A 144,179-nucleotide genomic window follows, 5' to 3' on the forward strand; every position below is an offset into this window, starting at 1 on the left:
TCCTCCCTAACGACCATGCTTGGAGGACAAACAAATCTTTCAATGGCAAGCATGAAAAAAGAGAGCAGCCAAGGAAATTTAATGCAGATGAGGTTATGGCAAGGTTGGACGAAGTTTACTATGTTCCAGGCAAGAATCCAGATAAGCCAAAACCAAGAAAACGATGCCGTAATGTAGATGAACCAGTATGGCATCTAAAGGTTAGCTTGTATGATTTACCATACTGGTCAAAATTGAAGCTACAACACAACCTTGATGTTATGCACATAGAGAAAAACATATGTGAAGCCATTTTGTCAACTCTGCTTAATATCCCAAATAAGACAAAGGACACCATCGCTGCTAGACTAGATTTGGAGGATAGAGGTATAAGAAAAGAGCTTCATTTGCTAGATGACAGTGGTAGTTCATCATCAAAGCCAAGAGTTTGTTACGTTCTAAAACCAGAAGACATGAAGAAGTTCTTGCAATTTGTGAGCAATGTTAAGTTTCCAGATGGCTATGCTTCCAATATATCAAGATGTGTCAATATGGAGGGAGGAGGATCAATCCATGGGCTGAAAACACATGACTGTCATATAATGCTGCAGCATATTTTACCAGCTGGCCTTCGTGGTTTGGTGCGCAAAGATGTATATGAAGTAATTGCTGAATTGGGTAGGTTTTTTAGACAACTTTGCTCCAAAACTATAAAGGTTGATGCACTACACCAGATGAAGGAAGATATTGTGCTTATCATTTGCAAGCTAGAGAAAATCTATCCTCCAGCATTCTTCGATGTTATGGTTCACCTAGCAGTACACTTACCTGATGAGGCACTCCTTAGGGGACCGGTGCAGTATGGATGGATGTATCCCATTGAGAGAAGGTTGGGCACCTTTAAGCGTTTCGTTCGCACTCAAGCAAGACCAGAAGGATCTATTGCAGAGGCATACACTGCTTATGAGTGTACGACCCAGTGCTCAACATATTTCAGTGACATCATTAGTAGGTTCACTAGGCCTGAAAGAAACTTAGATGGACAAGAGAACATCTCACCCAATGGTTACTCTATTTTTAGTCATGGTATTAACCTGTTGAGTGCTTCAAATCTTCATTACCAAGACAAAGACATAGACTCCATGGTTTGGTTTGTTCTAAATAACTGCGAAGAAGTTGACAAATACAAAGAGTGAGTAATTCCTGCTATTGCATCCATCTTTATTCAATACTAGTGTCACAAAATAACTAATTACCTTCTTCCTTTGCAGCATGTATAGGGCACAATTAGAACAAGAAGAGGTCAACAATGTTGAAAAAAAGATGTCAACACAATTCGCTGCATGGTTCGAGAATCAGGTGTGTTCTACTTTCTACAGCATGACTTCATCATTTATGATCCAATAGATTTTCAAATTCAATAATTCTGTATGTTTTTTACCGGCAGATTACCAAATTGAAATATGAAGGCACAACACTTGTTGACGAAGACTTGTACTCACTAGCATGTGGGCCGGATCCGCGAGTGCGTTCGTACACAGCCTATATAATCAATGGGGTACGGTACCACACTACGGCTCGTGATGAACATAGGAAGACACAGAACTCCACCATCAAGTGCCCAGGTACTCACGGTGATGACACAATGGACTTCTATGGGACAATCATAGACATTATTGAGTTGAGTTACAGTAAGAACAGCAAAGGGAGTAGAACCGTTATCTTATTACGATGTGAATGGTACCATCTTGGGGGAAGGACATACCACATGAAAGATGATGGTTACTTCAAGAGCATAAACATCACAGGCCGATGGTATAAGGATGATCCTTTCATTATGGCCACAGATGCTACACAAGTATTTTTCTTGGAAGATACAAAATTAGGGCCATGTTGGCGAGTGCTACAAGAATTTGGCCACCGACATATATTTGATGTCGAAGAGTCCGACACAAACCAACCAATCCATGAACAAGTACAAATGAGATCTCAAGAGGCATACCAAGAGGAGCAAATTTCATCTAGAGATGGTGCAGTGAGAGACATTCCTCCAGATATGGATTTGTTGCACATGGATAATGAACCAGGCAGCCCTATTAGTAGAGACCTCGTCGAGAGCATCCGTCGACAAAAACATATTGCTGAAGGTGATGAAGCAGACCGCGAAGATGAAGATGAAACCTACCTTGTCCAGAAGAAGGCAATACTTCAGGAGAAGACAGTGATGTTGATTGAACTTTGCATTTCTAGACATATGTGAACCATGCATGAACTTTTCTGTTATTGAATTTGTTGTATTTCAATTATGCTACTACATTTGTATCTGAATTAAGAGATTGTAACACCTTATATGCAATGTTTCTATTTTTAGTGTATACTTCATGTGTGATGCAAGTTACAGTACTGTCCAGATTTCATTCACATCTGGACATTTTTTGACAAATTATGTACATTCCATGACATGGCCTTGGGGTCATAAAAACCCAGTTTTCCATTTTAGGACAGATTCTGGGCATGACACATGAAGTCTCCATATAATTCCATATATATAATTTCCCTAAACCTTACATTCTGCAAATATTTCATCACGCACAAGTTCAACTTCTGTTCGGGAATCATGTTATAATTAACAAACAGTGACGTAGCAAAAAGGTCACAAAAAAACACTTCATGTCATCATTAAAACCATAACAGACGGTCGGCTACTCTGGTTGAAATTTTGTGACGACACTCGGCATCTTTATGTGACCAAAAGAAGAGAGTTGTCATAAATAGTTTAAGGGCTCATGAATTTATGACGACATAGATTTTGTCGTCATATAATGTTGCAATGTATGACGATATTTGTCCTCGTCATGAGGACTTTTGTCATAAAAAATCATAATTCTTGTAGTGGTACTCGAGTAGCTTCCTTCTATATCGGCTAGTTCGACTTCACATGGGAGTAGAGTACAATAAGGTATAGGATATATCCTATCCCCTATTCCTGTATGAACTACGTTATGTACACAGTCCTGTGGTCCTGGGTCTGACAAAGCAATTATGGGCAAATATGGGGGAGAAGTAGTGGTCAAGCAAGGTTTGGGGTACAAGAAATCCAACAAATAAAGTCAATACCAAATTCAAAAATTTGGGAGAAACCAAGGGGGGAAAGCATGGACTTAGGGGGAGGCCAAGTTCAAGATTGGATGGTGGTAAGCATCCAAGCAAGTGTAAGTGGTTCAATTTGTCAATTCTTGCAAATTTATGCTTTCTTTGATTGTGTTGTCATCAATCACCAAAAATGGGAGATTGTAAGAAACATGGCCCCATTAGGCCATAATTATGATTTTGGTGATTGTGTGACAACATAGTCAATGAGACTAATGATTTTGTGAGCTCAAGTTTGTAGGATTTCTAGGTCCCATGGATGGAGTCCAATCCATATACAAGACAGTCCAAATCACAGTTAAGATGCCCAAGTTGTAGTGAAAATGCAGAGTATATTTGAGGTGTCCAAATAACCGCAACGATGAATTGGACAAGGCCTCACCTCGGGTCATTTGAGGCTACTGGAGTTCGTGTGAAGCACCCATACTCTGAAGAAGTTCTCCAAGCCATCCAAAAGCTCATTGATCAAATCCTTAGGATTTAGCACATGCTTTGTGAGTGATAGTGCTAGGCTAGCTCTAATTAGACTGAGAGAGCAAGGTGTAGAAGCCTTGTGCTGGTTCTTGAGTGAACCTCAAGCTTGTACCTCAGTGTGCTGGCCCCTTGGAGTCTTTGTGACTCGTCAGCAAGTCTTCGACCCTCTGGCTTGGTATGGAGCGGCGATGACGGCTTTGTGCGGGGGACAAGGAGACCCCTCCTTTGTGGGATGCTCCGTAGTGAAGGCGGCATCAAGGTGACCGCGAGACTTGGCATGAGCTTTAGTAGCCAAGACTTTGTGGCAAGTCAAGAGGAGCCCTCGGAAAAGATTTGGTGACCGGAAGCAATACTCTTAGTGAGTGCTTCAACAACGTGGAATAGGGGTGACTTTGTGCCTACTGATACCACAGGATAAATCACTTTTGGTGACAATAGCAAGGGTGAAGTGAAAGGATTGGGTAAAATTGCTATCTCAAATGATCACTCACTCTCAAATGTTTTGCTAGTTGATTGTCTCAATTTCAATCTTTTATCGGTTGCTCAACTTTGTGATCATGGTTACAAGTGCACTTTTACTGGTGATGGTGTTGAAGTTAGTAGTTTGAATGGAAATGATTGCATATTCAAGGGTTTTAGACATGAGAGCCTATATCTTGTGGATTTCTCTTCTAGTAATGCCAACTTGACTATTTGCTTATTCTGAAAATCATCTATGGGTTGGTTATGGCATAGAAGACTTGCTCATGTTGGTACGAGACAACTCAATCGGCTCTTGAAACATAATTTAGTTGTTGGGTTGAAAGATGTGAAGTTTAAGAAAGATAAATTATGTAGTACTTGTCAAGACGAAAAATAAGTTGCTAGCTCACATCCCTCCAAAAGTGTTATGTCAACATCAAGACCATTGGAATTATTGCATATGGATTTATTTGGTCCAACTACATATAGAAGCATTGGAGGAAATTGTTATTGTCTTGTGATAGTGGATGACTACTCGAGATACACTTGGGTTTTTTTTCTTCATGATAAAGCCGACACATATGATATTTTCAAGAAATCCTTGACAAGGGCTGAAAATGAATTTGACCTCAAAGTGAAGAAAGTAAGAAGTGACAATGGAAGTGAGTTTAGAAACACAAGAGTTGAAGAATTGTGTGATGAAAACGGGATGAAGTATGAGTTTTCATCCAAGTATACACCGGAGCAAAATGGTCTTGTTGAAAAGAAGAATAGGACTTTGATTGATATGGCAAGATCAATGCTCTTGGAATATAATGTCTCGGATAGTTTTTGGGCTGAGACAATTAACACCGCTTGTCATGCTTCAAATAGGCTTTATTATCATAGATTCATCAACAAAACTCCATATGAGCTGCTAATTGGAAGAAAGCCAAATATCTCATATTTTCGAGCAGGCGGCTCTTGGAATATAATATCTCATTTATTTTAATTTAGAAAATTAATGTAAAAGATACAAAAGAGAAATATCCCTAATTATAATTAACTTATATTATATTTGCATTTATAAAGATGAGGTACAACTTAATCAAATTTTATATATAATTGTCTATGTACAAGTTATTCTAATTAAACAATTAATTATATAAAAGAAATTGGTGAGAGAATCTAAACGTCGAACTTTAGGATTCGAGTTAAACTAAACAAATTAAATTATAAACATATTTGAGTTGATATTAATCTAATTAACATTAATTTTTAAAATCGGAGTAAAGACTTAATTGGATTTTATTTCGGAAAACTAGATGAGAGGATATTATTCAAATTAAATTGATATCTAATTTTAGAAACAGGAATTATGGTACAAAAACACTATTAAACGATAGCTTAGGGTTTTAGAAGACTAACGCAAAAAGAACGGATCAAAACGGATCTAAAACGCGGAAACTACGCATGAAACAGGGTTGCAAGGGCCTATACGTAATTAACTATAGCTTTCAGGGGTTAGCAGGAAAGATCTGCGAGACACAGAAAATAGTGCTCGTAAAATAGGAAAAGTTCAGGGTTAGATTTGAAAAATTCTATGGTGGGCTGGATTGAGAAGATGTAATAGATCTAGGGGGTTTCTGCAAGACATAAGAAAGAATAGGAAAATTACATCTTTCTCCAGGGACTGGACTGCAAAATCTTGAGTTCCTCCATGGCTGCCGCACGCACGGGAGCTTGCTGCCGGCTGAAATTGCAGTAATTTAGACCATGGGAGAGCGCGGGAAGTGGGGGGAAAGAAAGAGGAGAGGGAGAGGGTTCGATTCCATGCCTTACCCGCAGCGGAGGAGCACCGAGGCGATCGAATTTCGCGAGAGAAAGCGGCGCCGGTGGTCTGTTCTGGCGGTGGCGGCGCCTGTGCAGGTTGCCTGTTTCTGGGCGGCGCAGGGGGGCATGCAGGGCTGGGCAGGGGCGTGCAGGAGAGGGCGGCACGGCGCTGGGCGTGGAGGAACGCGCACAGACAGGTCGGTGACATCCTGGTGGCCGGCGGCGGCTCTGGGAGGCGCACAGGGGCTTGGGCGCCTGGGGGCTGGACAGGGCTGGCGCACAGGGGGCATGGCGACGCTGATGGTGGCGCTCTGGCCAGGGGCGGCATAGGCACGGTAACAGGAGGAAGGCACGGCTACAGGACGCAGGGCATGGAGAAGTGCTGCAGAGGTGCGAGACGAGGCTCAGGGGCGACGACGCTCGGGAGAAGAGCACGCGCAGGGGAGCGGCAGGGCGCGTCGGGGGGGGGCGCGGGGCCGGCAGCAGCAGCAGGGGCAGCCAGGGGAGAGAGGCAACAGGGAAAAGAAAGGTCGCGGATTCATAGGAAGTGAAGACCTGAGATTTGGCAAGCAGGGTCGAGAAGGCGCAACAGGCTAGGATCGTCGAGATTGGATCGACGAGTCAGGATTGCCCACGGGAGACGAGATTGGATCGACCAGCGGGTCCCACAATTTAGCGAGCCGGGAAAAGCGATGCGAGGCTGAGGGTCTCGGTCGTGGGTCGACAGTTTCGGCCATGGGTCGAGAGTTGAACATAAAAACGTGCTGACAGAGCTGATGGAACGCGAACGGGCCATTCGAGAGCATGAAGCAAAAGATATGTAGAGGGAGTGGAGGATCAGGCTAGGTTGTTCGCGATCAGATTGGGTCTTGCAATGGCGATGCAGGTCACCAGAGTTGGCACTTACGAAACCAGAGATATCATATGAAAACACCGAAGTCGGCTATGGCTCCGTTTCGAGCAAGGTTTGATTGAGAAGGAAGATTAAAGAACCGGGAGCTCGATGGAGCTTATTAAGGATTCGGAGAAGACAAGATTTAAAAGGATGTACTACAAAGATTCGGCTCGATCCGACTTACGATGAAAATCAAAATAGAAATATTTTCCAGAACATATTTTTAAGCTTGAAATAAATATAGAAAAGTCCAGATAAATATTTTAACCCACGAAACTATATCCGGAAGAATACCAAAAATTTCCGAGGAAACTCGGGAGGTAAATTGGGGCACGAGGATTCCAAATAAAATATTTGGTACTCATGAAAAAAAATTTTAGAGCTTTCCAAGTAAAATAATGGATCTAGCCCTAGGATAAATAGAATAATTGCCAGAAATTTTTTTAAAATTCTCAGAAAATCCTATTGATAGGTGAACACTTTCCAGCGTTCACGCGCCGGTTTAGCCTGTACCAGTACCCAGAGGGCTTCATGTAACACCCTAAGGTAATTTCCTCAAATTTTAATTAATTTATTTGGGCTCGAATAAATTTTCCAGGGTTTTCTCTAATTTATCTCGTATTTAAAGTAATTTTATAACGCAAGAAAATAAAATTTACCATAGGGTTAAAGTGTTTGTGCATTCATGCTGCAGCATTATTTTCTTGTGTTGAGTTTATCGGATTTGAATTCAAATTTATTTGAATTCAAATGATGTTTGTTTGAATGAGTGGAGTGTAGAAAAAGAAAGGGAATAGAAAGGGGCCCAACCCAGCACACTCCCCTCCTGTCGCTTCCCGTGGGCCCTCTCTCCCCCTCTCTCTCTTCCCACGGCCCGGCAGCCGGCCCGTTTTCTTTCTTCAGCGCCAGCCCGAGCGAGCTCTTCCTCCCTTCCCTTCTCTAACCTGCCGGCCCCACGGGTCAGACTCCTCTCCTTCCCCGTGCTTCTCCTCTGTTTTTCCCCCTTCCCCGGTCCGATCGTTTGGCCGCTGGATGTGGCCCGCGCCACCGCATCCCGGGCCCTCCCCTCCTGCGCAGTGCTCAGCCAAGCTGCACGCGGGCCTAGCCCCCCTCGTCTGGATCCTTCTGGAAGCCGGCCGCGCTCGGATTGGATCGGGTCGCGGCAACCCCGTGAGGAGCGGAGTTTCCGTTGAACGAAGGACCGCACGCCGAGGACCGCCCCTTCTTAGCCGCGACCCCTTCCTCATGTTTTCCCCTCAGCCGTCGTTGCCTCTCCCCGTTTTCCCCGCTTGCCCTAGCGCCGCCGTGCCGCCGCTCGGATTTGCGCCGCCGCCAACCAAGCTCCTGCGCCACCGCGAGACGACGCCGGCGCCGCTAACCCTCGGCCATTACCACCGTCGCCGCACCCCGGTGGGGTAAGGATCCTTTCCAGCCTCTCTTTCCCCTCGGTTTCGTCTCTCCGCGACCGCGCACGCTCTCCGGCGCTTCCGAGTCACGGGCTGCCGCCGCCCCGCCGCTACGGCCACTTTGGCCCTCCCCGCACCCCCTGGATCTTTTCCTCGTGCCCCCCTCTCTCTCCCCGTGCTGGCCGTGCCCCGAACCAAGGCCGGAAACGCCCAGGCGCGCGTCCTCCGGCGAACCTCCGCCGCCTCCACCGCACCCAGCGCCTCCCCGCCGCCGGAGCTGGCCGGAGCCCCGATTAGCCGTCCGATCCAAACCAACGGTCTGGATTAGATCCAGACCGGTACGCGATCCCGGCCGCCCGATCTAGATCCTGTGGCCCGCGTGAATGCTAACCCTAGATCTTCCATCACCCTCCGATCGAGATCCAAGCGTCCAGATCCGCGCGTACCCCTTCGCGTCAGAGATCTAATCCGAGCCACCAGATCAGGATCCAACGCACCGGATTAAAACATACCGTTTCGGTTCTGTCTTTTTGCTAAAGAGCCCTCGCCTTTTTGGGGAATTAACCCGCGGTCCACCCGTAGCTCAAAAGAAATTACGGATAGGTCCTGTTTTATGCTTTTAGGCCCCTGGCTTCTCTGGAATTTGAACCCGCCGTCCAAGCCATGCCTTTTTCACGTGCTAGCCCCTGAGTCTAGGCTTTAATTACGTTTAAGTCCCCGGGTTTTGCCCAGAAGCCCCTGGTTTGCTCTGTTTTTCTTGCAATTAGGTCCCTGGATCCTGTTTTAAACGCAGTTTTCACGTTTTAGCTCCGTTTTAGGTGTTCTTTATATGCACGCGATCGTTGTAACGCGTAGATTAGTTCTAGGCTAGTTTCATGTGCTGTTCTATTGTATTGGTGTACTGTTTTCTTATAGTTTGTTCTTGCTATGCATGTGTGTATGTGTGGGCTATGTTTGACGATCGTGAGTAGACGCGGAGCCTTTGGAGCAGTACCAGGAGCAGCCGTCTTCCGAGCAGTTCGAGCAGCAGCCGGGAGAGTACGAGGAAGGCAAGTATAACATGAATCTCCTATCACTTTTAAATACAATTTCATACTGCATTTTAATACTGTATACCTATAAGGACTTTCCTAGCCACTTTATATCCTATATATATATCCTTTGGGTTGCATTTTGGTTAGTTGTGCTAGGTTGCTGCGCTATAACACACTTGGTCCTTTTTAATTAAATTTGAGTAATGGTTATATGCAACTTAACTCTGAGAGTGGCCCTCTGTGCTGTGTGCTTGAGTGGCTCACGTCTCCTTAAAAGATGTTTTGATAGAAACATGGTTTAGGGGGCCAGCACGGTGCTTAGTGCTTGGTTGGCCACTCTCCATAAGGACCGGTTCATAGAGCGACAACCTGGGACAACCGCGCAACCACAAGACTGGAATGGGACGGTCTTGACTTATTAATTAGGTCATTTTGGTTCGGGAGTAACTTACCTGCGTGGGCAAGAGGGGTGGTAAGCTTCAATGGTCCCTGCTCCTCCGGCTTGGTCTGTGCTGTGTGTCTTGTACCCCCGGAGGTGGGCCCCATCGTTGCTGATCCAGAATCCTTAGCGGTTACACCTTACCAACGTGATTCTTTGTAACGGTCTCGTAGTGTGCTTGCTAGCCATCTCACCTAAGGAAGTGTGATGAATAACTAGCGTAGCTCACGACTTGTGGGTAAAGTTGTGCAACCTCTCGAGAGTGTAAAACTGATATATCAGCTGTGCTCACAGTCATGAGCGGCCCAGATCCTCCGTCTGATTAGTGGGGTTATCAACCTTTGACGAGGGCGATCCCCCGGGTGGTTTTGGTTTGGATGGTTCCCAGTAGTTCTTAATTAATATTGGTTAATTCTTATGCAATTTGGGTTATGGTAATTCATCCACTTGTAGTAATTAGCTCTAATAAAATTTGCCAAGATTAAAAGCTAATGCAGTTGAGTCAGCTAACCTTAGAGCCTCATGCTCGTGTTATACTTGTTGAGTACGAGATTGTACTCACACTTGCCTCTCTACTCTTCTGTTCTATTTTCGGATATCTTCGACTGCTGCTCAGTGCCCGGCAACGTGGAGGATTACGTCAGCGGCTTCGACGACTTCTAGGCGTTTGTCTCCCAGTCGACGTCCCTGTGGCGCCCAGCTCTTCATGTATCTCTTTTACGCTTCCGCAACTCTTGAACCGATTCTTGATTCGGTTGTAATAAAAATAATTCATTGATTCATTTACGTTTTATATTAATGTTATTCGTGACATGTGTTGTGATATCTTGATGATCTGTTGTATATATGCGTGACTTGATCCTGGCGCATATATGATTGCTCGATTTATGTTCTTATAAATCGGGTGTGACAGATTGGTATCAGAGCCGTGTCGACTGTAGGACGAAGCCTAGGTAGAATTGGTCGAGTTTAGGACTTCTTTTCTCTTGCTCGCCTCCGCAAAACCTCAACCATCATGTTTCTGCTTCTATTCCTTGAGTCTTAAGCCCTCGATTTGCTGTTTTCCCCGCCTTTTCTGAGAAGTAGCTTGAGTTTTCCGTAGACGTGGGCCTGAGTCGCCTAATCTTATAAGTTATAGGTTTAGGTTGCCCCGATGAAAATACGCTAGAACGAGTGTGTTAGTCGAGTAGTGTGAAAAACTCGACTAAGTTGTGAACCTTGAATGTTTGTTATTGTGCAAATGTTTGATTTGGATTTTTGGTTGATTGCATAGGCTAGTAGTTAAACTTGTTCATACAAATCGACCTAACCCCACTTGAACTAAATAATAAAATTGAGTTAGAACGTTGGGGTAAAACCTATATTCCTTTCTTTCTGGCATATCCTTCCGAAGTTTCATATCCGCAGCTGCACGATATTCTTTTCTCATAAATTTCGTTTGTTGCAATCAGATGGTGAACACCAGGCGCACCGGTTCCGGTTCTGACCAGCAGGAGCAGAACAACCAGGGTACCGGTCAGCCGTTACCGATGCCTCCACCACTGACCCCGGAGCAGTTCTTCCAGCTCCAGATGCAGATGATGGCGACCCTGAACAACACCGTTCAGGCTCTGCAGCAGATCCATGCTCAGCCACCGCCTCCTCCGCCGCCTCAGCCCCGTGACAGGCGTGCGGATTTCCTGAGAGGTCACCCGCCGACCTTCTCTCACGCCACGGACCCACTCCAGGCGGACGACTGGCTTCGTTCGGTGGAGCGCCAGTTGGTTGTTGCGCAGTGCGACGACCGAGAGCGGGTTCTGTACGCAGCAGGGCAGCTGCGAGGTTCCACTCTTGACTGGTGGGAGTCCTACCCAGCTCGGGATCGTGACGCTCTCACATGGGACCAGTTCCGTGAGCGTTTCAGGAACCATCACATTCCTGAGGGCATCATGAAGATGAAGCAGAAGGAGTTCCGTGCCCTTAAGCAGGTAAAATTTAACGGAATCCCCTACCATTTCTTTTGAGCTTGATCTATCCTTGATTTCTTTCGTAAAACCTGACCAATTGAGCGATTTCCATCCTTGTTATCTGTGTTTGTCATTTCAGGGATCTATGACGGTGACGGAGTACCGTGACTGTTTCCTTCAGCTTGCCCGCTACGCCCCTGCTGACGTCGCTCGTGATAGCGACAAGCAGGAGTACTTCAAGGAGGGACTGGATGATCATATCCAGTATGCGCTGCTGAACCACCGCTTCGACAACTTCAACCAGCTGGTTGATGCGGCCCTCAACACCGAGCGCAAGCGCCGGGAGATTGAGGACAAGAAGAGGAAGATGGCTCCATCCTCTTCAGGCAGCAACACCCGTCCCCGCTACCAGTACCCTCCGCAGCAGCAGCAGCAGAGGCCGCCCCAGCAGTACCAGCAGCGGCAGCAGTTTCCGCCTCGTCCTCAGCAGCAGCAGCAGGCGGGACAGGGCCAGAGGCTTCCGGTGCCTCCGGCTCCACCAGCTCAGAGGCAGGGAGCGCCCACTCCTCCTCCTGGGCAGCAGGCTCCAGCATTTCCTCGAGTGTGCTTCCACTGCGGCGAGCCAGGGCACTACGCCAACGTCTGCCCTCGGAAGGCGCAGGCAGGGCAGCAGGGCCGTGCAGCACAGCCCAAGGCCCCAGCTCAGGGCAGGGTGAACCACGTGACGGCCGAGTCAGCGGCCGAGGCTCCCAACGTGGTTATTGGTACGTTCATGGTTAATGCCCATCCTGCTACAGTGCTTTTCGATACTGGTGCTACGCATTCTTTCATCACCCAGTCTTTTGCTGAGCATCATGGCATTCCTACTAGCACATTAAAGAGGTGCATGTTAGTATCTTCACCGGGAGGGCCGTTGAGGTCTCATGTCTTCTGTCCCAGAGTCAGTGTGGCCATAAGGGGGGTAGATTTCAGTGCGAATCTGATGGTGCTAGACACCAAGGGTATTGATGTGATCCTCGGGATGGAGACTCTTGCTAAGTGGGGAGTCCGGATAGATTGTGCTCAGAGGACGGTTCTTCTGTCAGCACCAGATGGTCAGGAGGTTACTGTTGGAGCTACGGAGCCTTCTGGATTTCTTCATCAGATGGAGGCTAGACCCACGGATGGTATTCGCGTGGTGTCGGAATTCCCGGATGTCTTTCCGGATGATCTACCAGGTATGCCGCCTGATCGCGACATCGAGTTTTCTATTGATCTCTTGCCTGGCACAGCTCCTATTGCTAAGAGGCCCTATCGTATGGCTCCTGTCGAGCATGAGGAGGTTAAGAAGACTGTCGACGAGTTGCTAGCTAAGGGTTATATCCGTCGCAGTTTCTCTCCTTGGGCTTTTCCGGTATTGCTTGTAGAGAAGAAGGATGGCGCGAAGAGAATGTGCGTGGATTATCGGGATCTGAATACAGTCACCATCAAGAACAAGCATCCATTGCCTCGTATTGAGGATCTCTTTGATCAGCTCCAGGGTGCTTGTGTATTCTTGAAGATTGATCTGCGTTCGGGTTATCATCAGCTGAAGATTCGTCCTGAGGATATTCAGAAGACGGCATTCACTTGCAAGTATGGGCTATACGAGTATACGGTCATGTCCTTTGGCTTGACTAATGCTCCGGCTTTCTTCATGCATCTGATGAACAAGGTTTTCATGGATTATCTGGACACCTTTGTGGTGATATTTATTGATGATATCCTGATATATTCCAAGTCAGAATCGGAGCATGAGAAGCATCTGAGGCTTGTGTTGCAGAGGCTCAGAGAGCACAAGCTGTATGCCAAGCTCAGCAAGTGCGAGTTCTGGATTGACGAGGTTCCGTTCCTCGGTCATGTTATCTCCAAGGGAGGTATTGCTGTGGACCCCGGAAAGGTGAAGGATGTGCTTGACTGGGTTGTACCGCAGACGGTGAAGGAAGTCCGCTCTTTTCTGGGCTTAGCAGGTTATTATCGGAGATTCATTGAGAATTTCTCCAAGATTGCGAAGCCTTTGACTTCCTTGCTAGAGAAGGATGTGGGTTTTTCTTGGACTGATGAGCGCCAGAGTGCCTTCAAGGAGCTGAAGAAGAGGTTGACTACGGCGCCAGTCCTTACCCTGCCAGACCAGAGCAAGAGGTTCACAGTGTATTGTGATGCTTCGAGGGATGGTCTTGGTTGCGTTCTGATGCAGGAAGGCAGAGTTATAGCTTATGCTTCGCGGCAGTTGCGCCGGCACGAGCTGAATTATCCCACTCATGATCTGGAGTTAGCCGCAGTTGTGCATGCTCTGAAGATATGGAGGCATTACTTGTTTGGGCAGAGGTGTGATATTTACACCGATCACAAGAGCCTCAAGTATATTTTCACCCAGAGTGAGCTGAACATGCGACAGAGAAGATGGCTAGAGTTGGTCAAGGATTATGACTTGGAGATTCATTATCATCCGGGTAAGGCCAATGTTGTAGCAGATGCTCTGAGCAGGAAGAGCTATGTTAACATGGCCGTGGCTTTTCAGATGCCTCAGGAGTTATGCGAGGAGTTTGAGTAGTTGAGCCTGGGTTTCTTGCATCATACCTCGGGTACATCGTTCGAGGCGGAACCCACTCTAGAGGCAGAGATCAGGCAGCATCAGAAGGAAGATCAGAAGCTGCAGGAGATTCGTGAGTTGCTCAAGATTGGCAAGGCTCCTCATTTCAGAGAGGATGATCAGGGTACCTTGTGGTACAAAGGTCGTATATGTGTGCCGGATGTAGCAGATCTCAGGAAGTTGATTCTGAGTGAGGCCCATGATACGGCATATTCTATCCATCCAGGCAGCACGAAGATGTATTACGACCTGAAGGAACGATTCTGGTGGTCTGGAATGAAGCGTTCCGTTGCGGAGTACGTGGCTATCTGCGACACTTGTCAGCGTGTCAAGGCAGAGCATCAGAGGCCAGCAGGGTTATTGCAGCCGTTGAAGATTCCAGAGTGGAAATGGGAGGAAATCACTATGGATTTCATTGTTGGCTTGCCTCGTACTCAGAAAGGGTACAACTCCATATGGGTAGTAGTGGATCGGTTGACGAAGGTTGCTCACTTCATCCCGGTGAACACTACTTACTCCGGTGCTAGACTCGCAGAGTTGTACATCTCCAGGATTGTCTGTCTGCATGGTGTTCCGAAGAAGATTATATCTGATCGAGGATCTCAGTTCACTTCACGGTTCTGGGAGCAGTTGCATGATTCGTTGGATACGAAGCTGCGCTTTAGTACTGCTTATCATCCTCAGACAGATGGGCAGACAGAAAGAACCAACCAGGTGTTGGAGGATATGCTTCGAGCCTGCGCTATTCAGTATGGTACCAGCTGGGATAAATGCCTGCCGTATGCAGAGTTTTCTTATAACAACAGTTATCAGGCCAGTCTGAAGAAGTCCCCGTTTGAGGCTCTGTATGGTCGAAAATGCAAGACTCCGTTGTATTGGGATCAGATTGGTGAGAGGCAGGTGTTTGGTCCGGATATTGTTGAGGAGGCCGAACAGCTGGTACAGCAGGTGCGAGAAAATCTGAGAGTCGCTCAGACTCGTCAGAAGAGTTATGCGGATGTTCGTCGTCGAGATTTGACCTTCGCGGTGGGTGATCATGTATATCTGAAGGTCTCGCCGATGAGAGGAATCCGCAGGTTTAATGTACGAGGGAAGCTAGCTCCTCGATACATTGGTCCGTTCAAGGTGTTGGAACGGAAAGGTGAGGTGGCATATCGTTTGGAGTTGCCACTCAATCTCTCAGGAGTGCACGATGTGTTTCACGTGTCTCAGCTGAAGAAGTCCTTGAGAGTGCCAGAAGAGCAAGCACCGATAGACGGGCTGGATGTGCAGGAGGATCTGACCTATATTGAGCATCCGGTGAAGATTCTGGAGACATCTGAGAGAGTCACCCGAAACAAGAAGATCAAGATGTGTCGTATTCAGTGGAGTCATCATACGGAGGATGAGGCTACTTGGGAGCGAGAAGACGAGCTGAGGAAGACATATCCCGATCTCTTTGCTAGCTAGCCTATCCGAATCTCGGGACGAGATTCCTGTAAGGGGGGTAGGTTTGTAACACCCTAAGGTAATTTCCTCAAATTTTAATTAATTTATTTGGGCTCGAATAATTTTTCCAGGGTTTTCTCTAATTTATCTCGTATTTAAAGTAATTTTATAACGCAAGAAAATAAAATTTACCATAGGGTTAAAGTGTTTGTGCATTCATGCTGCAGCATTATTTTCTTGTGTTGAGTTTATCGGATTTGAATTCAAATTTATTTGAATTCAAATGATGTTTGTTTGAATGAGTGGAGTGTAGAAAAAGAAAGGGAATAGAAAGGGGCCCAACCCAGCACACTCCCCTCCTGTCTCTTCCCGTGGGCCCTCTCTCCCCCTCTCTCTCTTCCCACGGCCCGGCAGCCGGCCCGTTTTCTTTCTTCAGCGCCAGCCCGAGCGAGCTCTTCCTCCCTTCCCTTCTCTAACCTGCCGGCCCCACGGGTCAGACTCCTCTCCTTCCCCGTGCTTCTCCTCTGTTTTTCCCCCTTCCCCGGTCCGATCGTTTGGCCGCTGGATATGGCCCGCGCCACCGCATCCCGGGCCCTCCCCTCCTGCGCAGTGCTCAGCCAAGCTGCACGCGAGCCTAGCCCCCCTCGTCTGGATCCTTCTGGAAGCCGGCCGCGCTCGGATTGGATCGGGTCGCGGCAACCCCGTGAGGAGCGGAGTTTCCGTTGAACGAAGGACCGCACGCCGAGGACCGCCCCTTCTTAGCCGCGACCCCTTCCTCACGTTTTCCCCTCAGCCGTCGTTGCCTCTCCCCGTTTTCCCCGCTTGCCCTAGCGCCGCCGTGCCGCCGCTCGGATTTGCGCCGCCGCCAACCAAGCTCCTGCGCCACCGCGAGACGACGCCGGCGCCGCTAACCCTCGGCCATTACCACCGTCGCCGCACCCCGGTGGGGTAAGGATCCTTTCCAGCCTCTCTTTCCCCTCGGTTTCGTCTCTCCGCGACCGCGCACGCTCTCCGGCGCTTCCGAGTCACGGGCTGCCGCCGCCCCGCCGCTACGGCCACTTTGGCCCTCCCCGCACCCCCTGGATCTTTTCCTCGTGCCCCCCTCTCTCTCCCCGTGCTGGCCGTGCCCCGAACCAAGGCCGGAAACGCCCAGGCGCGCGTCCTCCGGCGAACCTCCGCCGCCTCCACCGCACCCAGCGCCTCCCCGCCGCCGGAGCTGGCCGGAGCCCCGATTAGCCGTCCGATCCAAACCAACGGTCTGGATTAGATCCAGACCGGTACGCGATCCCGGCCGCCCGATCTAGATCCTGTGGCCCGCGTGAATGCTAACCCTAGATCTTCCATCACCCTCCGATCGAGATCCAAGCGTCCAGATCCGCGCGTACCCCTTCGCGTCAGAGATCTAATCCGAGCCACCAGATCAGGATCCAACGCACCGGATTAAAACATACCGTTTCGGTTCTGTCTTTTTGCTAAAGAGCCCTCGCCTTTTTGGGGAATTAACCCGCGGTCCACCCGTAGCTCAAAAGAAATTACGGATAGGTCCTGTTTTATGCTTTTAGGCCCCTGGCTTCTCTGGAATTTGAACCCGCCGTCCAAGCCATGCCTTTTTCACGTGCTAGCCCCTGAGTCTAGGCTTTAATTACGTTTAAGTCCCCGGGTTTTGCCCAGAAGCCCCTGGTTTGCTCTGTTTTTCTTGCAATTAGGTCCCTGGATCCTGTTTTAAACGCAGTTTTCACGTTTTAGCTCCGTTTTAGGTGTTCTTTATATGCACGCGATCGTTGTAACGCGTAGATTAGTTCTAGGCTAGTTTCATGTGCTGTTCTATTGTATTGGTGTACTGTTTTCTTATAGTTTGTTCTTGCTATGCATGTGTGTATGTGTGGGCTATGTTTGACGATCGTGAGTAGACGCGGAGCCTTTGGAGCAGTACCAGGAGCAGCCGTCTTCCGAGCAGTTCGAGCAGCAGCCGGGAGAGTACGAGGAAGGCAAGTATAACATGAATCTCCTATCACTTTTAAATACAATTTCATACTGCATTTTAATACTGTATACCTATAAGGACTTTCCTAGCCACTTTATATCCTATATATATATCCTTTGGGTTGCATTTTGGTTAGTTGTGCTAGGTTGCTGCGCTATAACACACTTGGTCCTTTTTAATTAAATTTGAGTAATGGTTATATGCAACTTAACTCTGAGAGTGGCCCTCTGTGCTGTGTGCTTGAGTGGCTCACGTCTCCTTAAAAGATATTTTGATAGAAACATGGTTTAGGGGGCCAGCACGGTGCTTAGTGCTTGGTTGGCCACTCTCCATAAGGACCGGTTCATAGAGCGACAACCTGGGACAACCGCGCAACCACAAGACTGGAATGGGACGGTCTTGACTTATTAATTAGGTCATTTTGGTTCGGGAGTAACTTACCTGCGTGGGCAAGAGGGGTGGTAAGCTTCAATGGTCCTTGCTCCTCCGGCTTGGTCTGTGCTGTGTGTCTTGTACCCCCGGAGGTGGGCCCCATCGTTGCTGATCCAGAATCCTTAGCGGTTACACCTTACCAACGTGATTCTTTGTAACGGTCTCGTAGTGTGCTTGCTAGCCATCTCACCTAAGGAAGTGTGATGAATAACTAGCGTAGCTCACGACTTGTGGGTAAAGTTGTGCAACCTCTCGAGAGTGTAAAACTGATATATCAGCTGTGCTCACAGTCATGAGCGGCCCAGATCCTCCGTCTGATTAGTGGGGTTATCAACCTTTGACGAGGGCGATCCCCCGGGTGGTTTTGGTTTGGATGGTTCCCAGTAGTTCTTAATTAATATTGGTTAATTCTTATGCAATTTGGGTTATGGTAATTCATCCACTTGTAGTAATTAGCTCTAATAAAATTTGCCAAGATTAAAACCTAATGCAGTTGAGTCAGCTAACCTTAGAGCCTCATGCTCGTGTTATACTTGTTGAGTACGAGATTGTACTCACACTTGCCTCTCTACTCTTCTGTTCTATTTTCGGATATCTTCGACTGCTGCTCAGTGCCCGGCAACATGGAGGATTACGTCAGCGGCTTCGACGACTTCTAGGCGTTTGTCTCCCAGTCGACGTCCCTGTGGCGCCCAGCTCTTCATGTATCTCTTTTACGCTTCCGCAACTCTTGAACCGATTCTTGATTCGGTTGTAATAAAAATAATTCATTGATTCATTTACGTTTTATATTAATGTTATTCGTGACATGTGTTGTGATATCTTGATGATCTGTTGTATATATGCGTGACTTGATCCTGGCGCATATATGATTGCTCGATTTATGTTCTTATAAATCGGGTGTGACACTTCAAACCAATTGGCATCACCAAGTACGACGGCAAGCAAGCTCCTCAACGGTGGCTTAGGTGCTACTCTATGACCATAGAAGTTACAGGCGGATCCAACACCACCAAGGTCGTCTAGATCCCGATGGCTCTAGAGACTGCCCCACTCACATGGCTGGAGAGCCTCAGGAAAGACTCCCTCGACTCTTGGGATGATCTGAAGGCTATCTTCACCGACAACTTTGAAGGGGCGATCACTTGAGCAGGTACTCATTATGGTTTGTCTTAATGCAAACAGGAACGTAACAAGCTCCTGCGATCCTACACCCGCCGCTTCTTCGACACATGCGCCACCATCACCAACATCTCTAAGTAGGATGTTATCGACTGCTTCCACAACGGCATCATCGACCAAACTCTCTTCAGAGACTTCTGCCACAATCGATTCAAGACCATCGCGGGGCTCCACGGCATGATGCAAGCTTGGGCAGTGTTGATGTTTTACCGCCACGCCCACTGAGGGATACCCCTGAGGTGGTGAGTTTGTAGGTAGGGTGTCGCCGAGATCATGAACTCGAAGGTGCAAAGAACATAAAGTTTAGAAAGGTTCGGATCGTCGAGAGCGTAATACCCTATGTCCTATGTGGTTTGTATAATCTTAGGTGGTGATCGGATGATCTCTTGTTTGGAGGGGGTCCCAGTCCGCCCTTATATAGTCTGGGGGGACAGAGTTACATGGAAGTCCTAGTCAGATACAAGCCTAGGAGTCCTACCCGAGTACTTTTTGGGTAGTTTCCTATTGTCTTCGACTAGTTTTACTACTGTATGAGTTGTCCTACTACGCTACGAGTAGTTACAACAAATGTAGGATGTGGGCCATGTCTCATCCCTTAACCTAGGAAATGTACGCTATGTGCGCAGTCCCGTGGGCCTGCGTGTGACAAGCCTGCGAGCTCTTCGTAGTCGAGTACTGCAGACGTCTAAGTACTTCTGAAGGTGTCTTCGAGTTCTCCCGAAATCCATCTTGAAGGTGTCTTCCGAGTACTTCCTTGGCTGCATTAAAGCTGTGAGGTGCTCATACCCCGAGTAGTTGTCAAGTCTTCTTTTATATGGGGTGCGATTAAACTCGCACTCCATATGGAGTAGCCCCCGACCCTTAGGTTGACTTGTAGAATCAGGCTGAGGGTCAATTTAGTCTTGAGTCTTCTATCCTTATTGTAGGATCACTGGACCAGTAAAGAGGCCTAGAGGGGGGGTGAATAGGCCTGTAAAAACTCAACTCCAAATTCTCGTCAGAGGAGAGTGCGGCACTGCCGCGCCTGAGTGCAGCACTGCCGCGCTCAACAGAACACAAATTACAGAATTCAAAATCTGATGAACCAAAGAGTAGATCGAGTTAATTTCTAGGTTTCCTGCAGGTGTCAGCAATACAGATATGGAACTAGAACAGAGGAAACCACAGTAGAGAAGTAGATCGGCCTCAAACCTAGAACGAGAAAGTAACTTAGCAATAATGTAAATCAGCACGCGAGACAAAGATTTATCCCGTGGTTCAGCGTCGCCACAAAGGCTGGCCTAAGTCCACGTTGTTGAGGCAGCCACAAAGGCTTGAGCCTCACCACAAAGGTTGGCTCTTCCTCATTCTCAAGTCAAGAGAGTGAACTCTTGAGATGAGGGGTGATATCACTAGCTGCAAGAGAAGGTTATAGACCTCTCAAGGCTGCCACACGAAGAGGCAAGCTCAAGGGCGACGCCTAGTCGGCTAGGAGCAAGCTCCAAGAGTAACAAACCCTAGAACTGCCGGCCAAACGTGAACCAAATGCTCTTTTGAGTGGGGGAATCAGTAGATCCACTTTCCAATCGAAGTTTGCTGCCTTTTCTCTCAAGATTTGGTGGTTAGATGTGAAGATCCACTTGAGAGATGAGTTGGGAGCAATGGAGGAGAGAAAGAAGAGCTCTGGTTCTTTCTTCTACGAATTTGAACTTTGGAGAGCAAGAGCGCGTGGTCTGTTACCGTTGGGGAATTTATACCCCTCTGGTCCCAACGGTACATTAAGTGCAGCACTGCCGCACTCAAGGTGCGGCACTGCCGCACCCACCAAAACAACTCTGCTGGATGTGAAATTTTGCTGGCTGTTTTGGTTGAGTATGAGGATGTGGTTTTCAGGATTTGAGCATTTGGTTCAATAGTTGGGCAGTTGTTCTTGGATCCCTCTTTATAGTACGGCTTTTCTTAAACTCAATATTCAAAATATAAAATAAATTAAGCCTTCATGAGTCAAGATAGCCATCATATCGATTTGGGGAATCCTCCAACCTATACATCATCCTCCTTTTTAAATTCCCTGCATGTCATCTCGATGAATCTCATTAGTTCCTTAATTAGGTGGTCATCAACGCTAAAACCCACAAAGAGCTTGATTGCACTTACAATCTCCCCCTTTTTGGTGATTGATGACAACCCAATTAGAGCTTACAAAAGGTATAAATTATAACTGAGAATTTTTCGAGAAATGGATGTAGGAGCCTCCCCCTAAATATACGAGTTGGATTTTAATTCCAATTTTGACACAAAAGTCAAAGTTCATATATTTAGATGTGATTTGGGGCCTCCCCCTACATCCATACCTGCTGTGGGGTGCTGAACACTGTGTCAAAATAATAATACATGATGCATGTGACAGTTCAGAGCATTACAGGATCTGGCTATTGCAATGGGGTGCGGCACTGCCACACAAAAGTGCACCACTGCCGCACTCATATGCATCAGTCAGATCAACAAGAAAATTTCACAGCAAGACATATATGAAAGATAATATCTCTAGCATAAATATGAAGTACGCTGCAGCACACAAACACATACATGTCCATATCCGATACAAATAGAGTTTTGATCGACTCTCAAACTCACAACCTAACATCTACTCTCATCGGATTTGACATGAAGCGCAGCCGCAGCAGGGACACATCATCAAAAAAGGTTTGACCCCTCTAATTTTCTCCCCCTTTGGCATCAAGTACCAAAAAGAGAAGAGAAAATAGAGGAATCACTCATCATCAGAAGAGACTACTGCACGTCCTCCATCCTGAGTGTCTCTGTGTCTTTGCTGATACTCAAACAAAGTGTCAGACCATCCGCTGGAATGCAATCCTGAATCACTACTCTGCTCTGTCCCAGAAAGGTCAGGCAACTCAAACTGAGGTGGGACAGGAGCAGGTGGAAATGGTGCAAGCCCTGCACGCTCTCTATCCTCCCTGACTGACTCTCTGAGCTCCATCCTGGTGTCATAGGCTGTCTGAGAAGCATAAGAGCAATGTCCAAAGATAGCTCTCAGCCAGGCCTTGACTGTGCTACTCAGTCCTCTGCCACCGCTCCTAGAGCGAGAACTCTCAGGAATGTCCTCACGACCTCTGGAGGTGCCACCAACTGTCTCTATGGCTGCTGCATAAGACTGGGCCTTCTCAATTTTATAGACGGTGTGGAAACCATCCTTAGGAAATATATAGCCAGAAACCCTCTCAATCATGAACATGAGGTAGGGAGCATAGGGCAGACTCCTCCTAGCATCATCCATAGCATAAGCCAGCTGCACCCAAATGAACCTACCAACATTGAATCTCTGACCATCAGGAAAACGAGCAAGCAAGTTCTTCACATAGCCATTAATATCTGAAGCTGCTCCATCCTTAGGATCAATGGTGTTCCTCAGAAGGTTGTTCATGACATAATAGAAGCTCTTCAGACCACTCCTCTTGCCATCTGCCTGGCTGGGGACTCTCCAACAGTGACTGATGTCACTGACCCTGAAAGAATCATCCTGGTGAATCCTGGAGTAAGTCCTGTGCTGCTCCCCAAAACCAAGAATCTGGCAGAAGGTGATAAAGCTAATGTGGTAGTGTCTGCCATCAGTCATCCAGTGCGTCTCATCTGAATCCCTGTTCCAAAAATATGTGGAATGAAACTGAGCAAGGATCTCCAAATTCCAATCATACCTGAAACCCATGATGTTAGTCAAGCATATCTCTCACAAGTGTCAATGGCAGCATTGAACTCAGGCTCATTTTTACCTCTCACAGCTTCCCAGTCAATATAGTGCATCTTGCAAATCTTTCCCTTCCTACTATCGAAGATGACAGAAGCATAGAAGTTGGAATGGAACCCATCCCAAAATCTATAGTCAATGGCTAGACTCTTTGGATTTGTATAAGTGTTGATCTCTCTAGCATCTGCCACTTCCTTGAATTTCCTGTAGTAGCTTTCATAACGGTGATTTGCTGCATTCTTTGGAGCTGTGAGGCTAAACTCCTCTGTCCTCAAGACCATATATCCCATGTTGGCTTCTGCAAGGTGAAAAGGGGTGCCTTGATCACCTTCAGGAGAGATGGTGTACCCAGTCTGTTGTTGCACATCCTCCTAGTGCATGTACTGCCTGTGAGTCTCCCTGTCAATTGACTCTCGAGGGGCTGCACTGCTGCCGGATCCCCTCCCCCTGCCTCTGGGAGTAAGCTGCTTCCGAATTGCCTTCCTCTTGCCTCTTTGGTCATCACATGCTCCATCTATGCAATTTGAATAAGACTTGAATAAGAAACTGCATTTAGTAAAGTTTTAGTTGCAATTTAAGGTGAGATTTAACCAGGGAAAGAACTTGAGGGCTGGCTGTCTGAAAGTGACATTTGCATGTCAGTGCGGCACTGCCGCACTCTGAGAGTGGCACTGCCGCGCTCAGTTCTTTCAGTCAGTCAGCAATCAGTTTCTTTCTCTGCCTAAATCTTACCCCTAATTGCATCTTTCCTTTACTACAATCTCTGAATCGAAGTCTAAAAATATTATGATATTTGCTCATGAATTTGAGAGAATAAACATGGGAAATTAAGAAATTTGACTTTGTAAAGAGTAAATCCAATCTACTTGGTTGTCAATGACATGGATGAATGAGGGGTTAAATGCTGTTTGAATCATCAAAGAACATTGATGTTCTATTTTGGGTAGCACTGCCACCCTCCCCCTCTTTCTTCCAAATCATGGAAAACCAAATTGATTCGATTTAAACCACCAAAATCAATTCTAAATGCCCCACATTACATCTAGAAACAGAAATCCAATAGCAAAAGTATCACATTGCATAGACTGGGCAAAAGAAAGTTTGGTTGGGGTTTCACCTTGACTGCCCACGTGGAATGGAGAGGGAAGGAGAGAAGGGGTCCGGCCAGGGACCCTAGCCCTTGGGCGCTGACGAGTAGGAGGACACCCAGGGATGGCGCGGCACTGCCGTGGCAGGGCTCGCGGCGGCCATCACTCCGTGCGCACGTGTGAGGAAGAGAGAGCGCACGGTCACGGGCGACGGGGAAAAGAGAGAGAGGAGAAGAGTTACCGCGGGGCCAGAGTAGATAGGGAAGAATAAAAACAGGCCCCACAAAGCAGACGAGTCACGGGCGAATTTTCATAGAAAACCGAAAGTGCGGCACTGCCGCACCCATGGGAGCAGCACTGCCGCACCTGCCCAGAGTGACCGGATTTAGCTACTATCTAGGTGACTCTTTTCAACTTAGATATGGACGTATATTCTCCAAATTTCATGGCCAGAAACAAATAATCAATACAGGCTATGGTTAGGATCTTTGGAGCTAGTTTTGCAATTGGTTTTGAAACACAATATTATTATTTTTTAAAATTCTTTTCCTACATATACTAGTTGATCAATCAGAAGGTGTGCAGGATTTCAAACCACGTTACGAGAATCAAGTATATTTAGCTCACAACGCAAAGCACAAAACCTTGACTCATTGAGAGGCTTAGTGAAAATATCGGCTAGTTGCTTTTCGGTGCTCACATGGTGAATTTCGATATCTCCTTTAAGTTCGTGGTCTCTCAAGAAGTGATGACGGATGTCAATGTGTTTGATGCGAGAGTGTGCTACAGGATTGTTTGCAAGTTTGATAGCACTTTCATTGTCACACAAGAGTGGGATTTTTGAGTATTGACATCCGAAATCCTTTAAGATTTGCCTCATCCAAAGTAGTTGAGCGCAGCATGCACCGGCTGCAACATACTCGGCCTCGGCTGTGGAAAGGGCTACATAATTTTGCTTCTTAGAGCTCCAAGACACTAGGGACCGTCCAAGGAATTGACAAGTCCCCGAAGTGCTTTTTCTATCTACTTTGCAACCGGCGTAATCAGAATCCGAATACCCAAGTAGATTGAACATGGAGCCCTTGGGATACCACAAGCCAAGGTTAGGAGTGTGCACTAAATATCTCAAGATTCTCTTAACAGCCGTTAAATGGCACTCTTTTGGGTTAGCTTGAAATCTAGCACACATGCACACACTAAGCATAATATCGGGCCTAGATGCTCAAAGATAAAGTAGAGAGCCTATCATGGAACGATATACCTTGGTCTCCACGGGTGCTCCTTCTTCATCAAGATCAAGATGTCCATTGCTTGGCATGGGAGTTTTGATTGGCTTTGCATTCACCATGTCAAACTTCTTTAACATATCTTGGGTGTACTTGGTTTGGCATATGAAGGTCCTTTCCTTCATTTGCTTAACTTGAAATCCAAGGAAGAACTTGAGTTCACCCATCATGGACATCTCAAATCTCTTTGTCATGGTCCTACTGAACTCTTCAACATACACATGATTAGTGCTACCAAATATTATGACATCGACATATATCTGGCACACAAATAAATCATTGCCAACTTTATGTATAAAGAGAGTAGGATCGGCTTTGCCTATTTCAAAGCCTTGTTTGAGTACGAAATCCTTAAGGCATTCATACCCTACTCTTGGTGCTTGCTTAAGCCCATAGAGCGCCTTATGGAGCTTGAAGACGTGGTCGGGGAACTTGGGATCTTCAAAACCCGGTGGCTGCCTCACATAGACCAATTCTTGAATTGGGCCGTTGAGAAATGCACTTTTGACATCCATTTGGTATAGCTTGAAGTCATGATGTGCAGCAAAGGCTAAAAGCATTCGGATTGCTTCAAGCCTTACCACCGGTGCATATGTCTCATCGAAGTCCAAGCCCTCAACTTGAGTGAAGCCTTGAGCCACCAATCTTGCCTTGTTCCTTGTCACCACGCCATTCTCATCTTGCTTGTTGCGGAAGACCCACTTGGTGCCGATGATGTTGGTCTTGGGTCTTTCCACCAAGCTCCATACTTGATTTCTCTCAAAGTTGTTGAGCTCTTCTTGCATTGCCAAGACCCAATCGGGATCCTTGAGAGCATTTTCAATCTTGGTTGGTTCCTTGGGTGACACAAAGGAGTAGTGTTGGCAGAAGCTTGCCAAATGTGATCTTGTTGTCACTCCCCTTCGGATGCTTCCAATGATGTTGTCAACGGGGTGATCCCATTGAATGGTTTGGTATAGTCTCGAATGCTCAACACCTTCTTCTTCTTCTTCACCTTCAGCTTCTTCTTCTTCAAATATGGGATCAAGATTGACCCCCTGAATTAGTGGTGTAGGAGTTGGTGAAGCTGTTGCTGAGGTAGAGGGAGCGGCACTGCCGCTCCTAAGTGCGGCACTGCCGCTCTGCTGATTTCCAGCAGGAGTGTGTTGCACTTGGTCATCGAGTACGTCAGCGGAATCTTGTGCAACAACAGCTTGTGTAATGGGGACGTGGGTTCCCGATCTTCTGTCAGGTTCTGGATAACTCTCGTTGTAGGTGGAGCGAGACACACCGTTCTGGCTTCAGATCCTAAGACCCGAATCCAGCAATCTTAGTACCACAACTCCTCTGGTTATCAACCGTCTCACAACCCGGTTGACCTCGCTAAGAAGGCTAATCCCTGCAAGCGCAATGAAGAACACAAGCAAGAACTCAAAAGAACGCAGCTCAATAGAAGTGACTCTGCAGATGAAAGATTAATCTCAAAGTTGGGGTCTCACAAACCGACACGGCGGCGAAACTGTTCTTGACAGAATAATCTAAGCAAAACCCCCGTAACTTAATGACGGCTGCTGTGTATATAGAAGAGAGAGGCTGGGGGGGGGGGGCGGCCAAGGGGGTGGCCGGGCAACCCTAGGGAGTACAAGGCCTTCGGGCCCAAAAACTGGCGTCACTGCATCCAGGCAGATTCTGATCGTCATATTGTTTCGACGATTCCCATCGACTTCGAGCATATTTTGATATGGGATCAGCTGGATTGGAAAGTTTATCTCCTTAGCTTTCCAACGATATATAGAACACCCAAAATGGAGCCCGTATGTGGCCTGGGCGTCCGTTTTTGTGAGGCCTGCTCCTGCAGTCCGAACCGGACTCGCGAATAAATCGGACTTCAATGTGGATTGGGCTTTGAACTCTATCTTCGCTTGGGCCTTGGTCATATGCGTATTAGTCATGTCCTCATCATTCTTCCCTTCTTGGTTTTGAGTCGTCCTCGACTCAAAGTCGCTGATGCTTGCGGAAGTAGTTGTTCCCATTCTTGTCATGATCCTGCGTTGCTCCCCTTCTTGAAATTGAACCTATTGTGACAAAACAAACAAAGAAGAACAAGAGGAACTCTGCATGATAGGATTAGTCTTAAAATAGCCCTCTTTTTCATCAAATTGTTGCACAACAAAAGAAGATTTCAGATTTGAACACATATAAACACGTTGCACCATATACTCTCCTTTACAATTATAATTGCCAATAAAGTGATATGTACATCGAGATAACCATGGCAATCCAACACATTTAAATTTCTCCTCCAAACTACTAAGTGCACACAAAGTATCAAACTCTATATAACCCAAAGTATTTAAAGAAGACAACAATTTCCTTTCATCCTTTTCTGTAGCAATTGGAATCAAATGTTTATTTTTAGCATAAGTCTTTGGTTCCAAAACAAAAGGATCAGTTTCCATCACAAGTTGTGGCACAGGGATAAACATAAAACTATCACACAACTCTTCTTTATCACAAAAATCAATAGAATATTTATCATGTGACAAAGTCAATTCAGATTTGGTGTCCACTAAAGTTGCTCTATTATAACATGAGTGGTGGACAATTTCAGCACATCAAGAGAGCTCTTACCTGAGACAGTTACCTGTTCATTCTCTATCACCTTGTCTTCTGTTTTAGATACATGCTGCAAAATATTAGGTCCAACAGAAGACAAAGCGATATCTTTAATTTGTACAAAATCGGATTTAGAGAAAGGCACTGTAACATCTGAAATAATCCATTCGTTTCTAAAAGGCTCATTCTTTCTTCTCTCTGCGCTTTCAAGATCGGCTTCTAAAATTTCAGTTGCGGTCATAGATTTAAGTGTAATTTTTCTACCATTGTAGTTGAAAGAATATCTATTTGCAACCTTTTTATGTACCACATTATTTATATTAAGCCATGGCGTTCCTAGCAATAAATGACATGCTTGCATGGGTACTATATCAAAATCAGCACTACTCTTGTAAAAACTAATGCTAAATTCAATATGTGCAAATTCAGTTACCTTAATCTTATCGTAAGAATTTACCCATTGCATGTAGTATGGATGTAGATGTGGCTTTGTAGTCAGACCAAGCTTCTCGACCAGCTCTAAACTTGCAAGGTTGTTGCAAGTCTCACCATCAATGATGACTCGGCAACGTCATTCCATCACGGCAAAGAAAGTCTAGAACAAATTGTTGAATTAATTTTGCTCCACTTTTTCCATTTGAGAACTCAGCACTCGTTGAGCAATCTCAGTGTTTCCTGACATTGTTAGTAAGTAGACAAGAGAAAATATAAAAGGTTATCCCTATCAACTACTATATGTGGATGTGGATGGTGGAAACACAATCTCGCACGTCTTACCAAGCTCTTACAAGTGTTCTTACCAATGCAAAGCAGAGGATGGTACAACCGGTGGCTGATTCGTGATACCTGTGAGGAAGTGGTACCAAGATTGCAAGATCCTCTGGGTGTAGTGATCTGAAGTAATATGTGGATCTTCAGGGGGCTTTATTTAGTAGCAAGGATTAGCACAATTGAAAATCAGATAGCAAAAATTGAATAAATATCCAAAGTACTTATCAATGTTGCTGGCCTAAACGTGTTCCTAGAACTAGTTCAAGCAAGCAAGTGATATATACCAAGCACAAAGGACACAAAAGGATGCAAGCACTTCTGATTTTTTTTCTTTTTCTTTGTGTGCGGCTCTTTTTTATGCACTTGCCTTTTTTTTTCTTTCTTTTTCTATTCAAAAGTGCCACAAGAGCGAGAGACAACTCCACACTATCACAAAATTGTTGTCTGGAAATTACAGATTTGCTACACAAACTTATATAGGCTGTTTGACAAATTTAGAGACCTCAAACACGAAAACTTACAACACGAAAGTTGTAGATCCTCCTTTTCTCTTTCTTTGCAATATATGGAAAGTCTCTTTTGGATAAAGGAAGTAGAAGATATTGACCCCGAAATACAAAACTACTCAGAAATTTCTGGGTCACCAACAGATTGACTTCCAATACAGATTATACGCAGATAACTACGTTTTCTGGAATTCTCACAATTGATAAAGTTGTAGATAATTTCACAAGCTTTCCAGAAAGTACTAGAACATAAAAATCCTAATTCGTATGCGAGAGATATCAACAAAATACCAAACTAGACAGAGACAAATCCGAACCGGACGTGATGACAGGCTGGAAAAGGATACGGTGACACGATGGAAAACTCAAACCAATCTAAGAACTCGATCTAAACCAGCAACAAGACCATGATTATGGACACAAACTCAATGATGCGGACTCCGATATCAAAATATGCAATGGCTTAAAAGGGCTAATGGGATGGGAAAACAGCACAAACACAAAATTTTCTAGGGCTTTTTGGTGGACTGTGGGACAATGGCGAAATTGATGAAACTAAAGATAGATGTGAAACCCGACAGTAAACCTGAGTCTCTGATACCAAATAATGGGGACATGGGTTCCCGATCTTCTGTCAGATTCTGGATAACTCTCGTTGTAGGCGGAGCGAGACACACTGTTCTGGCTTCGGATCCTAAGACCCGAATCCAGCTATCTTAGCACCACAACTCCTCCGGTTATCAACCGTCTCACAACCCGGTTGACCTCGCCAAGAAGGCTAATCCCTGCAAGCGCAATGAAGAACACAAGCAAGAACTCGAAAGAACACAGCTCAAAAGAAGTGACTCTGCAGATGAAAGATTAATCTCAAAGTTGGGTGTGACGCCCTGAAAATTTCAAATTTAAACTACGCGTTAAGGTGTCCTGACCGAAAATGTATTCGTCGTAAAACCCTGACTCTCTCCGTTTCACCGTCACACTGACGGCCGACGCGAGCCTGACCGCCGTTTCATCCCGCACCGCTCACACGCTAGAGTAATTCATAAAAACGGTTCAATTTCAAAACCCTAACCCTAACCGGATCGCTGTTCTGTTCCGCATCGCTCGATGGCTTGTCGCTCACGCGCGACCGCCCGCCGCGATTAGCGCCGGCGCTCCTCGTGCAGCGCGCGAATCCCGCGCGCGCGTGGCCGACCGGCCGCGGTCGCCGCCGCGACCGGCGCCGACGCGCCCCTCCCTCTCTCTCTCCTTCTCTCCTTTTTCTTTTCCCTCTTCCATTTCTTTTCTTTTCTCTCTTTTTTCTTTTCTCTTTCCCTTTCTTCCTTTTCCTTCCTTCTTTTCCCTCTCCTTCCCTCTCTCTTTCCTTTCCTGTTTCCCCTGCCGCATGCCCGAACGACGACCGGCCACGCGCCCGCGCTACCCCGGCCGTGCTGCGCACGCGCGCCCGCCCCGCGTGTCCCGCGTGCCCCGCACGCCGCGCCGTGCCACCTGCCGCTCGCGACCCGCCTCTGGCCCGCGCCTCCCTGTGCGTGGCCGCGCCGCTCGCCGCGCCACCCGTCGCCCCGCCGCGCGCGCCGTCGCCTCTCCGCCGCTGGCGCCCGGCCCGGCCACTGCTCCCACGTGCGCACCCTCGCCCCGGACCCGCGACACGCCGCGCCGCGCGCGCACGCGCGCGCCCTGTCCCCGCGCGTGCCGCGCCGCTCGCCGCTGCCGCGTCCCGCCTGCGCGCGCGCCGTCACTTCTCGCCCTGTGCCGCACAGCACCGCCCCACGTGCCCGCACCGTCGCGACGCCCCGGCCTCGCTGCCCGCGCCGCCGCTCGACGACACGGACGCCACGACGCGGCCGCCATTAAGGCGCCCCGCGCCGCTCGCCGGCCCCTCCACCGGCCTCTACCACCCGCCGCCTTTGGGCGCCTATAAATAGGCCCCCGGCACCCCCGGCACCCTCACAACCCACCACGCCGCCTAACCGCTTGCCTCCCCCACCTCCGGCGCCGCCCCGCCGTGCCCTGCGACCGCCGCCGCCCTCTTCCGTCGGCCGGCCTCCACGCTCCACCTCAGCCCGAGGTGAGGCCGGGGATGGGATCCCCACGCGCCCCTCTCCCTTTTCCCCCACCCCGGACCGCCGCCGTGCCCTGGCCTGTGATATCCAGGTAGTTAGATAACTAGATACTAAGATTGGGTATATTATATGTAAGTAGAATAATGTATACAAATTGTACAAAGCATAAGGGTATATTTGTAAATTATAAGTTTATAAATTCTCATGTGCAAATGTGTGAAAATGTTCTTAAATGTCAAATTTCAGAAGGTTATAGAAAAGAAAAGAGCAAAGGTTAAATAAACACAAAGGGAAATAGGCTTTATATGAAATTAAGGACCTTTATGTAATTAATACAAACATATAAGGACTTACATGTGAAATGGTAAAAAGATAAAAGTAAAACTTAGTTTTACCTAAGGACTAAAGTGTAAGAAGAGCTAGTAATGATGACTGCAGGAAAACTTGCAAAAAGACCCTAAGCATCAAAGCAAATTGTTTGAATTACAAGACAAAGTGTATAATTTGAATGGTGCTCTAAAGTTTAAAATAAAACTTTATTCTTTGAGATTTTGAACTTGAACCTTAAAGCAATCTTGTAGGATTTAAAATTCTCTACAACTTTCATGTTGAGCACTTTTCCATTTGACCTTTGTAGCAGTGGGAAAACTTTAGTTTACAGAGGGGTCCCTGAACTCTTTAGAAATTACGAACAGGTCCTCCTGACATCTCTCTGCTTCTTCCTCCTCTGGCCGCGCCGCTTCCCCCTTCTGCGCCGCTCCTGCCACCGCCGCTCGCCGCCGATATCGCGCCCCGAGCGCCACCTCCAGCTGCCACAACCTCCCACGCGTCATCCCCTCTCGGTCTCGACTTCTTTCCTCTCCCCTCCTGGCTTCATGCGCGCGCGCCACGGTAACCCGAGGCTGCCGCCGGCCGCCACCTCCTGGTCGCCGTGGGCAGGCCACCCCGGTGCCTTAATTCCCTCTCCCTCGCGCGCAGCAGCACCACACCCACATCCACCTGCTGTTTTGCTAACCCCAGCGTCCAATTTCCAGTACTCGAGCTGCACTCCGCCGCCGCCGTCCCCTTCCTCTCCGGCCGCGCACCACCCGCCCGTGGGCAGCCCACACCGGACCACCTCCGCCCAAGCCAACACTTGCACAAGCTCTTCCGTAGTCCACTGGTGCTCCTCGACCACTTGTGGCCCTCCCATTTCCATTGCAAACTCGTCGCCGACGAGCACCATCCGCCGCCGCCCTCGGCCTCACCGTGGGCAGCACCCCTCAAGCAATCCCGAGCCACCACGTCAACCTAGACAGCACCACATCATCGCCCTGAAGCTATAGGACCCATCCATTGATCCTCTGGTGCACCACAGAGCTTTCCCGACGCTCGCCGGCGATCTTCCTCGCCGCCGCCGCCTCGGTCTCCGTCGAACTCCCTCAATCTTGCATGAATTCATCCAATTGTTGACACGTGCACGTTCCTCACGACTCACTGGTTCTCGTGCGCAGGATCTTGGCCCACGTTCATCGCCGGAGCACCCTCGTCGCCGTCGACCCCTCCGCCGTCACCTCGGGTTCAAGTCGAATCCCACTGTTCCGGCCATCCCCGTCCACGACACGTAGCACAACAAGACCACAGTAAGCTCCTGACCCGATTCCTGCACTTGGACCTCGCCGCCGGTGACCGCCGTCACCGGAACACGGCCGTCCCGATCTCACTCTGTTCGGGTTCACGGCCAAGGACCTCGGGTCAGAAGGAAAGGAAAGCCAGGGGGTTAAGTGTAAAGCCATAGACTCAGAGGAATAGTGCCCAGGGACTTACTTATGTAATTTTGGCTGTCAACTTAGAAATACCATATCTCTTCAAGGAAAATTCATAAAATAGTAAACTAAATTTTGTTAGAAACTTTAGACAAGGATCTGTAACTTTGCTTTAAGAGTCAACTTCAGTTTTTGAATTTTTGATGACATAATTTAAATATCAAGGTTAATTGCTTGTAGGCTTAAGAATTACATAGTAATTCATAGAAAAATGATAAATTAGTAAAACCAGTGTCAATAATTTTCTTTTGACATGTAGAATTGAAGAAAAATAATTAATCTTGTACTCTAGTAATGTTTTCTTATTGTATAGATTTTGTTAGAAATAATGTGTAGTCTACATATTATAATATAGTTTTAAATGTTCTAAAATCATGAAAATAGATTAAGGTCCTGTTTTGTAATATTATAACATCTTATTATAATTTTCAACCAAGAGTTAGATGTTAATTAAATTAGGTATAATATATTTAATTTTGAAGGTAATGGTAACTTAAAAATCATATAACTTGAGAGGTTAATATGTAAAGCTGTTAATATAATTGTTAATGGAAACCACACCACCTGTTGCCCCATGCTACTAATTGAACACTTAACCTAGCTAAATTGTTGTTTAATAAATCTAAGTAAACTTATTAGTGCTCAATAAATGACTGCCCAGTACAGGGTAATTAGGGAATATATCAAAATAGAATGTTAGTTATATTGGATTGCAACTTTATCGGGAAGAAAAATAAAAGTAACAGCATTCCATAACTTGTAATTTGCATCTCATGTAGACTCGACCACTCTCGCTGACGGGGATTATCAGTTGATCCCGGAACAAGAAGAAGGTTATTCCGAAGACCCCGGGAATCTTGTCACGGATTTCTCTGAAGCCCCGAACCAAGGTTCGGAAGAAACTAGTTTGACTAACCCCAACACTGCTAGCGAAGGCAAGCCCCGGACATAACCCCTACTTTATTACACTGCAACCTATATTATTTATATATATATTTATGCATTAGGTTCTTAGGAGTTAATTGAAAACCTAGTTGCATTATCCAGAAACCAATGTATTGAACACTAGAACTTGAGTTCGACTAGTTGCTCTGCTTATAGGGCCGGTAGAAGTCGAGTGATTTCCTGTCACTCGCGCGATATAGGAGTCGTAATGTTTACATTCCTGTTATCACTATAAGGATACCGGACGGGAGTTTTATGAGGTATCATGGTCAAGATGATACCCCGTCTGTGTTGTGGAATTTGATAAGGTCGCAGTGTGTGGTAGCGGTGGTTAAGCGTTTGAAAGTACTAACCACATGCCGTGAAATATGGTAAGCGGTAAGCCTAGTAACCGATCGGCCCGAGGAGTGGACATACCCCCCACCATATGTATTTGCTTCTTTTGGTTACTTTGTTCGACGTGCAGGCATATGTGTTGCTGGGCAACCAGGAGTACGGGTTTTGTAGTCGCGCTACAGACGTACGTCCTGCACTTTTGTAGTGCATATGACCTGCAGTCGCTTGTGGTGGCGCTGATCCACGAGTCGGAATGAAAGGCAAACGGTTGCTTCGGAACGACCCTGTGGCGTTCCAAGCGTGTGTGTTAGGTTTACCTTGCAAGGGTTGAATCTCGATTCAGAATCGTCCGCCTCTCACGATGTATGAGACTGCTTATCCCCTTTATCACATAGAGTAACAAGAGCAATTATGTGATTATTAAAGATGATGTTTGAGTAAAGATTCTACCATGTTTGGATAGCTATAGGTGCTTACTTAGGATGGTTAAACAACTAGGACCTGAAAGCTAAAAATTGAAAATAAGGACCTACTCTTTGTTGCTTTCAGCTGAAAACCCTACCCAAAGCTAAAAGCCAGCATGAGTCTAGTTATGGGCTAAGATATACCCAATTCCGGGTAAGTCTTGCTGAGTATTAGTATACTCAGCCTTGCTTTGTTGATTTACTTCAGGTAACTCTTCCGATGAGCCAGCGTTCATTACACCGTGGCCTTACCCTTTGCCTGATGGTTGGTCCGTGGAATGGGATCCGTCCCCGGCCAACACAGACCCCGCCGAGTGATATTATGCCAGGGCTAGCATAATATCTGTAATGACGCCGTGTATATCGACTCCGTTTTTCAAATTCCGCTGCTTTAACTAGAAACTTGAACTTGTGTTGTAATAAACTCTCCTCAGTGAGGACAAATGTTATTTTGTACATTTTTGTAATATAACTACCTGTGGTGTAAATTATTTTGGCATTATATCTCTGGACTCACCTTCGTGTGAGGTACCTTGTTGGATCCTGCGTTCGGTGGTTCATCGGGACGTTACCCGACAGACCAATAGTTTTATACCGTTTGAAGTGCGAGGTAGCCCTCCATTGAGGACTCGCGTACTTGAGCCGGTATAATTAAGGTTGGTTCTGCCACAGCTGGTATCAGAGCTAACAAGTGTACCCCGGAGATATAATTAGCCTTAAAAAGTAATTTTTAGTATAAAATTTCATTAATTAAGTATTTGCGAACTACGTTGGTTCGTTAAGGATTATGTATAGTACGTAAGCCCTAGGGTAATACTATTATGGGAATTAAAGGTGGCTGTAATATAAATATATATATGGCTAACTTCCAGCATTACTTTCAGTTGAAATTTAATTTCATGTACAACCCAACTTTACAATTATGTAACGACATCTTCGATCGGAAGGTAAGAAGGTAAGAATCCTCAGCCAACTGAGGGAGCTTGGCCTTCCTGTCGGTGATGCGAACCGAACGCTGATTCTCAAGCAGTGGCCTATTTGAGATGCTGCCAATGTACCAACCTCGGTTGACTACATTGGGAGTATATGGTTCGGCGCAGGGTATGGCGATCGCTGTTCATACCCCCGCATTTTGCGGTACCCCCGTAAATACGTTATCCAATAACGTATGCTAACGTTGTCTGTACGGCGGTAATTGTACAGATGCTGTTTCTATAGTGAACAGTAATGATTGGGGACGCTTTCATGATATGCTGGCATGAAAGGTTCATTGGATATATATGCATTGTGGTTTTCTGCAGGTACACTAACCACGATTTCGAAACTAGGACGAACAGGGTTTATCGACTAGTTAATAGGGAGAGACGTATTTCTATTGTGCCACCGTAACTAACCACGTAAGACCAAGATTACTTGGCAGTTATTTTTAGTTGTGAGATCGCTTAGTACGAGCATACATAAGCCTTTAATCAACTAAATTAAATGTTTAAATTGATGCTTCCTAAGAAATAGGCAACATGTTGGTATTTCTTAATCTGGGTAAGTAAGAATCCTTAGTTAGGTATCTTAGGCATCCATCTGATTTCCAGCCTTTGCTGTTATCAGAATTAGCTATCTTAATCCATTTTACCTTGTAAACTTTCTCAACAGGGTAAAAATATCTTACCATTTGCATTATTGTCGCAGATGGCTGCTCCTACTAGTACCTTTTGGGATCAGGAGGGGCACTTTCACACCAATGGTTTACATTGGGAAGGGTTTCCTCGTCTTTTGTGGGAATCCTTGAGTATGTTCCATTATACAGAGCCTCCTATGTATGATGGGGTAGAGTATCTTGAAGAAGGAGTTTTCCGCTGCAGGGTTAAGATGATGATTCCTCAACACCCTTTCCGCTCCTTATGGCCTCCCATAGAAGTGGAAGTGGTTGGATATCGTCTAGTGGATACTCTTGAAACTGCTGCTTTAGAAGGAATCAAACTCTTCTGCAATCAACATCCGATTGAAGTTGCTGCATATCCTATTGGGTTATTTCCTACCATAGACCCGAGTAATTCGGACTGGGATGTTCGGACAGACCATTATGGTCATTTGCTAGGAGATGTAGCTGAAGAAACCGTCCGTATCATTACCAGGTTTATGGATGTGCAATACCGTTACCAAAAGCTACTGCGTCATGGGGTAAGTCAGATAACTGGTGTGGCTCAAGGCCACTATCGGAATGCTGATCACCGAGTGACCCAAATAGAAGAGTTACAAGCTTTGGTAACCCAAAAGGATGAAATCATTGCAGCTAGGGATGAAACAATTCTTCACCGCGAAGATCAGATCATGGAGAGTGATCATCTTATCACCCAACGTGATGCTGTTATAGAATTTCTACAAGAGCATATTCATGATCTGATGCTCGAAGCGGATGATGCCCAGGCTCATATTGAAGAATTGCAGCAGCAACCCATCCTTCCTGCTATACCCCTAGTACCTGAAGAGGAAGAAGAAGAAGACCCAGAGGAAATTGAGGGTATTTCAGAGATTGATTCTGAGCATGGGGACCCTGTTATTAGTCCCCATCACTCTCTTTCTGGCAGTCAGTCTTCTGTAGGAAATTTCGACGATTTTTAGTAAATCGTCAACTTTCGAGATGTAATCTAAGCGAATGTAATAGTTAAAGTAGTCAAACCTCGCGCCATTTGATGTAACATAGATGGCCTATGTAGTGAACTTTCGACATGCGATGTGAGAACTATTTGAGTTAGCAATGTAATATAATTTCCGGTTTCATCATCTTGTTCATTATCTTTAAATTTTGAGATGAGATGATTTGCGGAATATATGCATTGATTATGTCTTCTGAAATTGGGAGTAAGGATATATGGTTAATAATGGACATCTCCTTTATTTCAGATGGTTGGAGCTACACGAGGAACCCCGGAGGGTTTCAGGGCTGATCAAGCCAGTGGTTCTTAGCAACCACCACCACCTCCTCCCAACCTTGCCGAAGTCATGGCTCGGCAAACGGAATTACTTAATATGTTGGTTCAAGCCCAACTGAATCAGCAGCAACAATTCCGAGGAGGCCGGGATGATCGTAATCCTCCTGTGGCTAGCTACCAAGATTTCCTCAGTACCCAACCGCCTTTCTTCAGTAAGGCCGAGGAACCATTAGATGCTGATGCCTGGCTCCACATTATTGAGTCGAAGTTCGCTCTCCTGACCATACCATGTGCGGATTCTAGCAAGGCTTCCTTTGCTGCTCAACAACTTCGTGGTGCTGCTAGAATCTGGTGGGACAATTTTTATGCCATGCAACCTGCAGGGCATGTCATCACATGGGATGAATTCCGGGTTGCCTTCCGAGCGCATTACATACCCGCAGGGTTATTGGAGCGAAAACTTAACGAATTCCTGGCTCTTACACAAGGTGCCAACACAGTTTTGCAGTACGCACAAAATTTCAATCATCTGTGCCAGTACGCAGGGTATCATGCAGATAATGATACCAAGAAGCAAGACCGTTTTCGCCGAGGCCTGAATACCAAACTAAAAGAACGCCTGAACCTTGTGAAGGCAAATACTTTCAGTGAGTTAGTCAACATGGCCTTAACTCAAGAGGACTGCATTGTGGCGCATTCTGCCGAGAAGAAGCGGAAGAATCCTGCTGGGACCTCAAGTGCTCAACCACCGAGGTATCGGGTTGTTCCCAATACGCCGCCCAGGGCACCACAGCGCAATGCTCCTACGGGAAGATTGGTTTTTAAGCCGCCTCAGCAGCAAGGAAGGTTCAGACCTCCGGTGCCCCCGCAACAAGCACAACAATCTGGCCAACGGCCAAATGTTCCGCAAGTGCCACAGAAGGGCAACAATTATCGCTGCTACAATTGCGGAAGTGCGGATCATCTTATCCGAGATTGCCCGCGGCCTAAGAAATCCAATCAAGGGCAGAGCTCCACCCAGGGAAACCAGAATAAGGGAAAGAAGCCGGTGATGCAAGTCCATCAAGGACGGATTAACTTCACCACTTTGGCAGAACTTCCAGATGGAGCTCCTGTCATGTCGGGTACATTTTCTATTTACCATAAACCAGTTGTTACTTTATTTGATTCTGGAGCAACACATAGCTTTATTAGTAACAACTGTGGTACCCGACTAGGACTTGAATCTTGTCCTATCCAGGGATCATATATGATCACTACCCCTGGAGGAAATACTACTTCCAACCGAATAAGTAGATATGTGCCAATTCAGTTAGGTAGTATAGAAATAAAAACTCATTTGGTGTTAATAAGTTTGGAGGGTATCGATATTATACTTGGGACAGACTGGATGACTCAACATCAAGTCCGGTTAGATATCTGTTCCCGGGTGGTTGAAATCAATTCACCATACTATGGGAGTACCACTCTTTATCTGCCCCAGCCAGAGTATCTGCACCCCTGCACATATGCTATCACCGATATCAAAGTTAAGGATATTCCGATAGTATGTGAATTTCCAGATGTCTTTCCAGACAATTTGCCTGGAATGCCACCAGATAGAGACATCGAGTTCATTATTGAACTTCAACCTGGCACTGCTCCAATTTCAAAAAGGGCGTATCGTATGCCTCCAAACGAATTGGCAGAACTGAAAATCCAGCTCCAGGATCTTCTTGATAAAGGTTATATACGCCCCAGTGCTTCACCTTGGGGTTGTTCTGCTCTCTTCGTCAAGAAGAAAGACGATAGTCTGAGGCTATGTGTCGACTACCGTCCACTCAATGCGGTTACTATTAAAAATAAGTATCCTCTTCCCCGCATTGATATCTTGTTTGACCAACTAGCTGGAGCAAAGGTCTTTTCCAAGATTGATTTACGCTCTGGTTATCATCAAATCAAGATCAGGCCTAGTGACATTCCAAAAACGGCCTTCTCAACCAGATATGGACTTTATGAATATCTGGTCATGTCATTTGGACTTACAAATGCGCCGGCATATTTCATGTATCTCATGAATTCTGTATTTATGCCGGAGCTTGATAAATTTGTTGTGGTCTTCATCGATGATATTCTGATCTATTCTAGAACCAAAGAAGACCATGCTAACCATTTACGTGTCGTTCTTCAACGATTACGGGATCATCACCTTTATGCAAAATTTTCCAAATGTGAATTCTGGCTGGATAGTGTGAAATTTTTGGGACATACTATTTCTAGTCAAGGCATATCGGTTGATCCAACCAAAGTTCAAGAAGTTATGGACTGGAACCCTCCCACTTCGGTCCATCAAATACGAAGTTTCCTTGGATTGGCAGGATATTATCGCCGATTCATTCCAGACTTCTCCAAGATAGCTAAACCCATGACTGAGCTACTCAAGAGAGAAGTTAAGTTCCGTTGGGACGAGAAGTGTGAGGAAGCATTTCACACTTTGAGAAAACTTCTGACGACTGCTCCAGTACTAGCTCAGCCAGATAATAACCAGCCTTTTGATGTCTACTGCGACGCTTCTGGAATTGGCCTTGGTTGTGTTCTTATACAAAACAACCGGGTTATTGCTTATGCATCCCGAGCACTTCGGACTCATGAGCAAAATTATCCAACACATGATCTTGAATTGGCAGCAGTTATTCATGCTCTCAAGATCTGGAGACATCATCTTATGGGCGCTAAGTGTAACATTTACACTGACCATAAGAGCCTCAAGTATATTTTCACTCAAGCTGATTTAAATATGAGGCAAAGGCGTTGGTTGGAGTTAATCAAGGATTATGACCTTAAGGTACATTATCATCCGGGCAAAGCTAATGTGGTTGCGGATGCACTTAGCCGCAAGTCACATTGTTATTGTTTAACCATGTCCACTTTTGATGACACCCTTTGCCATCAAATGCGGAGACTCAATCTGGAGATTATTCCCCAAGGTAGTTTAAACTTGATCTCCGTTGAATCTACTTTGCGGGATAAGATCGTCATGTCACAGCTACATGATGAGGGTGTCAAAATTATTAAATCCAAGCTATCCCAGGGAGAAGCTAAGTATCGGTGTTTTCACACTGATCGTCAAGGAGTCCTATGGTTCAACGATCGACTTGTCGTGCCTAAGGATCATCAACTTCGTAAGCAAATCCTCGACGAAGCACATTTGTCCAAATTCTCTATTCATCCTGGTAGCACCAAGATGTATCACGATCTTCGTCAACATTTTTGGTGGACCAGAATGAAGAGAGAAATTGCCAAATATGTGTCTGAGTGCGATACATGCCAGAGAGTCAAAGCCAGTCATCTCAAGGCTTCTGGTACACTTCAGCCATTACCCATTCCGTCATGGAAATGGGAAGACATTAGTATGGACTTCATTGTCGGTCTTCCCAACACATCTCAAAAACATGACTCCATATGGGTAATCATCGATAGACTCACAAAAACAGCTCATTTTCTTCCGGTGCATACCACTTACTCTGCTAAGAAGTATGCCGAAGTCTATCTGGAACAAATCGTTCGATTACATGGGGTTCCGAAAACTATTATATCTGATCGTGGACCCCAATTTATCGCACGGTTCTGGGAGCAGCTACAATCAGCTCTAGGAACCAAATTAATTCGAAGTTCTGCATATCACCCCCAAACTGATGGGCAGACTGAGCGAGTTAACCAAATTCTTGAAGACATGCTTCGAGCTTGTATTATTCATTATGGTACAAGTTGGGACAAGTGTCTTGGTCTAGCTGAATTTGCCTACAACAACAGTTATCAAGCTAGTCTTCAAATGGCTCCTTTCGAAGCGTTATACGGTCGCAGATGCCGAACTCCTTTGAGTTGGTCTGAGACCGGTGAACGCAAAATTTTTGGACCAGACCTAGTTGTTGAAGCCGAAGATAAGGTTAAGGTTATTCAATCTAATCTTAAAACCGCTCAGTCCAGACAAAAGAGTTATGCAGATCAGAGGAGAAAACCTCTGCAATTCCAGATAGGAGATTTTGTCTATCTCCGAGTATCACCAACCAAAGGCGTCCAACGCTTTGGCTTAAAGGGGAAGTTAGCACCTCGGTATGTCGGACCCTTTGAAATTCTTGATGTTTGTGGCCCAGTAGCTTACAGACTTCGTCTTCCATGGGCAGCTATTCACGATGTCTTTCACATCTCCCAACTTAAAAAGTGTGTCAAAGTACCCACAGAAATCGTTGAGACAAGTACCCTTGAGATTGAACCTGATTTGTCGTACGTCGAACAACCTCTTCGAATTCTGGACACTAAAGAAAGATTCACCAGAAGAAGGGCAGTTAAGATGTACAAGATCTTATGGGATCATCACACTGAAGAAGAAGCGACTTGGGAAACCGAGTCTTTTCTTCAACGAAATTTTCCGGACTTCCTGCAAGCCAATCCCCAAATCTAATCATTCAATTCTATTCAGCTTCGGAATCTCGGGACGAGATTCTTTTTAAGGGGGGGAGGCTGTGATATCCAGGTAGTTAGATAACTAGATACTAAGATTGGGTATATTATATGTAAGTAGAATAATGTATACAAATTGTACAAAGCATAAGGGTATATTTGTAAATTATAAGTTTATAAATTCTCATGTGCAAATGTGTGAAAATGTTCTTAAATGTCAAATTTCAGAAGGTTATAGAAAAGAAAAGAGCAAAGGTTAAATAAACACAAAGGGAAATAGGCTTTATATGAAATTAAGGACCTTTATGTAATTAATACAAACATATAAGGACTTACATGTGAAATGGTAAAAAGATAAAAGTAAAACTTAGTTTTACCTAAGGACTAAAGTGTAAGAAGAGCTAGTAATGATGACTGCAGGAAAACTTGCAAAAAGACCCTAAGCATCAAAGCAAATTGTTTGAATTACAAGACAAAGTGTATAATTTGAATGGTGCTCTAAAGTTTAAAATAAAACTTTATTCTTTGAGATTTTGAACTTGAACCTTAAAGCAATCTTGTAGGATTTAAAATTCTCTACAACTTTCATGTTGAGCACTTTTCCATTTGACCTTTGTAGCAGTGGGAAAACTTTAGTTTACAGAGGGGTCCCTGAACTCTTTAGAAATTACGAACAGGTCCTCCTGACATCTCTCTGCTTCTTCCTCCTCTGGCCGCGCCGCTTCCCCCTTCTGCGCCGCTCCTGCCACCGCCGCTCGCCGCCGATAGCGCGCCCCGAGCGCCACCTCCAGCTGCCACAACCTCCCACGCGTCATCCCCTCTCGGTCTTGACTTCTTTCCTCTCCCCTCCTGGCTTCATGCGCGCGCGCCACGGTAACCCGAGGCTGCCGCCGGCCGCCACCTCCTGGTCGCCGTGGGCAGGCCACCCCGGTGCCTTAATTCCCTCTCCCTCGCGCGCAGCAGCACCACACCCACATCCACCTGCTGTTTTGCTAACCCCAGCGTCCAATTTCCAGTACTCGAGCTGCACTCCGCCGCCGCCGTCCCCTTCCTCTCCGGCCGCGCACCACCCGCCCGTGGGCAGCCCACACCGGACCACCTCCGCCCAAGCCAACACTTGCACAAGCTCTTCCGTAGTCCACTGGTGCTCCTCGACCACTTGTGGCCCTCCCATTTCCATTGCAAACTCGTCGCCGACGAGCACCATCCGCCGCCGCCCTCGGCCTCACCGTGGGCAGCACCCCTCAAGCAATCCCGAGCCACCACGTCAACCTAGACAGCACCACATCATCGCCCTGAAGCTATAGGACCCATCCATTGATCCTCTGGTGCACCACAGAGCTTTCCCGACGCTCGCCGGCGATCTTCCTCGCCGCCGCCGCCTCGGTCTCCGTCGAACTCCCTCAATCTTGCATGAATTCATCCAATTGTTGACACGTGCACGTTCCTCACGACTCACTGGTTCTCGTGCGCAGGATCTTGGCCCACGTTCATCGCCGGAGCACCCTCGTCGCCGTCGACCCCTCCGCCGTCACCTCGGGTTCAAGTCGAATCCCACTGTTCCGGCCATCCCCGTCCACGACACGTAGCACAACAAGACCACAGTAAGCTCCTGACCCGATTCCTGCACTTGGACCTCGCCGCCGGTGACCGCCGTCGCCGGAACACGGCCGTCCCGATCTCACTCTGTTCGGGTTCACGGCCAAGGACCTCGGGTCAGAAGGAAAGGAAAGCCAGGGGGGTTAAGTGTAAAGCCATAGACTCAGAGGAATAGTGCCCAGGGACTTACTTATGTAATTTTGGCTGTCAACTTAGAAATACCATATCTCTTCAAGGAAAATTCATAAAATAGTAAACTAAATTTTGTTAGAAACTTTAGACAAGGATCTGTAACTTTTCTTTAAGAGTCAACTTCAGTTTTTGAATTTTTGATGACCTAATTTAAATATCAAGGTTAATTGCTTGTAGGCTTAAGAATTACATAGTAATTCATAGAAAAATGATAAATTAGTAAAACCAGTGTCAATAATTTTCTTTTGACATGTAGAATTGAAGAAAAATAATTAATCTTGTACTCTAGTAATTTTTTCTTATTGTATAGATTTTGTTAGAAATAATGTGTAGTCTACATATTATAATATAGTTTTAAATGTTCTAAAATCATGAAAATAGATTAAGGTCCTGTTTTGTAATATTATAACATCTTATTATAATTTTCAACCAAGAGTTAGATGTTAATTAAATTAGGTATAATATATTTAATTTTGAAGGTAATGGTAACTTAAAAATCATATAACTTGAGAGGTTAATATGTAAAGCTGTTAATATAATTGTTAATGGAAACCACACCACCTGTTGCCCCATGCTACTAATTGAACACTTAACCTAGCTAAATTGTTGTTTAATAAATCTAAGTAAACTTATTAGTGCTCAATAAATGACTGCCCAGTACAGGGTAATTAGGGAATATATCAAAATAGAATGTTAGTTATATTGGATTGCAACTTTATCGGGAAGAAAAATAAAAGTAACAGCATTCCATAACTTGTAATTTGCATCTCATGTAGACTCGACCACTCTCGCTGACGGGGATTATCAGTTGATCCCGGAACAAGAAGAAGGTTATTCCGAAGACCCCGGGAATCTTGTCACGGATTTCTCTGAAGCCCCGAACCAAGGTTCGGAAGAAACTAGTTTGACTAACCCCAACACTGCTAGCGAAGGCAAGCCCCGGACATAACCCCTACTTTATTACACTGCAACCTATATTATTTATATATATATTTATGCATTAGGTTCTTAGGAGTTAATTGAAAACCTAGTTGCATTATCCAGAAACCAATGTATTGAACACTAGAACTTGAGTTCGACTAGTTGCTCTGCTTATAGGGCCGGTAGAAGTCGAGTGATTTCCTGTCACTCGCGCGATATAGGAGTCGTAATGTTTACATTCCTGTTATCACTATAAGGATACCGGACGGGAGTTTTATGAGGTATCATGATCAAGATGATACCCCGTCTGTGTTGTGGAATTTGATAAGGTCGCAGTGTGTGGTAGCGGTGGTTAAGCGTTTGAAAGTACTAACCACATGCCGTGAAATATGGTAAGCGGTAAGCCTAGTAACCGATCGGCCCGAGGAGTGGACATACCCCCCCACCACATGTATTTGCTTCTTTTGGTTACTTTGTTCGACGTGCAGGCATATGTGTTGCTGGGCAACCAGGAGTACGGGTTTTGTAGTCGCGCTACAGACGTACGTCCTGCACTTTTGTAGTGCATATGACCTGCAGTCGCTTGTGGTGGCACTGATCCACGAGTCGGAATGAAAGGCAAACGGTTGCTTCGGAACGACCCTGTGGCGTTCCAAGCGTGTGTGTTAGGTTTACCTTGCAAGGGTTGAATCTCGATTCAGAATCGTCCGCCTCTCACGATGTATGAGACTGCTTATCCCCTTTATCACATAGAGTAACAAGAGCAATTATGTGATTATTAAAGATGATGTTTGAGTAAAGATTCTACCATGTTTGGATAGCTATAGGTGCTTACTTAGGATGGTTAAACAACTAGGACCTGAAAGCTAAAAATTGAAAATAAGGACCTACTCTTTGTTGCTTTCAGCTGAAAACCCTACCCAAAGCTAAAAGCCAGCATGAGTCTAGTTATGGGCTAAGATATACCCAATTCCGGGTAAGTCTTGCTGAGTATTAGTATACTCAGCCTTGCTTTGTTGATTTACTTCAGGTAACTCTTCCGATGAGCCAGCGTTCATTACACCGTGGCCTTACCCTTTGCCTGATGGTTGGTCCGTGGAATGGGATCCGTCCCCGGCCAACACAGACCCCGCCGAGTGATATTATGCCAGGGCTAGCATAATATCTGTAATGACGCCGTGTATATCGACTCCGTTTTTCAAATTCTGCTGCTTTAACTAGAAACTTGAACTTGTGTTGTAATAAACTCTCCTCAGTGAGGACAAATGTTATTTTGTACATTTTTGTAATATAACTACCTGTGGTGTAAATTATTTTGGCATTATATCTCTGGACTCACCTTCGTGTGAGGTACCTTGTTGGATCCTGCGTTCGGTGGTTCATCGGGACGTTACCCGACAGACCAATAGTTTTATACCGTTTGAAGTGCGAGGTAGCCCTCCATTGAGGACTCGCGTACTTGAGCCGGTATAATTCAAGTTGGTTCTGCCACATGGCCGGCCGGATCGGGCCACCGCCGGCGCCCTGCCTCCCCCCTCCTCTGTTTTGCACGGGAGAGGAGGAAGAAGGGGCATTTTGCCCACAGCCCCCTCCTTTTCCCTCTTTTCCCAAGAAGCCCCCCCCTCTCTAGGAGCACCCTATCCACTTCCTTTTTGTAAAAGAAACCTCGCGCGTTTGTTATTTCAATTTGAGCCCTCGATACATAAACCTAGTTATACTCGACACATTTTAACATGCTCAGGGTATTTCTAGGATTCGTAAATAGGTCCTTACTCTTTCTGAACATTTACAAACAAGCCCCTGGACCCCCGCTTAACCCCTGAAACCACCTTTAGCGCGTCATTTTATGTGCGAAACGACCTCCGATCGACCCGAAACTTTACCACGCCCTTTCTAGTATAGTTTTAGTCATGCCATTAAGAAACCACCCAAAGATATCACCCCTAACTCCGTAACTAAATTATTTCCGATTCAAGCCCAACGATAAAAGTTTTTAGTTCTTTTGCTTGATTGTATGTCTGTTTGTTTGCGTTGTAGGACACGGAGTGAACGAAGAAGTTCCCGACTGCGACCAAGCAACCGAGGACCAGTTCTGCAACCCCGAACCCGAGGGACAGTACTTCGATCAGGACCTTTCGCAAGGACTTGACGATGGCAAGTTCAACTCCACCCTTTGATGCATGTTTCTGTCCTAGTTTTTATAAACACAACCCAGAGGCCTGTTTTATAAAATTGCATGGTTTTGTGTGCTGAGAACATGGTAGAATAGCCACCCCTACTTGTGATAACTATACCGTGACCATCTGGTTTCGCAAAAAAAGTGTGTATGCGTGTGGGAAGGGATAAAATGTGGTTTTGAAAAGTGAGTTAGACGGGATGGATGGCATTTCTGTGTGAATTGCCGTTGGTATGCTCGTACCTGTGTGGTTGAGCGTGGAAGGGAGATATCCATCTTGTCACCCCTAAGGACCAAGTTGATGTGTCGTCTCACCTAGCTTCCTGTCGTGCAAACCACTTGACCGTTGTATGGGCAACGGCTTGGCCTAACCCCACTAGTTAGTCTGATAGCCATCAGGAGAGCTGGGAGCAACGGGTGATCAAGGAGACGGGATAAGCTCTGTGTGACTTATGCCCCGGTTAAACCTCGGTGATAGGTCGAATGACCCCTTGATAGATCCCGTGGTGGCTAGTCAGGTCTAGCTAAGGTGGGTAAGGGCTTTTTGATGGGATCTGCACCGGCACTAAGGTGTTCGTGCTGTGGTACCCCACCTGTGGGTAAAGTTGCACACCTCTGCAGAGTTGAAAATCTATTCGAATAGCCGTGCCCATGGTATTGGGCAAGTTATGGTGTGGTCACATAACTAGTGTTTCTCTCTGGGAATGGTTGGGCTGGTGTGAGTTGCTTGGAAAGTATCCGGCAGTTGTGCCGTGTGCTACGGCGGACGGGGAGTCCGGTAGCAGTTTAAAACTTGGATCCTGTGTGGATCAACATTACGTGCTTCTTGGTGTTTGAAAACTAGTTTTGAAAATATTCATAAACGAACCTTTGCATATAACCGAGTTTTCCGCAAACAAACCCTAACCGTACCCTTGGATTGTCCTTTGCATTAATTTCTGTTATACCCCTCCTCCGTGGGTGTGATTGGACTTGCTGAGTACGTTCGTACTCACCCCATTCTTACTTTTACAGTGGAAGATCCCGACTACATCCCCGAAGACGTCGAGTAGGGTTCCGTCCTGCACCCAGTCTTGCCTGTGGGTGAGGTCACCGTTGGAACTCCGCATGGCGCAAGACTCTGATGATCCCCTTTTCGTAGTTAGTGTAGTAGTATGGATTTTAGTTGTAATCCTCGTGATAGTGGCGCTTCACTGCCCATTACCGCGAAGAGTTGTACGGTGATGTACCATCTGATGTAATAAAAGTGTTATCAGCCTCCTGGGACTGATAAAGTAACACTTTTAAGTCTTCCCTGATGGGGGGGACGCTTCAGGTGGTATCAGAGCCGTAGGCTGGCCGTAGGACGTGACCCTAGGAGTGAGACCTCTTTTAGGCCCTAGAACTTGTCCCGATTTAGAAAATTTTTTTTACACAAACACTCACCACTGGTCTTTGCCTTGTTCCAGATGGCTGGCAATGGATGGGTTAACGGAATCTGCCACGCAGAGTCCGGCCTTCCAAAGTTACTATTGCTCAGCCTGGAACGCGTTGGGATTATGGAACCACCGGAGTATGCCTACCGTGAGTACATCGCCGGAGGCACCCTTCGGTGCGACATGATGGTTTTTGTGGAGAGAAGCACCCGCTACCCTGATGTGGACCCCTGGTTCATCTCCACCGCTGGCTTCCGTTTCCCCGACACTTATCGAAAGGCCGCCCGTAAAGCCCTGCGACGGCTGCGTGTGCTCTACAGGCGCCACCTTCAGCGGACTCCTATGGGATTTTTCCCACCCGCTGAGGGAAGAGGACGCACTTGGATTGACCGGATGAGGGGACTTGGACGAGAAGAAGAAGACCTAGAAGATACGGTCTCCCACCTGTCCATCTATCTTACTGGCTTGGATGCACTCTACCGCGAACAGGCGGCACAACTGAAGCAGCTAATCCATGGGATTGAAAAGATAACCCAGGAGCTGGAGGAACAACGGACAAGAGCCGCAAGCGCCGAGTATTCCTTAGCCGCCCTTCAAGCCCAGATGCAAGAATACGAGAACCGCAACGGAATAGGTGGATGGATAGAGGAAGAAGAAGAAGAACCCATGGAAACCCATTGGGATAAGGGTACTCAGACCGAAACCGAGTTGGATCGGTTCCTTCCAATAAAGAAGCGCTCTATCAGGACCGAGGAAGAATCCCCGTGATAGGATTAGCACACTGAACTAGAACTCTACCCTAATAAGCCACGTAGCCCCGGAAACTGTACCCCCCATGTTGCAATAATAAATGTTATCCACTCCCTTTTGTATCTATGCTAGACTGTTTACCCTGTTTATGTTTCAGATGGCTGAGGAAGGATGGACCCAGGGTGATTGCCAAGCAGCACCTGGCTTTCCCGGCCTCTTATCAACACCCTGGAGGACCTTGGCGTTACGGAACGCCCAAGGTACTACAGCCGAGAGTACGAGCACCATGGTACCCTCCGCTGCAGGGTGATCCTGGTCATCGCCAGGAGCAACCGCTACCCCGACATTCAGCCTTGGCGAGCGACCGCCACGGGGTTTAGACACCAAGACACCTACCCCTTGGCCATCAGAAAAGCACTCCGTTATCTGTGCCGGATTTTTGAAGAACACCTCGCCCCCACGCCAGCAAAATTCTTCCCGCCGGCCATCAGAACCCCAGTCTGGGAAGTGCGCATGAGAAACCTGGAACGACGTCGCCACGAAGAAGGCCCCCTGTACCAAGTGGCTACTTACCTAGCCGCCCTGGACCAACTCTTTGATGAGCAAGCCAACCTTCTAAGGGAACAGACCCATCGAGCCGAGCAAGCAGAGCTCGCAGTGAGGATACAGCAGATCCGAGCCGCCCACGCTGAGGCGAGAGCCGCAGCCGCGGTTAGTAGCGAAGCAGTCGCCCAAGAAAGCCTCAGGCAAGCCCGAGACCGGCGCATGCAAGATTGGACCCGAAGTGGGACACCAGTCCCGGCAATTGGGGAGGACCATGTTTTACTCGGGACGCCCATCATAGGATGGGGACCCCTTTTTGGAAACACACAAGCCCCACCCGAGAACCCTGAAAGTTCCGCTGCCGCCATCGAAGCGAATGCTGCAGCGCAACCCTTGACCAATGGAAATCCAGAGGACGGCGAGCAAGGATCACTCACGCTTCCCGCCCCAGAAGAAGGCCTGCCCCGCGAGTAAAATGACCGACGCCACCCTAGTGATGTGTCCCCAGCCGCTTTTGTTTAAGTTGTACCTGATCCCGGACGAGTAGTACGAGACCTAGCCTTACCCCAAGCTGTACCCCCCTTGCAGTAATAAAGTTGTTTGTGCTTGTTGTTTGTGATGTTGTATGCTGGTTTGTTGTGTGCTGCTTGTTATATAAATACTGGCAGAAGGTAGGTTCTACCTTATATACGAATTAAACAACTTAAACATCACATAATAGTAAGTCCACTCTACCCAATCAATAGATGGCTCCCCGAAGCATCGCAAGGGCCTCCCGCAGCCGGAACCCTACAGCCGCTGGTGCCGAAGCGCAGCCTATAGGGCAAAATCTTCCACAAGGAGAACAAGAAGTAAGCCAGAACCGAGGAGAAAACCAAGGAGGAGAGCAACTACCACCACCCCCACCCCTCGGAGACCTGGCACAAATAATTCACAACCAGACCCTCATACTGGAAACACTGGCCAACGCCCTCGTTAACCGGCAACCACGAGGGCAGAACATGAACGACAAGCTGACGGCCTTTCTAAGGACCAAACCGCCCACCTTTGCCGGATCTTGCAACCCGTTGGATGCAGACGACTGGTTGCGAGTGATTCAGAGGAAGCTCGAACCATTCGAATGCCAGGACCGGGACAAAGTCCTTCTGGCAGCCCACCAGCTCACCGGAACAGCATTATCCTGGTGGGAAAACTATTGTGCCGCAGCCGAAGATGTCTCTACCATCACCTGGGGAGAATTCGTAAGGGAGTTCCGCCGCTACCACATCCCTTCGGCCACCATGAAACGCAAGGCGGATGAATTCCGCGCACTACAACAAGGAAGCATGACGGTGGAAGAGTACACCCACCGGTTCATGGAATTGGCCCGATATGCGCCGGAAGAAGTGAGCGACGACGATAAGAAGCAAGACATGTTCAAGAAGGGATTAAGCCCAGAACTCCGGACCTTGCTTACCCCACAGATCTATCCGGACTTCAACACCCTGATGAACAAAGCCATCCTCACGGAGAGGGCCAAAGCCGAAGAGAGGAAAGATAATAAACGCAAATTCCTGGAAAGTAAGGCCCGCCAACAGGACCGCTTCCAAAGGCCGAGAAACTCCTGCTACACTGCACCAATATCTCAGGCCCCAATGCAGTATATGACTCAGTCCCAAGTGACAGGACCACGGGCCCCTGACACACAGCCTAGAAGCCAGAATACCATGAGGGCCCCACAGAGCAATGCAAGTCTGGCCGCCTCCAACAACAACAATGTTAGGGCCTGCTTCAACTGCCGCGAGATAGGGCATTATATTGCCAATTGCCCTTACGCCAAGAATAAGCCGGCCACATCAGCCTTCTCCAACTCGGTGAATGGACCCAGACCAGCCCTGACCGGTGCCAACCGAGTGCCTATCCGCAACAACGACAACAGCCAGCAGACGAAGCAGCCCCAGCAATCATTTGGACGAGCCCGCGTCAATCACATCGATGCGCAGGAGGCTCAAGAAGCTCAAGGCGTAGTGCTCGGTGAGTACCTAGTCAACTCAGCTCTGGCAACAGTACTACTCGATTCTGGAGCATCGCACTCGTTTATATCCTCGAGCTATGTGGAAAAACACAAAATACCTACAGTGCTACTAAAAACACCCCTATTAACTCGGACGCCTGGAGGCGACATCAATTGTCAATTAGGTTGTCCACGAGTAAGGATCAATTTAAGTGGGGTAGACTTTCTAGCAGATTTGGTAGTACTTAAGTCTGGGGGATTAGACGTGATCCTTGGAATGGACTGGTTAAGCCGATACAATGGTCTCATAGGCTGTACCGACAAAGTGGTACACCTAACAAACCACGAAGGAGTGCAAGTGATCTGCCGTACCCGGGATAGTAAGTTTGACCCAATGGTATTTAACATGGAAGCCAAGCCCTTAGAAGGAGTCCCGGTAGTAAACGAATACCCAGATGTATTCCCCGAAGAGCTTCCCGGTATGCCGCCGGACAGGGATATAGAATTCGTCATAGACCTTATTCTCGGAACCTCTCCGATAGCCAAGAGACCCTATAGGATGGCGGCTTCTGAGCTAACAGAATTAAAGAAACAACTAGAAGAACTGCAGCGAATTGGCTTCATCAGACCAAGCTCGTCGCCATGGGGAGCCCCAGTGCTGTTTGTCAAGAAGAAGGATGGGAGTATGAGGTTATGTGTAGATTACCGGGCACTGAATGAAGTTACCATTAAAAATAAGTACCCCCTCCCCAGGATTGATGACCTGTTCGATCAGCTAAAAGGAGCCAAGTACTTTTCCAAGATCGACCTAAGGTCGGGATACTTCCAGCTCAAGATTAGAGAAAGTGACATCCCTAAGACAGCTTTTGTCACCCGCTACGGGCAGTTTGAGTTCACCGTAATGTCCTTCGGACTAACCAATGCCCCTGCCTATTTTATGAACCTCATGAACAAGGTATTCATGGACGAACTGGATAAGTTTGTCATAGTCTTTGTCGATGACATACTTATTTACTCCAAGAGTGTTCAGGAACATGAGCAACATCTGCGGGTAGTGTTGGAAAAGCTAAGGATACATAAACTATATGCCAAATTTAGCAAGTGTGAATTCTGGCTAGAGAGAGTAGCTTTCCTTGGTCACATTCTGACCGCTGAAGGCGTAGCAGTGGACCCAGAGAAGGTCGAAGCGGTCTCCAACTGGCAGCGGCCGACCAACGTTAGTGAAATCAGAAGTTTTCTTGGATTAGCCGGATACTATCGGAGATTTATTGAGGGATTCTCTAAGATAGCCCGACCCATGACGGAACTTCTTAAGAAGGAGAAAAAGTTCACCTGGACGGAAAATAGTGAAAGAAGTTTTCAAGAATTGAAGCAAAGGTTGACAACCGCCCCAGTGCTGACCCTACCGGACATCCATCGGGACTTTGTCATTTATTGTGACGCATCCCGACAAGGATTAGGGTGCATACTGATGCAAGACGGGAAAGTCATTGCATATGCCTCCCGCCAACTCAGGACTCATGAGCAGAATTATCCGACCCATGATTTGGAATTAGCAGCCGTAGTGCATGCCCTTAAGATTTGGAGACATTACCTGATTGGAAATAAGTGTGAGGTTTACACCGACCACAAGAGCCTGAAGTATATCTTCACCCAGCCGGATTTAAACCTAAGGCAAAGGAGATGGTTGGAGTTGGTCAAGGACTATAATTTGGAAATTCAGTATCACCCCGGAAAGGCGAATGTGGTGGCCGACGCCTTAAGCCGGAAAACCTATGGACCCAAGGATGACCATCTATGCGAGGAAATGGCACGATTAAATGTGCACATTGTTCCTCGAGGTTCCAGCCAAGTGGTAAACATCCAATCGACACTAGAAGATGGAATTAGAGAGGCCCAACGATCGGATCAAGAGTTAATGAAGATCTGCAAACAAACTGGAGAAAACAAAGCGCCGGGTTTCAGAGTAGACGATAAGGGGACATTATGGTACGAGGATAGGATTTGTGTGCCCCGGAATGGAGACTTCCGGCAGCTAATCATGGACGAAGCCCATAACTCAGCCTACTCCATCCACCCAGGATCCACCAAAATGTATATGGACATAAAGCAAAAATATTGGTGGAATGGAATGAAGGCGGATATTGCACGATTCGTGGCTCATTGTGATACCTGCCAAAGGATCAAGGCCAAACATCAAAAGCCGGCAGGATTATTGCAACCCTTGCCTATCCCGGTCTGGAAATGGGATGAAATAGGAATGGACTTCGTAGTAGGCCTACCCAGAACACAGAAGGGACACGATTCCATATGGGTAATAGTGGACCGACTCACTAAATCGGCTAATTTCATACCCGTACGAACCACTTATGGCGGAGAAAAGCTGGCAAAGCTTTACGTGGAGAACATAGTAAAGTTACATGGAGTGCCTAGCAGAATTGTCTCGGATAGAGGAACCCAATTCACCTCTAGATTTTGGAAAAGCCTGCATAAAGCCATGGGCACTAAGTTGGATTTTAGCTCCGCATACCACCCACAGACGGATGGTCAGACCGAAAGAATAAATCAGGTCATGGAAGATATGCTGAGAGCATGCGTCCTGACCTATGGAAATGATTGGGAGCAGAGCCTACCTTATGCAGAATTCTCGTACAACAATAGCTACCAAGCCAGCTTGGGCATGTCGCCATTCGAAGCCCTCTATGGAAGAAAGTGCAAAACTCCCTTGATGTGGTCGGAAGTTGGAGAACGTGCACTAGTAGGGCCCGCACTAATAAAGGAAGCAGAAGAAAAAGTAGCGGAGATCCGCGAGAAGTTGAAGGCGGCTCAATCTCGGCAAAAGAACTACGCAGATAAGAGAAGGCGAGAAATAAGTTTCAACCCAGGCGATTTTGTATATCTCAAGGTCTCACCCATTCGAGGAACGCGAAGGTTTCAAGTGCAAGGAAAATTGGCCCCTCGATACATTGGACCGTATCGAGTTCTGAAGAGAGTCGGAGCAGTAGCGTACCAACTGGAGTTACCAGAAGAAATGTCGGATATACACCCAGTATTTCATGTCTTGCAATTAAGAAGGTGTTTGAGAGTACCCGAGGGAGAACATGTGCCAGTGGAAACAATAGACCTGCAGCCGGATCTGCGATACCAGGAGGTACCGGTCAAAATTCTAGACACTGTCACTAGAAGGACAAGAAACTCCGAAGTACGGATATGCAGGGTTCAATGGAGCAGACATGGAGTAGAAGAAGCGACATGGGAACGCGAAGAGGCCCTAAAGAAGGAATTTCCCCATCTATTTAGGAACCAGCCGAATCTCGAGGACGAGATTCATTTAAGTGGGGTAGGTTTGTGACGCCCTGAAAATTTCAAATTTAAACTACGCGTTAAGGTGTCCTGACCGAAAATGTATTCGTCGTAAAACCCTGACTCTCTCCGTTTCACCGTCACACTGACGGCCGACGCGAGCCTGACCGCCATTTCATCCCGCACCGCTCACGCGCTAGAGTAATTCGTAAAAACGGTTCAATTTCAAAACCCTAACCCTAACCGGATCGCTGTTCCGTTCCGCATCGCTCGATGGCTTGTCGCTCACGCGCGACCGCCCGCCGCGATTAGCGCCGGCGCTCCTCGTGCAGCGCGCGAATCCCGCGCGGGCGTGGCCGACCGGCCGCGGTCGCCGCCGCGACCGGCGGCGACGCGCCCCTCCCTCTCTCTCTCTCCTTCTCTCCTTTTTCTTTTCCCTCTTCCATTTCTTTTCTTTTCTCTCTTTTTTCTTTTCTCTTTCCCTTTCTTATTTTTCCTTCCTTCTTTTCCCTCTCCTTCCCTCTCTCTTTCCTTTCCTGTTTCCCCTGCCGCATGCCCGAACGACGGCCGGCCGCGCGCCCGCGCTACCCCGGCCGTGCTGCGCACGCGCGCCCGCCCCGCGTGTCCCACGTGCCCCGCACGCCGCGCCGTGCCACCTGCCGCTCGCGACCCGCCTCTTGCCCGCGCCTCCCTGTGCGTGGCCGCGCCGCTCGCCGCGCCACCCGTCGCCCCGCCGCGCGCGCCGTCGCCTCTCCGCCGCTGGCGCCCGGCCCGGACACTGCTCCCACGTGCGCACCCTCGCCGCGCCGCGCGCGCACGCGCGCGCCCTGTCCCCGCGCGTGCCGCGCCGCTCGCCGCTGCCGCGTCCCGCCCGCGCGTGCGCCGTCGCTTCTCGCCCTGTGCAGCACAGCGCCGCCCCACGTGCCCGCACCGTCGCGACGCCCCGGCCTCGCTGCCCGCACCGCCGCTCGACGACATGGACGCCACGACGCGGCCGCCATTAAGGCGCCCCGCGCCGCTCGCCGGCCCCTCCACCGGCCTCTACCACCCGCCGCCTTTGGGCGCCTATAAATAGGCCCCCGGCACCCCCGGCACCCTCACAACCCACCACGCCGCCTAACCGCTCGCCTCCCCCACCTCCGGCGCCGCCCCGCCGTGCCCTGCGACCGCCGCCGCCCTCTTCCGTCGGCCGGCCTCCACGCTCCACCTCAGCCCGAGGTGAGGCCGGGGATGGGATCCCCATGCGCCCCACTCCCTTTTCCCCCACCCCCGGACCGCCGCCGTGCCCTGGCCGGCCGGATCGGGCCGCCGCCGTCGCCCTGCCTCCCCCCTCCTCTGTTTTGCACGGGAGAGGAGGAAGAAGGGGCATTTTGCCCACAGCCCCCTCCTTTTCCCTCTTTTCCCAAGAAGCCCCCCCCCTCTCTAGGAGCACCCTATCCACTTCCTTTTTGTAAAAGAAACCTCGCGCGTTTGTTATTTCAATTTGAGCCCTCGATACATAAACCTAGTTATACTCGACACATTTTAACATGCTCAGGGTATTTCTAGGATTCGTAAATAGTTCCTTACTCTTTCCGAACATTGACAAACAAGCCCCTGGACCCCCGCTTAACCCCTGAAACCACCTTTAGCGCGTCATTTTATGTGCGAAACGACCTCCGATCGACCCGAAACTTTACCACGCCCTTTTTAGTATAGTTTTAGACATGCCATTAAGAAACCACCCAAAGATATCACCCCTAACTCCGTAACTAAATTATTTCCGATTCAAGCCCAACGATAAAAGCTTTTAGTTCTTTCGCTTGATTGTATGTCTGTTTGTTTGCGTCGTAGGACACGGAGTGAACGAAGAAGTTCCCGACTGCGACCAAGCAACCGAGGACCAGTTCTGCGACCCCGAACCCGAGGGACAGTACTTCGATCAGGACCTTCCGCAAGGACTTGATGATGGCAAGTTCAACTCCACCCTTTGATGCATGTTTCTGTCCTAGTTTTTATAAACACAACCCAGAGGCCTATTTTATAAAATTGCATGGTTTTGTGTGCTGAGAACATGGTAGAATAGCCACCCCTACTTGTGATAACTATACCGTGACCATCTGGTTTCGCAAAGAAAGTGTGTATGCGTGTGGGAAGGGATAAAATGTGGTTTTGAAAAGTGAGTTAGACGGGATGGATGGCATTTCTGTGTGAATTGCCGTTGGTATGCTCGTACCTGTGTGGTTGAGCGTGGAAGGGAGATATCCATCTTGTCACCCCTAAGGACCGAGTTGATGTGTCGTCTCACCTAGCTTCCTGTCGTGCAAACCACTTGACCGTTGTATGGGCAACGGCTTGGCCTAACCCCACTAGTTAGTCTGATAGCCATCAGGAGAGCTGGGAGCAACGGGTGATCAAGGAGACGGGATAAGCTCTGTGTGACTTATGCCCCGGTTAAACCTCGGTGATAGGTCGAATGACCCCTTGATAGATCCCGTGGTGGCTAGTCAGGTCTAGCTAAGGTGGGTAAGGGCTTTGATGGGATCTGCACCGGCACTAAGGTGTTCGTGCTGTGGTACCCCACCTGTGGGTAAAGTTGCACACCTCTGCAGAGTTGAAAATCTATTCGAATAGCCGTGCCCACGGTATTGGGCAAGTTATGGTGTGGTCACATAACTAGTGTTTCTCTCTGGGAATGGTTGGGCTGGTGTGAGTTGCTTGGAAAGTATCCGGCAGTTGTGCCGTGTGCTACGGCGGACGGGGAGTCCGGTAGCAGTTTAAAACTTGGATCCTGTGTGGATCAACATTACGTGCTTCTTGGTGTTTGAAAACTAGTTTTGAAAATATTCATAAATGAACCTTTGCATATAACCGAGTTTTCCGCAAACAAACCCTAACAGTACCCTTGGATTGTCCTTTGCATTAATTTCTGTTATACCCCTCCTCCGTGGGTGTGATTGGACTTGCTGAGTACGTTCGTACTCACCCCATTCTTACTTTTACAGTGGAAGATCCCGACTACATCCCCGAAGACGTCGAGTAGGGTTCCGTCCTGCACCCAGTCTTGCCTGTGGGTGAGGTCACCGTTGGAACTCCGCATGGCGCAAGACTCTGATGATCCCCTTTTCGTAGTTAGTGTAGTAGTATGGATTTTAGTTGTAATCCTCGTGATAGTGGCGCTTCACTGCCCATTACCGCGAAGAGTTATACGGTGATGTACCATCTGATGTAATAAAAGTGTTATCAGCCTCCTGGGACTGATAAAGTAACACTTTTAAGTCTTCCCTGATGGGGGGGACACTTCATTGGGGTCTCACAAACCGACACGGCGGCGAAACTGTTCTCGACAGAATAATCTAAGCAAAACTCCCGTAACCTAATGGCGGCTGCTGTGTATATAGAAGAGAGAGGCTAGGGGGGGCGGCCAAGGGGGTGGCCGGGCAACCCTAGGGAGTACAAGGCCTTCGGGCCCAAAAACTGGCGTTGCTGCATCTAGGCAGATTCTGGTCGTCATGTTGTTTTGACGATTCCCATCGACTCCGAGCGTATTTTGATATGGTATCAGTTGGGTTGGAAAGCTTATCTCCTTAGCTTTCCAACGATATATAGAACGCCCAAAACGGAGCCCGTATGTGGCCTGGGCGTCCGTTTTCGTGAGGCCTGCTCCTGCAGTCCGAACCGGACTCGCGAATAAATCGGACTTCAATGTGGATTGGGCTTTGAACTCTATCTTCGCTTGGGACTTGGTGATATGCGTATTAGTCATGTCCTGATCATTGTGGATCCTCCTCATCTATGGCCTGAACTTCTTGTGGCCTAATATCGCCGATGGACAATTGCTTGATTGCCTCACATGGTGGATCCTCCTTTCCTACAACACTTGAATCAACTTGCTCTACTTGAGAGCCATTAGATTCATCAAATGTCACATCTATTGTGACTTCAACTCTACCCAAGGTTTTGTTGAAGACACGATAGGCATGCTCATTTGATCCATAACCAAAAAGAATGCCTTCATCAACTTTAGATGCAAACTTAGAGGTTCGGGGCCTTTTGTTTAGAATGAAGCATTTGCACCTAAACACTCTAAAGTATGATACCTTTGGTTTGTTACCGGTGAGAAGTTCATATGAAGTCTTCTTAAGTTTCTTATGTAAGTAGAGGCAGTTGATAGCATGACAAGCGGTGTTGACGGCTTCACACCAAAAGATATCCGACGTCCTGTACTCATTAAGCATCGTCCTTGCCATGTCAATGAGCGTCCTATTCTTCCTCTCTACTACACCATTTTGTTGAGGGGTGTATGGGGTTGAAAACTCATGCTTGATGCCCTCATCATCAAGAAACTCCTCAACTTAGGTGTTTCTAAATTCGGTCCCATTGTCACTTCTCACTTTCTTGATTGGGAGACCGAATTCCTTTTGTGCCTTTCTTGCAAATGTCTTCACCTTATCTTGTACCTGGCACCTATCAAAGATAAAGAATACCCAAGTGAAATGAGAACAATCATCAACAATAACTAATCCATATTTGTTACCCCCGATGCTAAGGTAGGCAACCGGTCCAAAGAGATCCATATGAATCAACTCCAAAGGTTGAGTGGTGGTCATGATGCTCTTTGGTGGGTGAGGTACGCCTACTTGCTTTCCGGCTTGGCAAGCGCTACAAATCCTGTCTTTGTCAAAATCAACATTGGTTAGTCCAAGGATGTGGTTGTCCTTTTGTAGTTTGGCCAAGTTCCTCATCTCAACATGAGCTAGTTAGCGATGCCATAACCAACCCATGCTAGATTTTGCCACTAAACAGGTCTCAAGCTTAGGCTTACTTTTGTTGCAATCAACTAAGTAGAGCTTGTTCTTGAGGTAGCCTATGAAGACAATAGAGGAATCCTCCCTACTAAAGACTTCCACACTCTTATCCGTAAAGAGACAATTGAAACCTTTCTCACAAAGTTGTGAAACCGACAACAAATTGTAACTCAACGAACCAACATGTAAAACATCAGAAATTGAATGCTCAAGTGTAATAGCAATTTTACCAAGACCAATCACATCCCCCTTTGAGTTATCACCAAAAATGATGTTCTCACTAGAATCTGTAGTTGGGGAATATGATGAGAACATACTCCTTTCTCCGGTCATATGATTTGTACATCCGCTGTCAAGCACCCAACTTGATCCACCGGAGGAGTATGCCTACAAAACAGATTTAGTTCCTTAATTTAGGTCCCCAAATATTCTTGGGGCCTTGCATATTAGTAACACGAATCTTAGGAACCCAAATAGAGGTGTTAATATAAACATTTCTGTCCTTACCAACATATTTGGCATACACCTCCCCCTTGCTGTTGTTCTTCAATACAAAGCATGAACTCGAGATTTGTCTATGTGCATGAGCCTTCGGTTGATAAGAATATCTATTCGGGGTGCCCCAGATGGTATTCTTCGGCTTCTGGGGCTCATTTTTCACTTTGTAGACCTGCTTCTTGGGCTTATCATGAGCAGAGGAAGAGTAGGTGACCTTCCCTTTTCTTGGGGGTGCGGCACTGCCGCCCTTCATAGTGGCACTGCGGCGCTTGGCCGGCTGTGCTGCTCGGGTTGGCTTTTGTGTCACACTCTATGCAGGTCTCTCTGTACCTATCTTCCCTTTGCTGATGAACTGAACACACTCAAAACCATTGATCACCTTGTGACCATTGGTTTTGTTACCTTTTTTATGACCAAGTCCATCTTTGATGTGAGGTAATCTCCCATCCTTGTATTGTGGCCTCTTTGATTGATCATCTTTGCCACTTTTGTTCAGCATAGCATTGAGCCTAGTAATCTCCTTTCTCATTGCCTCCATGTTTGCAAGGTTAGTGGAATAGACATTCAAATCAACATTATAACATTTTCCACAACCTTGACTAGTGGAGGGAGTAGAGGTGTCCTTTGCTTTAGAAGGATGTGAGGTGCTCTCCCAAAGAAGGTTATATTGCATCTCAAGGTTCTTGTGCTTTTCATCTAAGACACAATACTTGTCATTGAGTGCAATATTTGCCTTCTTTGTGAGAGCATGTTCTCTTTGCTCATTAGCCAAAGCTTTGCTCAAAGAGGACACCTCACTTCTCTCTAATGCAAGAGCTTCCTTGCAAGCAATGTACAACTTTTCTTGTGCTAAAAGATCATCATCTCTAGTTGCTAGCTCAGCTTGTACACTCTCTAAATCCTCCAAAGTTTTAATGATGAAGATTTTAGTTGAAGGGTCTAGTTTTCTAGTTATCTCATTTAGTTCCTCATCACTAGAGACATCATCTTCACTAGAGCTATCACTAAGTTCACTGGAGATATCACTAGGAGATGTTGAGGGAGGAGGTGTGGCTTTCAGTTTTACCTTCTCACCCTTTGCCATAAGACAAATGTGAGAGGAGTGGTAGTCATCATCATCGGACATGTTTTTGAAGAGCCTTGGTGTAGAGGATGACTTTTGGATGGCTATGGTTGCAATCTTCACATCCTCTTCACTTGACTCCTTACTCAAATCCCATTCATGCCCAATGTGTGCCTCTCCCATAGGCTTCTTATTTATCTTGTACTCTTGCTTGTGCTCATGCTTGCTTTCATGGTTGTCCTTCTTGTAGTTGTTGCTTTTCTTCTCATAAGGACAATTTGCCATGAAGTGCTCGGTGCTGCCACAATTATAGCAAGTTCGCTTCTTCTTGTTTGGGAACCTTCTTTGCACGAACTTGTACCCATTTGATTTCAGACCTTTGTGATACTTCTTGATGAATAGTGCCATATCATCTATCTTCTTGAAATCTGCCCCATGGTCTTCTTCTTCACTTGAGGAGGAAGTTGGATCATCATTTTATTGCATTTCCTTCTCTTTCTTGGGCTGAGAAGTAGAAGTTTGCTTGCTGCCCTTTGCCTTGCTTGAACAGCCTTGTTTGCTTGATTTGTTGGCCTTGAGAGCTACATCCTTGATCTTCATGCCATCCAACTTTGCTTGCAACTCACCGAGCTTTCTTCTCTCATTTGCTTCTTCTCTTTGCATGTCAAATGTCAAGAGTCTTCCAAGCACATCATTGGGAGTGAAGTGCTCAAACTTCTTCTTGTCTCTAATCAAGGTGACTATGGTCTCATTTCTTGGTGAGTAGGCTTCTAACATGATCTTCACTACCTTGTGGTCATCAAGCTCATCACCACCATAGCCTCTAATCTTGCCCACCAAGGTCATCAACCTATCAAACATCTCTTGTGGCCCTTCTCACTTTATCAACACCTTCATGTGCTAGATGCAAAGTGTCCCAAATCTGTTTTGCAACATCAACATTCATCACTCTATTGTACTCATTTCCATCCAAGGCGCTAAGAAGAACGCTTGTGGCTTGGCCGTTGAGATGGACAGTAGCTAGCTCTTCATTTGTGGGAGCTTCGGGATCCTCCGGTCCTTCAAATCCACTGCACACAATCTCCCAAAGACCGGGGTGAAGGCCAATAAGATAGGCTTTCATCAAGTGCTTCCACTTGGCAAAATTGGTCCCATCGAAATGAGGCAACTTGCCCGCGGGTACATTGATGAAAGACTTCTTATCACGGTTAGTGAAATAAGAAGAATAATTGAAGGATACAGCGGAGTATTTATTCTTGTTGCTACTGCTCTTATCCTTCTTCTTCTTCTTCTCACGCTTCTTGCTGTCCTTAGAGATGTGGTATGATACATCATCATCACCATCATCCGAACTAGATGATAGCTCACTTGATGATGCTTCATACACCTTCTTGGCCTTCTCCAACTTAGCCCTTTCTTCTCTTCTCTTAGCTCTTTCTTCTCTTGTGATTGTTCTAGCTTCCTTGCGGCTCAGCTTCTCTTGAAGCTTCTTTTCTTGCTCATGCTTCTCTCTTTTCTTAAGCTTTGCTCCTCTTCTTTCTTTTCTTTCTTTCTTTCCTTCTCGTAGCATTGGTGGTGTTCCCTTCGGGAGAATCCTTGAGAGTGGAGTTGCTGGCTGTAGATAGTGACAACTCACTACTACTACCAACATTCTCCATGCGAACCTCATTTCCCTTGCCACCGGCCTTCCTCGAACCTCCACCGGTCTCCATACTTCACGCGGTGAAGCGTATACGAAGCAACACGGCTCTGATACCACTTGTAGGATCACTGGACCAATAAAGAGGCCTAGAGGGGGGTGAATAGGCCTGTAAAAACTCAACTCCAAATTCTCATCAGAGGAGAGTGCGGCACTGCCGCGCCTGAGTGCATCACTTCTGCGCTCAACAGAACACAAATTACAGAATTCAAAATCTGACGAACCAAAGAGTAGATCGAGTTAATTTCTAGGTTTCCTGCAGGTGTCAGCAACACAGATATGGAACTAGAACAGAGGAAACCACAGTAGAGAAGTAGATCAGCCTCAAACCTATAACGAGAAAGTAACTTAGCAATAATGTAAATCAGCACACGTGATAAAGATTTATCCCGTGGTTCAGCGTCGCCACAAAGGCTGGCCTAAGTCCATGTTGTTGAGGCAGCCACAAAAGGCTTGAGCTTCACCACAAAGGTTGGCTCTTCCTCATTCTCAAGTCAAGAGAGTGAACTCTTGAGATGAGGGGTGATATCACTAGCTGCAAGAGAAGGTTACAGACCTCTCAAGGCTGCCACACGAAGAGGCAAGCTCAAGGGCAACGCCTAGCCAGCTAGGAGCAAGCTCCAAGAGTAACAAACCCTAGAACTACTAGCCAAACCTGAACCAAATGCTCTTTTGAGTGGGGGAATCAGTAGATCCACTTTCCAATTGAAGTTTGCTGCCTTTTCTCTCAAGATTTGGTGGTTAGATGTGAAGATCCACTTGAGAGATGAGTTGGGAGCAATGGAGGAGAGAAAGAAGAGCTCTGGTTCTTTCTTCTACGAATTTGAACGTTGGAGATCAAGAGCGCGTGGTCTGTTACCGTTGGGGAATTTATAGCCCTCTAGTCCCAACGGTACATTAAGTGCAGCACTGCCGCACTCAAGGTGCGGCACTGCCGCACCCACCAAAACAACTCTGCTGGATGTGAAATTTTGCTGGCTGTTTTGGTTGAGTATGAGGATGTGGTTTTCAGAATTTGAGCATTTGGTGCAACAGTTGGACAGTTGTTCTTGGATCCCTCTTTATAGTACGGCTTTTCTTAAACTCAATATTCAAAATATAAAATAAATTAAACCTTCATGAATCAAGATAGCCATCATATCGCTTTGGGGAATCCTCCAACCTGTACATCATCCTCCTTTTTAAATTCCCTGCATGTCATCTCGATGAATTTCATTAGTTCCTTAATTAGGTGGTCATCAACGCCAAAACCAACAAAGAGCTTGATTGCACTTACACTTATCTTCCAAAATATTTGAAAAATAAGTCACTGATGACACGTGTCCCACAGCCCCGAGCCTTGAATCCAAATCCCCAAGGTTTGGAATAAAGGATCCAAAAGAATCATGGCATGCGATATATGACAATAATGATTTGATAGTTAAGATGGGCAACTTGGTTCAGAAATTCAAAAACTGCTTCTTTCGGGATGAATTCCCTAAAAAAATGGCTAAACAATTAACTTCTCCAAAAAGCACCCTAAATTACTTCTCAAATCAAATTCCCTAAGTTAATTGCTAGATAAGACCTCTGGGTTAAAAATTTTAAAAACCTTTTATTTTGGAATAGAATTCTAGAAATAATGGTTAAACAATTATCTTCCCGAGATAAATATTCAGAAGCCTCTTGAATCGGGATATTCCGAGTAGTTTTACAGCGTCCATCCTTAAAGTGTGAGAGCTGTCATTGAAAGCACGCTGAGTGCCCTGTCGCATCCAGCCCCCGAGCCTGGGAGCTAGATGAGTCGCATAGTATATGCCTAGTAGTCAGTGGCACCAGCCCCCAAGCCCAGGCATCAGCCAAGTTGCCGCTAGATCTTGAGCAGTCGATGAAGCCGTCTGGTCAGAGCCAATTCCGACTAGTGTTGTAGGTGAGACAAGTAGTCCAAGTAGTTGAACATGCGTAAAACTAGTCAGGAACTAGTAAACACCTTGTTCTGGGAGCGAGGCCCCTTCAGTATCATAGGATACTAGTTAAAAACAAGTAATCTATTACTGGAAGTGTTGGAGCGAGGCCCCTTCAGTATCATAGGATACTAGTTAAAAACAAGTAATCTGTTACTGGAAGTGTTGGAGCGAGGCCCCTTTAGCAAACTTGCGCATAATACCAGTCGTAAACCAGTAAAACGGAGTTATACTGGAAGTATGGGAGGGAAGCCCCTTCAATTACATAGGATACTAGTCAGAAACTAGTAATCTATTATTGGAAGTATGGGAGCGAGGCCCCTTCAGCAAACTTGCACGTAATACTAGTCGTAAACCAATAAAACAGAGTTGTATTGGAAGTATGGGAGCGAAGCCCCTTCAGTAACATAGGATACTAGTCGGAAACTAATAATCTGTAACTAGAAGTATGGGAACGAGGCCCCTTCAGCAAACTTGTGCGTAACACCAGTCATAAACCAATAAAATGGAGTTGTACTCGAAGTATGGGAGCGAGGCCCCTTCAGTAATATAGGATACTAGTCGGAAACTAGTAATCTGTTACTGTAAGTATGGGAGTGAGGCCCTTCAGCAAACTTGCTCGTAATACCAGTCATAAACTAGTAAAACAAAGTTGTACTGGAAGTTTTGATCTCCAGGCACCGACAGAAGATGTCTTGGTTGGTTAAGGATGAAACCGGCGTAGATGCTTAATATTCTAGGAATTAGGAACCTCCTGGCCATCAGGGTACTTTAAGCGATACGACCCAGGTCTTGTAACGTTATGCACGGTGAAAGGCCCCTCCCATCGTGAGTTAAGCTTGTGCAGCCCGGTTTCATCCTGGATTCGTCGAAGAACCATATCTCCAATGTTGAAAGAGCGTTGTTGAACGTTCAGATCGTGATAACGATGGACTCCTTATAAGTAGTGGGCCGATCGGAGCAAGATGTTGCATCTGATTTCCTCTGCTGAATCAAGTTCGAGAAGTCTTGTGCTGTCAGCCTTGCCTTCTTCATACATCTCCAGTCAAGGAGACTTCCACATGACATCAGCCGGTAATATAGCTTCAGACCCGTATACGAGAAAGAAAGGTGACTGTACTGTGGCTTTTCTTGGTTGTGTGTGAAGCCCCCTAGATTACTGATGAGATCTCATCGATCCACTTGCCACCCTTTTTGTTGTTCTCATTATAGAGTCTTTTCTTCAAGCCATCAAGAATCAAGCTGTTGGCGCGCTTGTCAGACCCAGGGCCACGGGACTGTGTACATAACATAGTTTAAACAGGCTTAGGAGATAAAGTGCATCTTATCTCTTATTTATCTCATTTATCTCTTATTTATTTTATATGAATAGGAGATAAAGCTAGTCGGTACAAAAGGAATCTACTCAAGTTGTATTCGGTTATGATTTCTTATCTAGTATTGGACTAGGATTCTTGTAACCCTGACCTCCCGGATATATAAGGGGGAGCAGGGACCCATTCAAAACACAACATCAACACCCAAGGGAATACAAACCACCATACATCAACCTCGCGGCCCGAACCTGTTTAAAATCTTGTGTTCCTTGCACCTTCGAGTTCCTGATCTTTGCGTCTCCTCACCTAAACTTACCGCCTCGGGTATATCCCTCGGTGGGTAGCCAGTAAAACACCGACAGCTGGCGCGCCAGGTAGGGGTGCGCATCGAAGATCCACCTGCGAACTCGATGGCATCTTTTCAGTTCACCAGGTCAGTTCCCTCTCAGGGCACGACATTTGTTTTTGGCTCGTGGGTTTGCATCGCAGATGGTGCAGGCAGTTTCCGTCAATTCCTCATTGACATGAAGCCAAAAACCTCTGCGGCGGGTTCTCGTAGCAACCTTGACAAGTTCGTTGATGATCTCGACGACTTGTCAATACATGCATTCGCTGCGAGAACTGAGGTGGAGTATGCTTCCGGTGCGACTTCATCCGGCGCTGCAGCGACTTTCATTGGGTTGAACTCGTTTCAATCTAAGGATTCGTGTAGCCGATCATGACTCATTCCATGCAATTTGGCCACTGATCTCCAGGAGTCCGACATCTCCGAGTTCCTCTCTGCATTATAAAAGGACTTGGATTCTCTGCTCCAACCTGGAGGGCCCAAAACCACCGCTTGTCGGGGGGCTTCGGGTTATATCGGTGCCAGTGATCTGATGATCACTTCCACCTCGGTGGGGCGTTTCGTGCATTGGAAGGGCATGAAACCTTCTGATCTACTCGAGGCTGAGGATCGACTTGTTGCCCACCTCGAACCTTTGCCTTTTCAGGAGGGCAAGCCGCTAGCCACCATGGTGGAGGAGTCGACTAAATTAGTCGACGAAGGCTCTAAGGAGCTCATCTCCCGGCAGGTGCTGATGGCAGAAGAAGGCGAGGACGATGGCGATCTGCCCATCGATGAGCTTGATGCGGTCTCCGAAGATGAAGCCACAGCCAACGCCGGCGACGAAAATGACGCCGATCGTGACGCACGGAGGACCCGGAACAGGGCTCGTGCGGCTCGTCGAATGAGGGTCAATGAGCGCATGCGATCCATGCATCGCGAACTTGACACTGAATTCACTGCCGTAAGCGAGCGGGGCTTTAGGACTCTGGTGGCCCACATCGCCAGGGTTACGGCCATACTCAAGCGCAGTAACAATCTGAACATGCGTAAAGCACTTCGCTACACGCAGAGGGCCTGGATCCAGCTTGATCAGCAAAACCCGACGCCTACTCTCAGGGAGGAGCGTGTGGGCGAAAGCCGAAGCCAGGCTCACAGCCGAACGGTAGGTGGCCGTCCTCAACCTCCGTGCAGCAACAACCACAATGCTCGCGGGAGTCAGGCTCCTGGCGGGAGGCAGTAGCCACCTCCAGGAGGTAACCCGCGATAGGCCAATCATCGGCCTCCTCCAGAAGACCTGCACCAGCATATCAATGAGGGCCGTGATGCGCGGTCCATGATCGATTCCAGGCGCAAAGTGAGCGAAGAAGTCGAGACGGAAGGTACTGATTGCAGCGACCGTTTCCCAGCTTTCTCCGCACGATTCAGCAGCTACAAATACCCTGAGGGCTTCAAGCCGATCGGCATCACCAAGTATGATGGTAAGCAAGCTCCTCAGCAATGGCTACGTTGCTACTCCACCGCAGTAGCAGGGGGCTCCAACATCACCAAAGTCGTCTACTTCCCGATGGCCTTGGACCCTACACCACTGACGTAGTTGGAGAGCCTCAACAACAACTCGATCGACTCCTGGGAGCGGCTCAAGAAGGTCTTCATCGACAACTTACAGGGGGCGATCACTCGTGCAGGTACTCGACATGATCTTGCCCAATGTAAGCAGGAATGTAACGAGCTTCTACGGTCCTATACATGCCGATTCTTTGATATCCGCGCCACCATCACAAATATTTTGGAGGAGGACATCATTGACTGCTTCTACAACGGCATCACCGATCCAGGCATCTACAGAGACTTCGGGTGGAATAGGCCGAAGACTGTTGCGGGACTGTATGACATGATGCACGACTGGTCCAAACAGGAGGAGAAGATGCGGGAGCGGTTCCCGAGGCGCCAAGAAGGCAATCTGAGGTGTCCTCACGACAACCGCAACGACAAAAGCCAGTGGGACTATTCGGGTCCACCCCGAAAGCACAAGCCAGATGATCTCATCGTGGCTGTGGATCGTCCCTCGTGAGGCAAGAAGTCGACAACGCAGGAGGAGTTCGAGAAGCTCCTGTAGAAGAAATGCCTGTGGCATCCAGATGCCAATCATGCGGCAATTGATTGTTACCACCTCCAGAGAACTTTCAGCACTTCCGGCGGTGGCAAGAAGGACAAGAAGCCCATGGACAAAGAACCCAAAGACGACGACCAAGGGGACCAAGGGTGCAAGCCGAAGTTCCAGGATGCTTCGAAGATCGTCAACGTCATTTTTGGGGGGGGGGGTGGAGAATTCGGTTCCAGGCAGGAACAAAAACTGCTTCTCCGGAAGATCATGTCTGTCGAGCCGGCTGCACCACAACCACTCCACTGGTCGGAGGTGTCCATCTCATTCTCCCGTGACGATCAGTGGACAAGCTTTTCGGAGCCTGGTAAGTTCCCCCTGGTTCTGGACCCGGTGGTGGCAGAAGTCAGGCTCACCAAAGTGCTCATCGACGGTGGGAGTGGTCTCAACCTCATCTTCGCCAGCACTCTGAGGAAAATGGGTCTGGACTTCATGGACATGCTGGTTCCAAGCAAGTCTCCTTTTTACGGCATTGTTCCAGGTAATGCAGTGCACCCACTTGGCACGGTGGTTCTTCCAGTCACTTTCGGCATGAGGGAGAATTACCGCACCGAGTTCATTAAGTTCGAAGTTGCATACTTCGACTCTTCTTACCATGCTATACTGGGTCGTCCAGCACTTGCCAAATTCATGGCAGTGCCACATTACGTTTATTTGCTTCTCAAGATGCTAGGACAAAGTGGAGTGTTCACTCTCCGAGGCAACTTGAAGAAGTTGTATGATTGCAACCAGGAGGCGATCCAGTATGCCTCGACTATGCGTATGCCAGATGCTTCAGGGGAAGTACTCGCGGCCGCACAGCAACTCTCCCAAGCCGGGCTGGAGATCCCTTCAAGAAAGGCCAGTAAGTTGAGCATCCAGTCAACTGATGACGTGGCCCTCAAGTCAATCCAGCTCCAGGAGGGTGACTCATCCAAGACCGCCGTCATCGGCGCAGGCTTAGGTGAGAAATAGGAACTCGGGCTTCGGGCCAACCGAGACATATTTGCATGGAAACCAGTGGACATGCCAGGGGTGCCTAGGGAACTAATCGAGCATAGTCTGAATGTACACCCACAGGCCATGCCCAAAAAGCAGCGCCTGCGAAGGTTTGCTCACGACAAGCCTGAGGCAATTAAACGGGAAATCGCTAAACTTCTTGCGGCTGGATTCATTAAAGAAGTAATCCATCCAGAGTGGGTAGCTAACCCCGTCCTTGTAAAGAAAAAGAATAATGAATGGAGAATGTGTGTTGACTATACCGATCTCAACAAGCATTGCCCAAAAGATCACTTCGGGCTACCGCGCATCGATCAAGTCGTCGACTCGACGGCGGGTTGTGTACTCCTTTGTTTCCTTGATTGTTATTCAAGATATCACCAGATTGCGCTCAAGGAGGAGGATCAAATCAAGACCGCGTTCATCACCCCATATGGGAAATATGCTTACAAAACTATGTGCTTCGGGTTAAAAAATGCAGGAGCAACCTATTAGCGCATGATCCAGATGTGCTTTGCGGATCAGCTGCATCGGAACATTGAAGCCTACGTAGATGATGTGGTCATCAAGACCAGGAATCCTGATGGCCTGATTGCATACTTGGAAGAGACGTTCAGCAGCCTACGCAGATTTCGGTGGAAGCTCAACCCAACTAAATGCATTTTTGGAGTACCATCAGGGAAATTGCTCGGGTTCATCGTCAGCAACCGGGGAATTGCAGCCAACCCTGTGAAGATTTTGACTATCACTGATATGGAGGCTTCGGCTACAATCAAAGATGTGCAGAAGCTAACAGGTTGTATGGCAGCCCTGAACAGGTTCATCTCACGGCTCGGGGAGAGAGGACTACCCTTCTTCAAGCTCGTGAAGCGCCAAGACAAGTTCCAATGAACGGAGGAGGCCGAGCGAGCCTTACAAGACCTGAAGCATCACCTTTAGTCCCCTCCGGTCCTTACAGCACCATTGCCAGGAGAAGATCTACTACTCTACATTGTGGCAACAACTCATGTTGTCAGAAGTGCTATTGTAGTCGAGCGAGGCGAAGAAGGCCATGCATTTGGAGTGCAGAGGGCCTGTATATTTCGTCAGCGAGGTACTCTCGGAATCCAAGGTATGATACCCAGTAGTCCAGAAACTTTTATATGCAATTTTGATTTCATCCAGAAAATTGCGCCACTACTTCAACTTGTACAAGATCACTGTGATTATGGATTTCCTGTTGGTAGATATTCTCCATAATCAAGATACCACGGGGCGTATATCAAAGTGGGTAGTGGAACTGGGGGCTTTGTCTATCAACTTCAAGCCACGTACTGCAATCAAGTCTCAAGCTCTAGTTAGTTTTATGGCTGAGTGGAGAGAGAATCAAATCCCGACCCCAGCCGACAAGCCAGAGCATTGGACCATGTACTTCGATGGGTCTCTTAAGCTCGACGGTGGTGGCGCTGGAGTTCTGTTTATTTCTCCACGGGGCGAACAGCTGAAGTATGTTCTCCAGATCCTTTGGGAGGTATCAGATAATGAAGCCGAGTATGAAGCCTTGCTTCACGGGCTACGTTTGGCAATATCACTGGGCATCAAGCGACTACTCGTATATGGTGATTCACTTCTTATGGTTCAGCAAGTCAACAAAGAGTGGGACTGCAACAAGGAGACGATGGACGCTTATGTACAAGAAGTTCGCAAGCTGGAAAACAAGTTTTCTGGTCTGGAGGTTCATCATGTGTTATGGGAGCATAATGTTGGCGCAGATATACTATCCAAGCTGGGGTCTACTCATGCACAGGTTCCAGCTGGAGTCTTTGTCCAGGAGTTAAACAACCATCCATCAAGTCTTCACCTCAGGTAACCACCGATGCTGGTCCTCAACAGCCTGATCGGGAGGTTATGTTGCTTGGTGAGGACTGGAGAGAGGCTTACATCGATTTCATCAGGGATCAAAGGCTACCTGCGGGGACGGACTTAAGGAGTGCAGAGGCAGCTCATATCATGCGCAGAAGCAAGGGGTTCGTCCTAGTCGACACCAAGCTCTACCGACGTGGCGCTCGATAAGGCGTTCTAATGAAGTGCGTCACGAAAGAAGACGGCTACGACATATTGCGGGAGATACATGAGGGTGTTTGTGGCAACCACGCAGCTTCAAGAATGTTGGTGGGGAAAGCATATAGAGCTGGTTTCTGGTGGCCCACCATAGTTTCCGATGCTGAGGATCTTGTGCGGAGGTGCCAAAACTGCCAATTCTTCGGCAAACAGTCTCACGTTCCAGCCCACAGTCTCATCACCATACCGCCATCCTGGCCGTTTGCTTGTTGGAGTCTCGATATGATTGGGCCCTTCACAACAGCGCCAGGTGGCTTCACCCATGTGTTGGTGGCTATCGACAAGTTTACCAAGTGGATTGAGTACAAGCCGATAGCCAAACTCACACCAGATCAAGTTGTTCATTTCATCTCCGACATCTTGCATCGCTTCGGCTTCTCGAATACCATCATCACGGACTTGGGATCAAACTTCACAGCCAACCAGTTCTAGGAGTTCTGTGAAAATGCGTGCGTCAAGATCAAATATGTCTCTGTTGCACACCCAAGGGCCAATGGTCAAGTCAAGAGGGCGAATGGTATGATAATTGATGGCCTCAAGAAAAGACTCTATGATAAAAACAGCAAGAAAGGAGGCAAGTGGATACACGAATTGCCGCATGTCATCTGGGGGCTCCGGAATCAGCCGTCCAAAGCCACAGGACAAACCCCTTTCTTCCTCGTGTACGGTTCTGAAGCTATCTTGCTAGCCGACATCATGTGGAAATCCCCAAGGGTTGAAATGTACAATAAAGGCGAGGCGGACAAGGTAAGGCAGTTAGAGCTCAATTCTGTCAAAGAGGCTCGCTGCACTGCTCTTGTTTATTCAGCCCAATATCTCCAGGGGATCCGGCGATATCACGACTGCAATGTGCGGGAACGGTCGTTCAACATAGGTGATCTGGTCCTACGCCGCATCCAAGACGAGTCCGGCTTACACAAGCTCAACTCAAGGTGGGAAGGTCCTTTTGTCGTCAAGCAGGTTACATGACCGGGGTCATATCGACTACAATACCCCGAGGGCCAAGATATCCTGAATTCTTGGAACATTCAGAACCTGCGCAAGTTCTACCCATGAGGAAGCGTGTGGGGATAGCTGTTCTTAGGGTGCCTAGATGGCCTTTTCCTTCCAAATCAATTTGGAGGCTTTGTGCCACAAAATTCGGAATGTAAATTCTTCTGTTGACAAACGGAGGCTCCGGCCACATTCATGTTTTATAAATCAATTTCTTGCCATGAGTTGTGACGGAGGCTACAGCCACGTTCATTTTTTATCGACTTCATGTTATATAGTTTCGACGGAGGCCTCGGCTATGTTCATGCTTTATATGAATCGACTCCCGCCGTGACCTTTGATGGTCGCTCGCGATGATGATCACATTTTTCCCAACAAATACGACCCGTTCGATTGGTTTATACCTAACTTGTTGGATGGGCTCGCAGGAGGAGCTATTTCGACTACACCCAGAGTCATTGCACTCGGGGTAGCCTTGTTTTCTGCCATAAGCACGGTAATCACACAATGATGCTCGCACTTTCTCCCAACAAATTCGATCCGTTCGATTGGTTTTTACCTAACTTGTTGGACGCGCTCACATGAGGAGCGATCTCGACTACACCCAGAGTCGCTGCACTCGGGGTAGCTTCATTTTCTGCCATAAGCACGGCAGTCTTGTGACGATGCTCGCGTTCTTTCCTAACTAGTTAGACTCGTTCGATTGGGCTATATCTAACTCGTTGGTTGAGTTCCTACTCGGAACTAGTATGACTACTTTCAGGGTCGCTGCACCCAGGGGTAGTGTCTACTACTTAGCCTTTAAGTCTAGATGTCAATTCGGCTACAACACATACAAGTAGAGGCATCAGATAAAAATATATACAAGGAAATTGAGTACTTGTTTTTACATTCGAATCCTGCAGTATACCTTTTACTATTTGTTCTGCTACAGGTTGGGTTTCTCGGAGGTACTCATTGAATTGATCTTCAGTACACTCTGCTGCCACCCCCTGCGCGAACATTTCTAGTTGAGCTTCTGGCCAAAAAGATTTTACAAAGGCGAGGGCGTGGCCGACACACACGACCGGGGCTTCTGTGAGGAACTTGATGACCTTCTGTGGCACCCCGAGAAGTCGCTCCTGCAAGGGCCGCTCGTCTGCTTCGCCTTCTTCTGGTGGATCCACCATGTCCACCAGCTTCTTGGCAGCTCCTCTGAGGTCCTCCAACTCCTTTTGCTGCTGCTCCTTCTCCTCGCCCAGCGTCTTGATTTGCCGAAGGCAGTCGGCAAACTGTTCTTCAGTGTTGGCGACTACCTTCTGCAGCCTCTCGACATCATCTGTACGGCGATACAGCATATTCTTCATGTAGTAAGCAGCTCTTCTTTATATGTTACGACTTTCCTAAGCTCTGCGGTGAAGGTATTTTCAGATTACATGATAAACTTTTAAGTGGAAGTATTCGAGGGAAACAAGGGCTTACCTTGGTACGCCTTCTTCTATTCCTTGAGCTACTCCTCGAGATTGCGCAAATCATTCTTGAGAAGCCATGTCTCTCAAGTCCGTTCCTGCTTCAGCATGTCAAGCTCTCTCTGAAGATAGTAGTTCTTCGTCTTCTCGTCGGATATGCATTTTTTCATGGCAGCAAGCTCCTGGTGATCACTCACAACTGTTTTCAATTTCTCGGACTTCTTCTGAGAGTGCGTGATCATGTTCTGCATAAAGGAGAAGATTACAATAAGCAACTCGACAACGTATACACGTAGAAGAGCGATCATGTCTTACCATGGCAAAATCGTATAACTCCTTGTAGGCCTTCTTGAAGGTCTTTATGTTGTTGGCCGTCAGCATTGGATCATCCACCAAATCGGTGGTGATGACATTCTGGTACCTGGGCCCGGCCATCAGTAGGTCGCCAGGACTCCTTGAGGTCCCTGCGGCTTCTTCAGAAGGCGGCTGCTGGGCACCTGCAAGTTAAGATGCACTAAGTACATGTTGCCTCAGGCCAAGCAGCTAGACGTGGACGGTCAGACACTTACCTATGCCATCTGCAGGAGCGGCACCAGGGGCCTCGACTTGTTCCCCACCACCAGCCCTGGCTTCGGCTAGTTGGGGCTCTAGGGGTGGCAGCAGGTCGGGCAACGTCGTGTCTGCCTCGGGGGCTGGCTCCCGGGGCGCGGGCTCGTCCAAGGCCGATGGCTCAGGGGCTGGAGTAGCTGCAGCCGGCTTTGGCTTGTGCTTCACGGCGCTCGCAGACCTAATGAAGCAGAGTCAGTTCTATCATTACAAGTCAAAAAGGGCAGACTGTTCATTACGTAACAAGATGTGTACTTACAGCAAGGACCTCTTCATGACCGCCTTTTTCACCCGCATGACCCGTGGTGTCTCAGCCTCGGTACTTGTTGCTGGCGGCGGGACGACACCAGCTGGCGGCGTGGTGGCCGTCACGGCAATGGTAACCGATCCTGCCACCGAAGCTGCTGGATCCGTTCCCATTTCTTGGCGCCCAGGCCCGGGTGGAGAAGCGGGAGGACCGTAAGCGGAAAAGGTCAGCATCCAACAACATTGATGTATGACAACAGGGCAGCATGTTCATACCTGGAGGACTCGACTTCTTGTGCTTTTCGTTTGTGCACAACCCGGCGACCCTGCGGGACCGAAGGCAGGGTGTCGATCAATTCCACGGCTGGTCCGGGGGAGTCGCCCCTTCTCGCCTCCCCCTCGGTTTCCCTTTCCACCAGGGGGCTTCCGCCTTCGGCGGACTTGCTGCTGGGCAGTGCCTCGGCTACTCGAGCCCTCTTGGCTTTGGCTGTGGCGCTGGGGAGGAGGTGGTCCGGCCGAGGGATGTCGGGTCATGGTGGGTAGCTACAGAAGGTCTTCAGTTAGTAGTGGCAGAACAGAGTTTGTTTTCAACATAAAGTAGTCGAATACTTACCGGTTTCGGAGGATTTTGTGATGAAAATAGTTGTAGGACATAGGGGACCACGTCCACATCCAGTAGCACCCGCTTGACCCGGGTGAGTGCAGCTTCATCCATCAGCTCCTCTGCGCACATGCGAGATGGATCTTCAGCGCCCTTGTACTCGAATCCAAGTATATGGCGTTGCTAAATTGGCTGGACTCGGCGCTTGAAGAAGGAGAACATCACGAATGCGCTGGTCACTCCATCTCCTTATGAGCTGCTATGATGTCTAGCAACTCTTCGACTTGATACATGTCCCCACTGGGAAGTTCAGTATTCCACTCCGGCCTTACAACAGGTGGTCTATTTGATTTTTCTAGGAGTTAGGGGGCATGATTTTCGATATAAAACCAATGATTTTTCCACCCGGGAATATTGGAGGGGAATTTGTACGAGAGGTATTTGTCGCCGGCTTGTTGTCTAAGTTGGATGCTGGCGCCCCCTAGAACAGATGGGTTCTTGGAGGTGGGTTGTGGTTTTACTCGAAAAAGAAAGCGGAAAAGATCCCAATGGGGTTTGATTCGGAGGAAGGCTTCGCAGAAATGGATGAAGATTGGGATATGGCAAAAAGAATTTGGGTTGAGATGATGGAGGTCAAGCCCGTAGTAGTAAAGAAGACCCCGGAAAAAGGAGCAATAGGGGAGGGCCAAACCCCGTTTAGCAAAATGATAAAATATGATGATTTCGTCTACATTTTCCATAGGGAAAGGTTCGCAGAATGAGGGGCGCCAATTGACAAGATTCTTGTCCTGGAGCAACCCTTCGGAAACAAGCTTATTGAGGTCGTTGAGGGAGCACTTACTGTGTGTCCACTCCCCGGACGGCGGCTGCGCCTCCTTCTTCCCATCCTTCTCCGATCTTTTGGGTGCCATCTCTGGATCCGCTCACCACGAGTTGCCCGGGGGTTGCGGGGAGAGGGGCGGGGAGACTTGGGTGGATTGGGGTTCTCCAAAAGGATGAAGGCAGAGCGCGGCTCTATTTGGGGGATTTTGGCGGTTCTTGGCGAATTGCATATTGGAAGCACAGTTTTTTACTCAATGTTACCACGGAGTTAAATAACCAGCGGTTGGGAGCAGTTTTACTATTTTGAAGTTGAAGAGTCGTTTCAGGGAGTGTTCGGAAGTTGAGGGGTCATTTGATGGATTGTTTAGATAAAATATTCAATTAATCATTTTTTTAGGGTTAAATGACCTTCGAATTCCAGATCTAACTTCCATCATTTGTACCATCACATCAGTTTTCTACAATATGGACATTTTTACACTGCATGCCACGACTTTTGGATCCTTATTTCCAAACCTGAGAGATTTGGATTCAAGGCTCGGGGGCTGCTGGATATGTGGCATCAACTACTTTTTTTATTTATTTGAAAAAGTAAGTAAGGAAGATTCAAGACTAATGTGACCCTCAGCCTGATTCTCCGATTCAACCTAAGGCTTGAGGGCTACTCCATATGGAGTGCAATTTTTCAATCGCACACCATACAAAGAAGTAATTCGGGGCATGAGCACCTCATAGCTTCGATGCAGCCAAGAAAGTACTCGAAGAAGAACTTCAAAATGGAGCTTCAAGAGAAGCCGAAGACTACTTCAAAAGTACTCAAGAAGCCTGCAGTACTCAGCTACAAAGAGCTCGGGGGCTTGTCAGACCCGGGGCCACGGGACTGTGTACATAACGTAGTTTAAACAGGCTTAGGAGATAAAGTCCGTCTTATCTCTTTATTATCTCATTTATCTCTTATTTATTTTGTATGAATAGGAGATAAAGCTAGTCGGTACAGAAGGAATCTACTCAAGTTGTATTCAGTTACGATTCCTTATCTAGTATTGGACTAGGATTCTTGTAACCCTGACCTCCCGGATATATAAGGGGGAGCAGGGACCCATTCAAAACACAACATCAACACCTAAGGGAATACAAACCACCATACAGGACGTAGGGTATTACGTGCCTCGTGGCCTGAACCTGTCTAAAATCTTGTGTTCCTTGCACCTTCGAGTTTCTGATCTCGGCGTCTCCTCACCTAAACTTACTGCCTCGGGTATATCCCTCGGTGGGCAGCCGGTAAAACACCGACAGCGCTCAACCTGGCCGTTGGCCCGCGGGTGAGCCACTGAAACGTACTTGACTTCAATGGAACTGCATTCATAGAAATCCCAGAACTGATGCGAGTGGAAATTGCTTCCCCGGTCCGTGATGATGATGCTGGAAAACCGAAACGATGCAAGATGTCGTAGATGAATCTAACTGCACAATCTGTAGAGAGTGTTGTGATTGGTTTGTACTCGATCCACTTGGTAAACTTGTCGATGGTGTTATCGCCATAATCTGACCGGGCCAGAAGCGGGCCATGGAGCAAGATGGGCCTAGAAGACAGTTATGATAAGCTTGCGAATCGGACCCTGTGCAAGTGATTGGGGCCAGAAAGGCCGTGTAAATTAAGATATAGGCGGTTAAGAGTCATGTCGTGTTTGGTTAGGGTTAGTTAAGAAGGACGAGTCTACGGACTATAAATATGTACCACAAATAAACAAGAGAAAGAAGAATCATTCATCAACAACTCTCGGCGCATCGCCTCCCCTGTTCTAGGGTTTCCATCGGGTAAGTGCCATGCGGCTCCGATCACGCTCTGCGTGATCGGGGTAGCGTCACCCTTGCTTGTCCGTTTTATGTGTTGCTCGTTCTGAAGCCTTGTAGATGGCGAGTAGCACTAGTTATCGTAGCGTGCATAGAGTAACGTTATTCTCTTTATATCCCGATCATGCTTTGTTCGTTGCTCTCGTGCGCTTAGCAATCATCGTGTTTGATCATAGATGCGATGGTTGCGTCTTGCTTCGTTTTTATTAATAGATCCAATCTGTTATAGCTAGTTTCTATTCACTAGAGATTTAGTTCAATATGTGCATGATTAGGCCTTGCAAACGAGCTGAAAGTTCCGGCAGTATGTTTAGTATCGGATCGTAGCTTGGATAGAGGTTGCTCTAGGAATTGGCTCTTCGGCTGCTTTTAGGATCTCTGTTTAGGTTGTTTGTTCCGATGCTTTTGCATATTCGTTAGGCTCAATCACGTGTAGGATGTTCCGATCATGCAATGAGGGCTTAGTTGTCGTGGATTGAATTAGATTGATATTTATGAAGCAGTGTTTATCTTATTATCAAATGCATATATGTACTACCTGTTCCAAAGATCCCATCCGGTATTGATGCAATCGGCTCTTCATAGCCGATACCGGGGAGGTGAGATGAGCCGATCACGGCTCGGACTAACCTTTATAAGTGTCTATGCATACAGGAGTTTAATACATCACACCTTCCTGATCAGTTGCAGGATCAGGTGGCACGCCTAGCAACTCCAAGCCAGGGTGTGCGCCAGATCGCTGGGCCGTTGACCGAGGTACTGGGGCCCACCAGCAGTCCCGGAAGCCTCCCGGCTCCTCGTGTTGCCTGTCGTTGCTCGCCGGTGGGTTTTGACCGACAACACATTCTGGCGAGCCCAGTGGGACGAACTTCATCGACTTCATCATCACCATCGACACCATCTTCATCGACTTCATCATCGCCGTTGATTTCATCAATCGCGGACGGCGGAATGGCAAGAGACGATCCGATTACTTACGAGGAGCTCTCTGCCGAACATAAGCAGAGATATGACGAAATCAAGGCTCAATTTGAAGCCGACCTCATCGGCTCTTTTGAAAGGACTCGCAACCACGGTGTTAGGTGGAGAGGGTTTTCACCCGAAGGTGCTCTTGACGGAGTAGATCTTTCTACCCCATCTGAAGATCGTACCAGAGCTCTGCGGCAGGAGGTAAATTATGCGGTGGCTCACTCATTGCACCGGCATTCTGAAAGTTTGGTCAATGCTTTCGAGTGTGTAGCTTTGCGAGTGGTCCAAGAAATTATGAAGCATCAGCATTCTCCAACTGGGCCTACCTTGGGAAGTCATAAGGGAGAATTGCCCTTCCAGACCAGACCTCCATTGCCTTATGCGCTCGCAGCTGCGGAATCACATGGTGCTCCAGCTTATGTGGTTTATAAAGTGGGAGGTGACCCCATGGATCACCAGTTCTTCAGCGAGCCACCCAAGGAAATCCCACATGGCTACATGTGTGCATACTGTCGCACCCGATTTATAAGAACATAAATCGAGCAATCATATATGCGCCAGGATCAAGTCACGCATATATACAACAGATTATCAAGATATCACAACACATGTCAGGAATAACATTAATATAAATCGTAAACGAATCATAAATGAATTATTTTATTACAACCGAATCAAGAATCGGTTCAAGAGTTGCGGAAGCGTAAAAGAGATACATGAAGAGCTGGGCGCCACAGGGACGTCGACTGGGAGACAAACGCCTAGAAGTCGTCGAAGCTGCTGACGTAGTCCTCCACGTTGCCGGGCACTGAGCAGCAGTCGAAGATATCCGAAGTAGAACAGAAGAGTAGAGAGACAAGTGTGAGTACATACTCGTACTCAACAAGTATAACTCGAGCATGAGGCTCTAAGGTTAGCTGACTCAACTGCATTAGCTTTTAGTCTTGGCAAATTTTATTAAAGCTAATTACTACAAGTGGATGAATTACCATAACCCAAATTGCATAAGAATTAATCAATATTAATTAAGAACTACTGAGAACCATCCAAACCAAAACCACCCGGGGAATCGCCCTCGTCAAAGGTTGATAACCCCACTAATCAGACGGAGGATCTGGGCCGCTCATGACTGTGAGCACAGCTGATATATCAGTTTTACACTCTCGAGAGGTTGCACAACTTTACCCACAAGTCGTGGGCTACGCTAGTTGTTCATCACACTTCCTTAGGTGAGATGGCTAGCAAGCACACTACGAGACCGTTACAAAGGATCACGTTGGTAAGGTGTAACCGCTAAGGATTCTAGATCAGCGACGATGGGGCCCACCTCCGGGGGTACAAGACACACAGCACAGACCAAGCCGGAGGAGCAGGGACCATTGAAGCTTACCACCCCTCTTGCCCACGCAGGTAAGTTACTCCCGAACCAAAATGACCTAATTAGTAAGTCAAGACCGTCCCATACCAGTCTTGTGGTTGCGCGGTTGTCCCAGGTTGTCGCTCTATGAACCGGTCCTTATGGAGAGTGGCCAACCAAGCACTAAGCACCGTGCTGGCCCCCTAAACCATGTTTCTAACAAAAACATCTTTTAAGGACGCACAAACCACTCAAGCACACAGCACAGAGGGTCGGCTCCAGAATTAAGTTGCATAAGACCATTAATCAAATTAATTAAAAAGGACCAAGATTTGTTATAGCGCAGCAACCTAGCACAACTAACCAAAAAAATGCAACCCATAGGATATATATAAGGATATAAAAGTGGCTAGGAAGTCCTTATAGGTATACAGTATTAAAATGCAGTATGAAATTGTATTTAAAAGATGATAGGAGATTCATGTTATACTTGCCTTCCTCGTACTCTCCCGGCTGCTGCTCAAACTGCTCGGAAGACGGCTGCTCCTGGTACTGCTCCAAAGGCTCCGCGTCTACTCACGATCATCAAACATGGCCCACACATACACACATGCATAACAAGAACAAACTATAAGAAAACAGTACAACATTACATAGAAACAGCATACAAAACTAGTCTAAAGCTATTCTACGCGTTACAACGATCGCGTGCATATAAAGAACACCTAAAACGGAGCTAAAACGCGAAAACTGCGCTCAAAACAGGATCCAGGGACCTAATTGTAAGAAAAACCTAACTTCCAGGGGCTTCTGCACAAAAACCGAGGACTAAAACGTAATTAAAGCCTAGACTCAGGGGCTAACTCACTAAAAACCCTTGACTGGACTGCGGGTTCAAAATCCAGGAAGCTCAGGGGCCTAAAAGCATAAAACAGGACCTATCCGTAATTATTTTTGACTCACGGGTGGACGGCGGGTTGATTCCCCAAAAATGCAGGGACTCTTTAGCAAAAGGGGCGGCTGAAGCGGTAAGATCTGTTCTGGGCCCTCGGATCTTGATCGCGCGGCTGAGATTAGATTCACTAAACGAAGGGGTACACGCAGATCTGGACGCTTGGATCTCGATCGGAGGGTGATGGAAGACCTAGGGTTAGCACTCACGCGGGCCACAGGATTTAAATCGGGCGGCCGGGATCGCGTACCGGTCTGGATCTAATCCAGACCGTTGGTTTGGATCGGACGGCTAATCGGGGCTCCGGCCAGCTCCGGCGGCGGGGAGGCGCTGGGTGCGGTGGATGCGGCGGAGGTTCGCCGGAGGACGCGCGCCTGGGCGTCTGCGGCCTTGGTTCGGGGCACGGCCAGCACGGGGAGAGAGAGGGGGGCACGAGGAAAAGGTCCAGGGGGTGCGGGGAGGGCCAGGGTGGCCGTAGCGGCGGGGCGGCGGCAGCCCGTGTCTCGGAAGTGCCGGCGAGCGTGCGCGGTCGCGGAGAGACGAAACCGAGGGGAAAGAGAGGCGGGAAAGGGTCCTTACCCCACCAGGGTGCTGCGACGGTGGTAATGGCCGAGGGTTAGCGGCGCCGGCGTCGTCTCGCGTGGCGCAGGAGCTCGGTTGGCGGCGGCGCAAACCCGAGCGGGTGGCACGGCGGCGCTAGGGCACAGAGGGGAGGTGGGGAAAGTGGCTGCGGCTGAGGAGGGACGCGAGAGAGAGAGAGACCGCGGCTAAGGAGGGGGGCAGTCCTCGGCGTGCGTTCCTTCGATCAACGGAACTCCGCTCCTCACGGGGTTGCCACGACCCGATCCAATCCGAGCGCGGCCGGCTTCCAGAAGGCTCCAGACGGGGGGGGCTGGGCCCGCGTGCAGCTTGGCCAAGCACCGCGCAGGAGGGGAGGGCCCGGGATGCAGTGACGCGGCCACATCCAGCGGCCAGACGACCGGACCGGGGAAAGGGGAAAAAACAGAGGAGAAGCACGGGGAAGGAGAGGGGTCTGACCCGTGGGACCGGCGGGTCAGAGAAGGGAAGGGAGGAAGAGCTCGCTCGGGCTGGCGCTGAAGAAGGAAAACGGGCCGGCTGCCGGGCCGTGCGAGGAGAGGAGGGGAGAAAAGAGGAGGGCCCGAGAGAGGAAGTGGGCCAGGGGGGAAAAGAAAGGAGAGAGGGGGTTTTGGGCTGGGCTGAGAGGGAATGGGCTGCTCTCTTCTATTCCCTTTCCTTTCCTTTTTCTTTACTCCAACCATTCAAACAAAGCCATTTGAATTCAAATAAGTTTGAATTCAAACCCAACACAATTAAAATAATGCACCAGCATGAATGCGCAATCAAGTTGATCTTATGATTAATTTTATTTTCTTGCGTCATAAAATTACTTTAACCGCGATATAAATTAAGTAAAAGACTGGAAAATTTATTTAAACTCAAATAAATTCATTAAAAATAGGGAAAATTTACCTTAGGGTGTTACAAACCTACCCCCCTTACAGGAATCTCGTCCCGAGATTCGGATAGGCTAGCTAGCAAAGAGATCGGGATATGTCTTCCTCAGCTCATCTTCTCGCTCCCAAGTAGCCTCATCCTCCGTATGATGACTCCACTGAACTCGGCACATCTTGACCTTCTTGTTTCTAGTAACTCTCTCAGATGTCTCCAGAATCTTTACCGGATGCTCAACATAGGTCAGATCCTCCTGCACATCCAACCCTTCTATCGGTGCTTGCTCTTCTGGCACTCTCAAGCATTTCTTCAGCTGCGATACGTGAAACACATCGTGCACTCCTGAGAGATTGAGGGGCAACTCCAGACGATATGCCACCTCACCTTTCCGTTCCAACACCTTGAACGGACCAATGTATCGAGGAGCTAGCTTCCCTCTTACATTAAACCTGCGGATTCCTCTCATCGGTGAGACCTTCAGATATACATGATCACCCACTGTGAAGGTCAAATCTCGACGACGCACATCCGCATAGCTCTTCTGACGAGTCTGAGCGACTCTCAGATTTTCTCGCACCTGCTGTACCAGCTGTTCGGCCTCCTCAACAATATCCGGACCAAATACCTGCCTCTCGCCAATCTGATCCCAATATAGCGGAGTCCTGCATTTCCGACCATACAGAGCCTCAAACGGGGACTTCTTCAGACTGGCCTGATAACTGTTGTTATAAGAAAACTCTGCATACGGCAGGCATTTATCCCAGCTGGTACCATACTGAATAGCGCAGGCTCGAAGCATATCCTCCAACACTTGGTTGGTTCTCTCTGTCTGTCCATCGGTCTGAGGATGATAAGCAGTACTGAAGCGCAGCTTCGTATCCAACGAATCATGCAACTGCTCCCAGAACCGTGAAGTGAACTGAGATCCTCGATCAGATATAATCTTCTTAGGAACACCATGCAGACAGACAATCCTGGAGATGTACAACTCTGCGAGTCTAGCACCGGAGTAAGTAGTGTTCACCGGAATAAAATGAGCCACCTTCGTCAACCGGTCCACTACTACCCATATGGAGTTGTACCCTTTCTGAGTACGAGGCAAGCCAACAATGAAATCCATAGTGATTTCCTCCCATTTCCACTCTGGAATCTTCAACGGCTGCAATAATCCTGCTGGCCTCTGATGCTCTGCCTTGACACGCTGACAAGTGTCGCAAATAGCCACGTACTCCGCAACGGAACGCTTCATTCCAGACCACCAGAATCGTTCCTTCAGGTCGTAATACATCTTCGTGCTGCCAGGATGGATAGAATATGCTGTATCGTGGGCCTCACTCAGAATCAACTTCCTGAGATCATTCACATCCGGCACACATATACGACCCTTGTACCACAAGGTACCCTGATCATCCTCTCTGAAATGAGGAGCCTTGCCAATCTTGAGCAACTCACGAATCTCCTGCAGCTTCTGATCCTCCTTCTGATGCTGCCTGATCTCAGCCTCTAGAGTGGGTTCTGCCTCGAATGATGTACCCGAGGTATGATGCAAGAAACCCAGGCTCAACTGCTCAAACTCCTCGCATAACTCCTGAGGCATCTGAAAAGCCACGGCCATGTTAACATAGCTCTTCCTGCTCAGAGCATCTGCTACAACATTGGCCTTGCCCGGATGATAGTGAATCTCCAGGTCATAATCCTTGACCAACTCTAGCCATCTTCTCTGTCGCATGTTCAGCTCACTCTGGGTGAAAATATACTTGAGGCTCTTGTGATCGGTGTAAATATCACACTTCTGCCCAAACAAGTAATGCCTCCATATCTTCAGAGCATGCACAACTGCGGCTAACTCCAGATCATGAGTGGGATAATTCAGCTCGTGCCGGCGCAGCTGCCGCGAAGCATAAGCTATCACTCTGCCCTCCTGCATCAGGACGCAACCAAGACCATCCCTCGAAGCATCACAATACACGGTGAACCTCTTGCTCTGGTCCGGCAGAGTAAGGACTGGCGCCGTAGTCAACCTCTTCTTCAGCTCCTCAAAGGCACTCTGACGCTCATCAGTCCAAGAAAAACCCACATCCTTCTCCAGCAAGGAAGTCAAAGGCTTCGCTATCTTGGAGAAATTCTCGATGAACCTCCGATAATAACCTGCTAAGCCCAGAAAAGAGCGGACTTCCTTCACCGTCTGCGGTACAGCCCAGTCAAGCACATCCTTCACCTTTCCGGGGTCCACAGCAATGCCTCCCTTGGAGATAACATGACCGAGGAACGGGACCTCGTCAATCCAGAACTCGCACTTGCTGAGCTTGGCATACAGCTTGTGCTCCCTAAGCCTCTGCAACACAAGCCTCAGATGCTCCTCATGCTCCGCTTCTGACTTGGAATATATCAGGATATCATCAATGAATATCACCACGAAGGTGTCCAGATAATCCATGAAAACCTTGTTCATCAGATGCATGAAGAAAGCCGGAGCATTAGTCAAGCCGAAGGACATGACCGTATACTCGTATAATCCATACTTGCAGGTGAATGCCGTCTTCTGAATATCCTCAGGACGAATCTTCAACTGATGATAACCCGAACGCAGATCAATCTTCGAGAATACACAAGCACCCTGAAGCTGATCAAAGAGATCCTCAATACGGGGCAATGGATGCTTGTTCTTGATAGTGACTGCATTCAGATCCCGATAATCGACACACATCCTCTTCGCGCCATCCTTCTTCTCTACAAGCAATACAGGAAAAGCCCAAGGAGAGAAACTGCGACGGATATAACCCTTAGCTAGCAACTCGTCGATAGTCTTCTTAACCTCCTCATGCTCGACAGGAGCCATACGATAGGGCCTCTTAGCAATAGGAGCTGTGCCAGGCAAGAGATCAATAGAAAACTGAATGTCGCGATCAGGCGGCATACCTGGCAAATCATCCGGAAAGACATCCGGGAATTCAGACACCACGCGAATACCATCCGTGGGTCTAGCCTCCATCTGATGAAGAAATCCAGAAGGCTCTGTGGCACCAACAGTGACGTCCTGACCATCCGGTGCTGACAGAAGAACCGTCCTCTGAGCACAATCTATCCGGACTCCCCACTTAGCAAGAGTCTCCATCCCGAGGATCACATCAATGCCCTTGGAGTCAAGCACCATCAGATTCGCACTGAAATCTACCCCCCTTATAGCCACACTGACTCTGGGACAGAAGACATGAGACCTCAACTGCCCTCCCGGTGAAGATACTATCATGCACCTCTTTAATGTGCTAGTAGGAATACCATGATGCTCAACAAAAGACCGGGTGATGAAAGAATGTGTAGCACCAGTATCAAAAAGCACTGTAGCAGGATGGGCATTAACCATGAACGTACCAATAACCACGTTGGGAGCCTCGGCTGCTGACTCGGCCGTCACGTGGTTCACCCTGCCCTGAGCTGGGGCCTTGGGCGGTGCTGCACGTCCCTGCTGTCCTGCCTGCGCCTTCCGAGGGCAGACGTTGGCGTAGTGTCCTGGCTCGCCGCAGTGGAAGCATACTCGAGGAAATGCAGCGGTCTGCTGCCCGACAAGAGGAGTGGGCGCTCCCTGCCTCTGAGCTGGTGGAGCCGGAGGCGCCGGAAGCCTCTGGCCCTGTCCCGCCTGCTGCTGCTGCTGAGGACGAGGCGGGTACGGCTGCCGCTGCTGGTACTGCTGGGGCGGCCTCTGCTGCTGCTGCTGTGGAGGGTACTGGTAGCGGGGACGGGTGTTGCTGCCCGAAGAGGATGGAGCCATCTTCCTCTTCTTGTCCTCAATCTCCCGGCGCTTGCGCTCGGTGTTGAGGGCCGCATCCACCAGCTGGTTGAAGTTGTCGAAGCGGTGGTTCAGCAGCGCATACTGGATATGATCATCCAGTCCCTCCTTGAAGTACTCCTGCTTGTCGCTATCACGAGCGACGTCAGCAGGAGCATAGCGGGCAAGCTGAAGGAAACGGTCACGATACTCCGTCACCGTCATGGATCCCTGAAATAACGAACACAGATAACAAGGATGGAAAACGCTCAATTGGTCAGGTCTACGAAAGGAATCAAGGGTAGATCAAGCTCAAAAGAATTTGGTAGGGAATTTCCGTTAAATTTTACCTGCTTAAGGGCACGGAACTCCTTCTGCTTCATCTTCATGATGCCCTCAGGAATATGGTGGTTCCTGAAACGCTCACGGAACTGGTCCCACGTGAGAGCCTCACGATCCCGAGCTGGGTAGGACTCCCACCAGTCAAGAGCGGAGCCTCGCAGCTGCCCGGCTGCGTAAAGGACTCGCTCACGGTCGTCGCACTGCGCAACAACCAACTGGCGCTCCACCGAGCGAAGCCAGTCGTCTGCCTGGAGTGGGTCCGTGGCGTGAGAGAAGGTCGGCGGGTGACCTCTCAGGAAATCCGCACGCCTGTCGCGGGGCTGAGGCGGCGGAGGAGGCGGTGGCTGGGCGTGAATCTGCTGCAAAGCCTGAACGGTGTTGTTCAGGGTCGCCATCATCTGCATCTGGAGCTGGAAGAACTGCTCCGGGGTCAGTGGTGGCGGCATCGGTAGCGGCTGACCGGTACTCTGGTTGTTCTGCTCCTGCTGGTCAGAACCGGAACCGGTGCGCCTGGTGTTCACCATCTGATTGCAACAACCGAAATTTATGAGAATAAGATATGGTGCCGCTGAGGAGATGAAACTTCGATAGGATATAACAGAGAGAAAGGATTATAGGTTTTACCCCCAACGATCTAACTCAAAATTTTTTTTTATTATTATTTAGTCCAAGTTGGGTTAGGTCGATTTGCATGAACAAGTTTAACTACTAGCCTATGCAATCAACCAAAAATCCAAATCAAGCATGTGCACAATAACAAACATTCAATATTCACAAATTAGTCGAGTTTTCCACACTACTCGACCAACACACTCGTTCTAGCGTATTTTTATCGGGGCAACCTAAACTTATAACTTGCAAGATTAGGCGACTCAGGCCCACGCCTACGGAAAACTCAAGCTATTTCTCAGAAAAGACGGGGAAGACGGCCAATCTAGAGCTTAAGACTCAAGGAATAGAAACAGAAAAATGATGGTTGAAGATTTGCGGAGGCAAGCAAGAGAACAGGAGTCCTAAACTCGACCAATTCTATCTAGGCTTCGTCCTACAGTCGACACGGCTCTGATACCAATCTGTCGCACCCGATTTATAAGAACATAAATCGAGCAATCATATATGCGCCAGGATCAAGTCACGCATATATACAACAGATTATCAAGATATCACAACACATGTCAGGAATAACATTAATATAAATCGTAAACGAATCATAAATGAATTATTTTATTACAACCGAATCAAGAATCGGTTCAAGAGTTGCGGAAGCGTAAAAGAGATACATGAAGAGCTGGGCGCCACAGGGACGTCGACTGGGAGACAAACGCCTAGAAGTCGTCGAAGCTGCTGACGTAGTCCTCCACGTTGCCGGGCACTGAGCAGCAGTCGAAGATATCCGAAGTAGAACAGAAGAGTAGAGAGACAAGTGTGAGTACATACTCGTACTCAACAAGTATAACTCGAGCATGAGGCTCTAAGGTTAGCTGACTCAACTGCATTAGCTTTTAGTCTTGGCAAATTTTATTAAAGCTAATTACTACAAGTGGATGAATTACCATAACCCAAATTGCATAAGAATTAATCAATATTAATTAAGAACTACTGAGAACCATCCAAACCAAAACCACCCGGGGAATCGCCCTCATCAAAGGTTGATAACCCCACTAATCAGACGGAGGATCTGGGCCGCTCATGACTGTGAGCACAGCTGATATATCAGTTTTACACTCTCGAGAGGTTGCACAACTTTACCCACAAGTCGTGGGCTACGCTAGTTGTTCATCACACTTCCTTAGGTGAGATGGCTAGCAAGCACACTACGAGACCGTTACAAAGGATCACGTTGGTAAGGTGTAACCGCTAAGGATTCTGGATCAGCGACGATGGGGCCCACCTCCGGGGGTACAAGACACACAGCACAGACCAAGCCGGAGGAGCAGGGACCATTGAAGCTTACCACCCCTCTTGCCCACGCAGGTAAGTTACTCCCGAACCAAAATGACCTAATTAGTAAGTCAAGACCGTCCCATACCAGTCTTGTGGTTGCGCGGTTGTCCCAGGTTGTCGCTCTATGAACCGGTCCTTATGGAGAGTGGCCAACCAAGCACTAAGCACCGTGCTGGCCCCCTAAACCATGTTTCTAACAAAAACATCTTTTAAGGACGCACAAACCACTCAAGCACACAGCACAGAGGGTCGGCTCCAGAATTAAGTTGCATAAGACCATTAATCAAATTAATTAAAAAGGACCAAGATTTGTTATAGCGCAGCAACCTAGCACAACTAACCAAAAAAAATGCAACCCATAGGATATATATAAGGATATAAAAGTGGCTAGGAAGTCCTTATAGGTATACAGTATTAAAATGCAGTATGAAATTGTATTTAAAAGATGATAGGAGATTCATGTTATACTTGCCTTCCTCGTACTCTCCCGGCTGCTGCTCAAACTGCTCGGAAGACGGCTGCTCCTGGTACTGCTCCAAAGGCTCCGCGTCTACTCACGATCATCAAACATGGCCCACACATACACACATGCATAACAAGAACAAACTATAAGAAAACAGTACAACATTACATAGAAACAGCATACAAAACTAGTCTAAAGCTATTCTACGCGTTACAACGATCGCGTGCATATAAAGAACACCTAAAACGGAGCTAAAACGCGAAAACTGCGCTCAAAACAGGATCCAGGGACCTAATTGTAAGAAAAACCTAACTTCCAGGGGCTTCTGCACAAAAACCGAGGACTAAAACGTAATTAAAGCCTAGACTCAGGGGCTAACTCACTAAAAACCCTTGACTGGACTGCGGGTTCAAAATCCAGGAAGCTCAGGGGCCTAAAAGCATAAAACAGGACCTATCCGTAATTATTTTTGACTCACGGGTGGACGGCGGGTTGATTCCCCAAAAATGCAGGGACTCTTTAGCAAAAGGGGCGGCTGAAGCGGTAAGATCTGTTCTGGGCCCTCGGATCTTGATCGCGCGGCTGAGATTAGATTCATTAAACGAAGGGGTACGCGCAGATCTGGACGCTTGGATCTCGATCGGAGGGTGATGGAAGACCTAGGGTTAGCACTCACGCGGGCCACAGGATTTAAATCGGGCGGCCGGGATCGCGTACCGGTCTGGATCTAATCCAGACCGTTGGTTTGGATCGGACGGCTAATCGGGGCTCCGGCCAGCTCCGGCGGCGGGGAGGCGCTGGGTGCGGTGGATGCGGCGGAGGTTCGCCGGAGGACGCGCGCCTGGGCGTCTGCTGTGACAGTTTGTGTATTTGTAATCCTAGACTTATATTTTGATAGTGTGAAGTGTATGCTTGTTAGTGTAAAACTTTTGTGTGTTTGTGTGAAGTTCTTGAAAATCTTAAGTAAAAAGGGTATTTTCGTAATTATGGAAAAATCAGGGTTGTTTTTGTCAAATGTAATTTGATAAGAGGTAACCTCAAATTAAGTAAAGGGTAGTTTGGCAAATATATTTTTACTCTATGTCTTGTAAAAATATATATTTACCCAACAGTTGCATTAGAAATGTAGGAGTTAAATTGTGTAAAAATTTGAGTAAAGCTATGGAAATAGGGATATTTGTGTAATTTATTAAAAGTACAAGTCCTTTTATGCAAAATAGGTGGTTTACAAAAGTAACTTTCCAAAATTACTAGAAGTAAAAAGGTAATAATGTAAGTAATCATGACTTACTTAGCAAATTGCGAACAGGCCCAAGGTTATATATAATTTACACTAACAATGACAAAGATTTTATAAAATTCAAGTTTAGTCCAAGTCTTAAAATAAAACTTCATATTTTAAGTTTTGGAGATCAAACCCTAAAACAAAGTTGTAGAGTTCGAAAAGTTGTACAACTTTCATTTTGGTCCCATTTATATTTGAGCCCTAGAACAGTGGTTAAAATAGTCTTTACTGAGAGGTCCCTGCAATTTTCTAAAATTACAAACAGGTCCCTGGGAAAATCCCCTTTCTCTTCCTCCTTTGGCGCTGCTCTGTTTCTGCTCTGATTTCTGCTCTGCAACCGCCGCTGTCTGGCCACCGTTGACACCTCCTGCTGCTGCAGTTCACCGCTGTTTCCCACCCTTGCCACCTCCTGCTGCAAAAACTCCACGCGCCACTACCCCTTAATTCTTTCTCCTCTGGCGCCCTTATCTCCTCCCCACCGGCGGCATGGCAGCAGTATCAAAACGCTCCTTGCCTTCCTCTGTTCTTCTTCCCGGTGACTCCTTTCTCCAAATCACGGGCAGCAAGACCTCTCTTTTTCTTCTCCTTCACACGGCTCTGCTAGGCGGCTTGAACCGAGTGGTGGGCGGCGCTGGTTCGGGGATAGCGCGCGCGAGCTCGGACGGGTCACGGGGCAGGCGGTGGCGGGTCCTGGGCGGAGGCGCGCAGCTCCAGGCGCGCGGGCGGCAGCCGCCAGGCGAGCGGGCCCAGGAGGCGCGGGAGCAGGCGGGAGCAGGCGGGCGCAGGCGCGGCGCTGGCTCGGCGCGGGCCCAGGAGCGGTGGCTCCAGGCGCAGGTGGCGCGCAGACGCGCGGCCCCAAGCGCGGGGGGGGGGGGCGACTCAGCCAGAGCTGGCGCTGGGCGGAGCGGCCAGGCAGAACGCAGGGCGGTGGCGCGGTGGTGGAGCAGCAGTGCGCGCGGCCGGAGCTGCCTACTCCTCTGAGCTCCATTTTCCCCCACCGTCGAGGACCATCTTCTGGCCCTTTTCCTCGCCGATTGACTCTCAAAACGGACTTCCGGTGAACTGCTCGAGCTCCCCGGCCCCCCGGCTTGACCCCTCCCATTGGAACCGAGCCCCACCGCGCCTCCTCTGTTTCAAGCTCACAGGAAGGACCTCGTGCAACAATTAAGACAAGGTCAGGGTGTTTTCTGCAAAGCCTAGACTCATATAAACAGTAAAGTTCGAGGACCTGTGTGTAAAGGTGTTTATTGTTTTATGTGAAGTGATGTGCTGAACTTTGAAAATCCTTAGAAAATTCAAAAAAATATGAAACCAGTTGTACTTGAATCTTCATTTCAAATTCTATCACTTTTGTTTTATGACCATACTGTGAAAATAGATAGTTTGTACTGTATTTAGAATAGAAGTGGATGGGTATTCATTATTTCATGTGAGTGATATTTTTAACTTGTAAATTCAATAGAGAAGTGTAGGAAATTCCAAAAATTACAAAACCAGTTTTGTTTGAAACTAAGTTTTGAACTCTATAATTTCTATTAAGTGAGTTTGATATGAAACCAAATAGTTTAGAATCTATGTTAAATCTAAGATAAAAGAGAGTGTAAAATTCATAGCTCCTATGTATTAACTTTGTAGATCATGATTTTTGTTATACAATTTTTATAGATTAAGTATGAATTGATGTGGAATTTTCAAACCTAATTTTGTTTTGTAACTTAAATTCTTTTAAGATTAATCAATTCAATTTGTTTATAGAAGGAATAGCTAAGCTATGTTCAGTCATGTTTGCTTGTTATTACAATGTGTTTTCTTGTGCCGCTTGTTTAAATCTTAATTAGACTTGTTGTGCAACTTTAAATAAGGTCTAATTCGAAGTAAAATGTTTGAATTATTTTTAGCCTACTGTTTATATGACACTAAACTTATTAGCTATTGGTAGCTAAAGTCCTTGCCATAGATTGACTAAAGATAAATTGTGCACCATGGCTAATGTATTTACTGCCCCTATAGCAGACTTTTTGTGATGATTGATTAACCTTTTATTCATATGGATGCTTATGCCTTTACTTCAGTTTTGATTGCAATATTGATAAAGCCCCTTCCTATGTAAAGGTCCTAGTCTACCTCGTGTATCGACTACTTAGTTAATATACCTTTGTAACTAGGCTTAGCCATCGGCTACTAGTTCAGCTGATTTTCGATAGACACGACTCTATCGGCCATATACCTTTTTGGCTACAGGTCTGTAGGACCCCCATCGGCCATAAGCCTTTTGACTTCTTCCCTATCAGCAAAAGCCCCTCGGACGATGTTAACCACCCTATCGGTCCGATCCAATGTTAGTGCCCTAATTGACCCAGTCCAATCTAGACAACCGCGTTGGCTATACGTCAATCGGTTGTTTTGTTGGTAAAATCGAACCAATCAAACACTAATTACTTCGGTTAACACTCTAGTCAAGAGTCGGATAGACACATCCAATAGAGAATGTAATTGTCAGCTAAGCACAGCCAGTACAGCATAGGGAATCGGCTACTTATGCCGATTCACAAAATCTAACGTATGTGCACATATTAGCTCGACCGATGTTCACACTATCGACTAGTTTACCAATGCACAATCAACTAGTTACATACCCTGATCGGCTAGCATGCTGATGTTCACAGGTCGACTAGTTTGTTAAGAATACATTTTGGCTATGCCGATGCGCATAGTGATCAACTAGCCATCCGATTTAGCTAACATATCATCTGTACATAGTCAATGCACACACAATCTTAGAGTTCTGTTACCCTTTGATCTAAGCCGATTCGAGTTGTTTCCCCTGGCGGTCAAATATGGCCGGTCAATCCTTAGTTTTCCTATCCTTATCCACATATTGTTATCAGCCGATTTATCGGCTGAGAGATCGGCTATATGTTTGCCGGTTACATACCCTCAACCACATCCTCCTTAGTCTAACTCCGCACTTATGGTCTCACCAACCTAGTTTGATATTAATATTCTGTTACACCTAATTCTTGAAATAGGTCTAACTTAGATAACCCCATCGGCTGTATGACATTTGATTGTTGTACTGACGTGATCAAGTCGATGCAACCACACCTAGTTATCTAGATTAACACTTTAGCACATCTCATTTAGGCACAGCCAGTGCAGAGTAGGACAATCAGCTACACAGCTGATATGCCCCAAATAGATATAGGAGAACATTAAGGATGAAAACCGGCTACACAGCTGATTCACCAATCGGCTGAATACGCTGAGACACAGACTGTACGGTTACATAGTTCGACTAGTCTATCAATACACCATCGGCTAGTTACTTGCTTTAGTCAACTAACTATGCCGATACATCACTCGACTAATTCTACCGATGTATAAATCGGCGAATGTGCCGATACACTAAATCGGCTAGAAGGTCAAGTCACCGATCGACTAGTTTTGCTAAAGCATGGATCCGCTATGCTGATACACACGCGATTAGTTAAGTACGCCGATGCTCACACAATTTAGTTAGGACACAGCCGTTTTAGGAACCATCCCTCTGCTAAAGTGATCGATGTTTTCATCGATCAATTAGAAAACCAGTGCACCTGTCAACCGGCTACCCAGACCAAAGTATACAACCTTGGATCAGTAAGATCGCACCGTAAACACGCCTTTGTTAGGCACGACCAAAGCACATCAATCGGCTAAACCTTATGCATCCTCATCGGTTAAGACCAAGACCTATACACCAACCAACTAGATAATCAAACATGCTACCTAAAGAAGTTAGTATGGATGTTTAGGGTAACCCCCCCTGTTGCCTAACGAGACTAGTTAGTTTAGTTAATACTCGATAAATGACTGCCCAGTACAGGGTAGTTAGATTGTTTGTTGAAATGTAATGTTCCTTCATTTGGATTGCAACTTTATCGTGAATTGAAATGAAAGTGTATGCCTTCGTTAAACTCCATCTTGCATATCATATAGATTCGACCACTCTCGCCGACGGAAATTGCCAACTAATCCCGGAACCAGAAGGAAGTTATTCTGAAGACCCCGAGAACTTCGTCGCGGGATTATCTGAAGCCCCGAACCAAAGTTCGGAAGATATTGACTTACTGACTTCAGACCCACCAATAAAGGCAAGCCCCGGATATAACCCCTACTTTATTACACTGCAACCTATACTATTTATGTATATCTTTATGCATTAAGTTCTTAGGAGTTGTTTGTAAACCTTAGTTGCATAATTCCAGGAACCTATGAGTTGAACACTAGAACTTGAGTTCGACTAGCTGCTATGCTAATAGGACCGGTAGAAGTCGAGTGATTTCCTGTCACTCGCGCGATTTAGGAATTGTAATGTTTACATTCCTGTTATCACTATAAGGATACCGGACGGGAGTTTTATGAGGTATCATGGTCAAGATGATACCCCGTCTGTATTGTTGAATTTTGATAAGGTCGCAGTGTGTAGTAGCGGTGGCTAAGCGTTTGAAAGTACTAGCCACATGCCGTGAAATATGGTAAGCGGTAAGCCTAGTAACCGATCGGCCCGAGGAGTGGACATACCACCCACCACATGTATTTGCTTCTTTTGGTTACTTAGTTCGACGTGTAAGCATATGTGTTGCTGGGCAACCAGGAGTACGGGTTTTGTAGTCGCGCTACAGACGTACGTCCTGCACTTTTGTAGTGCATATGACCTGCAGTCGCTTGTGGTGGCACTGATCCACGAGTCGGAATGAAAGGCAAACGGTTGCTTCGGAACGACCCTGTGGTGTTCCAAGCGTGTGTGTTAGGTTTACCTTGCAAGGGTTGAATCTCGATTCAGGAATCGTCCGCCTCTCACGATGAATGAGACTGCTTACCCCCTTTACCACATAGAGTAACAAGAGTAATTATGTGATTATCAAAGATGATGTTTGAATAAAGATACTACCATGTCTGAGTAGTTATAGGTGGTTATCTAGAATGGTTAATCAACTAGAATCTGAAAGCTAAAAGTTGAAAGTAAGGATCTACTCTTTGTTGCTTTTCAGCTGAAAACTCTACCCAAAGCTAAAAGCCTTCATAAGTCTAGTTACATGGCTAAGTATACCATGAGACGGGTAAGCCTTGCTGAGTATTAGTATACTCAGCCTTGCTAGTTAAATGTTTTTCAGGTGATATCTATGAAGACCCTACTCTTTCCTTGCCTTGGCCCTGTGCTCTTCCAGATGATTGGTCCGTGGAATGGGATCCGTCCCCGGCCAGCACTGGTGATATCGAGTGATGTCGTGCCCGGGCTTAGCATGGCATCCGTCTTGTCAACGTGCTGTAGATCATCGCGTATGTTTTTCCGCTGCTAAAATTCATAGCTTAAACAGTTGTATTGTTTTCTCTAAGTTTGAAACTTTGTACTACTTTTATAAACTCTTGTAATGTAATTCCCTGTTATGTAAAATGTGATGGTGATTGTATCTCTGGACTCACCTTCGTGTGAGGTAACCTTATTTGATCCTGTGTATCGGTGGTTTATCGGGACGTTACCCGACAGGCCAAGGGATTATACCGTTTGAAGCACGTTGGAGCCCTCGGAAGTGGACTCGCGTACTTGAGCCGGTATAATTCAGGTTGGTTCTGCCACAGCTGGTATCAGAGCTATAAGGTTACCCTGGAGATACATTTTACCTTAAAAATGTTTTCAGTATAAAAGTTTGACCAACAAAGTATTTGGCAAAACTACGTTGGATTCGTTAAGGATTATGTATAGTACGTAAGCCCTAGGGTAATGTTATTATGGGAATTAGAGGTGGCTGTAATATATATATATATGACTAACTCCCAGCATTACTTTTCAGTTGAAACTTAATTTCATGCACAATTCAACTTTACTTTCTGTAACGACACCTTCGATGATAAGGTAAGAAGGTAAGGATCCTCAGCTAACTGGGGAGTTAGCCTTCCCGTCGGTGATGCAAACCGAACGCTGTTTCTCAAGCAGTGGCCTACTTGAGATGCTGCCAATGTACCAACCTCGGTTGACTACATTGGGAGTATAGGGTTCGGCGCAGGGTATGGTGATCGCAGTTCATACCCCCGCATTTAGCGGTACCCCCGTGAATACGTTATCCAATAACGTATGTTAACGTTGTCTGTATGGCGGTAATTGTACAGATGCTGTTTCTATAGTGAACAGTAATGAATGGGGACGCTTTCATGACATGCTGGCATGAAAAGTTCATTGGATATATATATATGCATTGTGGTTTTCTGCAGGTACACTAACCACGATTCCGAAACTAGGACGGATAGGGTTTATCGTCTAGTTAATAGTGAGAGACGTATATATTGTGCCACCGTAACTAACCACGTAAGACCAAGATTACTTGGCAGTTATTTTTATTTGTGAGGACGTGTAGAACGTGCATGCATCATGATATTTTGGATTGACCTGATTGCCTTGATTGTTACGTTGATGTACTGAAATATGTGCTTGTACTGAATGTCTGTTTTGACTCTGTGTGATAGAAGCCAACGTAATCTGATAGGCTAACTTAGAGTTGAAAACGCCTTTTGTGAATTAAGCGAACTGGGTTATGTTTGAACCCTATCATTAATCTTAGCTTGACAGCTAAATCAAATCTTTGATCTTGCTTTAAATCTGTTTCGACAGAACCGTTGAACTTCTCCTTTGATGGTTAAACCTTGATAACTATCATCGAACCTTTCAATCCATCATCTAGTGATCTATCTATCCTCTCCTGATGTTGTACCGTATCTTGTTGGCTATTCCAGTTGCAACATCTGAACGTTGCACCTTCAAATTTTTGCTCAGATGATTTTGGATAAATTAAAAAGATGTATGACCATAATTACTTTTTGAATACAATCCTCCCGACAAAAGTTATGCATCATAACATATACCATCTTTGGTTAGTACATGGTGTTGTATCATCGTCGAAAATCCGTAGGTTAATTTACGAATGCGCTTCCAATACAACCTCGGGTTGTCTTGGGTTTCTTAGGATCTATCTTGTTACTCTTGACATTACAAGGTTGCTATTCCTCTTTTGTGGTGGTGTTTAATCACATGACCATGATGCCGTGTCGGAACCTAAGGCCTCATGTGCGCTGCAGCCATATGATTGAGCCATTAGGAGCACACTGGCGACTAGGTATATGTGACGTAACCCCACTGCAATCTCTTCTTATGCAACCTTACTAGTGTCCTAACTTTTGAACCTCGCTTAAGGATATAGAACTACCCAAATGTTAGTTACGAAAGAACGGTTGTAGGACGCGAGTCATATGCATCATCAACTCATGAGGGTATGCATCATACTTCATGCATTTCATATGTGCATACATTGCAAATATCATCATCCTTGCATCATAAGGTACGCATCATTCGGTCAGCATCATGGTAATTGCATCGTGTCTTACGCACCATCTTGATCGTGCATGGAATTCTCCATCTTCATGTTGCATCATCATTGCAATCATACATCTCAACAATGCATCACGATCAGGGTTAGAGCATTTTGTCATTATCCCTTGATTGCATCAGTCTAAATAGGCATGTTTTGTAATCAACATCATTCAACTTATTCAGATAATAAACTCTGAGCAGAAATGTTTCAAACATCACTTATCAATCTCTCGTATTATCCTCACTTGTTATCCATAAGTCTTGTGATGAATGTCGCCGACATTTATCGTCCCCATGTTGTAATTTCAACTCTATGAGAACTTGATTACCTTTCATTATCTTTTCTTGTTAAACTCATTTATGTACAATCTATCCCTGCTTTCGTTATACTTATCTTATCATACTCCAACGACCTTTACTTCTCAGGTGTGTTTGCTTCCTGTCGCATTTGATAGGTGATTTGCTTTTCTTCCCTTAAGAGTCTTTTCGTCCGAATCTCGGGACGAGATTCTTTTTAGGGGGGGGAGGCTGTGACAGTTTGTGTATTTGTAATCCTAGACTTATATTTTGATAGTGTGAAGTGTATGCTTGTTAGTGTAAAACTTTTGTGTGTTTGTGTGAAGTTCTTGAAAATCTTAAGTAAAAAGGGTATTTTCGTAATTATGGAAAAATCAGGGTTGTTTTTGTCAAATGTAATTTGATAAGAGGTAACCTCAAATTAAGTAAAGGGTAGTTTGGCAAATATATTTTTACTCTATGTCTTGTAAAAATATATATTTACCCAACAGTTGCATTAGAAATGTAGGAGTTAAATTGTGTAAAAATTTGAGTAAAGCTATGGAAATAGGGATATTTGTGTAATTTATTAAAAGTACAAGTCCTTTTATGCAAAATAGGTGGTTTACAAAAGTAACTTTCCAAAATTACTAGAAGTAAAAAGGTAATAATGTAAGTAATCATGACTTACTTAGCAAATTGCGAACAGGCCCAAGGTTATATATAATTTACACTAACAATGACAAAGATTTTATAAAATTCAAGTTTAGTCCAAGTCTTAAAATAAAACTTCATATTTTAAGTTTTGGAGATCAAACCCTAAAACAAAGTTGTAGAGTTCGAAAAGTTGTACAACTTTCATTTTGGTCCCATTTATATTTGAGCCCTAGAACAGTGGTTAAAATAGTCTTTACTGAGAGGTCCCTGCAATTTTCTAAAATTACAAACAGGTCCCTGGGAAAATCCCCTTTCTCTTCCTCCTTTTGGCGCTGCTCTGTTTCTGCTCTGATTTCTGCTCTGCAACCGCCGCTGTCTGGCCACCGTTGACACCTCCTGCTGCTGCAGTTCACCGCTGTTTCCCACCCTTGCCACCTCCTGCTGCAAAAACTCCACGCGCCACTACCCCTTAATTCTTTCTCCTCTGGCGCCCTTATCTCCTCCCCACCGGCGGCATGGCAGCAGTATCAAAACGCTCCTTGCCTTCCTCTGTTCTTCTTCCCGGTGACTCCTTTCTCCAAATCACGGGCAGCAAGACCTCTCTTTTTCTTCTCCTTCACACGGCTCTGCTAGGCGGCTTGAACCGAGTGGTGGGCGGCGCTGGTTCGGGGATAGCGCGCGCGAGCTCGGACGGGTCACGGGGCAGGCGGTGGCGGGTCCTGGGCGGAGGCGCGCAGCTCCAGGCGCGCGGGCGGCAGCCGCCAGGCGAGCGGGCCCAGGAGGCGCGGGAGCAGGCGGGAGCAGGCGGGCGCAGGCGCGGCGCTGGCTCGGCGCGGGCCCAGGAGCGGTGGCTCCAGGCGCAGGTGGCGCGCAGACGCGCGGCCCCAAGCGCGGGGGGGGGGGGGGCGACTCAGCCAGAGCTGGCGCTGGGCGGAGCGGCCAGGCAGAACGCAGGGCGGTGGCGCGGTGGTGGAGCAGCAGTGCGCGCGGCCGGAGCTGCCTACTCCTCTGAGCTCCATTTTCCCCCACCGTCGAGGACCATCTTCTGGCCCTTTTCCTCGCCGATTGACTCTCAAAACGGACTTCCGGTGAACTGCTCGAGCTCCCCGGCCCCCCGGCTTGACCCCTCCCATTGGAACCGAGCCCCACCGCGCCTCCTCTGTTTCAAGCTCACAGGAAGGACCTCGTGCAACAATTAAGACAAGGTCAGGGTGTTTTCTGCAAAGCCTAGACTCATATAAACAGTAAAGTTCGAGGACCTGTGTGTAAAGGTGTTTATTGTTTTATGTGAAGTGATGTGCTGAACTTTGAAAATCCTTAGAAAATTCAAAAAAATATGAAACCAGTTGTACTTGAATCTTCATTTCAAATTCTATCACTTTTGTTTTATGACCATACTGTGAAAATAGATAGTTTGTACTGTATTTAGAATAGAAGTGGATGGGTATTCATTATTTCATGTGAGTGATATTTTTAACTTGTAAATTCAATAGAGAAGTGTAGGAAATTCCAAAAATTACAAAACCAGTTTTGTTTGAAACTAAGTTTTGAACTCTATAATTTCTATTAAGTGAGTTTGATATGAAACCAAATAGTTTAGAATCTATGTTAAATCTAAGATAAAAGAGAGTGTAAAATTCATAGCTCCTATGTATTAACTTTGTAGATCATGATTTTTGTTATACAATTTTTATAGATTAAGTATGAATTGATGTGGAATTTTCAAACCTAATTTTGTTTTGTAACTTAAATTCTTTTAAGATTAATCAATTCAATTTGTTTATAGAAGGAATAGCTAAGCTATGTTCAGTCATGTTTGCTTGTTATTACAATGTGTTTTCTTGTGCCGCTTGTTTAAATCTTAATTAGACTTGTTGTGCAACTTTAAATAAGGTCTAATTCGAAGTAAAATGTTTGAATTATTTTTAGCCTACTGTTTATATGACACTAAACTTATTAGCTATTGGTAGCTAAAGTCCTTGCCATAGATTGACTAAAGATAAATTGTGCACCATGGCTAATGTATTTACTGCCCCTATAGCAGACTTTTTGTGATGATTGATTAACCTTTTATTCATATGGATGCTTATGCCTTTACTTCAGTTTTGATTGCAATATTGATAAAGCCCCTTCCTATGTAAAGGTCCTAGTCTACCTCGTGTATCGACTACTTAGTTAATATACCTTTGTAACTAGGCTTAGCCATCGGCTACTAGTTCAGCTGATTTTCGATAGACACGACTCTATCGGCCATATACCTTTTTGGCTACAGGTCTGTAGGACCCCCATCGGCCATAAGCCTTTTGACTTCTTCCCTATCAGCAAAAGCCCCTCGGACGATGTTAACCACCCTATCGGTCCGATCCAATGTTAGTGCCCTAATTGACCCAGTCCAATCTAGACAACCGCGTTGGCTATACGTCAATCGGTTGTTTTGTTGGTAAAATCGAACCAATCAAACACTAATTACTTCGGTTAACACTCTAGTCAAGAGTCGGATAGACACATCCAATAGAGAATGTAATTGTCAGCTAAGCACAGCCAGTACAGCATAGGGAATCGGCTACTTATGCCGATTCACAAAATCTAACGTATGTGCACATATTAGCTCGACCGATGTTCACACTATCGACTAGTTTACCAATGCACAATCAACTAGTTACATACCCTGATCGGCTAGCATGCTGATGTTCACAGGTCGACTAGTTTGTTAAGAATACATTTTGGCTATGCCGATGCGCATAGTGATCAACTAGCCATCCGATTTAGCTAACATATCATCTGTACATAGTCAATGCACACACAATCTTAGAGTTCTGTTACCCTTTGATCTAAGCCGATTCGAGTTGTTTCCCCTGGCGGTCAAATATGGCCGGTCAATCCTTAGTTTTCCTATCCTTATCCACATATTGTTATCAGCCGATTTATCGGCTGAGAGATCGGCTATATGTTTGCCGGTTACATACCCTCAACCACATCCTCCTTAGTCTAACTCCGCACTTATGGTCTCACCAACCTAGTTTGATATTAATATTCTGTTACACCTAATTCTTGAAATAGGTCTAACTTAGATAACCCCATCGGCTGTATGACATTTGATTGTTGTACTGACGTGATCAAGTCGATGCAACCACACCTAGTTATCTAGATTAACACTTTAGCACATCTCATTTAGGCACAGCCAGTGCAGAGTAGGACAATCAGCTACACAGCTGATATGCCCCAAATAGATATAGGAGAACATTAAGGATGAAAACCGGCTACACAGCTGATTCACCAATCGGCTGAATACGCTGAGACACAGACTGTACGGTTACATAGTTCGACTAGTCTATCAATACACCATCGGCTAGTTACTTGCTTTAGTCAACTAACTATGCCGATACATCACTCGACTAATTCTACCGATGTATAAATCGGCGAATGTGCCGATACACTAAATCGGCTAGAAGGTCAAGTCACCGATCGACTAGTTTTGCTAAAGCATGGATCCGCTATGCTGATACACACGCGATTAGTTAAGTACGCCGATGCTCACACAATTTAGTTAGGACACAGCCGTTTTAGGAACCATCCCTCTGCTAAAGTGATCGATGTTTTCATCGATCAATTAGAAAACCAGTGCACCTGTCAACCGGCTACCCAGACCAAAGTATACAACCTTGGATCAGTAAGATCGCACCGTAAACACGCCTTTGTTAGGCACGACCAAAGCACATCAATCGGCTAAACCTTATGCATCCTCATCGGTTAAGACCAAGACCTATACACCAACCAACTAGATAATCAAACATGCTACCTAAAGAAGTTAGTATGGATGTTTAGGGTAACCCCCCCTGTTGCCTAATGAGACTAGTTAGTTTAGTTAATACTCGATAAATGACTGCCCAGTACAGGGTAGTTAGATTGTTTGTTGAAATGTAATGTTCCTTCATTTGGATTGCAACTTTATCGTGAATTGAAATGAAAGTGTATGCCTTCGTTAAACTCCATCTTGCATATCATATAGATTCGACCACTCTCGCCGACGGAAATTGCCAACTAATCCCGGAACCAGAAGGAAGTTATTCTGAAGACCCCGAGAACTTCGTCGCGGGATTATCTGAAGCCCCGAACCAAAGTTCGGAAGATATTGACTTACTGACTTCAGACCCACCAATAAAGGCAAGCCCCGGATATAACCCCTACTTTATTACACTGCAACCTATACTATTTATGTATATCTTTATGCATTAAGTTCTTAGGAGTTGTTTGTAAACCTTAGTTGCATAATTCCAGGAACCTATGAGTTGAACACTAGAACTTGAGTTCGACTAGCTGCTATGCTAATAGGACCGGTAGAAGTCGAGTGATTTCCTGTCACTCGCGCGATTTAGGAATTGTAATGTTTACATTCCTGTTATCACTATAAGGATACCGGACGGGAGTTTTATGAGGTATCATGGTCAAGATGATACCCCGTCTGTATTGTTGAATTTTGATAAGGTCGCAGTGTGTAGTAGCGGTGGCTAAGCGTTTGAAAGTACTAGCCACATGCCGTGAAATATGGTAAGCGGTAAGCCTAGTAACCGATCGGCCCGAGGAGTGGACATACCACCCACCACATGTATTTGCTTCTTTTGGTTACTTAGTTCGACGTGTAAGCATATGTGTTGCTGGGCAACCAGGAGTACGGGTTTTGTAGTCGCGCTACAGACGTACGTCCTGCACTTTTGTAGTGCATATGACCTGCAGTCGCTTGTGGTGGCACTGATCCACGAGTCGGAATGAAAGGCAAACGGTTGCTTCGGAACGACCCTGTGGTGTTCCAAGCGTGTGTGTTAGGTTTACCTTGCAAGGGTTGAATCTCGATTCAGGAATCGTCCGCCTCTCACGATGAATGAGACTGCTTACCCCCTTTACCACATAGAGTAACAAGAGTAATTATGTGATTATCAAAGATGATGTTTGAATAAAGATACTACCATGTCTGAGTAGTTATAGGTGGTTATCTAGAATGGTTAATCAACTAGAATCTGAAAGCTAAAAGTTGAAAGTAAGGATCTACTCTTTGTTGCTTTTCAGCTGAAAACTCTACCCAAAGCTAAAAGCCTTCATAAGTCTAGTTACATGGCTAAGTATACCATGAGACGGGTAAGCCTTGCTGAGTATTAGTATACTCAGCCTTGCTAGTTAAATGTTTTTCAGGTGATATCTATGAAGACCCTACTCTTTCCTTGCCTTGGCCCTGTGCTCTTCCAGATGATTGGTCCGTGGAATGGGATCCGTCCCCGGCCAGCACTGGTGATATCGAGTGATGTCGTGCCCGGGCTTAGCATGGCATCCGTCTTGTCAACGTGCTGTAGATCATCGCGTATGTTTTTCCGCTGCTAAAATTCATAGCTTAAACAGTTGTATTGTTTTCTCTAAGTTTGAAACTTTGTACTACTTTTATAAACTCTTGTAATGTAATTCCCTGTTATGTAAAATGTGATGGTGATTGTATCTCTGGACTCACCTTCGTGTGAGGTAACCTTATTTGATCCTGTGTATCGGTGGTTTATCGGGACGTTACCCGACAGGCCAAGGGATTATACCGTTTGAAGCACGTTGGAGCCCTCGGAAGTGGACTCGCGTACTTGAGCCGGTATAATTCAGGTTGGTTCTGCCACATCTGCGGCCTTGGTTCGGGGCACGGCCAGCACGGGGAGAGAGAGGGGGGCACGAGGAAAAGGTCCAGGGGGTGCGGGGAGGGCCAGGGTGGCCGTAGCGGCGGGGCGGCGGCAGCCCGTGTCTCGGAAGTGCCGGCGAGCGTGCGCGGTCGCGGAGAGACGAAACCGAGGGGAAAGAGAGGCGGGAAAGGGTCCTTACCCCACCAGGGTGCTGCGACGGTGGTAATGGCCGAGGGTTAGCGGCGCCGGCGTCGTCTCGCGTGGCGCAGGAGCTCGGTTGGCGGCGGCGCAAACCCGAGCGGGTGGCACGGCGGCGCTAGGGCACAGAGGGGAGGTGGGGAAAGTGGCTGCGGCTGAGGAGGGACGCGAGAGAGAGAGAGACCGCGGCTAAGGAGGGGGGCAGTCCTCGGCGTGCGTTCCTTCGATCAACGGAACTCCGCTCCTCACGGGGTTGCCACGACCCGATCCAATCCGAGCGCGGCCGGCTTCCAGAAGGCTCCAGACGGGGGGGGGGGGGGGCTGGGCCCGCGTGCAGCTTGGCCAAGCACCGCGCAGGAGGGGAGGGCCCGGGATGCAGTGACGCGGCCACATCCAGCGGCCAGACGACCGGACCGGGGAAAGGGGAAAAAACAGAGGAGAAGCACGGGGAAGGAGAGGGGTCTGACCCGTGGGACCGGCGGGTCAGAGAAGGGAAGGGAGGAAGAGCTCGCTCGGGCTGGCGCTGAAGAAGGAAAACGGGCCGGCTGCCGGGCCGTGCGAGGAGAGGAGGGGAGAAAAGAGGAGGGCCCGAGAGAGGAAGTGGGCCAGGGGGGAAAAGAAAGGAGAGAGGGGGTTTTGGGCTGGGCTGAGAGGGAATGGGCTGCTCTCTTCTATTCCCTTTCCTTTCCTTTTTCTTTACTCCAACCATTCAAACAAAGCCATTTGAATTCAAATAAGTTTGAATTCAAACCCAACACAATTAAAATAATGCACCAGCATGAATGCGCAATCAAGTTGATCTTATGATTAATTTTATTTTCTTGCGTCATAAAATTACTTTAACCGCGATATAAATTAAGTAAAAGACTGAAAAATTTATTTAAACTCAAATAAATTCATTAAAAATAGGGAAAATTTACCTTAGGGTGTTACACATACATACCGGACAACAATAACCCAGTACATTCCGCACAAAAAGTAGTTGGAGGGGTTTCTGGAGCCGACGCAGACAAGCAAGCATGGCTAGCGACTTATGCTACCGGGCGAGTCACGACAGTATGCACTCGGCCCCTGGATTACAAACAGCGGAGCAAATCAGCGCCATTCTAAGGGATCAGTTTGGCATATTACCAAAGAGGAGAGCGATCGGCTATACTAAGCCATATCCAAGTGATTATGATCTAATTCCATTGCCGCCCAAATATCGGCTCCCTGAGTTTACCAAGTTCAGTGGGGCAGAAGGTTCTAGTTCCGTCGAACACGTGAGCCGATATTTGGCACAGTTGGGTATGATCTCTGTATCAGATCCGTTGCGAGTAAGGTTTTTCTTGCAATCGCTCACAGGACCGGCCTTCGGGTGGTATACGTCATTAGGTCCTGACTCTATCCATACCTGGAAGCAGCTGGAAGAACAATTCCATATTCAGTATCATTCAGAAGCTGTAGAGGCGGGAATTGCCGATCTGGCGCAGGGACGACAGAAGCATGGAGAGACCGTGGCAGAGTTCGTTCGACGCTTCAGGGAGATGAAAAACAGATGTTATTCAACACGGATCTCAGAAAATGAAGCTGTTCAATTGGCATCATTGGGATTATTGAAGCCGATCAGAGATATGGCTTTTCAATTGGAATTTATTTCTTTGGCGCATCTAGTCCAGAAGTTGACGACGCATGAGCTGCGTCACCCTGAGTTGTACCAAGAAAAATTTAAGCGTCAAGTGACGCTAGCTGATACGGAAGAAGCCAATGACTCCGGGGAAGAAATGGAAGTATCAGTGGCAGAATGGGCTCGCGGCGCAAATCCCGTACCATGCAAGTGGGTGAAGCAAACTGGGCCTGCAAAGGGTTTGACTTTGATGTGGGTAAAGTCGAACAAATTTTTGACTTATTATTAAAAGAAAAGTAGTTGAAGTTTCCAGAAGGATACAAACCTCCCACGGCGCAGGAGTTAAAAGGAAGATCATATTGTAAATGGCATGACTCCTTTACCCACACCACGAGTGATTGCAAGGAGCTCCGTCGGCAAATCCAATCGGCTATTGAGCAGGGCCGATTGATCCTAGGCCAGACCACCATGAAAGTTGACACTCAGCCTTTCCCTGGTGTGAACATGGTAGAAAATTACGACCAGTCTGCAAGGCGACAGCTGGACTTCACACTCGGCATCAACATGGCGGGGGTGGCATCACGCCGCCAGGTCAAGAATAAGGAGGCTGTTCCCAGCGATCGGCCCCAAAAAGAGAAGAAAGAATATGTCACGGAAGAACAAGTAAGGTATGTGAGGAATCAACGGCCAACTTCTTCTGATCTTCTCAGGAAATATGAATACTAGTACCAGCAGCGCCTCCAGCGGGAATCTAAGGAAGAAGAATATGAGCTGCGGGCTGGAAAATGCTTGAGGAAGCATGAAGATGCTCGCGATCATTGGTACTGCCCTTTCTTCAGGTATTGTTGGAATTCTGGTATGACTCGGCTGCCTACTATCAGGGATTGCCCAGAGTGTGGGCCTGTAAAGCCAGATGCAAGGGACTCAGTTTTTCGGCAGCTAGGACCTGCTCCAACCCAGCAAGAGTGGGCTCGATCACCTCGAAGGGAAGATGAAGAGGAAGATAGGTACCATCATCCACGTTGGTGCCCTGATGGACTTAATCGTTCCCAGAAGCGCAGGGTTCAGCGGCTGCGTAGCTTGGAAGAAGCTGAGGCCAAGTACATCGAGACATTAAGAAAGGCGCGGCCGGATCTGGCAGAACAAGTCCATTATGTGCAGGAAAATGAGCCACGCCCTTCCAGAAAGGAATGGCGGCCCAAGTCAACAAAAGCCGATAAAAAGGTATCGGCTGATACGGATATGGTTTTTGTACTTCCTGCAGAATTCCGTGCTCGGACCCGCGAAGAGCCATCAGTAGCCCAGCTTGACTTGGGACCACGGCCGGTGATATTTGAAAAGCCGCAAGCCAAGAATTACAAGCACCTGAAGGCTTTATACCTTAAAGGGTATATTAACGGTCAGCCCGTTAACAAGATGCTGGTGGATACGGGAGCGGCAGTCAACATCATGCCATACTCAGTTCTGCGCCGTTTGGGGCGATCCACCGGAGACCTGATCAAGACCAATGTCACGCTAAGTGACTTCAATGGGCAGACTTCTGAAGCTCAAGGCGTCCTCAGTGTAGATCTCACCATTGGAAACAAGACCGTCCCGACCTCGTTCTTCATTGTTAATAGCAAAAGTACCTACAATACCTTACTTGGCAGGGACTGGATTCACACTAACTGTTGCATCCCTTCCACAATGCATCAGTGTTTGATCCAGTGGGATGGAGACAAGGTGGAGGTGGTCCAAGCAGATGATTCAATTGAAATTTCGCATGCTGCCATGAGCATCTGGGATGCAGAGGACCAAGAGCCGATTTCAGGGATGAGTCTAGAAGGGTGTGATCGCATTGAGGCTACAAAAAACGGAGTAAGGCTGGTCTTATCCACCGGCCTTACAGAGTAGAAGAGTTGCATGAAATAAGTCATTACAGCGTACTTATGGAGGCCGATTCCTGCAATCGGCCCCAAAAAATTAGATTTTCGAAGGCAAGTGTTTTACATAGTTGTTATGGGGTGGCCAGCGTTGGCAGCCGGCCTTATTCTTTTCATAAAAATTTGGAAAGTAATGGGATGCGTGGATCGGCCGATCTTAACAATCGGCCGGAATTCTTTTTACCAACTCCTTTTCCCATCTGCAGCATTGATCTAACGGAGGATGGGAAATTAGGATATGGTTTCACGTCGGCCGACGAACTTGAAGAAATAGATATTGGTCCTGGGGATAAGCCACGACCAACGTTCATTAGTAAGAAGTTGCATCCATCCTTGCGAGAGCCGATGATAACTTTATTAAAGGAATATGCCGATTGCTTTGCCTGGGATTATACGGAGATGCCTGGGCTTGATAGGAGCATAGTGGAGCATCGGCTCCCTCTTAAAAGTGGATTTCGACCGTTCCAGCAGCGAGTGCGTTAGATGAAAGCCGATGTCCTGGTCGAAGTGAAAAAAGAAGTAGAGAAAATGTTAGAAGCCGGATTTATTAGGGCTTGCAGGTATGCTGAATGGATCTCAAGTGTTGCACCCGTGCAGAAAAAGGATGGCCGATGGCGGGTTTGCGTGGATTTCAGAGATCTCAACAGGGCTACTCCGAAGGACGAATATGCAATGCCTGTTGCAGAAATATTGATTAATGCGGCTGCCGATGTAGCAGAACCAACCTGAATTACACCGGCTCAAGTATGCGAGTCCTCTCTTGAGGGCTACCTCGTGCTTCAAACGGTATAATTCTTTGGCCTGTCGGGTAACGTCCCAATAAACCACCGAAAGCAGGATCCAACAAGGTACCTCGCATGAAGGCGAGTCCAGAGATATAAAAGCCATTACATTTTATATCACAGGCAGGTATATTACATTAGTGCATAAAAGCAACATTAGATTCCCAAGAAGGGACATTATTACAAAACAGATTAAGTATTAGGTTACAGCAGCGGAGTTGAAAACACGGACACCGTACACGTCGATACTACGGATATCATGCTAGCCCTGGCACGATATCACTCGGCGGAATCTGTGTTGGCCGGGGACGGATCCCACTCCACGGACCAACCATCAGGCAAGGGGTAGGGCCACGGTGTAATGAAAGCTGGCTCATCCGGGAGATTACCTGAAGGAGATAGTTACAAGCAAGATTGAGTATGCTCATACTCAGCAAGACTTACCCGCTCATGGTATACTTAGCCATGTACCTAGACTTTTGCAGGCTCTTCAGGTTTTGGTTTAGAATTTTCAGCTGAAAAGCAACAAAGAGTAGATCCTTAATTTCATCTTTTAGTTTTCAGGTTCTAGTTGATTAACCATTCTAGGTAAGCACCTATGTCTACTCAAACATGGTAGCATCTTTAATCAAACATCATCCTTGATAATCATAAAGTTGCTCTTGTTACTCTATGTGGTAAAGGGATTAAGTAGTCTCAATCTCCGCGAGAAACGGACGATTCCTGAATCGAATTTCAAACCTTGCAAGTGTAAACCTAACTCACACGCTTGGAACACCAAAGGGTCGTTCCGAAGCAACCGTTTGCCTTTCATCCCGACTCGTGGATCAGATCCACCACAAGCGACTGTAGGACCATACGCACTTCCAAAGTGCAGGACGTACGTCTGTAGCGCGACTACAAAACCCGTACTCCTGGTTGCCCAGCAACACGTATTCCTACACGTCGAACCAAGTAACCAAAAGAACCAAATACATGTGGTGGGGGGTACGTCCACTCCTCGGGCTGATTGGTTACTAGGCTTACCGCTTACCATATTTCACAGCATGTGGCTAGTACTTTCAAACGCTTAACCACCGCTACCACACACTGCAGCCTTATCCAGTTCAACAACACAGACGGGGTATCATCTCAATATGATACTCCACATAATTCCCGTCCGTCATCCTTATAGTGATAACAGTAATGTAAACAGTACAGTTCCTATATCGCGCGAGTGATAGGGAATCACCCGACTTCTACCGGTCCTATAAGCAGAGCAACTATTCGGACTCAAGTTTTAGTGTCAATACATCGGTTCCTGAAATTATGCAACTAAGGTTTCCAAACAACTCCTAAGAACTTAATGCATAAAGATATATATAAATAGTATAGTTTGCAGTGTAAACAAAATAAGGGTTATGTCCGAGGCTTGCCTTCGGAAGCGAAGCTAGGGTCAGACGAGTTAAAAGCTTCCGAACCTTGGTTCGGGGCTTCAGTCACTTCCTCAGTAACTTGGACAGAGTCTTCAGATAGCCCGGGTTCGGGTTCCAAGATCAACTCGTAGTTTCCATCTTCAAGTATCGGCGAGTCTATATGATATGCAAACTATAAGTTGAAGAATGCGTATTCTTTTATGTTATTTCACAATAAAGTTGCAATCCAAACAAAAGAACATTACATTTCAACCAAACTACCCTGTACTAGGCAGTCATTTATTGAGTATCAACCAAACTAACTAGTTACGTTAAGCAACAGGGTGGGTTACCCTAAACATCTATACTAACTTCATTAGATAGCATGTTTGGTTATTTTAAGCAGGTAACTAATAACTCCCTTAGGTTTTAGTTAATTATGGCTTACTTTGATTAATTAAACAAATTCTAAATTAGGAATATAATCTAAATTAACCTAAGTAGGTTTAATTGAGATAACATTATCCTATATTTTTCAGAATATTTTGTGCAATAAATAAATCACAACAATTAACTTAATTAAATAACATAGATAACTTGAATAAATTTTTATAGAATATTTTTCTTCAAAACTAAGGTTACCAAAATTATTAAGCATTGCTTTAGCATAGATACACTTACTGTGAATTTATCAAGATTTTTATATTAATAGGAACTATGCCACACAATTTAAACAAGAACAATATTAAAAAAAATAAGATCCATTTGTAAATGTAATTCTATACTAGGTCTGGGGTTTAAATTTTATAGCCATGTTCTATTATACAAGAGTAACATTCTAGAATATTTTCATAATTTTACATGAACTAGAACTATTGTTCATGAATTTTCTTTAAATCTAAGCTTAAATTCATAGCATAAGTTCTATTAAGCTTCTGGCTCCCAAACTTTTACCATGAACTACACATGTGAAAAGAAGGCTAAGGTAAAAATTTTAACTATAAACATGCAGTGATGTTTTTAGAATTAATTCATGATGTTTTTATCAACATGAAGCAAAGATAGCAAAACACCCTAGCTAGAAAGTAGATCTGGGTCTACCAAATTTACATCAAGCTATTCAAGGCATACACAGATTAGGTGCCAAAATTCAGCTATAACATAGCTAAGGATCAGAAGATCTAATTAAAACCCCTATTTACTTCTTTTTAAAACATAGCACAAAACATGCAATTTCATGGCATGATCATAATACCAAAGTTGTAGAATTTGATATAAGGATTCAAACAGAATTTATTTGGCATTTTTCTGATTTTTCTACGATTTTCTAAACATTTTTGAACTTCACTGATTTGGAAAAAAGGAATGGATTGGAACTTTGCAGATAAGACCCTAGAAGAAATCAATAAGTTTGCAATGTGGCCCCTGGCCGGAGTCAGAGCAGGGGGAGTGATTTTGACCGTCGATTCCGGCGAAGCTCGTCGCCGGTGGCGGGGGAAGAAGAGGGGGAAAAGCATGAGGGGGTAAAGGGCGACCTTCTGGAGGTTTTGGGTGGGGTCGGAGAGGTCCGTGGGAGCCTGCCCATGGCGAGGCAGAGGTGGCGGCCGGGGAGAACGGCGCGGCGGCGCTCCGGTGTTCGAGCGTGGAAGGGGGTTGGCCGGGAGCTGCGCGAGGACGAGGTGTAGCTGAAGACGGGGTCAGCGCAGGCGGGCAGCCGTGGGGGAGTGGGGCGACGGTGAGCTCGAGCTCGCCGGCATTCGGGTGGCAATGGCGGTGGCGTTCCGAGGCGTCGGAGTGGAGAAGAAAGGAAAGAACGCGAGCATTAGCTTTGCGGGGTACTTGTAGTGCTCATGCGCGCGCAAAGACGAGGACCGGGCTCTTGATTTGGGCTTGCCACGTGACGGCTCGGTGGCGGCCGAGCGGCGGTGGCGCGCGCGTGGTGAGCGCAGGAGAAGCCAGGAAGGGAGGGGAGCAGAGGTGGGGGAGGCAGAGGGCGACGCGTGGGCACGTCCAGGAGCTGGAGGTGGAGCTTGGGGTGCTGCACCGGCGGTGAGTGGCGGTGGCAGGGGCGAAGCAGAAGGGGAAGCAGAGCGCCAGAGGAAGAAGAAGCAGGGATGTGTCAGGGGGACCTTTTTGCAATTTTAGAAAATTCCAAGGACTTCTCTGTAAAGATAAAAATTCCTGTTGATACAAAATCCTAGTGAGGAAAATGTCTAAAGCAAAGTTGTAAAGCATTTCAAACCCTACAACAATGCTTTAGGGTTCAAGTTCAAAATCTCAAAGGATATAGTTTTATTTTACATTTTTGAACCCAACTCAATTATAAAGCTTTTTGTTATAATTCGAACATATTGCTTTAATGTTTAGGTCCTTTTTGCAAGATTGCATGCAGTGTAATCATGACTAACCTTTTTACACTTTAGCCCTTAAGTAAATCTAAGTTTTACTTTTATATTTCAATCATTTCACATGTAAACCCTTATATCTTTGTGTTAATCACACATAGGTCCTTAGTTTCAAACAAAAGTCTATTTTTCTAGGTTTTACTTCACTTTTGTACTTTTCTTCTCTATAGTCATTTAGGTTTGACACTTAATAATATATTTACCCAATTACACTCAAGGACTTATATAATTCATAAATTACAAATATACCCCTAGCTCTCTTGTATAACTCTCCTACATCATAGCAAGCATACATATAAGATATCCAAACTTAGTGTCTAGGTTACTAACTACCTGGATGTTATAGCCAATCACAAAATTTTGAGTTTCATGGATGGTAACGCCGGGTATAATCAGATTTTTATGGCCCCTGAAGATATACACAAAACTGCATTCAGAGTACCTGGAGCGGTGGGTCTATTCGAGTACGTGGTTATGACCTTCGGTCTGAAAAATGCAGGTGCTACGTATCAGCGTGCCATGAACCACATCTTCCATGATCTGATCAGCAATCTGGTGGAAATTTACATCGATGATGTCGTAGTGAAGTCAGCATCGGTTGAAGGACATTTGGGTGATTTGCGACAGGTTCTAGAACGAACTAGAAAGTTCGGGCTCAGAATGAACCCAAAGAAGTGTGCTTTTGGCATTTCAGCTGGGCAGTTTTTGGGTTTTCTGGTTCATGAACGAGGTATCGAGATCGGCTTAAAAAGTCAGGAAGCCTTGCGCACTATGGTACCACCCACTACCAAGAAGGAGCTCCAGCAGCTTATCGACAAGATTAATTTCGTTAGAAGGTTTATTTCTAATCTATCTGGGCGGATTGAACCTTTTATGCAGTTAGTGAAAATCAGAACCAATGAAGAATTCCTCTGGGGGGTAGAACAGCAACGGGCATTTGAAGAAATTAAAGAATATTTATCGCAACCGCCTGTGTTGGTTCCACCTCAACAAGATAGGCCGTTTTACATATATTTATCAGTCGGTAACACCTCTATTGCTTCTGTGGTAGTGCAATTATATGATGGCAAGGAGAGGGTGGTATTTTATCTCAGCAGAAGGATGCTAGACGCAGAAACAAGATACCCCCATATGGAGAAACTTTGCCTTTGCTTATTTTTTACATGCACCAAGCTTCGCCATATCCTGTTATCGGCTGAGGTAATCATCATTTGCAAATCGGATGTTATAAAACATATGCTATCGGCTCTTGTGTTGAAAGGCCGATTGGGAAAATGGATGTTTCAATTATCAGAGTTTGATATCCGATATCAACCCGCAAAAGCAGTCAAGGGGCAGGCGTTAGCGGATCTCATTGCTGAGAGGGTTAATACCAACATAGCAGCGCTTTCTGTACGAGCTTGGGCTATGTACTTTGACGGGTCAGTTTGTGGAGACGGGTGTGGCATCGGCATCCTGCTAGTATCGCCTCGGGGGGCAATGTATTCTTTCTCGATCAGATTACCTACTACCTGTACCAACAACATTGCAGAGTATGAGGCGGTGCATAAAGGCATGGAGTTGCTTCTGGAGGCCGGAGCCGAAGCGGTAGAAGTCTTCGGGGACTCAAAATTGGTAATCTCCCAACTCACAGAAGAATACAGGTGTGAAAGTGAGTTACTATTTCCGTTGTGGGTGCAGTGCCAGGAACTAATAGCCCAGTTCAGGTATTGTCACACCCGATTTATAAGAACATAAATCGAGCGATCATATATGCGCCAGGATCAAGTCACGTATATATACAACAGAATCATCAAGATATCACAACACGTATCTCGAAACAAAAGCGTATAATTTATAAATTAATATCTTTATTACAACTGAATCAAGAATCAGTTCAAGGAATGCGGAAGAGTAAAATAAATACATGAAAAGCAGAGCGCCACAGGGACGTCGGCTGGGAGACAATGCCTAGTAATCGTCGAGTCCGCTGATGTAGTCCTCCACGTCGTCGGGTACTGAGCAGCAGTCGAAGATGTCCCAGAGAGAACAGAAGAGTAGAGAAGGCAAGTGTGAGTACACAACTTGTACTCAACAAGTATAACACGAATTATGAGGCTCTAAGGTTAGCTGACTCAACTGCATTAGCCTTTAATCTTGGCAGATTTTATCAAAGCTAATTACTACAAGTGGATGAATTACCATAACCCAAGTTACATAATAGTTAAACAAGGTTAAGCGTAAGACTACTGAAGACCAAGCCAAACCACCAAAGGTAAACACCCCACTAATCAGACGGAGGATCTGGGCCGCTCATGACTGTGAGCACAACTGACATATCAGTTTTACACTCTCGAGAGGTTGCACAACTTTACCCACAAGTCGCGAGCTACGCTAGTTGTTCATCACACTTCCTTAGGTGAGATGACTAGCAAGCACACTACGAGACCGTTACAGAGGATCACGTCAGTAAGGTGTAACCGCTAAGGTTTCTGGATCAGCAACGATGGGGCCCACCTCACGGGGGTACAAGACACACAGCACAGATCAAGCCGGAGGAGCAGGGACCATTGAAGCTTACCACCCCTCTTGCCCCGCAGGTAAGTTACTCCCAAACCAAAATGACCTAATTAGTAAGTCAAGACCGTCCCATTCCAGTCTTGTGGTTGCGCGGTTGTCCTAGGTTGTCGCTCTATGAACCGGTCCTTATGGAGAGTGGCCAACCAAGCACTAAGCACCGTGCTGGCCCCCTAAACCATGTTTCTAACAAAAACATTTTTTAAGGAGACGTGAGCCGCTCAAGCACACAGCACAGAGGGCCACTCTCAGAATTAAGTTGCATATAACCATTAATCAAATTAATTAAAAAGGACCAAGGTGTGTGAGAGCGCAGCACCTAGCACAACTAACCAAAATGCAACCCAAGATATATATATATATATATATATAAAGGATAAGGTGGCTAGGAAGTCCTTATAGGCATACAGAATTAAAATGCAGTATGGAATTGTATTTAAAAGTGATAGGACGTTCATGTTATACTTGCCTTCCTCAAAGTTCTCCTGCTGCTGCTCAAACTGCTCTGCAGAAAGGGGCTCCTGATACTTGTCCAAAGGCTCAGCGTCTACTCACGATCGCAACGCCAAAACATGGTCCAGCACATACACATACATACAAATAAAGACAAAAGATAAGAAACAGTACAACATTACATAAAAACAGCACACAAAACTATGATAGAACGATTCTACGCGTTACAACGATCGCGTGAGCGTGAAAACCGCCTAAAACGGAGTTAAGGCACGAAATCTAGGACTAAAACAGGGTCCAGAGACCTTTCTGCGAGAAAACAGGAAGTTCTAATGGGTTCTGCGCAAAAACCGAGGGTCTAAACGTAATTAGACTATAGACACAGGGGCTAATTTGCTAAAAACCCTAGGGCTGGATGGCAGGTTCTATTTCTAAATAACTCAGGGGCCTAAACGAATAAAACAGGATCTAACTGCAATTACTTTTGAACTAGAGATGGACTGCGGGTTGGTTTTCAAAAAGGGCAGGGGCGCTTTAGCAAGAATACCAGGCTGAAGCGGTATCTTCTATTCTGGGTCGTTGGATCAAGATCTGGCGGTCCGTGGAGATTGGGGGCGCGGGCTAGCGGCGCTGTGACGCCGGCGACGGATTCCGCGGCGGCGCAGCTCGGGGCTTGTCAGACCCGGGGCTACCGGGCTGGGCATGTAGCGTAGTCTACGAAGGTTTAAGAGATTAAGTTCGTCTTATCTCTTATTCATCTTGTTTATCTCTTATTTGTTCCGTTTAAATAGGAGATAGAGCTAATCAACACGGAGAGGATCTACTCGAGATTAGTTCTGGTGTGATCCCTCGGCAAAGGTTGGTTAGCATCTTTGTAGCCCTGGTCTCTCGGATATATAAGGGAGGTCAGGGACCCCCTCAAAACAAGAGATCATTAGGTCATTCAACACCAAAGAGAATACAAACCACCATACAGGATGTAGGGTGTTACGCTCCGTGCGGCCCGAACCTGTTTAAAGTCTTGTGTTCTTTGCACCTTCGAGTTCCTGATCTCGGCGTTCCCTCACCCAAAACTTACCACCTTGGGTATATCCCTCGGTGGGCAGCCGGTTAAACACCGATAGCTGGTGCGCCAGGTAGGGGAGCGCGTCGAAGATCCGCTGGCGAGCTCGATGGCAACTTTCAGTTTCATCAGGTCAGTGCCCTCTCAGGGTACGACGTTTGTTTTTGGCTCGTGGGTTTGCGTCGCAGACGGTGCGGGCAACTTTCGGCGATTCCTCGTCGACATGACGCCGAAAAACGTCGCTGCGGATCCTCGCAGCGGCCTCGACAAGTTCGTCGACGAGCTCGACAACTTGCCGCTCCATGCTTCCGCGGCACAGGTCGAGATGGAATCTGTTCCAAGCTCGATTTCTTCTGATGCCGCGACAACTTCTCCTGGTTTGGACTCGTTTCAATTCAGGGGTTCGTTGAGTCGTACTCAACCCGGCTTGCGCGAATTGGCCACTGATCTTCAGGAGGCCAATGCGCTCAGATCTCTCTTCATGATAGAGAAGGATCGGGATCTGCTGCTCCGGGACGGAAACTCCGAAGCCACCGCGTGTCGGGGGGCTTCGGGTTGTTTTGGCCCCGGTGATTTGGTGCTCGCTTCCTCGCCAGAGGGATATATCATGCATTGGAAGGACATGAAGCTCTCCAATCTACTCGAGGCAGAGGGTCGACTCGTGGCTCACCTCGAGCCCTTGCCTTTTCAGGAAGGCAGGCCGTTGGCCACCGCGGCGGAGGGGACGACTGAACTAGTCGACGAAGGTTCTCATGAGCTTTCCTCCCGCCAGGTGCTGATGGCCGAAGAAGGCGAGGACGGTGGGGATTTTCTCATCGACAATTTTGAAGCGATCTCCGAGGATGAGATCACGGCCAATGTTGGTGACGAGAACGACGCCGATCGTGAAGCGCGGAGGGCCAGAAACAGGGCCCGCACAATCCGGCGGAGGAGGGCCAACGAGCGTAGGCGATCTATGCATCGCGAGCTTGATCCTGAGTTCGCCGCCGTCAGCGAACGGGGGTTTCGGACTCCGGTGGCCAACATCGCCAGGGTTACGGCCATCCTCGAGCGCAGCCATGACCCGGAGGTACGTCAAGCACTCTTGTACGCGCAGAGGGCTTGGATCCAGTTGGATCAACACAACCCGGCGCCTACCATCAGGGAGGAGCGCGTGGGCGAGAGTCGAAGTCAGGCCCACAGCCGAACGGCTGGCGGCCGTCCTCGACGTCAACCCAGCAACGACAACGCTTGCGGGAGCCAGACCCCTGGCGGGAGGCAGCAGCCACCGCAAGGGGGTCAGCCACGACAAGCCCATCATCGACTCCCTCCGGAGGATCTGCGCCAACACATCAATGAAGGCCGCGATGCGCGCACCGTGATTTCTTCCAGGCGCAAGACCCGTGAAGAAGTCGAGAATGAAGGTACTGACTGAGCGATCGATTTCCTGCTTTTTCTGCTCGTTTCAGCAGCTACAAGTACCCGGAGGGCTTCAAGCCGATCGGCATCACCAAGTACGACGGCAAGCAGGCTCCCCAGCAGTGGCTTCGTTGCTACTCCACGGCCATTGACGTCGCGGGGGGCTCAAATATCACCAAAGTCGTCTACTTCCCGATGGCTTTGGACCCTGCGCCGCTCACTTGGCTGGAGAGCCTCGGCAGCAACACAATCGACTCCTGGGAACGACTTAAGAAGGTCTTCATCGATAATTTCCAGGGAGCAATTACCCGTGCAGGTACTCGACACGATCTTGCCCAGTGCAAGCAGGAACGTAACGAGCTTCTACGGTCCTACACGCGTCGCTTCTTCGACGTCCGCGCCACCATCGCGAACATCTCGGAGGAGGACATCATCGACTGCTTTTACAACGGCATCACCGACCCGAGCATATACAGAGATTTCGGGCGGAACAGGCCGAAGACCGTTGCGGGCCTTCGTGATATGATGCACGATTGGTCCGAGCAGGAGGAGAAGATGCGGGAGCGGTTCCGCGGCGCCATGATAGCAATCTGCGGCGCCCAAACGACAACCGCAGCGACAAAGGCCAGCGGGACTTTTCCGGGCCACCCCGGAAACGAAAGCCAGATGATGTCATCGCGGCTATCGATCGTCCTTCGCGGGGCAAGAAGTCGACGACGCAGGAGGAATTCGAGAAACTCCTGCAGAAGAAGTGCCCATGGCATCCGGGCGCCATGTGCCGCCATTGACTGCTACCCTTCGGAGGACGTTCAGCAACACACGGTGGTGGAAAGAAGAATAAGAAGCCTGCTGACAAAGAACCCGAGGATGACGATCACGATGACCAGGGGCGTAATCCGAAGTTTCAGGATGCCTCGAAGGTCGTCAACGTTACTTCGGTGATGAGGATTTCGGTTCCAGGAGGGACCAGAAGCTGCTTCTTCGGGAGATCTTGTCCGTCGAGCCGGCGGTACCACGGCCGTTGTTGGTCGGAGGTCCCCATCTCGTTCTCTCGCGACGATCAGTGGACGAGCTTCTCGGAGCCCGGTAAGTTCCCATTGGTCCTGGATCCTGTGGTGGCAGAGGTCAAGCTTACCAAGGTCCTCATCGATGGCGGAAGCGGGCTCAATCTCATCTTCGTCAGTACTTTGAAGAAGATGGGCCTGGATTTCAAGGATATGCTGGTGCCCAGCAAGTCTCCCTTTTACGGGATCGTCCCAGGTAATGCGGCGCATCCGCTTGGCACGGTGGTCCTCCCAGTCACCTTTGGCACGCGGGAGAACTATCGTACCGAGTTCATCAAGTTTGAGGTGGCTACTTTTGATTCCTCTTACCATGCAATATTGGGTCGTCCGGCACTAGCTAAGTTCATGGCAGTGCCGCACTATGTTTATCTGCTTCTTAAGATGCCAGGACTCGGTGGAGTGCTCACCCTCCATGGCGACTTGAAGAAGTCATATGACTGCAACCAGGAGGCGATCCAATATGCTTCGACTACTCGTGTGCCAGATGCTTCGGGAGAAGTACTCGCGGCCGGCGCAGCAGCTTTCCCAGTCTGGGCTGGAAATTCCCTCCAAGAAGGCCAGCAAGTCGAGCATCCAGTCGTCTGATGGCGTGGCCCTCAAGTCGATCAGCTCCAAGAGGGAGATCCATCTAAGACCGCCGTCATTTGGCGCGGGCTTAGGCGACAAATAGGAACTCGCGCTCGTCAGCTTTCTTCGGGGCTAACCGAGACAATATTCGCATGGAAACCTGCGGACATCCAGGGGTGCCCAGGGAGTTGATCGAGCATGCTTTGAATGTAGACCGAAGGCCATGCCCAAAAAGCAACGCCTCCGGAGGTTTGCTCACGACAAGCGTGAGGCCATTAAACGAGAGATCGCTAAACTCCTCGCGGCTGGATTCATTAAAGAAGTAATTCATCCAGAGTGGGTAGCGAATCCCGTGCTTGTAAAGAAAAAAAACAATGAATGGAGAATGTGTGTCGACTACACCGATCTTAACAAGCATTGCCCAAAAGATCATTTTGGGCTGCCGCGCATTGACCAAGTCGTCGATTCGACGGCTGGGTGTGTCCTTCTTTGTTTTTCTTGATTGTTACTCAGGGTATCATCAGATTGCGCTCAAGGAGGAGGACCAAATCAAGACTGCATTCATCACCCCATACGGGACTTATGCGTACAAAACAATGTCCTTTGGTTTGAAGAATGCAGGAGCAACATACCAACGCGCGATCCAGATGTGTTTCGCGGATCAGCTGCACCGGAATGTTGAGGCTTATGTGGATGATGTGGTCATCAAGACCAGGGATCCCGATAGCCTGATCGAAGATTTGGAAGAAACATTTAGTAGTCTACGCAGATATCGGTGGAAACTCAATCCCACCAAGTGCGTCTTTGGAGTACCTTCTGGGAAATTGCTTGGGTTCATCGTCAGCAACCGGGGCATCGAGGCCAACCCTGTCAAGATCACGGCCATCACTGATATGGAGGCTCCGGCCACAATCAAGGATGTGCAGAAGCTGACAGGTTGTATGGCGGCCCTGAACAGGTTCATCTCCCGACTCGGGGAGAGAGGGCTGCCTTTCTTCAAACTCCTAAAACGCCAAGACAAGTTTCAATGGACGGAGGAGGCCGAGCGAGCTCTACAAGACTTGAAAATTCACCTCCAGTCGCCTCCGATCCTTGCCGCTCCGCTACCGGAAGAGGATCTACTACTCTACATCGCGGCAACAACCCATGTTGTCAGCAGCGCTATTGTAGTCGAGCGAGGCGAAGAAGGCCATGCGTTCGGAGTACAGAGGCCCGTCTATTTCGTCAGCGAGGTCCTCTCCGAGTCAAAAGTACGGTACCCAGCTGTTCAAAAGCTCTTATATGCAATTTTGATCACATCAAGAAAGTTGCGCCATTACTTCGACGAGTACAAGATCACTGTGATTACGGACTTCCCGCTGGCGGATATTCTCCATAATCAAGATGCCACGGGACGCATATCTAAGTGGGCAGTGGAACTGGGGGCTTTGTCAATCGAGTTCAAGCCACGCACTGCCATCAAGTCACAGGCTCTAGTCGACTTCATGGCTGAATGGAGGGAGAATCAAGTCCCAACCCCAGTGGACAAGCCAGAGCACTGGACCATGTATTTTGATGGGTCCCTCAAGCTCGACGGCGGAGGCGCTGGTGTCTTGCTCATCTCCCCACGAGGCGAACAATTGAAGTACGTCCTTCAGATCTTATGGAAGGTATCTAATAATGAAGCCGAGTATGAAGCCTTGCTTCACGGGCTTCGTTTGGCGATATCACTAGGGATCAAGCGATTACTTGTGTACGGCGATTCTCTTCTTGTCGTTCAGCAGGTCAATAAGGAGTGGGACTGCAACAAGGAAACAATGGATGCATACGTCCAGGAAGTGCGCAAGCTGGAAGGCAAGTTTTCTAGCTTGGAGGTTCACCATGTACTACGGGAGCACAACGTTGGCGCGGATATCCTGTCCAAATTAGGGTCAACGCGTGCTCAAGTCCCGCCGGGAGTCTTCGTCCAGGAGCTTGATCAGCCATCCATCAAGCCTTCTCCACAAGTAACCATCGACTCGGGTTCCCAACACCCCGATCGAGAGGTTCTGATGCTGGGGGAGGACTGGCGAGCGGCTTTCATCGACTTCATTCAAGACCAACGGCTACCAGCGGGAATTGGCGCTAAGAGTGCGGAAGCGGCGCGCGTCTTAAGAAGAAGCAAGGGCTTCGTCCTGGTCAACGGCAAGCTCTACAGGCGTGGTGCTCGGTCAGGAGTTCTTATGAAGTGCGTCACGAAGGAAGATGGGTACGACATACTACGAGAGATCCACGAAGGCGTCTGCGGCAACCATGCGGGGTCAAGAACGCTGGTTGGGGAAGCATACAGGGCCGGCTTCTGGTGGCCCACCGCAGTCACCGACGCGGAGGATCTCGTGCGCAGGTGCCAAAACTGCCAATTCTTTGGCAAACAGACCCATGTTCCTGCTCATAGCCTCATCACTATACCACCATCGTGGCCTTTTGCTTGTTGGAGTCTCGACATGATCGGGCCCTTCACAACGGCGCCAGGCGGTTTTACTCATGTTCTGGTGGCTATCGACAAGTTTACGAAGTGGATCGAGTACAAGCCAATCGCCAAACTCACGCCAGACCGGGTTGTTGACTTCATCTCAGAAATTTTGCACCGGTTCGGCTTCCCCAACACTATCATCACGGACTTGGGGTCAAATTTCACGGCCAACCATTTCTGGGAATTCTGCGAGAACACTTGCATCGAAGTCAAATATGTTTCAGTTGCACACCCGCGGGCCAATGGACAAGTCGAACAGGCGAACGGCTTGATAATCGACGGTCTCAAGAAGCGACTATACGATGAAAACAGCAAGAAGGGAGGCAAATGGGTACACGAGCTGCCGCATGTAGTCTGGGGGCTTCGGACTCAGCCATCCAAAGCCACAGGCCAAACACCTTTCTTCCTTGTATATGGATCTGAAGCCATTTTACCAGCCGATATCATGTGGAAGTCCCCAAGGGTTGAAATGTACAATGAAGGCGAGGCGGACGAAGCGAGGCAGTTAGAGCTCGATTCTGTGGAAGAAGCTCGTTGCACCGCCCTTGTCCAGTCAGCCAGGTACCTGCAGGGGATCCGCCGATACCATGATCGCAACGTCAAGAAGCGGTCATTCAGCGTCGGCGACCTGGTTTTACGTCGTATCCAGGACGAATCTGGCCTACACAAACTCAATTCAAGGTGGGAGGGCCCGTTCGTCGTCAAGCAGGTCACACGGCCAGGGTCGTATTGACTACAATGCCCCGAGGGCCAGGACATCCCAAATTCCTGGAACGTCCAACACCTGCGTAAGTTCTACCGATAAGCAAATACCTGGCGATATCCGAATTCCTCAGGAGCTTGGAGGATCTCCTTTCGTCGATGCATATTGGAGGCTATGAGCCACAATATTCGGGTTGAACATTCATTCTCCGGCGCACGACAGCCACGGCCACGAACCAACACTTGTGTAGACTGGCCGCTCGTCGTGAATAAAGTTGTGACTACATTCACAACTTATTGACTTTACTTTTCGTCGAACCATCCGCTCCAGCTAAAACTCCTCGATATATCGATTTCCTCCGCGACCTTGGGTGGTCGCACGCGACCGAAGTTGCACTTTGTCCAACTCAGTTGATCCGCTCGACTGGCTCAAAAACAGCACGTTGGACAGGCTCGCATGAAGAGCTACCTCGACTACATCCTGAGTGGCGGCACTCAGAACAGTCATGTCTTTGCCAAGAGAATGGCCAAAACGCGGCAACGACCGCACCTGCTCCTAACAAGCCCGATCCGTCCGCCCGGGTCTTACACAGCTTACGGAACACGCTCATAAGCAGGAGCGATTTTCTACTACACTCAGAGTTGCCGCACTCGAGCTAGTCCTAATTTTTTGCCATATGCACGGCAATCCCGCGACGATGCTCGCGTTCCTTCCTAACGAGTTTAGGCCTACAATTTCGGGTTGTGGACCACTTGTTAGACGAGTTCCTACACGGAGCTACGGCTACCTTCAGGGTCGTTGCACCCCGGGGTAGTATCTACTACTTGCGCCTTGTAAGCCTGGACATTCGCTCAGCATAGGCACACACACACACAAGTAGAGACATCGACATATATACAAGAGAACGAGTACTTGTTCCTCATACCCTAATCCTGCAATACACTGTGTACAATTTGTTCTGCTACAGGTTGGGCTTCACGCAGGTACTCTTCAAAACGCTCGTCCGAGCAGTCTGCCGCCATCCCCTGCGCAAAAATGCCTAACTGCGCATTGGGCACGAAGGACTTTACATATGCAAGGGCGTTGCTTACGCAAGCGACTGGAGCTTCGGATAAAAACTTGAGCATTTTCTTCGGGGCTTCACGGAGCCGTCCCAACAGGGGCCGCGGGCCAGCCTCGCCTTCTTCTGGCGGGTCCACCATGTCCACCAGTTCCTGGGCGGCTCCCTGGAGGTCCTCCAGCTCCTTGCGCCGCTGCTCGTCCTTCTCGCCCAGCGCTTTGACTTGCTGAAGGCAGTCGACGAACTGACGTTCAGTGTCATCGATCACCTTCCGCAGCCTTTCGACTTCATCTGTACGACGATACAGCATATTCTTCACATCAGTAAGCAGCTCCTCTTTGTGTTTTATTACTTTCCTAAGCTCTGTGGTGAAGATGTTTCAGCAAGCAAGTGAAATCACTAAGGAAAAGTACTCGAGGGAAGCGGGGGCCTACCTTGGTGCGCCTTCTTTTCTGCCTTGAGCTGCTCCTGGTACTCTGCTTGTTGCTCCTTGACCCGTTGTTGGAGCTCGGAGTTGGCCTTTTCAAGGTTCTTCAGGTCATTCTTGAGCAGCCAGGTCTCTCGAGTCCTTTCCTGCTTCAGCATATCAAGCTCGCGCTGCAGATAGCAGTTCTTCGTCTTCTCCTCGGAGATGCGCTTGTGCAGGGCACCTAACTCCCGCGCGTCACTCACAACCGCGCGGAGTTTCTCCGACTTCTTCTAGGATTTGGTAATCACATGCTGCGCCAAAGGAGGAGAATGAGTACTAAACAACTCACCAATGCACACACCCGGAACTTTACGCGAGTACTACCATGGAGAAGTTGTATAACTCCTTGAAGGTGCTCTTGAAGGTCTCCAGGTTCTCGGCCGTTAGCAGAAGATCATCCACCAGGTCGGTGGTGATGATGTTCTGGTACCCTGGCCCGGTCCTCAGCACCTCACGGGGACTCTCCGAGGGCCCGGCGGCATCCCCGGACGGCGGCGGCTGGACACCTGCAAGCATACGAAGTAGTCACCATATTGTCCTCGGACCCTGGCACCAAGCCGCGGGCGGGTAAGCGCGTACCTGTACCACTGGTAGGAGCGGCACCAGGGGCCACGACTTGTTCCCCGCCACTGGGCCCGGCTCCCTCTTGCCTGGACCCGGGAGGCGGCAAGTCGGGGAGCCCCGCATCCGCTTCCGGGGCCACGACTTGTTCATCGCCACCGGGTCCGGCTTCTTCTTGTTGGGACTCGGGAGGCGGCAAGTCGGGGAGCCCCGCATCTGCTTCAGGGGCCACCTCTGCGGGTACAGGCCCCCCAGGCGCCGAGGGCTCGGGGGCTGCTGCAGCTGAGGCAGGCGCCGCAGCCCTGCCCGGTTCCAGCTGGAGTTGCACTGCACTTGCAGCCCTGGCGACATCGACAACATGGTTATCCACGCAGGCGCGGTCAAACTTTTCAAGCGATTGAAGCAAAACTTACAGTGTCGACTTCTTCTTGGCAGCCTTCTTCACCCGCCAGGCCCGCCGAGGAACGCTCGTCGCTGATGGCGAGGCTTGGCCGGCTGATGGAGGGGTTTCCGCCACGGCAATTGTCACCGCCGCGACGTCGGAGGGGCCTGTCCCCACCCTTTCGGGTTCAGATCCGGGTGGTGGAGCAGGAAGACTGCAAGGGGGTGCTGTTAGTGTTCGGCATCATTGGAACTTGGTAACTGGCCAAAACAGCAACTCCGTACCTGGAAGACTCGACTTCTTCGGCCTTGCGTTTGCGCATCTGCCGCTGGCCCTTCGGCACCGGTGGCAAAGCGCCGGCCAACTCCAAGCTCTAGTCGGAGGAGCTCTCCCGGCGCGCTCCCCCCTCGGTTCCTTCACTCACCGGCGAGTCCACACACTCGGAGGACTCGCCGCTGCCTCGAACCGTAGCAGGGTGAGTTGTCTTGGTGGCAACGGCGGCGGCCGGGCGCGGTCCTTCTCCGGCTTCTTCCCCCGCCCGCGGGCTCGTGCATTCGGCGGACTCATTGCGGCTTTGAGCCGCAGCAAGGCGAGCCTTCTTGGCGGCTGCGGCCGCAGAGGGGAGGAGGTGATACACTCGGGGGAGGTCCGGCTGCGGCGGGTAGCTGCAGTACAACTCCGAGTGCCCCTGCAGAAAAGTTTTTCAGTACATCATCAGCGCAGTAACAGATTTCTCCAGTAAAAGAAGTCGAACACTCACCGGCGGGGGTGGATTTGTGCGGAGAATAGAGTGGGCATGTATGGCACGGCGTTCACGTCCAGCAGCACCCGCTGAACATGCTGGAGCGCGACTTCGTCAGGTACCTCTTCTGTGCACATACGAGAAGGGTCAGCGGGGCCGATGTACTCGAAGCCCAGATTACAGCGCTGCTGGATGGGTTGGACGCGGTGCTTGTAAAAGGAGAACATGACGGAGGCGCCGGTCACCCCCTCCTTCTTCAGTACATCGATGGCCTCCAGCAGCTCCTTGACTTGAATCATTTCCATGCCGGAGGGTTCAAGGTTCCACTCCCCCCTCACCACGGGCGGTTTGCTCGACTTCGTCGGCAGGGGGGGAGCATGGTTCTCGATGTAAAACCAGAGGTTTTTCCACCCAGGAAGGTTGGAGGGGAATCTATATGTAAGGTATTTCTCGCCAGCCTGCTGTCGCAGTTGGATGCCGGCGCCACCTACCACGGCGAGTTTTTTCGTGGTTGGCTGGGGTTTCACGCGGAATAGGAAGCGGAATAGATCCCAGTGGGGTTCAATTCCGAGAAATGCTTCACAAAAGTGGATGAAAATGGAGATGTGGCAGATGGAATTCGGGTTGAGGTGATGGAGCTCAAGCCCGTAGTAGTAAAGAAGGCCGCGGAAGAAAGAACAAGTGGGGAGGGCCAATCCCCGATCGGCAAAATGGAAGAATGTGACGATTTCGTCGACATTCTCCATGGGGAAAGGTTCACGGAAAGAGGGGCGCCAGTTAACAAGGTTTTTCTCTTGGAGCAACCCCTCGGAAACCAGTTTGTTCAGATTGTTAAGGGAGCACTTACTGTGTGACCATTCCTCGGTTGATGGTTCTGCCGCTTTCTTCTTCCCCTCGATCTCCGACTTCTTAGGCGCCATCTCCAATGCGCTACGCCACGAGATGCTCGGGGGCTGCAGGGAGAGGGGCGGGGAAGTTGGAATAGGAGGATCCCCTTGGGCAGTGGCGGCGGCGTTCGGCTCAGATTGGGGTTTTGGTGGTTTTTGGCGGAATGCGGACTGAAAGCACAATTTTCCCTCCTATGGCCGCGGGGTTAAGTAACTTGCGGGATGGGGAAAAGTTACTGTTCAGAAGACCAAGAGTCGTTTTGTGGAATATTCCGAAGGTGAGGGGTCACTTGGTGGTCTGATTAGATTGAATATTTGATTACTCATTTTTTCAGGGCCAATTAGCCCGAAAGAAGGGGTTTTTCGAATCTTTGGTCTAATTGCATCATTTGTACCATCACTTTGGTCTCCCCTTACAGTGTCATTGTTCAGCCTGTATGCCACGATTTTTTGGACCCTTATCTTCAATTTCGTGGGATTTGGATTCAAGGCTCGGGGGCTGCGGGGTACGTGGCATCGACTACTTATTTTTCAAGTTTCTTTGAAGGATAAGGAGGATTACAAATTAATGGGACCCTCAGCCTGATTCTCCGATTCAATCTAAGGCTCGGGGGCTACTCCATATGGAGTGCGATTTTTCAATCGCACACCATAACAGAACTAAAATTCGGGGCATGAGCACCTCATAGCTTCGATGTGGCCAAGGAAGTACTCGAAGCAGGGTTTCAAGACGAAGCTTCAGAAGAAGTCGAAGACTGCTTCGAAAGTACTCGATAAGCCTGCAGTACTCAGCTACGAAGAGCTCGGGGGCTTGTCAGACCCGGGGCTACCGGGCTGGGCATGTAGCGTAGTCTACGAAGGTTTAAGAGATTAAGTTCGTCTTATCTCTTATTCATCTTGTTTATCTCTTATTTGTTCCGTTTAAATAGGAGATAGAGCTAATCAACACGGAGAGGATCTACTCGAGATTAGTTCTGGTGTGATCCCTCGGCAAAGGTTGGTTAGCATCTTTGTAGCCCTGGTCTCTCGGATATATAAGGGAGGTCAGGGACCCCCTCAAAACAAGAGATCATTAGGTCATTCAACACCAAAGAGAATACAAACCACCATACAGGACGTAGGGTGTTACGCTCCGTGCGGCCCGAACCTGTCTAAAGTCTTGTGTTCTTTGCACCTTCGAATTCCTGATCTCGGCGTTCCCTCACCCAAAACTTACCACCTTGGGTATATCCCTCGGTGGGCAGCCGGTTAAACACCGACAGGGCTCGCCGGAGCTCGACGTTCCCGTCGCTCCGGTGGTCCAACCTTCATGACTTCAAGCCAGGGAGCATCAACGCGGCTCAGGGGATCGACCTAGGGCTACAGCTGGGCCTAGAGGGGCTCGGGCTTCGCGATCCATGGCTCGGGGCGGCGGACATCGCTGGCGAGCGGCGTTCCAGGGGCTAGGACGGGTCCTGGGCTACGACATCTAGCGCATAAGCTTCGGGGGTTATATGCGATGCTCACTAGAGGCTCGCGGTGGCCGGAGCTGCAGCGGAAGATGGCCGGCGGCGAGATCCTGCGGCGGAGACGGGTCGGTGTTCGTGGGGAGGGGTGTTGCCGAGGGTCTCCGGGCTCCTGGTCACCGTGGATCGACGCGTGGGGGTCCTGCAAAGGTGCTGCGTGGGTTAACAGGGCCTGCGGTCCGCCGGCGGCAAGCAATTGCGGCGGCGGCAGTGCTCACCTGCGGGGATCTTCGGGGAAATTCAGACCGAGGAACGAGCCGTGGTCGCGGATGAAAGGCGCTGGAGCTCCTGGGTGATGAGGCGATGCTAACGCGGAAGCTCTCGCGGGCCGTGGCGTGCTGGAGCGGCGTGCCCACGGTGGTGCAGAGAAGGTGTTGCGGCGGAGCAAAGCGGAGGGGCTTTCTAGGGTTTGAGAGCGCTGCCAAGGTTAGGGATAAGACGCAGGGGGGTTCGGGGTCGTCAGATAAAGCCCGGCCGGGGGTCTCGTCATGCGGGCCCAGGGGAGAGAAGCTCGCCGGAGATTTCGGGGGCCGTTGCACGTCGGGGAAGAAGGGAGAAGAGGGAAGACGGGGGTGCTAGCAGGTGGGGACGGGCGGTCAGAGGGAGAAGAGGGAGGGAGGGGCGCTCAGGCTGGGAAACAGGGGGGAAGCTGGGCCGGCGTGGCTGTTGGGCCACGCGTGGAGGAGAAGAGAGGAGAGTGGAGCTCAGCTCGGGCTGGGGGAAACTGGGCCGGGCGCGGCCCACGCGGGGAAAGGAGGGGGAAGGGGAGGGCTGGGCCGCGGAGAAAGGGCCGGCCCAAGAGGTTTGGGCTGCTTCCTTTTCTTCTTCTTTTCCTTTCTTTTCCACACTCAAACTATTCAAACAAATCTATTTGAATTCAATTAAATTTGAATTCGAAGCCTATACACTCAACACAAATAAAACAATGCTCCAGCATGAATGCACAAATAAGTTGATCTTATAATAAATTTTACTTTCTTGTGTTATAAAATTACTTTAAATGCAAGATAAATTAGAGAAAACCCTGGAAATTTTATTTGAGCCAAAAATAAATTCATTAAAATTGAGGAAAATTACATTAGGGTGTTACAAACCTACCCCCCTTACAGGAATCTCGTCCCGAGATTCGAATAGGCTAGCTAGCAAAGAGATCGGGATATGTCTTCCTCAGCTCATCTTCTCGCTCCCAAGTAGCCTCGTCCTCCGTGTGGTGACTCCACTGAATGCGGCAAATCTTGATTTTCTTGTTTCTGGTAACTCTCTCGAATGTCTCCAGAATCTTCACCGGATGCTCGATGTAGGTCAGATCCTCCTGCACACTAAACCCTTCTAGCGGTGCTTGCTCTTCTGGCACCCTCAAGCACTTCTTCAGCTGAGACACGTGGAACACATCATGCACTCCTGAGAGATTGGGAGGTAACTCCAAGCGGTATGCTACCTCACCTTTCCGTTCCAACACCTTGAACGGACCAATGTATCGAGGGGCTAGCTTCCCTCTCACATTAAACCTGCGGATTCCTCTCATCGGCGAGACCTTCAGGTACACATGATCACCCACTGCAAAGGTCAGATCTCGACAACGAACATCCGTGTAACTCTTCTGACGAGTCTGAGCGACCCTCGGGTTCTCTCGCACCTACTGTACCAACTGTTCTGCCTCCTCAACAATATCCGGACCAAATACCTGCCTCTCACCAATCTGATCCCAATACAGCGGAGTCCTACACTTCCGACCATACAGGGCCTCGAAAGGAGATTTCTTCAGACTGGCCTGATAGCTGTTGTTGTATGAGAACTCTGCATATGGCAGGCATTTATCCCAGCTGGTACCATACTGAATAGCGCAGGCTCGAAGCATATCCTCCAACACTTGGTTGGTTCTCTCTGTCTGCCCATCTGTCTGAGGATGATAAGCGGTACTGAAGCGTAGCTTCGTATCCAACGAATCATGCAACTGCTCCCAGAACCGTGAAGTGAACTGAGATCCTCGGTCAGATATGATCTTCCTCGGAACACCATGCAGACAGACGATCCTGGAGATGTACAACTCTGCGAGTTTGGCACCAGAGTAAGTAGTGTTCACCAGGATGAAGTGAGCAACCTTCGCCAACCGATCCACTACTACCCATATAGAATTGCACCCTTTCTGAGTACGAGGCAATCCAACGATGAAGTCCATAGTGATCTCCTCTCATTTCCACTCTGGAATCTTCAATGGCTGCAATAGACCTGCTGGCCTCTGATGCTCTGCCTTGACACGCTGACAAGTGTCACAGATAGCTACGTACTCCGCAACGGAACGCTTCATTCCATACCACCAGAATCGTTCCTTGAGATCATAATACATCTTCGTGCTACCCGGATGAATGGAATATGCCGTATCATGAGCCTCACTCAAGATCAGCTTCCTGAGATCTCCTACATCCGGCACGCATATCCGACCCTTGTACCACAAGGTACCCTGATCATCTTCTCTGAAATGAGGTGCCTTGCCAATCTTGAGCAATTCACGGATCTCCTGCAGCTTCTTATCTTCCATCTGACGCTGCCTGATCTCTACCTCTAGAGTGGGTTCTGCCTCGAATGATGTACCCGAGGTGTGATGCAAGAAACCCAGACTTAACTGCTCAAACTCCTCGCATAACCCCTGAGGCATCTGGAAAGCCACGGCCATGTTAACATAGCTCTTCCTGCTCAGAGCATCTGCTACAACAGTGGCCTTGCCCGGAAAATAGTGAATCTCCAGGTCATAATCCTTGACCAACTCTAGCCATCTTCTCTGCCGCATGTTCAGCTCATTCTGAGTGAAAATGTACTTGAGGCTCTTGTGATCGGTGTAAATGTCACACCTCTGCCCAAAGAAGTAATGCCTCCATATCTTCAGAGCGTGCATGACTACGGCTAACTCCAGATCATGAGTGGGATAATTCAGCTCATGCCGGCGCAACTGCCGCGAAGCATAAGCGATAACTCTGCCTTCCTGCATCAGAACGAACCCAAGACCATCCCTCGAAGCATCATAATACACTGTGAACCTCTTGCTCTGGTCTGGCAAAGTAAGGACTGGCGCCGTAGTCAACCTCTTCTTCAGCTCCTCGAAGGCCTTCTGACGCTCACCCATCTAGGAGAAGTCCACACCCTTCTCCAGCAAAGAAGTCAAAGGCTTCGCAATCTTGGAGAAATTCTCAATGAACCTCCGATAATATCCTGCTAAGCCCAGAAAAGAGCGGACTTCCTTCACCGTCTGCGGTACAACCCAGTCAAGCACATCCTTCACCTTTCCGGGGTCCACAGCAATACCTCCCTTGGAGATGACATGACCGAGGAATGGAACCTCGTCAATCCAGAACTCGCACTTGCTGAGCTTGGCATATAGCTTGTGCTCTCTGAGTCTCTGCAACACAAGCCTCAGATGCTTCTTATGCTCTACTTCTGACTTGGAATATATCAGGATATCATCAATGAATATCACCACAAAGGTGTCCAGATAATCCATGAAAACCTTGTTCATCAGATGCATGAAGAAAGCTGGAGCATTGGTCAAGCCAAAGGACATGACCGTATACTCGTATAGCCCATACTTGTAGGTGAATGCCATCTTCGGAATATCCTCGGAACGAATCTTCGGCTGGTGATAACCTGAACGCAGATCAATCTTCGAGAATACACAAGCACCGTGAAGCTAATAAAAAAGATCCTCGATGCGAGGCAATGGATGCTTGTTCTTGATGGTGACTGCATTCAGATCCCGATAATCGACGCACATTCTCTTCGCTCCATCCTTCTTCTCTACGAGCAAGATAGGAAAAACCCAAGAAGAGAAGCTACGACGGATATAGCCCTTGGCTAGCAACTCATCGATGGTCTTCTTAACTTCCTCATGCTCAACGGGTGCCATACAACAGGGCCGCTTAGCAATAGGAGCTGTGCCAGGCAAGAGATCAATAGAAAACTCAATGTCGCGATCAGGCGGCATACCTAGCAAATCATCCGGAAAGACATCCGGGAATTCAGACACCACGCGAATACCATCCGTGGGTCTAGCCTCCATCTGACAAAGAATTCTGGAAGGCTCTAAAGCACTGACTGTGATCTCCTGTCCATCCGGTGTTGACAAGTGGACAGTCCTCTGGGCACAATCAATCCTGACACCCCATCTAACAAGGGTTTCCATTCCCAAGATCACATCGATACCCTTGGTGTCTAGCACCATCAGATTAGCACTGAACTCTACCCCCCTTATGACAACACTGACTCTGGGGCAGAAGATATGAGACCTCAACTGCCCTCCCGGTGAAGATACTAACATGCCCCTCTTCAATGTGCTAGTATGAATGCCATGATGCTCAACAAAAGACCGAGTAATGAAAGAATGCGTAGCACCCGTATCGAAAAGCACCGTAGCAGGGTGAGTATTGACCATAAACGTACCAATAACCACGTTGGGAGCCTCGTCCGCTGACTCGGCCGTCATGTGGTTCACCCTGCCCTGAGATGGTGCCTTGGGCTGAGCTAGGCGCCCTTGCTGTCCGGACTGCGCCTTCCGAGGACAGACGTTGGCGTAGTGTCCCGGCTCGCCACAGTGGAAGCACACTCGTGGAAGTGCTGGAGCCTGCTGCCCGGTAGAAGGAGTAGGCACTCCCTGCCGCGGAGCTGGTGGAGCCTGTGGAGCAGCGCGTGCCGGAGGCGCTGGAAGTCTCTGGCCCGGTCCCGCCTGCTACTGCTGCTGAGGACGAGGCGGGTACTGCTGCTGGCGCTGCTGGTACTGCTGGACCTGTCTCTGGTGGTGGTGGTGCTGCTGCTGCGGGTACTGGTACCGAGGCTGGGTGTTGCTACCAGTCGCAGCAGGAGCCATCTTTCTCTTCTTGTCCTCAATCTCCCGGCGCTTGCGCTCGGTGTTGAGGGCAGCGTTAACCAGCTGGTTGAAGTTGTCAAAGCGGTGGTTCATGAGCGCGTACTCCAGGTGGTCATCGAGATCCCTCCCTGAAGCGCTCCTGCTTATCGCCATCATGGGCGACCTCAGCGGGGGCGTAGCGAGCGAGCTGGAGGAAACGACCACGGTACTCGATCACCGTCATAGCTCCCTGAAAGGATAATCACCGGAAAAAGAGGATGGAAATTTACTCAGCATTTCTTATAACAAGGGTGGGTTTGAGCTCAAGAAGAATTGCAGAAAGATTTTACTGTAATTTACCTGCTTGAGCGCAAGGAACTCCTTGTGCTTCACCTTCATCACTCCAGCAGGGATGTGGTGGTTCCTGAAACGCTCCCGGAACTGGACCCAAGTGAGGGCGTCGCGGTCCCGAGCCGGGTAGGACTCCCACCAATCGAAAGCTGAGCCTCGCAGCTGCCCTGCTGCGTACAGGACTCGCTCCCTGTCGTCACACTGAGCGACATCCAGCTGGCGCTCCACTGAACGAAGCCAGTCGTCAGCCTGGAGTGGATCAGCCGCATGAGAGAACGTCGGCGGGTGACCCCTCAGAAAGTCCGCGCGCCTGTCGCGGGGCTGCTGCGGTGGAGGAGGTGGCGGCTGAGCGTGAATCTGCTGCAGAGTCTGAACAGTGTTGTTCAGAGTGGCCATCATCTGCATCTGGAGTTGGAAGAACTGCTCCGGGGTTAGAGGTGGAGGCATCGGCAGCGGCTGGTCGGTACTCTGGTTGTTCTGCCCCTGCTGGCCAGAACCGGTGCCGGTGCTCCTGGTGTTAACCATCTGTTTGCAGTAGAACGAAATTCATAAGAGATAGATATTGTACAACTTCCGGAAAGGAAACTCTGACAGGATAACATAGGGAGGAAAGAGTGTACGGTTTTACCCCAACGTTCTAACTCAATTTTGATCGTTTAATTCAGGTTTGTATTAACGTCATTTTGCATGAACAAGCTTAACTTCTAAACTATGCAATCAACCAAAAATCCAAATCAAACATTTTGCACAATCACAAACATTCAATATTCACACGTTAGCCGAGTTTATCACTCCACTCGACTAAAACAAATGGCGCTCTAGCGTATTTTTGCAAGGGCATCCTAGACTTATGAGGACAGTCAGAAAATTACAGGAATTGTTCGACTAATTCTCGGAAAATGCAGAGAGGGTTAGCAAAATCAGGGTTTAGAGCTCAAGGAATAGAAACAGAAACGAATGTTTAGGCTTTGCGGAAGCAGAGCAAGCGAAAGGAAATCCCTAAACTCGACCATTTCTATCTAGGCTTTGTCCTACAGTCGACACGGCTCTGATGCCAATTCTGTCACACCCGATTTATAAGAACATAAATCGAGCAATCATATATGCGCCAGGATCAAGTCACGCATATATACAACAGAATCATCAAGATATCACAACACGTATCTCAAAACAAAAGCGTATAATTTATAAATGAATATCTTTATTACAACTGAATCAAGAATCAGTTCAAGGAATGCGAAAGCGTAAAATAAATACATGAAAAGCAGGGCGCCACAGGGACGTCGGCTGGGAGACAACTCCTAGTAATCGTCGAGTCCGCTCATGTAGCCCTCCACATCGCCGGGTACTGAGCAGCAGTCGAAGATGTCCCAGAGAGAACAGAAGAGTAGAGAAGGCAAGTGTGAGTACACAACTTGTACTCAACAAGTAGAACACGAATTATGAGGCTCTAAGGTTAGCTAACTCTACTGCATTAGCTTTTAATCTTGGCAGATTTTATCAAAGCTAATTACTACAAGTGGATGAATTACCATAACCCAAGTTACATAATAGTTAAACAAGGTTAAGCGTAAGACTACTGAAGACCAAGCCAAACCACCAAAGGTAAACACCCCACTAATCAGACGGAGGATCTGGGCCGCGCATGACTGTGAGCACAGCTGACATATCAGTTTTACACTCTCGAGAGGTTGCACAACTTTACCCATAAGTCATGAGCTACGCTAGTTGTTCATCACACTTTCTTAGGTGAGATGACTAGCAAGCACACTATGAGACCGTTACAAAGGATCACGTTAGTAAGGTGTAACCGCTAAGGTGTCTGGATCAGCAACGATGGGGCCCACCTCACGGGGGTACAAGACACACAGCACAGACCAAGCCAGAGGAGCAGGGACCATTGAAGCTTACCACCCCTCTTGCCCCGCAAGTAAGTTACTCCCAAACCAAAATGACCTAATTAGTAAGTCAAGACCGTCCCATTCCAGTCTTGTGGTTGCGCGGTTGTCCCAGGTTGTTGCTCTATGAACCGGTCCTTATGGAGAGTGGCCAACCAAGCACTAAGCACCATGCTGGCCCCCTAAACCATGTTTCTAACAAAAACATATTTTAAGGAGACGTGAGCCACTCAAGCACACAGCACAGAGGGCCACTCTCAGAATTAAGTTGCATATAACCATTAATCAAATTAATTAAAAAGGACCGAGGTGTGTGAGAGCGCAGCACCTAGCACAACTAACCAAAATGCAACCCAAGATATTTATATATATATAAAGGATAAGGTGGCTAGGAAGTCCTTATAGGCATACAGAATTAAAATGCAGTATGGAATTGTATTTAAAAATGATAGGACATTCATGTTATACTTGCCTTCCTCAAAGTTCTCCTGCTGCTACTCAAACTCCTCTGCAGAAAGGGGCTCCTGATACTCATCCAAAGGCTCAGCTTCTACTCACGGTCGCAACGCCAAAACATGGTCCAGCACATACACATACGTACAAACAAAGACAAAAGATAAGAAACAGTACAACATTACATAAAAACAGCACACAAAACTATGATAGAACTATTCTATGCGTTACAACGATCGCGTGAGCGAAAACCGCCTAAAACGGAGTTAAGACGCGAAATCTAGGACTAAAACAGGGTCCAGGGACCTTTCTGCGAGAAAACAGGAAGTTCTAAGTGGTTCTGCGCAAAAACCGAGGGTCTAAACGTAATTAAACTATAGACACAGGGGCTAACTTGCTAAAAACCCTAGGGCTGGACGGCGGGTTCTATTTCTAAAGAACTCAGGGGCCTAAACGAATAAAACAGGACCTAACTGCAATTACTTCTGAACTAGAGATGGACTACGGGTTGGTTTTAAAAAAGGGCAGGGGCTCTTTAGCAAGAATACCAGGCTGAAGCGGTATCTTCTATTCTGGGTCGTTGGATCAAGATCTGGCGGTCCATGGAGATTGGGGGCGCGGGCTGGCGGCGCTGTGACACCGGCGACGGATTCCGCGGCGGCGCAGCTCGGGGCTCGCCGGAGCTCGACGTTCCCGTCGCTCCGGTGGTCCAACCTTCACGACTTCAAGCCAGGGAGCATCAACGCGGTTCAGGGATCGACCTAGGGCTACAGCTGGGCCTAGAGGATGTGGCAGAACCGCTCGAATTATTCCGGCTCAAGTGCGCTATTGATCGCCGTACAACTGCAATCAGCCCAACGCACTTCAAACGGAACAATCCTTTGGTCTGTCGGGTCTCCGCCCGATACAACCACGGTTCAGCAGGATCGAAGCAGTCGCACGAAGGCGAGTTCACATCACAGAATAGCTCATCAACTTTTAATTTACAACCATACATACATTATTACAATCCGAGTTCAAAGATCAGTAAATTTATACAAACCATGTTTAACCTGACAAGCGTAACAGCTTGTCTAAGCTCACAGCGGAAGGAAAAAGTTTTACGCGACTACACACGTCGCGAAGGCGAACACCAAGCTTAGCCCAGGGCCTGGTGTCACTCCGGAGGGTCAGTGCCGGCCGGGGACGGGTCCCACTCCACGGACCAGCCAAAAGGAACGGACGTTGGCCACACAAGGTTGTCCGTGGGATTCTCAAAGGTTATACCTGAAACAGACATTAGCAAGGCTGAGTATTCTAATACTCAGCAAGACTTACCCGGGGCTGGGTATACTCAGCCCGTAACTAGACCCATGCAGGCTTTGTAAGGCTCTGGGTTTATTTTCAGCTGAAAAGTAACAAAGAGTATGTACTATTTTCAAGTTTTAGCCTTCATCTTCTAGTTGAGTAATTATTCTAGATTAGCACCTACACTAAGCAAGCAAGGTAGTGATTATCATTCAACAAGATTATCTATCATTAGTTCCTCTCCTTACTCAATGTGGCAGAAGGGATAAGCAATCTCAAGCTTCGTGAGAGGCGGACGATTCGAATCGAATTTAACCTTGCAAGGTAAACCTAACACACACGCTTGGAACACCAATAGGGCGTTCCAAAGCAACCGTTTACCTTTCTTTCCGACTCGTGGACAGGCCACCACAAGCGACTTGTAGGACCGTACGCACACCCAATGTGTACAGGACATACGTCTGTAGCGCGACTACAAAACCCGTATTCCTGTCTGCCTTGCAGAACGTACTCCCACAGGTCGGTGCGTGAAAAGAACCAAATTAATCGAGTGGTGGGAGGTATGTCCACTTACCGGGCCGATTGGTTACTAGGCTTACCGCTTACCATATTTCGCGGCATGTGGCTAGTACTTTCAAAAACTTAGCCACCACTACCACACTTTTCGACCTTAAAGCTTTTATCAAAACAGACAGGGTAAACTTCCAGGTCATGATACAACACATGACCCTGTCCGTCATCCTTATAGTGGTTGCAGGAATGTAAACATGCAACTCCTATATCGCGCGAGTGACAGGAAATCACTCGACTTCTACCGGTCCTATTAGCGGAGCATCTAACCGATAAGGACTCGGGAGCATTACATTGGATTCCTAGGATTCATGCATCTAGGGTTTCACTTCAACTCCTAGACTTAATGCAAGATATAATATAGATAAGCATAGATTGCAGTGTAAATAAAGTAGTGGGATATGTCCGGGGCTTGCCTTCCGGAGTGGGGGTGAGGGTAGGAGTGTCAGAGGTTTCCGAACTCGGGTTCGGGGCTTCAGTTGGTCCTTCGACTACTTGCGCTGGATCTTCTGGAAAGCCTTGGTCTTGTCCTAAGACCAGTTCGTAATCTTCGTTGTCGAGTGTCGTGGATTCTATATGAAATGCAATAAGTTAATAATGTGAAATTTAAATTTAGAAATCCACATTTCAAATATTATAACTCATTCAATTAACACCCCAACATGCATAAATAAAGAGGGTTTAGATTTGAAATATTATTTATGGCAGAATTTATTGTAATAAGAACTAAAACATTTAAATTAAATTTGAAAAGAACCAAAATTTGAATTAAAAATTTTAAATAAAAGATTATAGAAATTTGATTATAAAATATCACATTAGAGACTAATATTGGTGTTAATTTAGAAGAGGTTATATAATAGGTTTATTTAATATTTCAAATTTGAAAGTTCAAATAAGAGAAGTTAAATTTAAATCAAGTTTAAGTTTGCAACTTAACACAAGGTTAGCTAGAGTTTATTGAACATTCATACTACATTTTAGAAAAACAAAAGATCATGAAATAACAAGGTTGAGTGTATTTTACCCCTTAACTTTAAATTCGAAACACAGGTAGAAATATTTTATTTCAAACTAAACTCTATTAACAAAAGTCATAGAGTTTGAAATCTAGTTTCTAACAAAACTAGTTTTGCTATTTTTGGATTTTTCTACGATTTGTTATGAATTTTACAAGACAGGGAATCACATTCACATGAAATAATAGAAGCCTAAAGGGGGGGGTCTCGAATATTTGCACTGGGGTCCCTGCAAGATATGCTCTTCTCACGAATAGGCCCTTGCTCGGCCTCGACACGGCTGGAGGCTCGGCCTCCGGCGCGTTCTCACCGGCGGCGAGGTCGCCGGCAGTGAGGGGCCGGTCAAGTACGACCAGGGGAAAGAGGCAAACACGTTGGGCAAGGCGGGGTCCATCTGACAGAGAAGAAATCCGGCCGTCGGCGAGAAGGGGCGGCGGCCGTGGCGGCGCAACGCCGTTCCCGGTGAACGGCCGGCGAACACGGAGAAATAACGCACGCACGAGCATCACTGGAGCATGGGAAAGCGATTTCCATACGTGGTTCGGTCGGGGAGATGGCGAGACGGCCTGTTGACGGTGGAGCCGAGCTCGGCGGCGCCAATGGAGGGGCGGCTCGGGGTGGAGCAAATCCGGCGGGAGGAGGGGTCGAGGCTGGACTGGATCAGGATGTAGGGCAAGGGGAGAAGGTGGGGAGGCTCTGGGCCGGTGGAATCAGGATGGGGCTGTGCGTGTAGCGAGAATTTCCGGCGGCAACAGAATGGTGGTGCTTTGGTGTTGTGGGTCGCCGGGAGGGGGAGAGGGAGGAATTTACAGAAGGAGGAGCACGGCTAGGTCTGGAAGGGCACGCGCGGTTCCTCCAGGAGAAGGATAAGGAAGAGCGCACGGCCGGCACTGGATGGGGAGGCGGCGCCGGCGGTTCGGCCAGAGCGGCGCGGCGGCCGTCAGGGCCTCTGCCCGACGTGGAGGGAGGAGAGACGGCCAGCGCAGGCGTTGAGGGCGGTGGGAGGAAGAGGAGCTCAACACGTGGAGCGGGGCACAGAAGGCACAGTGCGGCGGCCGGGGGGGGGGGCTGCACCGACGACGGATCAGAGGGGAACAGGAAAAACAGAGCAGAGGAGGCAGTGACGCCAGGAGGAAGAAGGGGAGGAACTGAACTGAGGACCAAAATGCAAAATCAGAGAAAAGCAGGGACCTTACTGAAAAGGACTTGCAACTTTTAAACCAATGCTCAAATGAAGATGGTTCAAAAAGCAAAAGTGCATGATTTTTCAAACTCTACAGCTTCTCTTTAAGGTTCATCTGCATTTGAGCAATAGTTTTAGAGATAGAATAGACTTAGTAATAATTTCATATTTTATGTAAATCCATAAGTAAAATTACTTTTACACATATACCCTATGGTAATTTCATATATATTTTTGAAATTTAACCACAGATATCACTTTTTGCACACTAACCCTTATACTTTTAAACTTTCCCCCTATGTCCACCCATTTTTGCATAAAAGGACCTTTAGTTAATATTAATTACATAAACATCCCTTCTTCCATAACATTACATGCATAAAGCATACATTTGCCATACTTTGGACATAAAAGCCTACCCAAACTCTAAGGTGTGACCAAGCTAATTACCTGAGTGTCACAGCCTTCCCCCCTAAAAAGAATCTCGTCCCGAGATTCCGAAGCAGGTTAGGGCAGGAAGATCAAGTTCGAAGATTGGTTTGGAAGAAATCGGGAAAATTGTGCTGGAGATAAGATTCGGTTTCCCATGTTGCCTCTTCTTCTGTATGATGGTTCCACTGAATCTTGTACATTTTGGTGGTCTCTCTTCTGGTACTTCTTTCTTTCGTGTCGAGAATTCTGATGGGTTGTTCTGTATAGGTCAGATCTGGTTCGATTTCGATAACTTGGGAATCGATGATTTCGGTGGGGATCTTAACACACTTTCTGAGTTGGGATACATGAAAGATGTTATGGATGGCCGCTAATTGAGGTGGAAGTTGGAGACGGTAAGCTACGGGTCCACAGATTTCAAGGATTTCAAAAGGTCCGATGTATCGAGGAGCAAGTTTCCCTTTTACACCGAATCTTTGAATACCTCGAGTAGGAGATACTCGAAGATATACGAAGTCTCCGACGTGAAACTGTAATGGCCTTCTTCGTATATCCGCGTAGCTTTTCTGTCGGGATTGGGCGGCCTTTAGAGTGTTCTGGATAAGCCTGACTTTATCCTCTGCTTCCTCAACTAGATCGGGTCCAAAAATTTTACGCTCGCCGGTTTGTGACCAACTCAGAGGAGTTCGGCATCGGCGACCGTATAATGCTTCAAAGGGGGCCATCTTAATACTTGTCTGATAGCTATTATTGTAAGAGAATTCTGCTAATGACAAGTATTTATCCCAGTTTTTGTCAAGTTGGAGTACACAAGCTCGGAGCATATCTTCCAGAATCTGGTTTACTCGCTCAGTTTGCCCATCCGTCTGAGGATGATAGGCAGAGCTTCGAATTAATTTAGTCCCAAGAGCATCATGAAGTTGCTCCCAGAACCGAGCAACAAATTGTGCTCCACGATCAGAAATGATCGTTTTAGGTACTCCATGAAGTCGAATAATCTGATCCAGATAAATCTCAGCATACCTTTTGGCATTATATGTGGTATGCACGGGAAGGAAATGTGCAGTCTTGGTTAATCGATCAATGATTACCCAAATAGAGTCATGCCTCCGAGAAGTGTTGGGCAAACCAACAATAAAGTCCATGCTGATATCCTCCCACTTCCATGAAGGAATAGATAGAGGTTGAAGGGTACCGGCATTCTTCAAATGACTGGCTTTGACTCTTTGACAAATATCGCATTCCGACACATATTTGGCAATTTCTCGTCTCATACGAGTCCACCAAAAGTTCTGTTTTAGATCCTGATACATCTTCGTACTGCCAGGGTGGATAGAGAATTTAGATAGATGGGCCTCATCCATTATTTGCTTTCGGAGTTTATGGTTCTTCGGTACAACAATACGTTCGTTGAACCATAAAACTCCTTCAGGATCTACTCGGAAGCATTTATATTTCCCTTCACTTTGGGTTATCTTTTGTTTAATGATTTTGACCCCTTCATTACGCTGTTGTGCTAGAACAATATCATCTCTGAGTGTGGCTTCAACCGAGATATGGTTTAAGTCACCTTGGGAAACGATCTCTAGATTGAGTTTACTTATTTCCCAACAGAGAGTTTCGTCGAATGCTTCAATGGATAGGCAAGAACAATGTGCTTTGCGACTAAGAGCATCTGCAACGACATTGGCCTTGCCCGGATGATAATGTACTTCCAAGTCATAATCTTTGATTAGTTCTAGCCAGCGTCTTTGCCTCATATTCAGATCTGCCTGGGTAAAGATATACTTGAGGCTTTTATGATCAGTATAAATATGACATTTCGTACCCATCAGATGATGTCTCCAGATCTTTAGGGCATGAATAACTGCTGCGAGTTCGAGATCATGGGTGGGATAATTTTGTTCATGAACCCTAAGTGCTCGTGATGCATATGCAATTACTCGGTTGTCTTGCATAAGTACACAACCAAGTCCAGTTCCCGATGCATCACAGTAGATGTCAAAAGGTTTTGAGACATCTGGTTGAGCTAAGACTGGAGCAGTCGTAAGATGATTTCTGAGAATATGAAATGCATCTTCGCATTTTTGATCCCAGGAAAATTTTACACCTTTCTTTAGTAGTTCGGTCATAGGTTTGGCTATTCTGGAAAAGTCAGGAATAAAACGGCGATAATAGCCAGCTAGACCGAGAAAACTACGAATTTGATGGACGGAGGTCGGAGGTTTCCAGTCCATCACTTCTTGTACTTTACTGGGATCGACGGATATTCCGTCACCAGAAATGGTATGGCCCAGGAATTTGACTGTATCTAGCCAAAATTCACATTTAGAGAATTTGGCATACAGGTGGTGGTCTCTTAATCGCTGAAGGATGACATGGAGATGCTTAGCATGATCTTCTGGAGTTTTAGAATAGATTAAGATGTCATCAATGAAGACCACGACAAACTTGTCGAGCTCTTGCATGAAGACAGAATTCATGAGGTACATGAAATAGGCTGGGGCATTAGTGAGACCAAATGACATGACAAGATACTCGTATAGACCATATCGAGTGGAGAAAGCTGTTTTTGGAACATCACTGGGCTGAATCTTAATTTGGTGGTAGCCGGAACGAAGATCTATTTTAGAAAACACCTTAGCTCCGGCGAGTTGATCGAACAGAATGTCAATGCGGGGTAAAGGATATTTATTTTTAATAGTCACCGCATTGAGAGGACGGTAATCGACACACAGCCTTAGGCCATTGTCTTTCTTTTTCACAAATAAGGCCGGACAACCCCAGGGTGATGCACTAGGACGAATGAAGCCTTTGTCTAAGAGATCTTGGAGTTGGGTTTTTAATTCAGCCAACTC

Source organism: Panicum hallii, chromosome 5, assembly GCF_002211085.1.
Source record: "Panicum hallii strain FIL2 chromosome 5, PHallii_v3.1, whole genome shotgun sequence".
In the NCBI taxonomy this organism is placed as follows: Eukaryota; Viridiplantae; Streptophyta; class Magnoliopsida; order Poales; family Poaceae; genus Panicum; species Panicum hallii.